Genomic DNA, 144179 nt, shown 5'->3' with positions numbered 1-144179 from the left:
AGTATTGGTAATGGAGGCAATCTGTCAGCCAACAAGAAGATCAGACAATTAGGGCAGCAAGTGTCTCAGGAAGGGGGGAGCGGAGGTGGGAAATGAGTCCATCTAAAGAGAAAAATGAAGATGCTTTTGCCATCTCTTTAAACGAGACTTCATCTTCCCAGTGGTTGCTAGCGAAACAGATGAAACGCATACTGGGCCAAATTCTGCCTGCAGATGAGCACAGGCAACTTCCACTGATTTCATCCCAGGGCAGCATTATGGATAGAGTCTCGGGACGGTGCATAAGCCACATTATCTGTTGATTCAAGGGCCAATCGTGCAAAGTGACAAGCACTCCAGTGAGGTGCTGAGTAGACCTGTTGTCAAGAATTTTTCAATGAAATGTATTTTCATCTGAAAATGCTGACATGTTGAAACTAAAACTTCCTACAGGAATGTATCAGTTTCTATGAATCTTTCATCAAGGAAGGTTTCTCAGGTCCAAGATGGAATATCAAGAGAGGGAGGAGGGAAAGAGAGCTCACCCCACCCACAATAGTCAATAGGTAGTGTAGGAAATCCAGGTTCAAGTCCTTGCTCTGCTTGATTCATACCAGGAACTTGAGCCTGAGTCTCCCACATCCCAGCTGAGTGCGTTGGCCACCAGGCTATTGGCTAAGCTGGGGCAGGGCTCTTTCAGTCTCTCTTGGCGGAGTAAAAAAATTTGCAGGACAGGAAAAATGTTTCCTGCCCAGTTCTAGTACTGAGTGTCCTCCGTTGTCACTAATTTTAATAAAAAAACAATGAGGAGTCTGGTGGCACCTTAAAGACTAACAGATTTATTTGGGCATAAGCTTTTGTGGGTAAAAAACCTCTTCAGATGCATGGAGTGAAAATTACAGATGCAGGCATAAATATACTGACACCTGAAGAGAAGGGAGTTACCTTACAAGTGGAGAACCAGTGTTGACAGGGCCAATTCAGTCAGGGTGGATGTGGTCCACTCCCAATAATTGATGAGGAGGTGTCAATACCAAGAGAGGGAAAATTGCTGTTGTAGTGAGCCAGCCACTCCCAGTCCCTATTCAAGCCCAAATTAATGGTGTTAAATTTGCAAATGCATTGTAGCTCTGCAGTTTCTCTTTGAAGTCTGTTTTTGAAATTTTTTTGTTGAAGTATGGCTACTTTAAAATCTGTTATAGAATATCCAGGGAGATTGAAGTGTTCTCCTACTGGCTTTTGTATGTTACCATTCCTGATGTCTGATTTGTGTCCATTTATTCTTTTACATAGAGACTGTCCAGTTTGGCCAATGTACATGACAGGGGGATTGCTGGCACATGATACCATATATCACATTAGTAGATGTGCAGGTGAATGAGCACCTGATGGTGTGGCGGATGTGGTTGGGTCCTATGATGGTGTCATTCGAGTAGATATAGGGACAGAGTAGGCATTGGGGTTTGTTACAGGGATTGGTTCCTGGGTTAGTGTTTCTGTGGTGTGGTGTGTAGTTGCTGGTTAGTATTTGCTTCAGGTTGGGAGGCTGTCTGTAAGTGAGGACTGGCCTGCCTCCCAAGGTCTGTGAGAGTGAGGAATTGTTTTCCAGGAGTGTGACTTATTTATTTATTTATTATAGAGCAGCAACAACAGTGTCCTAGGCAATATTGAGATAGGCAGGAAGAGAATGTCCCTGCCTTCAGGATCTGATTGTCCTCTCACACTGACTGCCGCAGAACTGGTATAACTCCAGTAGAGTACTCCTGAGGTACACCTGGTATCCTAGAAGACCTGGGATCCTGTTATGAATTTTTTGGTGAGACCATTAAAATGCAAATCATGACTACTCTACTTGGATAGTAAATATCCCATGGCATTTTTTTGAAACATGGGATTTGCCGGAGTTGTTCATGGCCAACATTTCTCTTGCCCCAATAGTATGCCCTCTGGCACCTGTCTGTTCATGAGTCCTTTGTATCATCTGCAAAGTGCTTTGGGATCCATTAGGATGAATGGCACCACAATAGGAATAGATATAAAGATTATATTTGCTGTTATCGCTGTTTTCATAGTACTGCTATCTTCCTGGAAATACCAGTAGCTTTTTGGCAGGTCTGTGCATGTACTCATGGACAGCTAACTGCTTCTTATAATTTAACATCCACAAATCTGTATAAAACAAATGACTTAAATAAACTGGAGACAACTAGTGTGAAATTCTGCTGTAAGGTATACAGTATAACTGTACTGATTTATGGAGTCTAATGGGATGCAAGTCAAGACACTTAGAATCTTTATGAATTTTAATTCCTACCCTCTGCAATCCAGCATTGAGTCAAAATATTCAAGCCTTATTTTGATCTTTCCTGATGTTTTCTGCTGCAGTCGTTGACTTGTCAAATGTCATTACACCACTTTTCCTAATGACAGTAAAATATCTACTAGAGATGGGCCTAATGACCTGGAAGTAATTGGAAGAGTCTGCAAACAAAGATAGCTGCCAAATCACAAACAGACCTGATATTTTATTCACACAAGCTTAGAGCTACTGCAATAAATCTGGATCAGCTACTGTACTCATTAAGTGAACAGATAATTAAAGCTTGAGAGAGCATGGATATTCCACCTGGGAAGATGGTACTCTTTATAAAGAGAGACAGAGAACAAGATTGTGAGCCTGCAGAGAGCTTAATTAAAATAACTCACTGTTACTTTAAAAAAAACACCCATCCAGCAAACCACTGCTCTCTTTACCTGAGTGCAGCGCAGTTCACAGATTTAGGGATGGAGTAGAACTTAGGCTGGGTCTACACTACCCGCCTGAATTGGCTGGTAGAAAACGACCTCTCGGGGATCGATTTATCGCGTCCCGTTGGGACGCGACAATCGATCCCCGAATCGACGCTCTTACTCCACCAGCGGAGGTGGGAGTAAGCGCCGTCGACGGGAAGCCGCAGAGGTCGATTTTGCCGCCGTCCCTACAGCGGGGTAAGTCGGCTGCGATACGTCGAATTCAGCTACGCTATTCGCGTAGCTGAATTTGCGTATCTTAAATCGACCCCCCCCTGTAGTGAAGATGTAGCCTTAGAGTTAACCGGATGCTACAGAGAGGATCTGAGTCTTTGGTTTCATCCTGTGTGTTTATTCATTTTAGCACCTTGAGGTTAATTTGACCTGTCACTCTAAATATTGTCCATGCATGCTTTGTCATGGATTTAAGAAGTTTTTGTGTTGATATCTGGTTGAAGCAAGATCTGGAAAATTTTTACATGACACTATGAAAGTCTCTCTATATAATTGTTTGGAGGATTAGGAGGATTGTTTGGAGGATTAGGCCCACTAGTATCCCAAGATAGTCTCTTTACTCTTTCCTTTCTTACTGAAGGCACTCAGTGACCCAACCCTTCTCTTAGGAGAAGCAGGACACTCCTAAAGTAGCAAGGTAGAAGAAAATGGAGGTGGGTGTAAACCATTATTTTTCATGCAAGCCTACTAGATAATGTTCAAGGAGTTGATCTGGGCCTAGAAGCAGATATAAAGCCACTGCAAGTTATAGAATGCAAGTATCAAGTAGTCATGCTGAGCCACAACCTCCCCCACTAGATAGGAGAGCTGCCTTATTTCACATTAGATGAAATTTTTGAATACTCCAGGATAATCCCTTGTAGGTCACATACTTGAAGGATGAGGGATTCTGCCCTGGGAATTAATGACTCTGAAAAAGACTTCAGGGTTGTGGTGAACAATCAGCTGAATATGAGCTTTCAGTGTGATGCTGTGGCAAAAAAGAGCTAATGTTAGGGTTACCATATTTAAAAAATAAAAAAAGAGGACACTCCAGGGGGCCCTGGCCCCGCCCCTTTCCCACCCCCGGCCCCACCCCAACTCCGCCCCTTCCCTGCCCCAATTCTGCCCTTTCCCCAAAGTCCCCACCCTAACTCCCCCTCCTCCCTCCCAGCCACACGAAAAGGGCTGCCCCAGTGCTACTGGCTTCACGGTTTGCAGGACAGCCTCCAGTCCCTGCGCCCCCGGCCAGCACTTCCCCAGTGCAGCTGAAGCCCGGGAGGCAAAGTGCCCAGCCGGTGCCGCAGGGTCTGGAGGCTGCCCGGCAAACCGTGAAGCCAGTAGCGCTCGGGCTTCAGGCAGCCCCCATGCCTCCAGATTCTGCGCCCCCGGCCGGGCACTTCCCTTCCCAGGCTCCGGCGGCTGTGCTCCTCCCCTGACTCTTCGGCTCTGTTTAAGAGCTAAGCTGCCCGAGCGCTACCGGCTTCGAGCAGCCCCCATGCCTCTAGACCCTGCGCCCCCAGAGCCCGGGAGGGGAAGTGCCCGGCCGGTGGCTCAGGGTCCGGAGGCATGGGGGCTGCCCGAAGCCGGTAGCGCTCGGGCAGCTCAGCTCTTAAACAGAGCCGAAGAGTCAGGGGAGGAGCACAGCAGCCGCAGGAGGGGAAGTGCCTGGCCGGAGGTATTTTTCCCGGACAAGTTCGGCTTTTTGGCAATTCCCCCCGGACGGGGGTTTGATTACCAAAAAGCCGGACATGTCCGGGAAAAACCGGACGTATGGTAACCCTAGCTAATGTGATCCTGTGATACATAAAGAGCAGAATCTGGAGTGGTAGTAGAGAGGTTATTTTATCTCTGTATTTGTCACTAGTAGATCACTGCTGGAATACTGTGTCCAGTTCTGGTGCCTACAATTAAAAAGGGATATTGATAAATTGGAGAGAGTTGAGAGAAGAGCCATGAGAATGATTAAGAGATTTGAAAGCCTGCCTCATAGTGATAGATTCAAAAGAGCTCAATCTACTTAGCTTAACAAAGAGAAGGTTAAGGGGTGACTTGATTACAGTCTATAAGTATCTATATGGGGAACAAATATTTAATAATGGACCCTTCAGTCTGGCAGAGAGGTATAACACAATCCAATGTCTGGAAGTTGAAGCTAGAAAAAGTCAGACTGGAAATAAGCAGTAAGTTTTTAACAGTGAGAGTAATTAACCATTGGGAAAATTTATCAAGGATTGTGGTAGATTCTCCATTTTAAAATCAAGATGGGATGTTTTTCTAAAAGTTATGTTTTAGGAAATGTTTTTGGGGAAGTTCTATGGCCTGTGTCACATAGGAAGTCACACTAGTTGGTCAAAGTGGTTCCTTCTGACCTCAGAATCCATGAATCATGTTATATTTTTGATAGGAAGAATAGTGTATACTTATAGGTGGCTTCAAAGTTATCTCATGAACCTTAGGTACTGTAACAGGGTACATCACACTACATCGAAAACATGATCAGGAATTACCGGATGACATGGTTACAGATAGTTTTACAAATTCTGTTTAGCTGATTCTATACACAGTAGATCTTGTAAAAAAAAATAGGAGGATTGGGGGGGAATATGAGATTTTTTTTTTCTTGTCAACTATTCTCTTTTTTATCAAAAAATATCAACAATCTGTATAGCTGGTTGAAAAAAGGAGTCTGGGGGTTGGGTGAGAGGGTGGAAAATTTAAAAAAATGTTGATTTCCTCCCTCCCTTGTTTTTATTGAAATTCTAATTACTTTGTTAAAAATTCTAAAGTATAATTTGTATTTACCTACTCTAATAGGCAGTTAAGTCTTTGATAAAAGCTTAATGTTAGTTGTGGTCCAAATCTTTTTAGAAACTGTCCATGTCACCAGTGAAGTCTGTTCTCCCTATCTTTATTGTCTCTGACTGAACAGTTTCTTAGATGCAGAGCTGCTACTTAAAAGTTATACCCAAGCCTATGAGGTATAAGTATTACAGTGTCAAAAGATTACAGGAACTGAACTTTACTTAATCATTACAATGTGGTTTGCCGCAATATCTTGCAAAATATTCCAACCCAGCAAAGACTTATTAGCTGCAGAGAAAATTTAAGAAGGAAAAGATCAAGGGTCCATGGCCCATGCCTTGCAGTTTAGATAGGAGTTCCTACTGTCTTAGTAAATTTATTAAGCTTGCATCTGATGTGTCACCTATCAGGTGTATTCCTCCTACCTGTCTAATAGGTTATAATCTGAATTTAGCCCTGAATATTCTAATTGCTGACAATCTCAATGATAGGTACAGATTCTCATGTATTAAAGTACCACACAAAGGGAGCCATTCTCTGGAGCTTATTCTGTTTAAGGGCAAAGGCATAAAGAAGTAGGAAATCAATCATGCCATTCACTGGAACAATAGGTAGTATAATGTGGCTTAGTTAATAAAAAAAAAAAAAAGTAGCAAACGCAAACAGTGTCAGCTTCCAGTATGTCATTGTGGCATTCAGCACAGATGTAAAGATGCTGATTTAAGTTCTATTTCGGCAGATAACTAATGCCAGAAATTATTGAAAGGGATTTCATTCTTGTAAAACATTTAGATGCATGATTTATCAGTAGTTTTCTATCTGTAATATTATTTTAAAATAGGAGATATAAATCTTTAAAAAAAAAATTAAAAGTCCACCTGAACAGCCTGCCTGAAAGTTTGAGAAACAGAAAAAACATTTTCAATTTACTTTTCAGTTTGTTTTGTCCAGGTGAATTTTGCATGAGCTGAAAGAGGCTGTATTGGACTGTGAAATTAAGTCCTCTGTTTATCCAAAAAACAGATACAGTGCAAATCTTTCCCATACGACCATACTAACGTGTTTCACTGCTTCTGTCAGGGATTCCCCTTATGCCTCAAAAGCAAGTCTATGCCTCATATTCCTCAATAGCAAGTCTGTTCAGCGTTTGTCTGGACCACACAGCCTAAGCCTGTAAGTGATACCTATCACTGTCTTGGTATGAGAGGAGTTTAATTCTCAGTTGCCTGCTCAATTAATGAGATCAGAACAGCTTCATCTACACTGGAGTATTCTTGTTAAAGTGCCTCAATGATTGATATGCTCTGAGGAAGGATGCACATCTCAATGTGATGTAAACAAAGAGAATTAGTTTCTAAGGCTAATTCTCAAGTCTGATGTGGCCCTCTGTGTTCGGCTGGTGACATAAAGGGGCTGTAAAGCTGGCACAATCCATTTGAAAAGTCCCTCTGATATGGGGATATCTCCAGGTGTCAAATTCTATACCACTCTCCACCCCTCCCTCACTGTAGGGCTTATTGGGGTGCGGCTGGGACAGAGGAGTGTGGCTGAAGCACTGCTGCACTTTGTTAGTGGTCATTTGTTGTAATTGTACTTTAGGAGCCATTGCAGTTGAATGTAACTTAGAGCAGCCCTAGGTTAGCTCTTAGTTGCCCTGATGACTGTACAGGCTGTTCACTAAGCCCTGAATTGGATAGGTCATAAAAACTGCATACAGCCAATTTTCTCCAGCCCCTCCAGCCACAATTGGTTCTTACCACAATCATCACTTGAATTGACCCAAGTATTGGGCCTATAGAATCTGTTAACATGGATTCCAAGTGGTTTTGTAGCCTCCTGTACAGTGCATTACAATAATCTTGTCCCCCAGTGTAAAAGGCATAGAGGATATTAACAAGCTCTCTATCTGAAAGAAATAGTCCATCTCATGTTCCAGACTCTAATGGTTAATAAAAGTGCTCCTGACCAAGGATGCTACCTGAAAATCCAGTAACACCCTTGCTTCTAATAAGACCCCAACATTTTTAACTTGGGTCACATATGGGGGCTTCACAGCTTCAATCTGGCATCATTCTTGAAAAGCCTCCCTTTGCTTCTACCCGAATTAGTACCATTACTTCAGTCTTCTCTGTATTGAACCTCAGCCAAGCCCCCCGTGTCATCCAGTACAGAACAGATTTTTTATGAGACTATGGAATTGATGAAGGGGAACTGATCTGAGGCCATACTACAGGCACATAACAGAAAGTGCTGTTTCCTTACTGTTACCTTGCTTAACTATCCTTTCATTATGAAGCTGCACTAACAGCAGCTGTTATCGTACACTTTATTATGTCAATCTAATCAAAGAACAATAGAAAGCGATGCGGAACAGACCTATTGGATCCTGTGCAACTTCTTGTCATTGGAGTATTGTTCCCCATGGTATATTTCCTAGTACTTTGGTCTAGTTTCAAAAACAGCTGAGCACACAGAATTTCTACACACCATGCTAGAATGGGAAAGAAATTATCATATTTATGTGCAGTTCTGAATGTCTGTTTTAAAGAGCAATCACTTAATGTTATATGTATAACTTCTTTTTTTTTTTAAAGTCAAAGGAAAATAACGTTCCTAGAAGTTATCTTTGGATTATCACAGTAATTACCTTCCTTATAGTTTGCCTGAAGTAAAGGGCAACAAAGGGCTTACAAGCTTAACTGCAGACCACAGAATGATACTTGAGAATCTTTAGCCTTAGCAAGCCCACTGTCCTGCATTTTAATGTAGGCCTATTTTATAATGATAATATGGTCTATTGAGCCATTTGAGTGTCCTTTCCCTGGCCACGTATTGTGAAATCTGAGCTAACTCCCTTGAAAAAAAACAACCCAACAATTTGAAGTGTTCAGCATTGTCTTCCACAGTTTCATGGCAATACACTGAGTCTAATGCTATAAAGAAATGCTTATCTAAAATTCAAGAGAAACTGTCTCCTTAGGCAGGATTACCTTTTTACCTCAGGATTACCTTTTACCTCCCTTGGATTTGACAATACAGCATGACTAGTCAAAGGCTACATCTACCCTACATATCACTTTGGTGGCATGCAGGGTACTAGTAGCTACACACTACAGTGTATAGCGATACTTGTCAGTGAAAGGCTCTGGTAAGGGGGAGGCAGACTCAGAATGCTTTCCCCACTGCCTCCTCTAGCTCCCTCAGCTTTTCTCCACTGCCTTCCTCCTACCAGAGCTTTTGCCCACTACTGGAGTCTTTTCCTGTGGTGGGGAAGGGCTCCAGCAGCTGGACACTACATGGCTAAAAATGGTAGTATAGACAGGAATGCAATGCTTGGGCAAGTAGTGAGCCATGTAGGGTAAGTACCTGGGTACATACCCATGCCTTTCAGGCATGTCGCCAAGCTGTGCCACACTGCCACTTAAACCCAAGCTGGGGGGCTACTTGAGTACATACTCTATATGCCGCTGAAAGAAGCATGTAGTTTAGACATAGCCAAATAATGTGAAAATGTGATGAATCAGAGAAGCAAGAGAAGAGAATTTTGTGTAAATGTAACTGTCTCAGCAGAGATCTCAGAAAATATACAATGTAGAATCAAAATTGTTGGAGTTAGAAAAGACCTAATTCCATGATCACCCAGTTAGACAGGATATAGCTCCATGACGGAGATTGTATCAGGTGTAAAAGTAAACACTCAATCTTACCCTAAAGGCCTAGCTTTTGGCCGTATGCCATCTTTACACAAAGAACTGAATTGCAGTTTCACAGTTACTGCATGAATTATCATTTTGTACCTCGTGTGAAAGATTTGGCAATTTCCCACAATATCCTGGACAACCCTTACTAAATTCAGTTTAAGTATTTTATGAGTTCACTGTATTAAGAATGCAATGTTTATGTATGGTGTGGTTTATAACGTCTTTAAGGAGGAGACATGGCTAATATAAATTCTGGGAAATGTGAACTTCAAAGAACTCTTTGAAACAATGTGCTAGACAAATAAAGTTAAGTGGGATTTCTAGGGAATGTGAATGACCAACCTCTGGATCTGTCCTTTTGAAGTTGCTCCTTATCAGGAAACCCATTGTCTGTCTGATTATCTGTTGTAGTCTGATTCTGGAGTGTTTTGTTCTGACCCAAAGTTGTGAACTTGGTAATGCTTTTACCATAAGAATAAATGGGGTTGCTTTGGGAGAGCTGTGTGATAACTTAACTGGGCCAATTACACTGTTCAGTGTCTCTGAGTAGAAATCTAAAGCAGACCCGCTGAGGCAGTCTGACTTTGCTGGGGAATTCACAGTGTAGGCAGGGAGCTGAGCTGTCTGGAAATACTCCAGTCTGAAGGTGGAGTCTATGCTCAAGAGAGGGGATGGCTGGGGAGCTAGAAGTCTAGTGGATGCTCTTGCTGGACCATAGAGGGGGACTACAGGTGCAGTTGCCCTGATTTGTGACACCTCAAAAATCAGCGGCTGCTGCTCTGATTGTGCAAGTAGAGGTTTCTCAATGTGTGCTGCATTATGCACAGTGGGACAGGTACTCCTTGCACTTACACAGGGATACATTGAATTTGGTAGAGATACTCCTGATTTACATCAGGGGGAGCAGAGAATCAGTTCTCTTATACTTTCAAGAAGCATAGATTTGGTTAAATCTCATTAATTTCAGCCTGCCATTTCTGTCCCTGTCTCCCGTTCATTCCATCACATGTGAGGCATTTAAAACCATCTTCCAGTCTCATCACTGTGACCATGTTACAGTCTGCTCACTTCTCTCCACAGCTCACTCCTTCTCTACCTCTACCCTGACATACTCCTTAGCCGTGGATGCAGGGCAGAAGATGATGTAGGGTCACCTGTGCTGCCCCTGCACCATTTGTGTCACTGGCAGGGCATCTTTCTCAGTTCTGGCCCCTTTCAATTACCTGAGTGGCAGAATGGGCTTGACTTTGGCCCAGAATTGGGGCCAACAGAATTACAACTTCTGTAAACCCGGTGTAGAGTGGATGCAGTTGTAAGGTGTCTTTGAAAGGCATTGGCTCCAAAGGTTTTGTCCATTTTTAAGACACACAATATGTCTCAAACTGATAGAATCTTTCCTTTTGAAAGATTCTAAATTTTTTAAATGTCACCACTATAAGGGAGATGAGGAATAGTCTCTCTCTCTCTCTCTCTCTCTCTTTCTGTCTGAAGCTCTGTTTGAACCCTGGATTGCAGGTCAGAGAGTGCTGGGACCAATCTGCTGCTAATGCTTTGGAGTGTGAAACTGGCTTTGATTCCTCACTAATCAGTACTAACAGGCAGGATTTCCCCTGTTCCTCTTGGGAAAGCAGACTGCTTACAAAGCTCTTCTTTTGGAGTAAACCAAAGCCTACAGGTAAACCTTAACTCCATAACAACCAAACCAAAAATTATGGATTTTTCATTATGAAAACATTGACATGGTTTATTGTTCTGGGCACTTGTTTCTTTAGAGGGTTTTACTGTTAGAAAGGGATTCCTAAAAAGAAGAGAGAATGAATTTGAGATCTTGAATGTAAAACAGATTTCTGTTTTTAATAGATGTTTCTATGGCACCCATCATTGTGCTACCTAGCTGTATTTTTTTACGCTTTCAGTTTCAGTGAATATTTATGTAGAGCTTCCAATTTTGCTACCACTAATGGCAACTGACTTCAGTCAGAGCAGGAATGGTTACAGAGTAAAAAGTTGTTTGAAGGTAATCTGTGATTTTAGAAGCATACCCTTTTGCAGATGTCCTGGACTGTTCTGCTGCAGTGCCTGTGAATGGAGAATCTTAAAGTGTTTAACAAAAACACAGGGCTAGAATATTTCCCAAAAATTCATGGGAGAGGGCCAGGAAAATACCTCATGAAGTCTCCAATGAATCATGCTTTCAAATGGAAAGGGCTTTGGGCATTGTAGGATGCTGCTGTCTAACCCCACAGATCCTGGAGATCTATCTTAGATGGCTCTCTTCACCATAGTATTTGAGCACCTTGTTACCTTTCATGTATTTATCCATATAGCACTCCTATTGTTATCCTCAGTTTACAGATGGGGAACGGAGACACAGGTTCAAGAGCTTGTCTACACATTGCACCAGAGGGGGGTAAATTCTAGTGCACACTGGCATATTGTGCACTAATTGTCCCATGTGGACTAAAAGTTTTCCTACTCCATGTTAATGTGGTATTCTTGGAAACATGACTGCATTAATGTGCACTAGAGAACTTTTAATGTGTCCCAGTAGGGTTCACATGGCTCAGTTAGTGTGTGGCACCCTCAGTGCACTAGAATTAGTCCCCTTGAACTAAACCACCATGTAGACAAGCCTTAAATGACTTGGAGGGCACACAGGAAGTCTGTGGTGGAGCAGGAAATTGAACCCCGGTCTTCTAAGGGTACGTCTACACTACCCGCCAGATCGCTCTGCCGTCGACTCCTGTACTCCACAGGGGTGAGAGGCAGCAGCAGAGTTGATAGGGGAGCAGCGGCAGTCGACCCCGCGCCGTGAGGACATAAGCTAAGTTGACCTAAGATACATGGACTTCAGCTAGGCTATTCTTGTAGCTGAAGTTGCGTATCTTAGGTTGATCCCCCACCCCCAGTGTAGACCAGGTCTAAGTTAGCACCTAACCACTGGAGCAGGGCTGGGCACCTCTAGATAACCAGAGGTAGCTATATGGAAGCCTGCCTGCTCTGTGCTGGCCATTTGCCCCTTCTGCTTGCCCTTGTAGAGCCATGGTGCCAAAATCTGTACTGGTCAGCAGTAGCAGCTGAAAATGAAACAACACAGGAGCTAAAGTTTCTTGGAGCAGTATTACTCCTGATGGGAAATTCCCTCAGTGGGGAGTGGGTCACTCCCTCAGTCTAATACCCAGTAGACAATAATTCCTGCAGTGCACCTGCAGAGGAGCTTTGGAGAGAGAGAAAGTGTGAAGCTTTGGAGAGAGAGAAACTGTCTTTATGTTAAATTAATAGCACAGGAGAAGGCTGACAGACATATCTACCACTTTTTAAATACCTCCACTTTTATATACAATGCCATCTGTTGAGCCTTTCTGAAAATTGAATTCTATTCTCTATCCACAAAACCTAACTGAAAATGTGGGGAATGCAGAGGTTACCTGTTAAATCTGTTGAAAGTGCAGCCAATGTTTCTGGAAAAAAGTACATCTGCAGTTCTTGTTTGCAAGAATTATTTAATAGATGGCAAAAATGCATTTCATCCATGCTATTTTCCAACTGTGGAGATGTGCATTGCTAACATAGGGCCAGATTTTTCCAGCCTTGCTCACAACATGTCCTACTCAGCATGAATAAAGATGGCAGAATTTGACGCTAAGTGTTTTCTGTAAAGTACTCACTTGGGGTTACCTGTGCTAAGCCAGTTTGATCATAATAGGGGACATTCTGCATTTCACCCTGTTTTATAAGCAACTAGGAGTCTTTTCAAGTTAATTTATGGACTTGACATTCCCTGGGTCGCTACATTCTAGGAGCTGTACCATAACAGATCCTTTCTTGTCTTCTGACCCTCCTCTATGTTGTAACCTGCACTCCGTAGCTCAGCTAGACTTTCGAGGACACTTTAGACTTTTAAAATAAGGTATAAAATTGTCAAGTCCCATCTTTAAGAATCTGTCCCTAAGTCACTATTAAAGATATTTAGGCACCTAACTCCCATTAATATCCGTAAGAATTAAAACAACGAGGAGTCCTTGTGGCACCTTAGAGACTAACACATTTATTTGGGCATAAGCTTTCATGGGCTAAAACCCGCTTCATCAGATGCATGGCGTGGAAAATACAGTAGAAAATACAGTAGGCAGGTAAGAGTTAGGTGCCTAATATCTTGAGAAATCTGGCCCTTAGGCACTTAGGATCCTAGGACTCACTGACAAAGGGCTTGACTACACACAAAAGTTGTACCACTTTAACTATACTGGTATAGTTAGAGAGTTACAGCCCCCTTAGGGTACGTCTTCACTACCCCCCAGATTGGCGGGTAGTAATCGATCTATCAGGGATCGATTTAACGCATCTTGTATAGACGCGATAAATCGATCCCCAAACTCGCTCCCCGTCGACTCTGGAACACCACCAGAGTGAGCGGCAGTAGCGGAGTCGACGGGGGAGCCGCAGCCATCGATCCTGCGCTGTGAGGACCTGAGGTAAATCGATCTAAGATACTTCGACTTCAGCTATGCTATTCACGTAGTTGAAGTGGCATATCTTAGATCGATACCCCCCCAGTGTAGACCAGCCCTTAGTGTGGACAGACACATACTATCATATGAATATTTTATACCCATGTAGTAATTCCTATGCAGGGAAGAGAATAAGATGTGCTGATATAAGTATTTTATACGGTATTACTGTATCCACACTAGAGGTTGTACTGTTATAACTATGCAGGTAAAAAAATCACCCCCTTAATTGAACTAGTTATACTGGTAAAATGTCTGTGTGCAGACAGACCTCAAGGCTCCTAAGTTACTTTTGAAAACGAGACTTTTTCTGCAAAGTCGCTTGAGTGCTTTTAATCCTAGGTCTTTAAGATTAAACTTTAACAGTACCCCTTACAAACATTTTCTCATAATATTGTAGTTTGAACCTGTTTGGGCAAATGGCCATATTACTTGTTTATTGGGTCTCCCAGCTTCTCAACTCTGTCCATGTTAGGTGTGAAGGGTTAATCTCGTGTGAGATCAAGAGCCAATAAAGTAAACTGTTTCCCTCATCCTATTTTACTTAAAATACTTTTCACAACCACTAAACATCTCATGTTTATCTCAGTAACTTGCATCAAAGGCTATGCTGCATCCCCATGTTTCTCAGTTACAACAAATGTTATATATACTAGCTCCATTAGGCCTGAGAGGTGGTCGCAATGCTTATGTGACAAGAGAAACTTTTTAATGAGTTCTATGAAGACAGTGTAGGCTGACCAGCTTCTCCAAAGAAATCACAAGGTTTTTAGCATGACTAGAAGAACTAAATGCCAAAAGTCACCCTTAAAAATTACCTTGCTGACTCTGAGAAATTTTATCTTTGCAGAATGAGTTTGAGTAAAGTTGCTGTCAGCTGAAGTGCCCAGATTTTGAAGGGTTACTGAAGCATCTTAATTTTTATTGCCACTATACTTCCTCCTCTCCCAGATCTAATCACTATTGTTTAAGCTCTAACCCAGCTATTATATGTCTGGAGTTGACATGAGAGCTGAGGAGAGAAGAGCAGACTGTCAAAACTAACTGTCAGTGTAGAGAGGGGGTGTGTGAAATTGAAGTAATAACTGGAATATCCACAGCATCTGCTCAAAGATTTTGGAGAATTTGGCTAGTCGGCAACCTCCCAGCCCCAGCTGAGTGGCAATATATAATATCAGTCAGCTCCCTTTGTCTTTCATCTGTACACATGATGTAGTGTCAGGTGCCGGTACATTGGAGAAAAAAGCTTTAAAATTATGGGGGAAGATTTAAAGCTGACAGATCAGCCAAAGAATGATTGGTAATGACGATAGTTATTGTATACAGAGGGCAGGCATGGTTGAGAGAATACTTAACTGAGGCCCTTGTAGACACAGAATTCTATGAAGAGAAAATTGACCCTGGAGGGTGATATGTTTGCATGTAAAGAAGTAAATGAGATGGATAGATAAGGTGCATATTAATAGGAATAGTCATATGTCATTGTTAATTAACCACTGCTTACAATTTGAGGTGACAGGACAAACACAATATATGGCCTTTACAACAGAGATCCAGAAACATCTAGAATATTTAGAATGGAGCAGCGTGGTGGATAACGAATGCCAAACCCACCAACTTTATAGGCCAAACTCACCCTCTGGTTCATGTTTATGTAAATCATATCTCTGTGCCCAAGGCTTAGCCACTACAGGGCCTCCTGCCTTCCCCGGGTTCCCATCAGTCAGAGACATTTAAGGAAGGAACAATAGCTTAGAGGAACCTTCACCCTCACCTGACATCATTTGCTCACCTCTGAACCTTGGATTTAGGAGATTATGTTTATAGCTGTTCATCTGCTGTATTGCCAATTATTTGTCTGTCCCCTTTGTCTCCTACCCATTACCCCAAGCTGCTTAACCTCACTCTCCTGATCATTGTGCTTTTGCCTTTGTTCTCTTTCTCTTCTCTCCCATTCTTCCTATCTCCTGTTCCATTTCCTTCTCTCTTTATCAACCCCCCCTTTCTTACTCTAATAAATCCTTTCCTTTCCACCACTTCAGCAACAGTGAATAACACCCCACCTCTAACCCACTGAAACTGGGTATATATAATATATATCTATCACTGATATATATAATTGATATAAAAATAAAAAATGCCTAACTTTTTCCTCCACTGCCCCCAAAAGAACTAACAAGTGTTGCACTTATCATCAGTCTGATCTCATTGCTTGGATGTTAGAGACTTTCCCCTGGCCTTTTGTCTTTGTGCTTTTGAACTATAAAGTCTTTGTAACTAATCATCCTGTAATGACTTAGTCAGATCCTTGATATTACCCCTTATATCTTATTTTCGCTAAATTGTTCTTTTTTTTTCTGGAATGTCCCATCCAGTTTAGTTCCCCTAGTGGTGACAGCAATAGTGGAACCTTAGTGTAGACAAAGTGCAGGTGTTTTTAACAACTGTGCCATCCAGACCTGTTGTGAGCAGTGTTTAGAAGACATGATGGTGAAAATACTGAGAGCCACCAGGCACACTATCTGTGCTAATGACCCAACCGCTGTTTCCACTGGGTAGCAAAATCAGTGGTTGGTATGGTGGGAAATATTAGGAGATAAAGGTCAGTGGTAGACAAAGCCAGAGAATGTCAGCTACTGAATCTCCAACACTGCTTCCCATAGCACCTGGAGTTTTGTTTTAGAAGACTCCCATCTTAGCATCAACTGGGCCCATGTCCTATGAGATCATACTCCAAATTTGTGGCATATAACCTGCTGTACTTCACTCTTCATTTCTGGTATCATAATACAGGGATTGGCAATAAAATATAAAATGTTCTTGTATTTTTAATCTCCTTTTAAAGATTCATAACAGTGGTCAGATTTTCCTTTGAAACCAGTGTATGTTGGGCCTCCAGGGAAATGAAACAACACATTGTTTTTACTGTGTATGTGTGTGCGTGCGTGTGCGCATGTGCACACACACATTCTCTGTTTCACATAATTTGTCAAGTTTTTTTTGGAAAACAAACTTTCTGCTTGTCGAAATGACTGCTTCATGCCTCACAGCTATTTTTGGTTATCAGGAAAGAATCTAGCTGGAATTAATCTGACTCCACTGACATCTTGCTGACAGACATATCAAAAGGGCTGGAAAGGATGTCATAATCTTTGGTTATGTAAATCTCTGAATCAAGATTGCTCTGAGGCAAACTGCAGAGCAGATGATAATGCAGCCCTCCTCTAGTACATCAACAATCATTCTGACAGATGAATCTGAATGCTAATATTTCAAGTATAACATTTTGGGGGAGAAGGAGGCATTGTTTGCTGTATGGAAACTTATCAGCAAAATACATCTTAATATCAGTAAAACACAGTTATTTTTTTCAACTCACTTTAGCAATTTGTTAAAGGAAAGGAAATTTCTCCTGCTATGCTCCCTCTTCTGCCTACCCTTTCCCCAGAAAGCAAATAGCACATGAAATGCAAAGATTAAACTGACTCCGATGTTGAGGCTTACCTAGTGGCCTCATGGTGGTGCTGAGCATGGTTTGTGCCAGACTCAGGTTGGATTCTCGTGCATGTTTGAGGCTTTCCCTGGTTCATGAGGATCGAGATTGCTGCCAGGGCAGTGCATTCATGCCACTGAAAGACGTCTTACATCATTCAGTAGCAAGACTCTGGCTGACGATGGAGGAAAATAACAGTCATCTGCCCCCAACTTTGGCCTGAAGGGTGACACCCATGATATGGGACCATCAGAGTTAAAGGCTATAAAGTGGAGGGATCTCCTGCAATTCATCAGGAATGCTGAGGGCATGCGTGGAAGAATACTGCTGGAGCCTAATGCAATAAACAGTGACCTCCAGTTGGGGAAGTTGTGGATGGTGACTAACTGTTTAGGGAACTCGTGGAAAGAAGTGTCATAGCAGAGCCCGCCTACATGGAGCCTGGGTGTGGCTTTCACCCACTGTTCCATATTTGGATGGTGCTCCCTAATGGACAGGGAGACCTTACCTACTGCTGTATGATTTAATCCGTGCAGTGTGACCTTCCCTGTGCACCTGGCCAGTTTGACTGTCTCGTGTAAAAGGGAAAGGACGGCCATGGTTGTTTCTATCCTTGAGCTCTTTCACTTCGCTGGCACTCACTAAGATGCAAACGTGGCATTCCCTGAGGTCAGAGGAAAGAACTGTGATTGTGCCCCACTGGGGAAATCCTCAAATGAGAAAAATAATCAAATCTACATGGTTTCTTACACCTTCGAGCTGTGCACATCAGTGCAAAGTCTGGGCACAAATGGCCGACAAATGGCCATCCTTTAAATACATCACGATGATTAACTGTGTCATTTCAGTGCATCAAATAAAAGAAAAACATGGTCAGAAATATAGAAGTGGGGAAAAGAAGTGAAAGGTAAATGAATTTACATGCAAGGCTTAAAACCTGCCATGTGAAAGATTTTCCCAGAACAAAAGTCCCACATCAAAGATACCACAGGAGTCATCATTCACCCTTGTTGTGCTTCATGCTTACATCAAAGAGATGAAAAAACTTTCCTGTAATGCACATTTTGATTTAAACTGGGTTCAGTGTAGGAATACAGGTATAATTTACAAATTCTCTGATCTTGCTTGTTTTTCACAATCAAAATCAGCCAAGTTCATTATTTATCATTTATTTTAGTGAATAATAAAACTCCAGTGGTTCAGATTTTTGGATCAGAAAAGTATCCAAAATCTAGAGATTTTAAATCCATTGTAATTTGAGACATTTTGAACCTCTTTGGTCTTCAAAACTGAAGAACTTATAAAAGCAGACTTTCTCAAGCAATTTCTGTTACTTCTGTATCTGGGCTGCAAAAGTAGACCTCTTCTCTTGGGACTTCAGCTCTTATCAATCTGTATTGGCATGAACCAAGAATCAAGGTGGGCGGCAAAAATTAAAACAGAGTGAATAGTACTGAGCTCTTTTGAATCTACTAAGGCCTTGTCTACACTACGAGAGTAGTTCGATTTTACTTGCATCGAATTTTTGTAATCGATATTGCAAAGTCGAACGTGTGTGTCCACACTAAGGACAGTAATTCGACTTTGTGCGTCCACACTAACGGAGAAAGCGTCGACATTCGAAGCGGTGCACTGTGGTCAGCTATCCCACAGTTCCCGCAGTCCCCTCTGCCCATTGGAATTCTGGGTGTAGCCGGCAATGCCTTCTGGGTAACAAAATGAGTCGAGGGTGCTTTTGGGAAACTGTCGTCATCCGTCCATCACTCCCGCCCTCCCTCCCTGAAAGCGCCGGCGGGAAAACAGTTCGCGCGCTTTTCCAGTCATTGACAGCGCGAACGCCACTGTACTCCGAGCATGGAGCCCGCTGCGACCATCGCTGCAGTTGTGGCCGCTCTCAACGTCTCGCAGCTTATCATAAAGGTTTCCCTGAGGCAGATGCAGAAAAGTCAGGCGAGGAGGCTACGGCACCGCGGTGATGTCCTGAAGTCTGAGAGTAGCACAGACCTGTCAGAAAGCAGGCGACCCAGCGCCGAGGACATCACAGTGGCAATGGGTCATGTTGATGCCGTGGAACGGCGATTCTGGGCACGGGAAACAAGCACTGAGTGGTGGGACCGCATAGTGCTGCAGGTCTGGGATGAATCCCAGTGGCTGCGAAACTTTCGCATGCGGAAGGGAACTTTCCTGGAACTTTGTGAGTTGCTGTCCCCTGCCCTGAAGCGCAGTGACACCCGGTTGCGAGCTGCACTGAGTGTACAGAAGCGAGTGGCCATAGCCCTCTGGAAGCTTGCAACGCCAGACAGCTACCGGTCAGTCGCGAACCAGTTTGGGGTGGGCAAATCTACCGTGGGGGTTGTTGTGATGCAAGTAGCGAAGGCAATCGTTGATGTACTGCTGCCAAAGGTAGTGACCCTGGGAAACGTGGAGGCGATCATAGATGGTTTCGCAGCGATGGGATTCCCAAACTGCGGTGGGGCCATAGATGGAACTCACATCCCTATCCTGGCACCGGACCACCAGGCCACCCAGTACATTAACCGAAAGGGCTACTTTTCCATGGTGCTGCAAGCACTGGTGGACCACAGGGGACGTTTTACCAACATCTACGTGGGATGGCCGGGCAAGGTTCATGACGCTCGTGTTTTCAGGAACTCTGGTCTGTTTAGACGGCTGCAACAAGGTATTTACTTCCCGGACCACAAAATAACTGTTGGGGATGTGGAGATGCCTATAGTCATCCTCGGGGACCCAGCCTACCCGCTAATGCCCTGGCTCATGAAGCCCTATACTGGCGCCCTGGACACTGAAAAAGAACTCTTCAACTACCGGCTGAGCAAGTGCAGAATGGTGGTGGAGTGTGCTTTTGGCCGTCTCAAGGGGAGATGGAGAAGCTTACTGACTCGCTGTGATCTCAGCGAAACCAATATCCCCATTGTTATAGCAGCTTGCTGTGTGCTCCACAATCTCTGTGAGAGCAAGGGGGAGACCTTTATGGCGGGGTGGGAGGTTGAGGAAAATAGCCTGGCTGGTGATTACTCACAGCCAGACAGCCGGGCGATTAGAAGAGACCAGCGGGAAGCGCTGTGCATCCGGGAGGCTTTGAAAGCAAAGTTCCTGAGTGAGCAGGGTAACCTGTGACTTTATAGTTTGTGTACTGAGAAGCTAAACCTGCCCCCGTTTCTTTACCCAGGTAATGTTGACTATCCTATCCAGTTACATACCCCCTTCACCCCCCCTCCAACACACGTGTCGAAATAAAAATAGTTCTACTTTGTTAAAGCACACCGTTTTCTTTAATACTGTTTTCGCGGGAATTTTTTAAAACTGGGACGCAGACTGTGGTGCGGAGCGGGTGTAGTGTTGTGACGCGAATGCAGCTTCTAAACTCAAGGATTGACAGGCTCCGCTGCGGTGGGATGCTTGTTTCAACGGAGCCTGTCAACCCTCCTGATCGGGACTGTGTGTATGGGGGGTCTATTTGACTTTGTGGCAGGGGGAGGACGGTTACAGATCCCCTGCTGTGTGGCTCTGTGATCCTGCCTAAGGACCGGCGCTTAAGATCTGTAACTGCCCTCCCCCGCCACAAAGTCACAGAGCAACCCACCCCCCCCCCAACATTACATCAAAACAACCTCCCAGACTAACCGGGGTAACTAGTCACTGCATCACTGCACTGTGTATGTGCCCTGCTGCTGTGCCTGCCCCCGACTATGTACCCTGCCAAAGGAGACTGTCCTGTCCAATTACCAACCCCCTTTCCCCTCCTCCTCCAAAAGAACATGATTGAAACAGTAGTTAACAGAAACGAATTTTTTATTATCAACTACACATGGCATTGGGAGGTGAAACTTGGACGTGGGCTTGTGTCAGGCGGGAAGGAAAGAACTTTTCAAATTTTGGGAAATGAGAGCCTTCTGCTACTAGAGCTCTCTGCAGGGGTGGAGTGAGACTTAGCAGGGACTCTGCCGCCTCTCCTTCTTTGCACTTTGGGTGAGGTGGGTATGGGACTTGGTGGCGGGGGAGGGCGGTTAGAGATGGACTGCAGCGGGGCTCTGTCCTCCTGCCTCCGTTCCTGCAGAACATCCACAAGGCGCCGGAGCGTGTCCGTTTGCTCCCTCAGTAGTCCAAGCAGCGTTTGAGTCGCCTGCTGGTCTTCCTGCCGCCACCTCTCCTCCCGATCCATGTTGGCTTGGTGCATTCGGGTCAAGTTCTCCCGCCACTGGGTCTGCTGTGCTGCCTGGGCTTGGGAAGAGGCCATAAGCTCAGAGAACATGTCCTCCCGTGTCCTCTTCTTCCTACGCCTAATCCGCGCTAGCCTCTGGGAGTGTGATTCCAGGCTAGGTTGTGAGACAGTCGCAGACGGGGCTGTGGAAATGGGAAAAAGGGAGTGAATTCCTAAGAAAGATAAATGTAGTTGTGAACAAAGAACATAGTCTTTCTCTGTGAACAAGACCATGCACAGCACCTTTCACATGCGCACTCAGCACAAGGTCGAATTCTCGGCCTTCGCATTCAGTGCCTGGGGTCTTGAACAGCACATTTGAGAAGCGAGGCAGCACAACGGAATTTCTGTTGCAGGCAGACATGGTAAGCCGTACACTTGTGGCAGTTTAAAACTTTTATATTACCACTGGCCTCATTTCACATTTAAATCAATGTCAGTCCCTGCTGCCAGCAATCCGGCAAGCGGGAACTCTGCCCCTGTCCCACCCCCTCGCGGCTGTCCCCGGGAACGATCCCTTTCGGCTGCCCCTCTCCCGCCTCCACCGCGTGGCTGCAAACCAGCGGTTACAGTTCTGTAAAGGAACGGGAAAGGAGTCCCAACACTAACATTCCCCTACCTAATTAAAAGCAGGTCACCATGGCCGACATCACCCTGATGAGGATCTCCGAGAGCGACAAAGAGAGAATGCTCCGGGAAAGCCTCCAAAGACCAGGGCCGTATGCCGCCCTGCTGTGCAGAGCAATGATCCCGGAGTACTTGATAATCTCGTGGCGCGGCAACGTGTCGTACTTCGGAGGACCCAATAAGGCCGCTCTCCCCAAGAACCTCATGCAACGGCTTTCAAGTTACCTCCAGGAGAGCTTCATCGAGATGTCCCAGGAGGATTACTGCTCTATCCCCGGACACATAGACCGCATTTTACTGTAGCTGCAGTAGCAGGGAATAAACAGTAGAGCGGCTTGTGCAGGACAATCACTGAAAACCGGACATTGCTAGATTTCTTTTCAAAACTTGCACTGCCCCTTACTAAACCGTTAAGCGCCTAGGGCACACTAATCATGAACAACCCATTCTTTTAATTGTTAATATTCCTGTTTTGTTAAAAATAAATGTTTAGATGTTTACAACACTTACTGGCTGATCCTTCACCAGATTCTGTGTCCGGGGTAACGGCTGGGGACGCTTCGTAGGGGATCTCTGTAAGGGTGATGAAGAGATCCTGGCTGTCGGGGAAATCAGCGTTGTGAGAGCTGCCGACTGCCTCGCCCTCCTCATCTCCTTCCTCATCTTCCCCATCCCCTAACATGTCCGAGGAACCGGCCGTGGACAGTATCCCATCCTCAGAGTCCACGGTCACTGGTGGGGTAGTGGTGGCGGCCGCACCGAGGATGGAATGCAGTGCCTCGTAGAAACGGGATGTCTGGGGATGGGATCCGGAGCGTCCGTTTGCCTCTTTGGTCTTCTGGTAGCCTTGTCTCAGCTCCTTGATTTTCACGCGGCACTGCGTTGCATCCCGGCTGTATCCTCTCTCTGCCATGTCTTTAGAGATCTTCTCGTAGATCTTTGCATTCCTTCTTTTGGATCGCAGCTCGGAAAGCACGGACTCATCGCCCCACACAGCGATCAGATCCAAGACTTCCCGATCAGTCCATGCTGGGGCCCTCTTTCTATTCTGAGATTGCACGGCCATCTCTGCTGGAGAGCTCTGCATCGTTGCCAGTGCTGCTGAGCTCGTCACGATGTCCAAACAGGAAATGAGATTCAAACTGCCCAGACAGGAAAAGGAATTCAAATTTTCCCGGGGCTTTTCCTGTGTGGCTGGTCAGAGCATCCGAGCTCGCACTGCTGTCCAGAGCGTCAACAGAGTGGTGCACTGTGGGATAGCTCCCGGAGCTATTAGCGTCGATTTCCATCCACACCTAGCCTAATTCGACATGGCCATGTCGAATTTAGCGCTACTCCCCTCGTCGGGGAGGAGTACAGAAGTCGAATTAAAGAGACCTCTATGTCGAACTAAATAGCATCGCAGTGTGGACGGGTGCAGGGTTAATTCGATGTAACGGCGCTAACTTCGACATAAACGCCTAGTGTAGACCAGGCCTAAGAGATTTAGGCCCAATCTAGCTAGCAAATTGTTGATCACTACTGTTAACTAGTGTTAACTTCAAGACAATTTTTTCTAAGCAGTGAGTGCAAGATCTGTTTCAGGTGCACAATAACTGGTCACTAGTCAATTCCCTGGGTACTCAAGGAGAGTACTGTGCACTGATGTACAGTAGTGCCTTAATCCAAGGGTATCAGAGTGATTTATCAGAATTAATACTCATTGCCTCCTGCCAGATAAGGTTATATGTGCTTTACAAATGGGAAAGTTGAGGTACAGAGAGGTTGAGGGCCAAACCCTATAGGGCAGCACCTAGTATTAGTAATTTGGCTGGACCTGGCACTGAGTAGATGCTCAGGAGGAGTTAGGGGAAGGAATACTTCTCCAGTAGGCATAGCACAAAGGCTACTGCAGCTTATTACACTTTTTGGGGCACCCAGCGCCGTAAATCATCTTATTTTTACCTGTCTCCAGTATAAGGGAGTCTTGCCTGTACTAGCTGGGTCTTAGCTCCCTAACACAACCAGCCTGTCAGCTACTCATGCACTCTGCTCTGGGCTACACCAGCCCCGTCTTTGTCCTGCAGGTTGAACAACAGATGTACCCAGGTGAACCCCAGCTCCCAAGTCCCTTCAAAGTGTCCCCATGTGGTAAATAGCCCCTGATCACTGGATACCCACAGAAATGTCAGATCCTCTGCTCCCAAAGGAACAGTGTACCCCAGTTTAACATTAGACCACCTGTCCTGTATCACACACAGCACTGGAGCTCAATATAAAACAAAAGGAAATGTATTTAAGGAAGAATGGTGATTCAAATAAAAACCATTGTAAGAGATTGGAACAAATTGTTACATATAAAACAACATCATGACATGCTTTCTAAAGACTAAACTTAACTAACATGGCATGCCCTATCGCCTACAAGACAGCTTACCCCAAGTTCTTTCTCCAGCTTTCTCAACCAGTTTGATTGAAATACTTTCTCAGGCCCACTACCAGCTTGTCCTCACAGACTGAAAGAATGCTTTGTCTTTTTGCACCCTCAAATATACCCAAACAGGCTGTTGATGTTCACCTCAAAATACGGACCGCCTGACACTGTTTACTTCTTCCTGGTAATTTTTTTCTGAAGTCTCCACCAGCTCTTCATTACAATGACTTAGAATGCAAGTAGACTCCTACTGAATAACATACAATATACAATCGTCCACCCTAGGGATCAGTGCCTCCCAGCCCCAGTCTTGGAGGAGTGTGTCCAAGACATGCTTCCTTTGAGTGGCCTACTTTTAACTACAGATGTAGAGGACAGAATTTTCAGCATATATCCATAATTCCTCACATATTTTCCATACGTATATCTCTCTCAATGGTTATGATATCCAGTGTGACACAGGCTTTCATTGTGACTAGCTTTTGGTGAACCCAGGGGATCCCTGTATTCTGTGTACCCTTTTCTGTATCGCATAGTTCTTGGGTCACATAGTTCAATGGTTCAAGTAGCCTCCACAGCTCATTACTCAGCCCAGTGTGTGAGCAGAATCCTTTGGTCCTGCCCCATAGTTCTCCCTTGTTGTGCAGAAAGTCTGTGTGTAGCAAGGCTCTATACTACCCATGTGGTTAGATGTTAATAGATATTTGGCTGTGTGTGTGTTCCCTTTGTGTGCTGCCCTAGTCCTGCACAGACAGCTGGCATGGCAGACCTCAAGCAAACCACCCAATGACCACAAGACCCATTAAGGGACGAAGGCACCCAGCCAGGTTTATTGTTGACAAAGCGTGGTACACCTCTACCCCGATATAATGCGACCCGATATAACATGAATTTGGATATAATGTGGTAAAGCGGTGCTCGGGGGGGAGAGAGGGGGCTGCACACTCCAGCAGATCAAAGCAAGTTCGATATAACGTGGTTTCACCTATAATGCAGTAAGATTTTTTGGCTCCCGAGGACAGCGTTATATCGGGGTAGAGGTGTACTAGTATCCCACAGACTCTACCAGACCACTCTACTAGTGAATGGCAGGACTTTCAATTCCTCCCTAAGGCCAGACAAAGATACTTCTTCTCAGATACATCTTTATACCCCGATACAAACAAATTAGTACTGCCCTTTTGACATAGTTAGTTACTGCCCCCTGATGTCACTAGTTATCACCCATCTTGTACATGTTGGTTCAATTAAAACATCTCTATTACATACTGTCATCCTGACCTTATCTTTTAGGAAGGGTCACTATGTTCTCATTATCCTTGGAGAATGTTTTTGTACCGTCCTTGATATCCGGATGTTCTGGTACCACCTGATATCGGGATGTGTTTGCTTGAGCACTCTGTGACTAGCACTTCTTAGGAATGTGTATTTCTGCAATATCAGCCATGTTCTTGCCAGATTCTGTGAGCAGGTCCTGCCTCATCCCAGTCCTCTGATACAAGGGCTTATGTCTCAGGCTCTCTTCTTACTACAACCCATAGGGAGTGCAAGCTCTGTGCACGCACCCCCTTATTTCTAACCACTCCCCTATATCAGTGGAAACCCTTCAGTTCCACTGCTGGGAGATCCTCTGTTATTGAGGTGGCAGGGGCAGGATTTGCCTTTGATTGAATGCCCAGAGTCATTTGCAGTGTCCAGAATAGACCCCAGGAGCTCTGTCTCCCAGTCCCGCAATCAGCATAAGCCCACAGTGAGTTACAAAGCATTGTAACAAGCCATTTGCAGTGGCACTTCTCTTTATGTGTCACTAATGCCCATTTTTAACATCCTTGCTGGTTACACAACTTATTTTTACCCAGATGGTGCAGTGAAGTAAGTTTGTTTTACACTGCAATCTCAGAGTGGGGGAGGGGGGAAAGAGGAGGGTGGCAAAGGCATTACTGTTCCCTTATCTTGAATCTAGGAATCCACTGAAATGCATAGTTTTTATCAAGAGTGCTGTTACTTTTTATTTTCACAGGGTTTTTTGCATCCCTTAAGGATTCAGATTTGCTGATGGGCAAAAGAAGTTTAACTTGCAGTTTTACATTTTATTTTTGCCATCAATTCTTTTTTTATTCATTGATGGAGGCAACGTCATTAAGGACCTGCTGAACAAACCTGGATAAATGATGGCTATTTTCAAACAAGTGAAAACAAGTACATACCTGTTTGGGAGACAAGTCACCTTGGATGCCATCTGTTGTTCTCAAAGGGATGCTTGTTTTTTATTCCTTACAGCAACTGTATTCTGAGCCTCAGAAAATTCTTTAAAATCATGTCAATAATGATGCTTTGTTGTGAATCTATAAAGCAACACAGAGGTCACTGCCTTGTTATTACCTTCTGCCTTCCTAGACCTCTTCCAGTCATCCTTAGGAACAACAAGTGAACTCAGTCACTTTGTAAAGAAACAAAGGGGATGTTTTAGTGGAGACGGTTGGTTTCTTTTCTAATTTTTAAATGCAATTTTCTTTGGAAATGGGTAGTGGGGTAGTTGGCAAAAGACAAACTCTTTCTCCTCTAATTATACCTTTCATTAACATCTTTCTCTATTTGTTTTTTGCTTTCAGGCTTAATGTTGATACCCTCTAACCGCAGGAGGGTTCACAGAGGGTGCCTGATGACTGATGAGGGAGATTTCTCTTTAGCTCAATAGGTAGGACTCTGAGGATCTGAGGTTTCTCAGTTCAAGCCCTACCAGGGGGGAGATTTCCCACAGAGGGGGCTGGATCTTACAAGGATCTGGCGTTATTTTCAAATGTCAGTGTACCTCTCACCTCTGTGATGTTGACTCGAGAAGCTAGAGCACATGGCACCACAATGACACTGGAACAAATTCACTGGTAAATTTTCATTGGACTGAAAAAAACAGCCACCCAACCATACTCCCTGGCAGCAACAATGGTGAGTGTCAGGACACTTGTGTTGTAATTGTGTTGTGAAGGAATTTTGTAACATTATGCCTGTCAGTAAAGGTGGGCATTACTCACTAGATTAACTGTATGATCAGATTTTCCCCATTGTCAGCTGTACGGAAATGTTCAAGCAGTGTTTTTTTCCTGTTTGCTTAGCTGAAGCAGTGCACAGAGGTGGTGACACAGCATTCTTGATTTGCTGGGAGCTGGATTGCAAAAAGATGAGAGTAGACTGGGCCCTTAAACCTCTCGGATCAAATCCTGCTCCCGTCTCATGGGCAAACAGACCTTTTTTAAATCAGTTGTACTACTTGCTTAGTAAGAAGATCAAGATTTGTCCCTCTATTTGGGCAATGTATTGGCCTGATTTAGGATTTAACCCAGTCTTTTTGCAGCCATATGTCCATTATTAATTGTTCCTCTGCATGGCCGTCCATTGTATCTGGCCGTGATGTGCTGGCATTTTATGTGTTCTCTTGTGTTTGTGCCTATATTGTGCATGCAGCTAACTGTGATCATAAATCTTTCAATTTAACCTTACGTACCTGATGGCCTCTACAAATCAAGCCTCTGATTCTGCAGTTGATAGCATGCAGGTAGATTGTAGTGGGTATGTAAATGTCTAAGTAAAAGGATTTGTGTGGAGAGATCATTAGTAGTAGGCACAGAAATGAGACTGCAACACTGCACCCATATTAAAAAGGGAAAGCAGTTCTGAAATTCTGGACCTAGCTGCATAACCAACAGCACATGCTGATACAAATTAGCCACAGAATTAAAAACATTGCCCTCCCCATTACAAACATATTGGGAAGGATGCTCTGGGGACACGGGCTGCATAAGTGTAATAAGGGGCACATGCTGCTGAACAGAGAATGAGCAGGATCTGGATCATAGTCCCACCCTGGAACGCAGCTCTGCGGGCGCTCTCCGTACCTTGCCACACAAAGCTTTGAGAGAGACGAGCAGACATAGATCTGGCGATTTGGTGCCTGTGGATTTGCCAGCCGTTCTCCCCTGTGAAATGAGAAGTTGTCCCTGTGCAGAGCTGCTCCAGGGCTGAGGTGACAACAGTGGCTGAAGAGTGGTTCTACTGCCATTCAGGGTATGTCTACACAGCCCATGGCAGCGAGCCTTCCAGCATGGATTGACAGACTTGGGCTAGTGGGGCTGGCACTAGCGTTCTAAAAATAGCTGTGTAGACAGCGCTTTGAAGTTGCAGCTTGGGCTAGGGGAGAAGAAACTCATTAGCATTGTAACTGAGTAGGTGAAACTGACCAAAGACAAGCTTCCTGCAGGAAAGCAGAGAGAAAGCAGACTTCAAACCCACAGTCAAAGGCATTTTTTCACATTAATCTTCAGTCAGTGTTGACGTAAATAAAGTTGTACATAACGAGATCTTATCCTCATTAACTGTAAGAAAGGTCATTTTAGGTAGCATGTTGCAGCATATGTCAGATAAGTGAACAAAGTGGCCCATCAGAGGTAAAAAGGATTTCATATCTTTGGGATATGTCTCATTAAATTATTTTGTTTCAAATCCAGATTGTAATCAGAAATTGACCTTTAAAATAAGAGAAATAGCCTTGCTGACATTCTCATGATAGGGATAAAAAGAAATCCAGTCTCAGACCGCAGCATTGTACAGTTTATCTGTGTAATTGCTATTATACAAGTCAATAAATCAATCAGTCCTCTTATAAAAAACAAAACAAAAAACAAAACACAACAGCAAGAGACTTTATCAGATGAAACTCTGGGTCCTGATAGATGTTAACAATGTTTAATAATTAACAATAAATGTTTCATTTCTATAGCCCCCTTTAAGCAGAAAAATCCCAGAATGATTTATGCCTAGATTCTGTTCCCATAGATCAGTGGGAATTTTGCCTGCATCCAAAACTGTGGGCCAGATAAGAATCTGTGAATTGTGCACCAGTGAAAAGAGGCTGGATTCTAGATGTAAATGGCCTGAGTTCTCCTGGATGAGGGAAACTCCTCACTGGTATAAAATTTGCAGAGGTAGATCCAACACCAGACACCTCACGCTCACTTGATGTAAGGGATGTATTGGGATATTGAGGGGATGAGGAGGAACCCTATGCCAGCATAGTAAATTAGAGGAGCTCCTAAGCTGCTGTAACTAATACCAGGACTGAGCCACCACTGGATCGGGGAGATATGACCATTCCCTGGATAGCCCCCATTTCTCCTCTGCCGAGTGGAAGAGGGGAGAATTGAACCTGATTGCAGGGACTACTCACTAAAGTGCAGACTTTCTTTTCAGAGATGTTGTATACGTGAAGTGCACAGTGATGCCTATAGCTAAGGATGGCCAAGCATTTCCATTCTGTTTCTTAGAACTTTTTTAGTGTTACACCTTCCTGGCTGACATTTCTCAGTCAGGGAATACCTTTATTATTATTTGGGGGGGGGGGGGGGAGTTTCAATCTAAATTGTCTTCATCTATTTTTCATTAAAGCGAAAGAATTACTGGTTTTCCAGTATAACTAAATAAAAATGTTTGTAATGTTGTTGAAGAGATCCAGCAGGAAAGTTGTAGATGGTAGAAATTTCAAATTGGACAGGTAGGTAGTTCCTAGTTTGCAGATGTGCCTTTTGTTGGGTTGATTAAAAACTGATGGTGATTTGTCAAAGTTATACGGAATTTCAAAAATATTCTTTGTGCTTATGTATTGGATTTTGTGACACAGTCTCCAATGGTCTGCCAGCCTTCTATTTGTTCTGGGCATATGTGCATAGTTTAGGAAAGTTTGTAGGTGGTGCTGTGTCTCTCTTTATGCTCAGTGGAGTTGGGCAAAGTAGGAGACAGGCTTCAAAACAGGTCTGCCTTCTTTTCTGTTATATGGAAATAGAGATAGTTAAAAACGAGGGGGGGGGGGGTAATGAAAATTTACTTGAAAACTGTATCCTTTTCTTCTTAAACTGTTTCAAAAATTTAAATGTTTTGACCAGCTCTGAAGTTTGTCAAAAAACAAACAAAAACAAACAAACAAACAAAAAAAACAAAACAAAACAAAAAAAAACAGAATGCATTTTTGGCTAAAATGTGCACCAAAAATGGGTCAATTTTTCATCCAAAAATTCAAAATTGGAAAGTGTTTTGACCGGCTGTATATAGATGAGCTTGCATGGTTCCTGACTGATCAATTGCACATTCCAGGCAGTATGGGGCATTCTGCTGCTGGCTAGCAAACATGGTGAAATTTCTTTCCTTCTTCATGTTTCTTTTTTAAAGATGTAGGAAACTCCATTAAAAATATCTATAGGTTACAAAGTGAAGCACTCAAAAAATAAAGTTTTTTATTCCATGATGCCATGCTGCTTTTCCTTGGAAGGACCTTTGGCTCATCCAGTTTGCATGATGGAAAGGGAATTAGGCATGGCAGTGTAGTGAATGGTTTAGGGTCCAGAGCACCCTGGAACTTCATGTATTGTATGGTATTTTGTGAATGCAATGGTGTCCATTGCAACCTTTTGTCATTCAGAGCCTGATCACAGAATCATAGAACTGGAAGGGAACTTGAGTGGTCATCTAGTCCAGTCTCCTGCACTCAAGGCAGGACTAAGTATTATCTAGACCAGAGATCGGCAACCTTTGGCACGCGACTCGCCAAGGTAAGCACCCTGGCGAGCCGGGCTGGTTTGTTTACCTGCTGCGTCCACAGGTTCGGCAGATCGCAGCTCCCTCTGGCTGTGGTTCGCTGCTCCAGGCCAATGGGGGCTGTGGGAAGCGGTATGGGCCAAGGGACGTGCTGGCCGCCGCTTCCGGCAGCCCCCATTGGCCTGGAGCAGCGAACCGCAGCTAGTGGGAGCCGCGATCAGCCGAACCTGTGGACGCGGCAGGTAAACAAAACGGCCTGGCCCGCCAGGGAGCTTACCCTGGCGAGCCGCGTGCCAAAGGTTGCCGATCCCTGGTCTAGACCATTTCTGACAAGTGTTTGTCTACCCTGCTCTTAAAAAATCCCCATTGATGGAGATTCCACAACCTTCCGAGGCAATTTATTCCAGTGCTTAACCACTCTGAAAGTTAGGAAGTTTTTCCTAATGTCCAACCTAAACTGCCCTTGCTGCAATTTAAGCCCATCGCTTCTTGTCCTATCCTCAGACGTTAAGAAGAACAATTTTTTTCTCCCTCCTCCTTATAACAACCTTTTATGTACTTGAAAACAGTTATCATGTCCCCTCTCAGTCTTCTCTTTTCCAGACTAAACAAACCCAATTTTTCCATAACCTATTAAAGTCAATGGGACTTTTCCCACTGACTTCAACGGCCTTTGGATCAGGCGCTCACTGCAGAACTTGTATGGTGTGTAGTGAATGGGACAGGAATACACTGGAAGAATTCACATGCCACTAAGGCACTGCACTGAGTGTCTTTATTTTCCTGGTTCTGCCACAGACTTGCTGTGTGACTGTGGGCAAACCACTTCATCTCTCGGTGCCTCATTTGTCCATCAGTAAAACAGGGAAAACTGCATCCTGACTTCCCTGGGGAGCTGGTCAGAACTCAGAATTTAAATAGAACCATACATTGAGTAATAAATGGAATGAAAATTAGAAAATTCAAAATTTCCCACAGAGCAGTAACTCTGAAGAAAGATCTAAATGTTTCCTTTCAGTGTGTCTGGAACAAAACAGAGCAGCCACTGCCCTGACTCCTGGGGACTCTTCACACTGTCCCCCATGGTCAGGCCAGGGAGCCTTAGGGAGTCGGGGGCAGGCTGGAGGTGTCACAGCTCTATAAAGAAAGAAAAACCCTTCTATATGCTGAGCAGGATTTGGCTGGTGTGCAGTAATGAGATATGGTGCCACTCACTGGACATTGAGGATAAAATGAAATATTTCACAGTTGCCTCCTTTGGTGAGCACAGTCCATCCTGCACCCTGCATGAGGCAGGGTTCTAGAAGATCTGAGTATGCACAAGCAGCATTATCTTTGTCATGGTTTCCTGACTTCTGAGCTTTCCATTGTGCAACCTGAATGTTCTTTTAATGCAGTTAATTTTTGTAAGTAATGTATAGAATATCCAGAATATCTACACAGCCTTTTGGATGAAAAAATGGTGGCCAAAGTGGCTTAAGAGAACTCTGAGTAGGGTCTGTGACCTTTCCTGCTTGTCACTGGTTTGAATTTGGCCCAGGAGAGAAGTAACTGGAAGTTGTCATCTCTCAGTTTTTTGGTAGCTTATTTGAAAATGATTTATTATTTGTATTTCTTTTTATTTATACAATGCACACCAGGCTGTGTGGGCTTATAATAAATACATACATACATCAGTAATATATTTTAAATATTGGTAGTTTAGTCCAGAGTTCATAGTGGTATTATGTGCATATCATACTTTCCCAGGTCTATCAGTCTGCACTGATTGACAGACCCAGCCAAGTTGCCTGGAGACTTAACTATCCTCTGATTCTCAAAATGATTTATCTGGAGCAGAACTGACAGCATGTGGCAAGTTTGCCCTATGCACTGTCTAAATGGGGTACCTGTTTTGTGGAAAAATGGAGGATTTTAGTCTCTAGAGCTGTTTATTACACAACATTGGAAAGTAATTTAATGCTTATGAAAGGTAACAGAGCATGATCCATTGAAAGATTATAGCAAATATATACTCTCTTATACAGTGTGTGTATGTGTGTATATATATAGTATGTGTGTGTGTATGTGTGTGTATATATATATATATATATACAGAGAGAGAGAGAGAGAGAGAGGTTGATGGATGGATAGATAGATGTGCACTATTCTATGCTATGCTCCTTCCATGGATCATTTTGATAGTGTGACAAAAACAACGAGGAGTCTGGTGGCACCTTAAAGACTAACAGACTAACTATCTGTTAGTCTTTAAGGTGCCACCAGACTCCTTGTTGTTTTTGATAGTGTGGCTATCTTTGGAAGTGTTTTAGGATGGTAAAGCAAGATGCTATTTTCTAGGTTTTAAGCCTATGGAGATATATATTCTCCTTCCTATATGTGCAAGTCCACAGACCCAAATTACAAAGCAATGTTTCTGGAAAGAGACTGTCTCTGGCTATTTCTCACACAACCACCCACAGACTAAACTCTCTAGGATCCCTGTCATATTGGAAAACCAGAAAGTAGGTTTAATGTACATCTGCGTTTAGTTTCTCTAGTTGACAAACTGAGCACATGCTCTCTAATGGTTTAATTAACTAGGATTTCATGCCCTTGAGTGCTGCCTCTGAGCTGCTCTGCTTAGGATGGAGATTCTCCACTGAGGATCAGGTGCAGAGCACCACAGCGCTCTCTCTCTCTCTCTCTCTCTCTCTCTCTCTCTCTCTCTCAAAAACAAACAAACAAACAAAAATAGACACCTGTTACACAAAAGGAGTTTTTGCCCTGTTCACTCCAAGAAAAGGGAAAATATCAAATTGTATCTTAGATGTTTAAATAATTTATTCCTAAATTTTTGCTGGCATTGTGAGTGTAGGTTATAACTAAGATGTTCAAATCTTTTAAAATTGTTGAATTAAACTGTTATTTTATGGTTCACAATAGCATTTCAATCTTTTAACTTTATATATACATTATCAGCTTAACATTTATTTGTTAAAATCCCCAACTATTTTCTTTCCTCCGATACTTTTAATACTTGAGCTCTTTAAAATAGATCGTTAAAAATCTAATTTACTTTCCAGGGCTCGTGCTGTTTGTTTGGTTTTGGACCATGAAAATAAAGTAGTCAGTTTCAATTTTGCTTCTAGTCAGTTTCTGATTAGATGCACTGCATTGTTGCTGCAATGTTTGAGTTGTTAATGCTGCAGAAAAATGTGTAAGTGGTAAAAATTCCATTGTATTTTTAAAATTAATTTCGTGGAAACGTATCTATTGGATTTAGCTTTATAAGGGTTTATTCTTCCAGTACCTACATATTAGGCCACATTTAACCTGAGTGTGTCCATTTAGTGTCAGCTGTTCAAAAATATGTGCACGCATTTGTGTGCATACAGTTGTGCATGCCCATTTTGTGGGCAAATACCATGACTGTGTGTGCAAACTGGATATTTGAAAGCACACTTGGCCATGATTATGTGCGAGTAATACCATATTTGTAAACACAATCTCAATATTTATGCACACAAATCAAAATGTATCAAAGTATGGATGCATATTATTGAAAACGTGGTCACTAGCACTTGAATATTAAGCCAACTTTAGGCTTGATTCTACAAATGCACAATCACACATGAAGTTCCTGATTCTCATTTACAATACGACCCCTTGACTCAGTTCTGACAATGTAAGGTGGTATTAAACTGGGTGTAAATAGAATTGTAAGTTTTAACAAAAAAATACTTCAGACGGCCAAGTGATGTAAAAGGGCCTTAATGTAAATGAAACTCAGACCCTGCAACAGTGATACTACTTTTCCTGGATTTATACCTGCAAGTAGCATCATTGCTGATGGTAGATGGATGATAATGCTCATAAATAGTCCTTACCAACACAGGTGCTGGTTTTGAACTCCCTATTCAACCAATTCAGAATCTAAGGTAGGTTTCTGGGAAATGCATGTGTCAGCTGTTGAACAGTGTTTTCCAAGCAATATCATTGTATAACTAGACTCGCTCTATAATTTTGTTCATAGTCACATAAGATAATTTATGTTAATTTAGTGGTATACACTAATATCGATGGGGTGGGGGTATACCAACACTTTTCTGTTCTTTTTAAAGCAAAAATATTTGGAGTCAGGATTATAAACAGCCCATCAGAAAAGCTGTCCTCTATGTCAGCCAGTGAATTATATCACAGCAGGAATGTATTTCAGAGTGACACGATCAGGAGAGAGGAGAACTGCCAACACAGTTTATTTCAAAAATAAGGAACAGATGTCAGATGTCCCCAGTCTTGACTTGAGCCTCTGGGGGCAAATCCCTTCTCCTCAGCCTAGGAGTTCTCCAGCTCTGGGTGCTGCATGCCAGGTTGAGGGGTGGGCCAGGCCAAATTTGAATGGTGCTGCAATCCCATGCACCCAGATCAAGTTGGCAAACAGCAGCAATTTGCAAAGTGAAGTGTTGGAGCACAGTTCCTTCCTGCATTTCAGGTGCCGGAGTGGTACTCTGGACCTCTTCGGGCCTGGCAACTCTGAAATAGTGGATAAAAGGTGTCTTGTACCGATCTAGTATTGGACAGGAATTTTTTTATTTGAATAAGAGACAGGCTTTATTATATGGAACCGTTGGCAACACTAGCCTGAGAGAGGGACTGTCAGATGGTTTTGCTCTGAAATGTTACAGTCCAATGACTGATTCTCACAGAAACTTTCCCCCCTTTTAAAGTTAGCTTATATTGACTTTTAAAAGTTCCTGAGAGCAGCCTTTCTGACTATCTAAAGAAAAAAGAATAATCTGTATCCTTATAACTTCCCATTCTGTCCTCTGAAGCCAGTAAAAGGATTTTTTTTCAGAGCCCCCACATCTTGCTATCACTTATCCTCTGCTTTCATTGTTGCTGCTTTGTTTTTCTCTGAGCTATCTGATTTGATCTAATCTGTTCTGTCTTCTTATATTGAAATTAACAAGCCATATACCCTGAGGCATAGGCCATATCTACAATAGTGAAGCACAAATGAACTTGAACATGAGGTCAATCAACTGCACAAAATACATCACACAGTTATTCCAAGCCTCATGCTGGGTCTATAATTGCCCCTTGTTCTGTCATTAGAGCTCCCCTACAAGTCATTATTTTGAGTCAGCAGAGCTCCAGGGAGCATTCAGCCTGATGGTTAGTATAGAGCAGAATAGATAATATAAATATCTCCCAGCACAGAAAGACAAGGAGCAGGTATTTAGATTAGATCTCATAAAGTTTGCAGCTGTTCAGTCCCTTTATGAATCTAAAGTAAAACAATCATCACAAAACTTTCAATATGGATTCTTCTTCAAGTATTCCCATGAAGAAGTGACTCCAAAGTAAATGAGCAGAAACTGGACAACTATACGCTCGATTAGAGTTTGAAAACCTGCTTTCAAGATACATTTTAGCCTGAGAAACACAAAAGACATTTAGGCAGCTTAAAAGTTGCTTTATAATATTGTTGCACAGAACTTTTATTTTTAAGCAAGCTGAGCATTCATGAAAGGTGCATGTTAACATCAAAGCCATCTTTTTATTCACAGAAAAAGTGTAGCATGAGTAGCAGCGGTTCAAGCTTCCCTATTCTGCCAAGGTGCCAACAGATTGTAAAGGGGGACTATCCCTGCAAATGAGAGGAGAGTTCCGCCTCGGTGTCCATTTAATCCTTGGTCTCTCTGAAGCAAATGTTAGTAAGGCTGCCAGTTTTGATGTTGGTTTTAAACACAGATATGCAAGACAGCTATGCACTGGGTGAAAGAGATAATTTCACAGGGGCTACCAAATAGGACAGTATTAGATTTAGACCAAAAAAAAAGTGTTTAAGTCCCACTTTCAAAAGCAACACAGACACCATAGGAGTCTGTCACAGGGAAAATCAATGAGATTTAGGCTTCTAAACACCTAAATTACATGAAACTGGGATGTAGTCTTCTAAGTCATTATGGCCCTTTTGAAAATTTTACTCTAAGCCTACAAAGTCCCCAGGTTGTGCACATTTTGTCTTTGTGAGAAATGCCACAGATTCATTAATTTTAACTGGTGCAATGATTTGAAAACATTCAAAGTGGCCCATGAGATTTCAGTCTAAAAATAATAGCACAAATTTGCTGGTGAGATGGAGCTTCATAGTCATGGTATAATCATACTCATAACAAATGGGTCAATAACCGTGACAAAGCAAATCTTATAAATGAATTATGAAAGTATTTTATGTGACCTGTGAGCTTATTCCTCCACATAATAAGTACCATTTTTCACATTTCAAAAACAAGCTAACTAAATCCCAATAGGAAAACCCCCCAAAACCAAACACAAGATGCTACTTGAACTGTTCCTCTTTCAGTGAATTCTCTAAAGGTACGTTTCAGATTATGGGGTGGAAGAAAAGGATTGTCCTTGTGAAGCCTAAAGGTTCTGTGTTGTCAAAGAAACTGAGACATGTCCATTTCAGAGTTAGAACTGGAATGTGTTTACTGAGGTATAACACATGGAGAGGAGGAACCTGTCTAGTTCATGATTGCCCGGGAGGGACTTCCTGTACTCATTGAGCTAGCTGGAGTTATCCAGAAAAGTCAACAAGATGATCTTTAAAAGAGACAGAGACCCAAGCATGATACACAAAGACGGGTGAGAACTCAAGATCACTGTTCAAATTCAGCCTGCCCCTTTAAATCTCAGTTTGCTCAGGTAATTATTGTCAATGTGCTGTAAAATCATATACAAAATGCAGCATGTTGAGGAACACTTACAATTTGTTCCCTCAGGGGTCATCATTTAAAACTCAGTATTTATCAACTGTTATTGTACCATCCTCAATATTGCCAACACCAAATGTTCAGGGGTCATGACTCAGGCCCCCAAAATACAATAAAATTGGCTTAAAATCCTGAGATTTTAGATAATACATTTTTGTTTCTCTTCATTTGCTTTCTAGTTTTTGAACATTTAATGTTCACACTTTCCAGCTGTTGTCTACAACTAAAGCTGAGATTCTGACATAATTTCTTGAACCATGGAATTGAGGTTGCAAGAAAAATGCCAGATATCATGAGTGTTGGCTACACAGCACAGCAGTACTGAAGCTACCATATTTCTCTTCGAGAATAACTGTGAGTTTTCAGATACCCTGGTGTGGTAACTGTGGCTAAGTATTGCCTTTTAATATCATCCACTTCTACAAATGTTAATCTATTTTTAAAAAGTTCTTTCCAGCCCCAGTGTGAGCGTAATCATAACTACTGTTGCTAATATAAGTAAATCTTTCACGACTCCTTCTTCAGGTATGTCAAACATACCAACAACAGAACCATCTTTACTAGAAATGTGAGAAATACCACAAAATTTTCCAGTCCTGCATGCGTGGAAATTTAGTGGAAGATCTACATATGAAAGGCCTTCAAATTGGGTCTAAACTTATACCTTATTTCATAGTTCCAGTCCTACCCCAATTCATGTTTTTCTTTAAATTTTTAATAATGCAATTTGTTGCAAATGCCTCATAATTATTGCAAAACCAAAATCAAAACAATAATTCTTTGCATTTTTTGAGCCTTTCATCTAAAGATCTCAAACTACTTTGCTGACTAACACCAGTAAAGTAAGTATGATTTCATACGGGTAACTGGAAAAACAGATACATTACTCTAAGGATATGTCTATACTGCATTGTTTGGACGCCTTGTTTCTAAGACCATTCTTGAACATCCATACTGCATTGTAAACCTGGGTTTACAGTTGTTGGATATGGGTGTCTCAATCATGCTAATGCCATATTGCACTACGCAGGTCTTCTGACTCGCATCTGTGGCTTGAACTGCATCCACACTACAAAATGACAGGGCTTGGACCCGAGACTCAACAGGACTCAGGCTCTGGCCCACTCCCCTAGCAGGGCTCTAGGACTTGGATCCTGAGTGCTTGCTGACCCAAGGCAGACTGATTTATGTGTGAATGGAAGGGGAGCTTGGGCCCAAACCTGAGTGAGAGCGTGGATTTAGAGTGCAAACCGCCCCCCTGTCCCAGTGAGTCTGAGACCCAGATCTACTGACTTGGGCTTGCACTACAGCGCTAAAAATAGCTGAGTAGACATTCAGGCTTGGGCTCTGAGGCTGGAGGAAGGGGATGGGTTTCAGAGCCTGAGCTCTGGCCTGAACCTGAACGTCTAAACAGCTGTTTTTAGCACTGTCATACGAGCCCAAATTTGTAGACCTGAGCTCTGAGACTCGCTGCCACAGGGTTTTTTTGCTGTGTAGACATACCCTTAGTTTCTTGGCCAAAGTCAAGTCAAAGTCAAATTAAAAATTGTGTTGAAATTTTTCATTGAAATTTTGAATTTAGATGAAAAAAAAACAATTAAAATTTAACAAATGTTTATGAAAATTTGGACCCATTGTTTGACCAGCTCTGTCCTTAATGTCTTGATGTCTATATTGCTTCATCTGGTACATCACTTTATCCATCTGTGTTTATCTGTAATCTGTGAATCTTCCAAACAACTACCAGGAAACAGATGAGTCATTTTCTCTTTGCATATTAATACATATTCAGAAATCAGACCTCATTAACATAACATAAAATGCAATGAACAGCCTCTTAAATATTTACTTTCCTGTTGTTTCTGAGCTTTAATCATGTATGTTGCCCTATATAAAGGTGCATGGGGGACTCATCTAATACTTGGTTCGTTAGCGGACATTGATATTTTTAAATTTATGGTGTGATATCTTAGACAGAATGCAGAGCTTATGACCTATATCCAGTTGTGTTAGGGACAGAATTAAGTTTCCCTCTTCTTTATTTCCTATAATATTCTTTTATTTTTAGCCAGAACTATAAATGTTTCAATCTATACACGTTGTAATATTTGAAATGAATCACCATTTTGCACTATTTTAACTTTCTAGATATTCTGTGTTTTGACTAGCCAGAAATTGCACTCCATTTCATAGCATTGTATAGAGAATAATCAGGGCTGATGTGGAATAGCTAGCCAATCAACATGCAGTGTATTGAAAAGGTCAGTATAATACAGCACACCATTATAATTCATAGTTCAAATGCACAGAAGATGGTACCAAGACAGAAAGGACTCTGCATTTGTCTAGTCTTGTTTCAGAGATTGCTAGGCGAATGGAAAGTTAGTATTAACATAACCTTCAGACTTGATTTTTATGGATGTCTGACTATCAGAGACGTAGTGACAGTGTAGAGTAAAGAAGAGCTCAAGCTGTTAAATTTGGACCTGGATCTGCTTTCAAATATTCTAGAATTTGAGGGTCTTCAGATGCAGCAATTTGGTTCAACCAACAATAGAGATTTGCAAAATTTAACTCCCTGCCTTTGTGACCTCCAAGCTGGACTATTGCAGCTCACTACTCCTTTGAACAGTGACGTTAAGAAAGCTTGTGTTAGTGCAAAATGCAGCTGATGGACTTCTCAGCAACATCAGCTGCTGAATGCTCATCAACCTGGTATCCACTTGCAACACTCGCTCACTCTGACTCTCAGAATACTGGGTCAGATTAAAGGTTTCAGTCTTAAACTTCATGAACCTCTCTAGAATAGACCAGCATATCTCATAGAAGACATATAGCTTCCCTGACCCCCACCTTCTCAGCAATTACAAAGCTGTCACCCACAATGGTAAAGCTTATAACAGCAAGCGGCAGGACTTTCTTGGCAACAAGGTTACAGTTTTGGGACTTCTTCCTGGAGGGGGAAAGAATGACCACAAACCTCACTGAATTCACGATGTAGTGCAAATCTCAGTTCTCTCATGTGGCTTTCCCACAGGTGCAAGTAAAAGCAGCAAGGAAGAGGAGGAGGAGGAAAAAGAGGGGAAGTCAAGAGGGTAGAGAAAGAAAGAAGAGAAGGCATAGTAGTAGAGGAGGAGAGAGAAGATGGAAATAAATGTAAAGCAAAACACAGAGCAGAGGAAAATTAGAGCATTGACCTATTGTAACTTTGGTTATAGCATCTTGAGAAGTGATGGGCACTCACTAGATAATTGGCACTGTTCTAAGTAGATAGAAATGGTGATTCTTTTAGACCTGGGGTTACCATAATCACAATTAAAATAAATTGGGTGTCTAGGAAGACAATGTAAGTCATTTCTATCAGACCATCTTGGATCTTTGCTCTATCTGGCTTGCTCTGCAGACAAAGCTGCATATTTCTCTATGTAAGTGAATCTTCTCTAGGTCAAGTTATTCAGAAAAAGGAGAGAGACTGAATAGTGCACATGTCAAGAACTGAGAATCCCCTGCATTTTCTTTGAGGCTTTTGTGTACATGATGAGCTAGAATAACCTCCCTGAACTGAATTATCCTTCCATATTATGGTTCAGTGAATATCATTATATTTCAGCACAGCTTGAGTGATTTTTAATGCCAAAAACATCAGCAAGAAATACAAATGTTACAAAAAATATTGAAACAATACCATAAAAAAGCCCAGAATCATAAATACTTTACTTTGCAAGGTCTCAAAGGTCAACATAGCTATAGTGTGGAAAATTAAAATGCTCTCCGTGTGAATACCTTTGGAAAAAAATGCAGTGGTTTACTCTAAAAATGCAAAATTCCATTCCCCGAATCTATTTGAGGCCGATTAACAAGAAAAACTATTTTCCTGGCAGTTGGAACTGATGAAGTTATTCACCTGTGATTGTTCTGAATGTTCTTTTGTATAGTATTAAATACAATTTAATTAAAGTTGAATTACGGTGTGTGGAAAAACAGCGACAGCTGTCTTGTGAGTGATGTACTTGCCCATACAAAGGAACGTGGAGACACCCAAAAGTCAGAGGTTTTTATCAGAATAAAATCAACCATGTTCAGAAGTGAGAAGAGAGATTTGTGACAAGCTTTGATGCTGGGCATCTCTCTGCAACCGTGTGTTTTATCCACATGCAGCCCTTGTGAGTAGAACAAGAACATGCGTAAACTGGATTAAGGGGGAAGGATAGGGAAGAAGCTCTGATATCCATCATACAATCCCAAGGTGGATTTCAGTAACTACCCTCTACCCTCAGCCTTTGCCCTGTACTTTTGAACAGCCTTGCCACTAATGGTGCAAGGGCCTTCTCCTTTGCAGCTCCTGCTGTCTTGGCCACCTTTCTCTATTCCTTTGCACGATTGCTGTTTCAAATGATATCTCATCTGAAAACATCTCTCCCTTACCTATAATTCTAATATTTCTCTCTTTGTATTGTTATTTATCAGTAGCTGATAGTGATCCTCTCTTGAGGTGGATAAAGCTGTCAGTGTGGGTGCCTGAGTCATCCTCTCTGAGCTCTGACTTCTAAATATTGCAATGTTATTTAGCTTTCTTATATTAATCAAAGAGAGCCACCTGTGATAAATACAAGGAGGCTCTTTTCTTAATTATTGCTCCCTTATTCATATCTACGTAGCTTTTCAGCCTCCTGGCAGTGCTCCCAGGGCCGGCTCCAGGCACCAGCCGACCAAACATGTGCTTGGGGCGGCACCTTGGAAGGGGCGGCCAATCTGGAGGGTGGCGGGGGGGCACTTGGGGTTTTTTGTTTTTTTGGTTCGGTGGGGCGGCGCTCGAGGTTTTTTGTTTGTTTGTTTGTTTTTGTTTCAGCGGCGCAGCACTGGGGAGGCGGGAGCTTCGGCGGCATGGCGCTGGGGGGGGCAGGGGTTGGCGCGGCACTTGGGGTTTGGGCGGCTCGGCGGGGGTTTGGGCGGCCCGGCCCGGCGCTGGGGGTGGGGGGCGGGGGTTTGGGCAGCCTGGCGTGGCGCTCGGGGTTTGGGGGGTGCGGTGCTCGGGGGTGGGGGGGGGGTTATGGCGGGGCGGCACTCTTTTGGTGACCTTTGGTGGAATGGTTGAATATTACATTTGGATTCCTTCCCTCCCCCCTCCCCCCCCTCCCCCCGGACCTCCCCAATAACAGCCAATAATGTGCAACTGTGCCAAATGACAAGATTCTTCTTAGAGTGCTGGTCCCTATGAATATTCCACACCTGAGTGCTCAGGTGTGCCATGTGCCCAAGACCAGAAATTCTAACCAAAGCATCTGTTGGCTCGCACATGCTCAGTAGCTCACTATGTGCTCCAGACCAAGGGCATAAGAGGCAATGAAGGTCAATGCCTCTCCAGTTTCTTCTTACCACCGCATGGCCTGAGTTGGAATCCCTGTGTCCACAGATTTCTCCAGCTTTTACTATTATTACTCTGTAAATAAATTTGTAAGTAGATTGTAGTTCATATTAGCACAGTTAAAGTTTTTAGCATAGGTAGTTTTCCCCCTCCCTTACTGGAGATTCCCTCCTGGCAGCTTGGGACTATGCTCAGGGTCCTGGTGTTCAAGAACTGTGCCTCCTGTCCTCGCTTCTTCTCAGTGAGTGACAAACACCAACCCTGTCTCTACTGTCTAGGAGAGATGCATATTCCTGCAAAGTGCAGTATCTGCTGCTCTTTTCCACCACAAACTCATGGAGCTCATGAGCTTAAATTATGAAAATGCCTTATGGAGAAGGCTATGAGACCTCACTCTGCTCTGGGCCAGGGAGATTCCCCTGTACATCAGTCCCATCAGGTGAGCAGTACCCCTCTGAGCATGAGTTTAGGAGCAGAATCTACAGCTGCTAAGCCCAATGACTCTTCTTTCTGGATTTCCCATGAGAATAAGGGGCACTCTCATGCTCGCAAAGACAGATCCCCATCCAGATCTGCCCATAAAAGAAAAAAAAAGCCCTCCATGAGCCTCTCCAAGCTGGGTGAGCCTTTGGATGTGGATCCGATGGATCTAGAACTGCAAAAGATCCCCGACTTGGAGGGTAAAGCATGCAAAAAGAGGAATCTGTTGGTACCATTGGTGGCTCCAGCTCCAAAACACAAAGACTGACACTCACCAGCCCCATCTAGGAGTTCTGGACATGCGTTTTCTTCAATACCATCCCGTCCTCCTAAGAACTGCCTGGCTACAACTACCCAGGTCATGTCAGAACTGTCAGCCCTGTCTGTCAGAATGCCTCGAATGCTGGGTAATATGGACTCTTACACTACACCAGAGGATGTTTTCCTCCCTTACCTTCAGTCTCCTCTACTTTCTGGCCCAGTCCTTCTGAGAGACATTGCTTCACTGGAGGATGAAACTGCATTGGTGTCACTGGAGACCACTGGTAACTGATGCTGTGGGGTTCCTCATATCCAGTTGATCCCTCCGTTTGGCCTTACTGAGACCCTGGGAACCCCTCTGAACTAGCCCCCCGATCAGTTCACAAGACATACCACACTTCTCCTACTCGGCACCCACCAGATCCAATGAAGTATGAGGAGGAGGACATAGTCCCGGATCCGCAGATACTGATGGCAGTACCTTCATCTCCAGATTCCATCCTCACCATCTCTACCAGATGACTATATGCAATACAGAGGATAGCCAATGACCTCCAGGTAATATTGAAGGAGGTCCAGGACTCCCAACATTGGCTCCTGGATATTCTGTAGCCTACAGGTCCAAGCAAAGTGGAGTTCCCAGTTTACAAGGCAATCATGGAGCTAACAAGAGAGGTCTGGCACACCTCAGACTCATGTGTCCTCACACCTAAAAGGGCAAAGAGATGCTGTTTTGTCCATGCCAAAGAGGTTGACTTTTTCTTCTCCCACTGAATGCCCCACTCCATGGTGGTACATGTGGCAATGGAGAGAGCAAGGTCTCAGTACTCCAAGACCATCCTGGCTGACAAGGGCTCAAAAAGGTTGGGCCTTTTAGGGAGAAAAGTCTTTTCTTCTGCAAGCCTACAATTCCATATCAGGCCTTGTTAGCAAAATGACTTTAACAGTTATTCCAGGCTGGCTGATTCCCCCTGACAGGGCCCAGTTTCAGTCTCACTTAGAGGAGGGCAAATTAGTAAGTAAGAATTCCCTGCAAGCTGTGGTAGACGCAGCTGACACTACATCCAGAGGCACAGTCGTGAGGCTGGAATCTTGGCTTCATTCCTTGGGGCTCTCCAGGGAGGTCCAGAACACACCATGCATTTGTTCAGTGAGAAAATGGATGAGTCCCTTCACGTGTTGAAAGACTTGAAGTTGACTCTGTGCTCCCTGTGGATTTACACCCCACCCTTGAGGAGGAAGCAGCTGAGAGAGGTTTAGACCAAGGCTGCCCCCTCCATAGGCTTTCCACCATCAACCCCCAGCCAACCCCCATGTAAACAACAGAGGATTCAGAGACCTCAATTTTCAGCCATCTCAACTGCTACAACCTCTGGTTATTCCCAGCCACCTGCTAAGGGCTACTTTTGATGTCATGGTCAAGATCTGCCCACCCACCTCTACCTCCATTATTTTTGGAGGACACCTTGCACTTTTCACTGAGAATTGGGATTCCATCACAACAGACAGTTGGGTCTTATAAATTATGCATCAAGAGTTCTCCATAGAGTAGACTGGAGTAGATTCCATCTCTCTCCCTTCCCACATATCCCTTTCCCAGTCTCCTTCAGGGACCACTCTCTCAAAGTGATTCTTCTCCAGGAGGCAGGCACCCTCCTCCTGTGAGGGGCAATAGAGCAAGTGCCATCTCAGTTTCAAGGAAGTCGGTTCTATACTATGGTCTCCATGTCAGCAAATATAAGAGTGTCAATGGGGTCCGGCGCAAGGAGGGCCTATAGGAACTGTCTAAACATATTCACTGGTCCCGGTACATTGCAGAAGTAGCCTGGAGGTATTAGTGCTATTCCAGACCATGGGCTGCAGTAGCAGCCTCAGGGTAGCTGCACTGCTGCCTAGTGCATTAATCTCATTTTGGACTTGCAGATTACACTTCCCCAGCCCATCTGCACTTCACCTTCCTCTAGCCCAATTTCTGATGCTTTATGCGGATAAAGTTAATGTCACCTGAGCTGTTCACTTCTTAAGTATTTCTGGCCACTCCCCCAAAATCCAGCAGGTTGGGGAGCATTATGAAAATGAGGAGCAACCAGAATAGCTCTAGTATTGTCACTTGTGAAAATTGCCACAATCCTTATTTATCTGCATTTGGCTCAATCATGAATCATCTCTGAAGGCACAGGGTCATCACACTTTCCTATTAGGTTTAAAAATAGAGTGGTAGGATAGAACAATTTTCAGAAAAGAAGTTTTATTTCCCTTTTTATTGTCTGCAAAATGTAAGGTAAGTTCAAAATGAATAGTAACTAATATAAAAGGGAATAGGAAATGAGAGAAACTTTTATTGCTTGAGAAATCTCCAGTTTGCCTTTGCTTTTTACAGTAGTACATTTTGCAAACATTAAAAGGACAGGGAAGGCTCCTAAACTCAGTTCTGTAGACACACAGCCTATATTGCAAAATGAAATGGAGTTCAACTTTTTAAACAATCCCTACTCTTTGGCGTAATTCTGCTGTCAGCAGGAATAACATTTACTACCAAGGGAAAGTATAAAAAAGTCAGTTGCTATTCCAGAGTATGCCATCTACTGTATATACCGAGACCACTCTTTGCCAAGGCCTGTCGTACTCCATGTGGGAATGAAACACAAGTACTTTAGTCCAAAGCACATTGCTCAAAAGCTATTGAATGTTATGAACCAGAATCCAAGGCAGCTAAAGTACCATTTTGTCTCCCTTTACTCAGAGAAAAATTGCTTCTCTGATCTGGAAAATAGAGCCCTTGGTCACTTTTCAAAATGCCAAGACCAATGTTCAGGTTGTAATAACTACCTCTTAAGTGAGCTAACTTTCATTTCTCATGGGCTCATTGTATATAAAAAGGTTTGTTGCCCACTGGCTGTATGGTGAAATTAGAACACTGGCTTCCACATGTTTCCTTTGTACTGTATGAAATTCATTATCATCCTTTCAGATCATGGAGGGATACAAGCAGCTGCTTTGCACTTTAATCTCCTTAACCATGGTAAGTGAACCACTAGGGAAATATTAAATGATTGGAAAATACCATTGGAAATGATATGTACAATTACTTTATAGCGTCATGGTGTTTGGGAAAATAAAAGCACTAAGTAGACAATGCTAACTTTATTTTTGATCAGTGGCTCAGAACACAATGTATGCTCAAAGGGGTTGACAATCATTGACTGATGGTCATTACTAATTTAATAAGCAGCCCTCAAAGCTCTTGCAGATACAAAGGGATCTGGCTTTACATGTGTAATAGGCAGCGTGCATGAAATACTTAGTACTGTTCTCTTTGAAACCTAGAGGACAGTTATTAAAATTTTATGGTGCAAATTAAAATTTAAGATTAAAATACAAGATCAAAAGAATCAATTTTTTTTCTCAATGCTATTAGGAATAAGCCTTTTGGAATACAGCAGCTCAATGTCTTAATGTCATGTCCTTCTCCTCTGGAGAGCTAGATTAGAACTAATCATAGCTGACTAGAGAAACATATCTTTCTGTATTTTTTGTATAGAAAAGAACAAGCTTCTTTTACTTTTTAATAGATTATGCCATTGTAGAATCATACAGTAGTGAATGAAACTCTGCAATCTGTGTGACATCTTTTGAAGAAGCACAGTTTGATTTGGGAGCAGAAGAGAAATGCAAGGTGGTGGTACTATTAAAATCATGGAGGATGCTAAAATATGAAGAATGCTAGAAGATTTGCCTTATGTCTAAAATAAAGAAGGGTGGGTCTACTACAGTAGCTCAGACTGTTTAATACCTTGTTGCAATGCTCATCTCTGTAAGGCTGTAGGCCATTAATATGTCTTCCAGTGTCAAGTTAAGTTGTTTTGCTACCTAGAAGAATTGATGGTTCACAAGAGTAGCCTTACAAGAAAAGGCCCTGCTATATCTTAACTCCAAATATAAAACAATTCCTACTTCTGATTTATGATTTTCATTGATATGCTACATTTTCTCTATCTTTCACTTGTAAGGCCCCATTAATATTGTATCTAATTGTCACTAAGAACAGCAGCAGGTATGTTCTAAAGCCAATATGTTTTTTTTGTTGTTTTTTTCTCAGCTTGTAGCTGTAATGAGGCTGAGCATACCTGAAGTGAGCAAATTGTACCCAGAGCTAGGTTTAGGTCACAGTTTTTCCCATCATTGTCAAAAATACTGCCAAATAGGTTGCAGTGCAAAATTTCACTCATTTTGCGCATTTTGTAGTTATATGTCCCCAAATTCACAAACATTAGCAAAGCAAAACTTCAGCAAGCTGCAACATCCAGAGGATATTTGTTCATCCATTTGGGTAAATGTTAAAAAGCCAATACTTGTTAGTTTCATTTTTTAATGCAAAACATTTGAACACCTCCGGTTTACATCTGTTCCTCTAAGGCTGGGACATAACCCGTTCAATTCTATTACGATGATTTTAAAGGATAGGGAAATTGCTGGATTAGCATCAAGTAAATGAAAACAATATGCACAAAGACTGATCAAACAGAATTAAGCCTTTCAAACTTTCTATATAAATCATCAAATTATAAAGCAGGAGAAAATGATTTAAGCTCTTGCTATTTCAGTGAAGAGCTTATCAAGAACTGGCTGACCAGCATGAGTTGCAGTATAGCATTAATTGAGCAGATTTGGTATAATCCAGTTCTGCATTTGTTGAGAATTTCGGAATAAAGAACATTATCAGGGTTTCATTGGCAAATTCTGACAAGCATTTGTTAAAACAGTAAAAGAAACAAACTGCATGAAACCACAGGCTGCAAAATTCATTAAGATCCTTAAAAAATGAGACCTATAGACTTCTCTTATCATAGAAGCCAAAGCCTGACCATCTGCGGTTATTAGTTTTTCAGACATGTGCATCATTGAAGCTAGATTGATGAAGAGGCAGACCAGACTGAAGAGAGAAAATTTCTGTTTTATAATAGAAAGGGGGTGGGAGAGGGAGTGAGATCGAGTGAGAGAAAGGGAGCTAGGAGAACAAATAGGAAAGAAAAAAGTGTTGTTACTTTATCTCTAAAGAGTGAGAATATAGAGGAAAGCTAGTATTGACAACAGGATTAAGATGGTTTCCAGGATAAACAGCCAAGATTCAGCACCTAAAATAGATCATAGGGGTTCAATTTTGCTCTCAGATATAAGGATGCAACTCTCATTAAAATTAGTGAGAGCTATAGATGTCTACAGGAGGACAGAATTGGATTCTATGAATGAAATTCACTCCAAAGAGGAGGGCCCACAGAAAGCCTTCTACAGTATTTAGGAACTGTGTTAGCTATGTACTAGGGTGACCAGATAGCAAGTGTGAAAAATTGGGACGAGGGTGGGGGGTAATTGGTGACTATATAAGAAAAAGCTCCAAATATCAGGACTGTCCCTATAAAATTGGGACATCTGGACACCCTATTCTGTACAGGGTAGAGGAAAGATTGATGGAGCTACCAACTGGGCCCACTCTACCTGGTATTGGCCATATAAGGGGGTGCAGCACTGTTTAGAACAAGATTGGGTGGGATCATGGAATGGAACCATTGGATCTTCACTTAGATCCCTCTGGGATCCCTCTGTAGGGAGTGCCTGGGGGGAAGTGGATGTTATTCTTCCATAGGCTAAATAATGACCACAGAAGGGCTGCATTACAGATCTGAAGCCTGCCTGTGGGTTGTGAAGAAAATTCCATCCCACCCAATCATGACTTAGTTCCTGATAGTAGAGCCTAATTACTCAGGCTTTATGCAGGAATCAGTGAATTTCATCTTGTAGGTTTATATTTCATCTTCCTTTATAATTGTGCAATTCCATTGCCTTCAGCAGGGTGGCATAGGTGAAACTGAAGGCAACATTTCCCCATTTATATTTGAATAGATCATGATGCTACCATGCTGGGGGCTAGTCATGTAAGCCAGCACAGTTGTTACTTAATGGAACCTTTTGGTTTGTTTATTAACGTTGTTAACTTTGCTTGTTTGGATAAATCTGAAGAGCTGGAGTTACTAGATACAGTGAAGTGTCTAATGTTTCTTTTCTGCTCTTTGTAGTTTCTTTATACAGTAAAATTATACTAACTCCTAGCGGAAAAATGTACAATTAGGTCAGCTTCTTTCTGCAGCATCATTTTTTCTATGCTCCCCATGGATTTGTTACACGGTGTAGCAAAAAGAAGACTGGATTTTGAAAAAGCTTGAGGAGCCACCTGTATCTTCTGAGAGTGTCTTGAGTTGCTGGAGAATCCTGGTGTCCTGGTTATCAGTTATAGGAAAAGGAGCATTTCCTCCTCTCTGCAGTATAACTAGGTTGGCTGGCCTTGTCCACTATCTGCCTGATGGTTCCCCTCATAACCCAGACCTCCCCAAAGGTGTCGTCCCAGTGCCAAGATGGGCTTACAGACCCAGTGCAGGACCACCCTTTTGAACTGTTGTATGGAGTCTAGGCCAGCATTTTTCAAAGTTCGGGTCGTGACCCAGTACTGGGTCGCAGCGTGTAAGGCACTGGGTCGCTCTGGTCAGCACCGTCGACCGGGACGTTATAAGTCCCATTGACCATGCTGCCCAGCTAAGGCAGGCTAGTGCCTACCTGTTCCGACACCGCACTGTGCCCCAGAAGCGGCCAGCAGTGGGTCTGGCTTCTAGGCAGGGGGGCCACGGGGCTTCGCGTGCCCCTGCCCCAAGCACTGGCTCTGCACTCCTGGCCAATGGGAGCTGGTGGGGGGGCAGTGCCTGCAGGCGAGAGCAGCGCGGAGCTGCTTGCTCACCTCTGCCTAGGAGCCGGACCTCCTGCTGGCCACTTCAGGCACAGCGTGGTCTGCAGTGCTAGGACAGGCGGGAAGCCTGCCTCTGCAACCCGGCTGCACCGCTGATTGGGAGCTGCCAGAGGTAAGTCTGCACCCCAACCCCGTGCCCCAATCCCCTGAGCCCCCTCTCAAACCCAGAGTGCTTCCTGCACCCCAAACACCTCATCCCCGGCCCTACTCCAGAGCCTGCACCCCCAGCCCAGAGCCCTGACCCTCTCCTGCACCAAAACCCCCTGACCCAGCCGAGAGCCCCATCCCACATTCTGAACCCCTCATTCCCTGCTCCACCCTGCAGCCCTCATCCCCGCACACCAACCCTCTGACCCAGCCCTGCGCCCCTCCCACATCCCAAACCCTTCATCTCCAGCTTTGTTGGGTCACGGGCATCAACAATTTTCTTCAGCTGGGTTCCCAGAAAAAGTATGAAAACCACTGGTCTAGGCACTACAATTCCTATCTTCCCACACATGCTAGTAATATTTAGGTTTATTACTAAAACCTCAGAAAACATGCACAGGGCATGCAACAATTACAAGGGAAAACTGGGACCCAGCACAGACCCAAGCTGCCCCCATATTAATCTTATTGTATGAAGTTCTGGACTTTTAAAATCCTCCTCTCCTGCAGGAAGAGTTTGTGTCTGTTACAGGCTCAGGGCTGTTCATTGGAAGACATCGTGCATGACAGGAAATCGGGTGCACCAGGACAAAAATTTGAGAGGGAAAATTAGGAGGTCTGTAGAGGATAGGGGATCTTTGAAAGAGGTAGAAAATATAGAAGTCTGGAAGCTGGTTAAGAGAGAATGAAGAGAACCTTTATCTACATAGGAAACGGGGGTAGAGGGAGGAAACGAAGTGTTCCCATTTTATTCAGCTTAGTTGTTGATGAAGTATAGAGAACTGTACTTTGGTGAAGACACAATATATATGGATACATAGATTGATTAAACAGTTGCTGTCCAATTAATTCACCTGCATGATAATTGAATTTTTGCTAGCATATTAAAACCTCCTTAAATGCTCAAGAAACCATTAACTATATCTCAGTTGAAAAATTAACTTGTTTGAGAAGACACACAGTAGTTAACTGCTTTGATTTCAACTCAGTTAATACTAAAACAACTCATTTATTATTAATCAGCATTTTATAAATTGCGGAGAGATTTTCAGGCCAAACAAATATATTAAAATAAATCATATAGTAATATATCTGTTCACCTTTCACCAGTTCTTCAGAATTTTCCATCTCACTGTTGCTAGTTCTTAAAAACACATATATTTAATTAAATTTTCTGACCATAACAATCCATCTTCCCTTACATAATCTTTCCAGGAACACAGAAATCCAAATTGCTGTCATCCAAACAATTTCTATTCCAACTGGTATTTTTGAACTTAGGTCATTTTTGGTATAAGCTACTTTTTTTAAAAAAAGGATTTTTTTTGCCAGAAATGTTTTTTTGGAAGATGTTTTATTTTTACACATATTTTTCCCTAACTTTTTTTTGTTGAAACTTGTTACCATAATAATTATCAAAATATTTTATTTATGAAAACCAAAGTTTGGGGAAATTTTGGTAACCATTTTGATAAAAAAATAGAAATTCCGATTAAAATTTTGATTAAAATTTCTCTAACCGTTTTGGGAAAAAATGAAAAATAGGTGAATTCTAACCTTGCAAAATGGAAACAACTTTTCAATTTCAAATTTTTTCTTTAAATAAAATTTAAAAAAATCTATAATTGTAAGATACATACTTAATAAACTCTGGGGGAGGAATTTGTAGGCAGATTATTTAGTAGAAGACCCTGGGCCAGAGTGTCTAGATCTGAAGAAGGGAAAGGCTGATGGAAGGAAAATGGTTGGTGATGGAGAAATACATTTATAAACCATCACTAAAGAGATTATATTTGAATCAGTGTAGCTAGATAAAATCTGTCAGAGACAAGGGGTAAAAGCAGAAAGTGCAAAGAACTATGCTCGGATCCCTGATCTAAGTTGGCAATTAAAATGTCAGAATCAAGTTAGAGGTAGAGAATGAGAATTTTAAAGATACAGTGTACAATGGGAGCGACTCCCATATATATTACTGAGAGAAGAAATGAGCTGGCCTTACAGCCTATTGTCTGAATTATGTCCAAACGACATACAAAATGTTTACATGCTTATGTAGTTGTCTTAAAAAGAGCATTTCAGTAAGGTCAGTATTGACAGTGGACAGCAAAAGTTAACTGGTAGGATGAATTAAATTCTAAATAATGTTCTATTAATCCTTTCACAGTGTGTGCATATTCCATCTTTAAAAATACAATTTGTATTGGGTAACTGAGATCTATGAATCAGTTCTAATAGATTTGAAATATTCTACTTTGTGTTGGCATAGTTTTAAATTATATTAGAAAACCTTGAATTTTGAAAGAAGACTTTAGGCTGGATCCTAAGCCCATTAAAGAAAATGTGAATCTTTCCACTGAGTTCAGTGGTTTTTTGAGGTTTAATCTTACTTGCCTTTTTGGAGATACAGGGCTGATTCAAAGTCAGTTGAAGTCAGTAGGAGTCTTTCCATTGTCTTCACTGGGCTCTGGATAAATTCCATAGCAGGGATAATATTTAAATAAATTTGATTCAGAAGCTCAGCTTGCTGAAACAGCACATGGTGCCAAGTGGACATTACAATATGTTAAAAATGAATTTTCCATGGATAACTGACAAAATAAGAAGGAAACCTAATAAAAGACTATAAAGAAAAGCAGGTTTATCACCCTAAAAAGAAAATGATTTTGAATTAATTTGATTAAACAGAATATTTCATTTGACTGTTTTAATTTATTTATAAATCATACACACTGAGTAAATGTAATATTTGTAATACCATTAAAGTATTAAAATGTAATTTCTTTTCTACCGTGAGTAAATTATGTGATAGGTACAGAATACTTTTACTTTTTTTTTCTTATTAGAGTTTTAGACTTTAATTATTTTCCAATTATTTGTTAATCTCTTGGGGTAAAATTTCTAAAAGCATTTAAGTGACCTAGAAGCCAAAGTCCCATTTTCAAAAGTGACTTAGGAACTTAGGGTGTGATTGACAAAGATATTTAGGCACCCAATTCTCATTGATTTCAATGGCAGTAGGCACCTAAATAGTACGTTTTTTGAATCCCACCCTATGTCTCATTGGCTTTCAGTTAAACTTAGGGCCCTAAGTGCCAAGTCACTTTTGAAAATGAGACTTAACAGTCTATTTCACATAGCAATGCAGCCTTGCAACACTGAGAGGAGCAACATCAAAATACCTATAAAAATTTCATAAAGGAGTTGTAATAACTTCTTTGAATTCTTCAACTACCACAGGAATTTACTTGTAACATTTCAGAAAGTTAAAGTTCTATCGCCTCAGTTGGTGTAAATCATTGTAGTTCCATTGAGGTTAATGCAATACAGCCCCATTCCTTGGTCTCAATGCCGCTGCACCAATTTACACCAGCTGAGGATATGACAGTGGGGGTACGTGTACAGAACTCCACAGTTTGGACTAAGGGGGTGAGAATAGCAATGTGCACCAAAGTGCTTTGCTGTAACTCGCCTATGGCACAAACTAAAAGGTCCTGAGTTGGCATTAATGTAGTCTTCTTCAATCTGGGAATTTTGTTTGCACCCGCATCCACACAGGGGAATAACAGCATAGCACTTTGGTGCGCACTGCTATTCACACCCCATCATCCAAACTGCGGGGCAATGTAGACATGCCCAAAGTCTTCTCCTTTGGAGTAAGTGTTGTAATTTTGGTAATGGCTGGTAAATGCTATGCCTCCCACAGAAATTTAAGCCTCATTTCAATTGGGAAACTGAATGCAAGGGTTAGTGTGGAGCTGCTAGTGATGCTGTCACAATGACTGAATGTTCTGTACTTTTTAAAGAGCAACTGAAAAATGGCCAATATATATTGAAACATAGAAGAACATTCTAAGTCATCTATTGACTTCAATGGAGTTATAACAGGGAAGCTGATGAGTTTACAGTCTAAATAGACAGGACAGACAAAGATTTTTGAAGCATCAGCTCTGTTTAATTAACGAATAAATAAATCGAAATAGATTGAGCTGTAGTGCTTCACTGCACGGTGCAACATGTGACAGTATAAATCCATAAATAGATCAATTCATAACCTGCTCAGGTAGCCACAGTATCCACCATCCAGCTGATAGGGCAGGATGCCAACAACACAAACAGATTGAATCAGTATGGGAACATCTCTGAATATGACCAGTATAATCACAGATTCCAGCCCTGCAAACACTGTTCCCTAGTATCCATTAATGAGGGTAGGACCGTTTGGCGGTAGAGTCTCTTTACAACTCACATGGACCTTTTGCTGCTGCTTGTGTGATTTGAAATTTTCTATACTTACTAATGACTTTAACATCTGATTATACTTTTAACATCTGCTTTATTGATACCTGATCTTTGCACACTACAACTCTCATTGTAGTGTGCAATGGTATTGTAGTTTTGGGTGCACAAGATGGGTAACATGCACACTGATGAAGACGGTGCAATACAGGGTTAGGCCAAGATTTTCAAACTGACTAGTGATTTTGGGTACCCAACTTGAGCAACTGGAAAGGTGCCTGATTTTCAGAGGGTGGGTGCTTAGCACTCTCTGAAAATCAGGCCCCATTAAGGTCTCTCTTATTTAGCACCCCAAAAATTGAGGTGTAAGTCATGTGTTTGCACTGGAGCATTTAGTGATTTAAATAAGAGAAGAAACAGTGAGGAGGAGATAGTCTTTGTTTTAGTTTTAGGGGAATCTGTGTGCATTCAAACTTGCCAGACCGAGGGTGTGTGTGTGTGTGCGTGTGTGTGTGTGTGACGGGCCAGAATCATCCAGCAATTGGGTGTGGTGGGCACTAGCGGTGCTCCTTAGTTGTTTGAAGCTACTTGGGTGATTTCCATTGTGGGCAAACAGCCTGGAAAGACAGACCCACAATCACTTTCTGAGAATGTAATGAATGGATTTGGGGAGGAGGAGAAGTTTATAAATAAGAGGAGTGGCAGCCAGAGTGGAAAACTCACTGATGGAGCAGTGCAGGGATGAGATGTTTCAAGGATTTTGCCAGTTTGTTGGATTAGACTGCGGGAGAAAAGGAGGAGGATGACTAGAATTTGCTGCAAGCTGTGGAAATTGCAGAGACTCAAAGGGAGTTTGAAGGAGACAGTGGGACTGTCATTTTTCCCCAGACTTATGGAGCTGGCATGTCCTACAGAGAGTTTGGACACCATTCCACAAAGACTGGGAAGGATAAATCCTGCCAGAGAAGAGTTCTAGAGGATTGCATGTATGTGCATGTACATGATCGTATTTTGCATTTGAACTTGTGATAGTAACAAGTTTGAAAAGTTTTGTGCTTTGAAGTTGCATGTTGAGCTAGAGGTCAGGCTCTGAAGCCCAAACATAAACCTATTAAATAACTTATTAAATAAACCTCTCTCTTTTTAATTAAACAAACTTGTTTTACTTTTTATCCGAACTAACCCAGTACTTTGATTCAATTGAAGTGATTGTTAACAGCAGTCAAGATAACAAGCTCTTGTTTCTGTTTCTTTAAAGGAACAGCAAACTTAATCTTCTGAGCATGTACAGTGATGGGGCTGTGCATTGCAGAGACACATCTCTGCGGGGCTGGAGTTCTCTGATTTGGGCTGGGAGAACCCTGAGGAGTTTACTGGCAAAGCAGACATGCTGGTGTGTCCTGCATTGAGTCGGAGAGGGTTAGTACAGTGTCTCTCAGTCCTGGGTATCCCCAGCAGCTTGTCACAGAGCATACACACAGTAGATATCATCAACTTTAATGCTACAACAATTCATCTAATAAGTGAATCACTTGCCAGCTACTTGGAATCCTTTACTTAATTTTCTATTTCAATTTAATAACAAATCTTTGACTTGAAAAACATATTCCTTCCCTCTTATATTTCTGGTGTGTATGCATGTTTTAGAAGATAATTAGATATTGCAGTAAATGTTGCCTGTGTTCTACATTAGGATTATTACATGTGGCCATGAAAAAAGCTGATTTCATTGTTTTATCAGAGTAGAACTGGTCCTTATAGAATCTTAACTATGTATAAGTGAAACAGAACTCTGCCGGGCACTCATTTGGTAGGTCGTTTAAATGATATATTAATAAAATGAGTCAGATGTATTCACAATAAAGTATAAGTCCTTAAATTACAGAGCAAGGACAATTTTGGACAAAAAGAAATATAGTGAAATATTAATTATATTCATAAAGGTGTCTAAGTAACTTCGAAAAGAAATATATTCTTCTCATTTGGATTTGGGGCTGACTGTGATCAACTTTAAAGTACAACTGGTGAGTGATTTTTCAACTTTTTCAGCTTTTCTTCCTTTATATCTATAATTGTAAAATCTCTATTTCTGTAATACTGTCGTAATAATTTATGTTCTTATTTTAATAAAATCAAAGTGGTCTGTCTAGCAAAGAAGCCATTTTTTTTGTGATTAGATTTTGAAAAGCAGAAAAGATATCTTACTTTATAAAGCACTCTGCGGGTTCTAATGTTTGACTGTTAACAAGAAAATAAAATGAAAAATATTCAAAAATAAAAACTAATATTGATTTTAAAGTATCTGAGAAAACAAATTTCTCTAATATTTAAGGACAATTTTTTTCTAGTAAAACTATAATACGTTAAGATTATTTTACCTTTTGATAAAAAATAGAAACATTCATGTGGACATTAATGTCATTATCACTGTATCTTTTAAAAAACAAAACAAAAAAACTTACTTATGCAACTGTGGGATTATTGACTTGGAGGCTGTGTCATGGTATCAGAGTAATGTCATGTACAGTTTATCTTATGAACAAGTAGCTCTTTAAATCTAATTTAAATTTAATTTTAAAATTCTCTCATGATTTTGAGATGTCAGATTCTGATCTTAGTTACACAGGTGTAAATCATTGTTTTCTCCTGATTTACACCCGTGTAACTGAGATCAGTGATTATTTTACCATGTTACTGTCTGTGCCATTAAAAATACTGCTAATAATCCTTTGCGCTCTTAAAGTATCTTCCACCTGAGGATCTCAAAGCACTATACAAATATAAATAAATGGCGCTTCATCACAACCTTGACAGCTGTTAAGCAGTAGTGTCCCCATTTTATAGATGAGGATGTTAAGTGCAAAAACCTTTCTAAGCCCAGCCATCCCAGTGGAGTGGACCATGGCAGAGTGGCTGGCCCAGAGTGCCTTACAAAACAGTGAAGACTGCTGAGGGAAGGTCTCTGTGAAGCCTCCAGGTAGGGCTTAGAATGGTGCTTGCACTTAACATCCTCATCTATAAAATGGAGATAGTGCTGCTTAACAGCTGTCAAGGTTGCGATGATGATGTATGGTTTCCATCCAGCACGTTGCACAAGTAGCTCAGTGAGGCTGCAACTCAGTCCCATGTCCTAGGCCAGTGTTTCCCAAACTTGGGATGCCACTTGTGTAGGGAAAGTCCCATGCGGGCCAGGCCGGTTTGTTTACCTGCCGCGTCTGCAGGTCTGGCCGATCACGGCTCCCACTGGCCGCGATTTGCTGCTCCAGGCCAATGGGAGCTGCTTGAAGCGGCTCGGGCCAAGGGATGTACTGGCCGCCGCTTCCAGCAGCTCCCATTGGTCTGGAGCAGTGAACTGCGGCCAGTGGGAGCCGTGATCGGCCGGACCTGCGGACGCGGCAGGTAAACAAACTGGCCCGGCCCGCCAGGGGCTTTCCCTAAACAAGCGGCGTCCTAAGTTTGGGAAACACTGGCCTAGGCCAATGTCAGGGAATTGGATTTCTGCACCTCAGGGCCCCTTATCATACTTCTTCCATGTGAAGCCTGATTATTTAGGGACATAGTCACACCTCACTATTTTGTGAGTGTGGCTAAGGATATAATTCCCTTCTCTCTTATAAGATCCAGCCATCATCCTTCTGTTGACCTAGCCATCGCCACTCAAGGAGATGGATTACCTACCTTGATGGGGAAAAAACCTCTTCCATTGATATAGGAAGCATCTACACATTGGGCTCTACAGCAGAATAGCTTGTGTCCTGGAGAGCAGTGCCTCTGTAGCACCCAGCGTGTAGACAAGCCCTTATTTTCTAGAAATAAAAATCATTTAAGGGCCCAGATACCTGAAGCTCTCTGCTTGAGAACATATTACTGAGGTTAAAAATACTTGCAAAACAGGGTAACAGATAACGCTAATGAACCAAATTTTATTCAACAGTCTTGAGATTTTTTTCAATGACTGCACAAAAGCGTTAAATGGGAATGGCCGAGGGACAGGCATTGAATCAATATGCACCAGTAAGTTTGTGAAATCAATTTTTTGCTCTTCACATACACAAAAATTGATGCAGCCAATGCTGTGTAACTCCTATTAATTGCCCAGAGTGACACAAAATTTATCAATTACTTATTGACTTCTTTGAAGCCATAGGGGAAAAAATGGCAATGGCTGCAAGGTTAACTGTGTAGCACAGAAGCATCCTGACTGACTGAATGTGTAAATATAAGCACAGCGGACTGTTGAGAGCTGCAGAATTTGTATCTGTCCTGTCACACACACATTCACTGTTAAAATTTTTACAGCTTTGCCTTTGCAAGAAAATAGGGTAATCGTATTATTATTCTCTGAGCTTAGCGTGAGGGAAATTCCTAGGGAAAACTATGAACACTGCATGATGTTAATCACTCACAAAAGCATTTGTAAAGAATTTAATGGTGATTCTATGTACAGACCTGACATTTTGGCCCCTTTAATAAGAGAAATATGCCTAGAAATTAAAATCAAATGTGCCTGGTGATTTTGGGGGCTCAGTTTCTAGGTGCCCACCTTTGGAACACTACACTTAAAGGGCCTTGTTTTTCAGAAAGAGCTGAACAGCTGCCTTCTGGAATTCCATCCCTATAAAGTATTACAAGTTGGGCACCTAAAATCACTAGTTCTTTTTGAAAATCTCAGCCTTGGCCTCTTTCTGTCTCTCCTTATGCTCCCATTCCAGTCAATGGTAAAACTCCATTTAACTTCAGTGACAGTTGGATTAATCCCTTGCCTTACCCCTCTTTTATCCTATATTTACTTTCCTCTTATGTTTTCTGTGTTTCACAGATTCACTTGGCCTAAGACCAGGGCCGGCTCCAGGCACCCGCTTAGCAAGCGGGTGCTTGGGACGGCGAATTCAAAAGGGCGACACTCCGTCCGGTATTGGGGCGGCATGTCCGCGTCTTCAGCGGAAATTTGGCGGCGGGTCCCTCATTCCCTCTCTTCCTCTTTGAGCTGCCGCTGAATTGCTGCCGAAGAGGAAGAGAGGGAGGACCCGCCGCCAAACTGCCACAGAAGAAGCAGCGCGGTTGAGCTGCCGCCAAAGTGCCGCCACTGGTTTTGGGGTTTTTTTTTGCCACTTGGGGCGGCAGAAAAGCTGGAGCTGGCCCTGCCTAAGACTATCTCCCTCTTATCTGTAGTAAGAGTTAGGATAAGAAGGGAAAATACCAAATTACCAGTAGCTATAGTTTAGTCCTAATACAGTACTTCAGCTCCCTTCAGATGTGTACATGTATAGATGAGTATAGAGAGGCTGTTTTCACTTAGATTGCCTGACCTCCAAACTTAAAAAAAAAAATACAATACAATATGATCCCTTTTCAAAGAAGCATGGTCTTGTGATGAAGGCACTGGATCATGACTCAGGAAACATAGGTTCAGTTCCCAGCTCTGCCACAGCTTTTTTGAGAGACCTTGTTTAAAACACGAATGCCCTGATTCATCTTCACATTTAATTTCAACTTCAGTATCTCTTAAGCATATGTTTAAAGTTATTCATGTGCTTATGTGTTTTGTTAATAGTGATTTAAGAAAGTTTTTAAAACTAAACAAATATTTATGTGCTTTGCTGAATCAAGGCCCCAGAGACTCTGCCTCAGTTTCCCCTCTGTAAAATGGGAGTAATGATATTTTCTTTTTTCCACTCTTGTCCATTACCAGATTATGATTCCCTTACTCACACCGAGTAGTTCCTTACTCCACAAGTACTCAGTGGGACTACTTAGGGCATAAGAGACTATTCTTCAAGAATAAGGGCATCCCAATCTGTCTCTTAGCATTCTTGGTAAGGGTCATTACTAGCATGTTAGAAGCATAATGCTTCAGATCTAATGGTTTTGAATGTTGGTAGAGGTGAAACTACTCATTAAACTACTAAGAAAAGAAAAAAGTTAAATAACTATATATATATATCTTCCAAGGCATAAAGAAGATGCTGTGGAATATTAGCTAAACATAAATGTGACACAAGATAAAAAGAAAGGTTGCAAAAAGCAAAGGGAGAAAAAGGCTGGTTTAGGGCTAATAAACTTTCCACTGAAAGATATACCTGACATTTCAAAGCGAAAGCACAGACTTACTTTTTGCATCTATAACAAATCACAAATTAACAGAGCTTATTTTGCAATAATAAATTATTTGAATTTCTAATGTATTATTCTACAGCATTTTTGTCATAAGAGACATTTCTGTTTTCTTTTGCTGAATATAGTTAAAAATGATCATTCACAGCCCCTCTGAGTCTATCTAATCTTCTTCCTTTTATCTCTAACTCACTTCTAACACCTCTTTGAGGTAGTAAATCTATCCAATACCCTTGGTATAAATGCAGACAAGCACCTTGCAGTAAGTTCATCAGACCCTCACATTTTCCCTGCTTTCTAGCATAAAGGCTACATTTCAAAAACTGGTTGAAAATAATCCTCTGTAATAAGATTTTAATGGTAACAAATTATGGCTAGCCCTTCTGTGTAACAGTTAAACCATCAACACACAATCAAAGGAGATAATATATTCAAGGGGAAATTAAACAGATATTTGTAGGTAATGTTCACCTATGATGAATGAAATATATAATGTATGTGGAAGCCATTGATTAAATTAGGGCTCACAGCAGAGATGAAGACAGAGATAAATTTAAGTCACTTGAGACAAGCCTTTTTTAAAAAGGCTTGAATATATAAAATATATAGCATAATCAATAATTTAAAGCAACATCAATAACAGATATATAGGCAAAACATAGCAGCTCCACCTCCAGCTGTTCAGAGCACTGTACAATAAAAAGAAAATCCGAGTTTGGTGGGAAAAGGACTTAACATATTGATTGCGGGGGAGAAAGGAAAGAGCTAGAACCAAGAAGTGTCATGATGAGCTATTAGTCTTAAGGGTTGAATAGACAAGAGAGAGTTGAAGCTGAAAGCTCCTTCAACCTGCTGAATGGTTTTTCTCTTCAAAAGAAGCAGATTTTTTTAAAGGAATACATAGGCATCTATGGGGATCCACACTTGTGTAAACTGCCTTCTATCTTCTGGAAAAACACTTTCTAGCATAGGATATTTTGGAGTAAATCTCATCCCACGTTACATGCTAGCCAATGGGTAATCAGAAGGTAGGTAATGGAATGGGTGGTTTGTCAACATGTTGCTCCAGGGCGCACAGTGTGCTAAATATTGGGGTTGCTTCAAATAGCCAAGCAAGGGGGCAGCAAGTTATGCTGTGGGGTGTGTACACAGCAGCTGGAAGGTGTAATTTTCAGCTTGGGTAGACGACATACATGCATTAGCTCTGCTCAAGCTAGCGTGCTAATAATATCAGTGTGACTGGGGCAGCATGGGCAGCAATTGGGCTGGATACCCAAATATGTACCAAGGGGTTATGTGGGATTGTACCCAGGTGGCTAGCTTGAGCCATCACCCATGCCACTGTAGACACGGCTATTTTAACACTTTGCTCGAATGAGCATGTGTGTCTCTACCAGGGCTGGGAATTACACCTCCCAGCTGCAGTGTAGGCACATTCAGCGTGTCCCCTTCCCAATGTGTCTGCCTCCATATGCTGTCCCATATCTTATACTTAGATTGTAAGCTCTTTGAATCAGGGACCATCTTTTTGTTCTGTATTTGCACAGTGCCTAGCACAATGGGGCCCTGATCCATGACATAATGTACAGAGTAAATAATAATGTGCTTTCTCAGCAGTAGCCACGGAAGCAGATTGTGAATCCCTTACTTCCACTGGTAAGCAGTTACTCATATGGGTTGACCTATTTGAGTCAATGGGACTACTTATATTAGTAAGTGCTCACCAGTGGCACTAAGGTGTTCACAATCTGGCCTTCACTTGGATACATAAACGTGAAGTTGCCTAGACAAATTGTCGCAAAACTGCTGGAGCAAATTTAGCAGCCATTGAAAAATGTGCCAGTTGAAATCTTACTAGAACCAAGGCACACATTTTTAATCAGAGTAATTAATGGTTGGAACAATTGACATAGGGATGTGGTGACTTCTCCATCACTTGAAGTCTTGAAATCAAGATAGGATGTATTTCTAACACACATATTCTAGCTGAAATTACTATTGTGGACTTGATGCAGAATCCCTGGGTGGGATTCCGTGGTCTGTGTCATTCAGAAGGTCAGACGACATTATTATAATGGTCCCTATTGGCCTTAAAATTTATGACTCTATTAATCTTACTAGAAATGCTGCTCTGATTCTCATTTACACTATGACCTGTATGTACTATGTTGGCAGTGTAAAATAGATGTAAAGTGAGAGCAAATGTAATATATGGCCACTTTAAGACTCCTATGCACAGATAGAATAGTGTACAGGGGATTTAATGTAAATAAGAATCAGGCCCACAGTTCTAGTCTATTTTCATGCTTGTCTTCAAATTATTTGAAAAATGGATTCCCTTTCAAATCTATTTCTTTTTTTTAGCAGATTCTGGTTTCTTAAAATCCCAAACTGAAAATCATTCTTTCTATTCTAAAGGTAAGGGAAAAGCCACTGATGCATTTTTGTCCTTGTTTTTATTCAGGGCCAATATTTTGAACCTAAAGATGAATCACATTTTAATCTTTTGTGCTCCTATTTTACTTTGAATCTTTCCCCAACTTTAAAAAAGTATTCATACTTGCATTGTGGAGTCAAATTTTTCAGTGTGATTCTAGGTGAATAGGATTAAACAGCTGAGGTCAAACTACTTACTTAATCACTGTACATTCTTGATGCAAGTCTATTTCATACAGCATTCTTTCCAGTCTGAAGATTTAATATTCTAAGAGAAGAAAAATGAAAGGCAAATATCATGACCTTTTGTATCTCAATGACCTGCAACTAGAGATGGGTTGCAGTTTAAATACTAAATTAATTCCTACCTTTATAGTATCTGTAGGCACTTGCAATATGCACCTGGGACATTCAGGACAGGAGGTTTATACTGTAATATCCTCCCAGGGAGCAGAGTTATGAAAATTGTCAGATTTTCGTTCATAAGTTAAGGTACTTCCTGATGAAAATTCATGAATTTGATCAAGAAGGAAAAGTACCATGTCTGCTGTAAGCAAAGTTGTTCTTTTTTGTTCTTTCTGCATGTGCAATTCCCCCTCTTTCCAGTGGTAAATGGATGGTTGATGGTACAATTTCATTATGGAAAAAAAATCAGAGTTTTCCACACCTTTGCCTCAAACAAAATGTTGTCATTTAACCCAAAGATGAAAGTGTCCATGTCAATTTCCTCACAACACTCTTCAGCAGGATGAATGAGCAGAAAAATAGCTGCTTCACTTGTGAATCCACACCAACCCAGTATGCAGATATAGAGAGGGGTGAAGCCACACCACTGTGATGTCATCCTCTCTGATCTCACAAGCTAAGTAGGATGAAGCAACAACAGTATTTAGATGCTGCAGGAAGGGGTGGTGATCATTCAACAAATGATGGTCTGCTGTCTGAGGCGCTGATTCAGGAAAGCAACTCTAGTCAGGTAAGCACTTTGGCACGTTCTCAAGTGCATCCTTATTCAGATAACACGTAAGGATGTGTTTCACTTAGGGTACTAAATTCTCATTGGCTCCAGTGGGATTTTAGCAGATGCTGAAGTGCTTTCCTGAATGAAATCCCATTGAAGTCAGTGGGACTGGAGCACCTGCTTTAAATTAAGCACACCCATAAGTGTGTGAATGGGAATGGACTTAAGCACATACTGAATAGGGGACTCAGTAAAGCATTTAATCATATCTCATTGACTTAGGTCCAATTGACTTCCAGAAAAAAGAATTCCATCGACATAGTGTAAAATAAACATCAGGAACAGATAAACTTTCAAGAAAGGGCCTTTTTCTGAAAACATGTTTTACTAATGAAGGATGCTTTCTATATTTAGTGCCTGGATCTAATACTGAGTGCAGTTGCATGCGCTCCACACCCTTTAAACCTTTCGTGTCTGCTTTACCCTGCAGAATTTTATTGATGACTTGGGGATGCCCCTCTGGATGCAAAATGCAACTTTCTTCTTCAAGTGCTTGCTCATGTTGATTCCATTCTAGGTTTGTGCAAGCCCACATGCAGAGCTGTCCAACATTTTTGCCTTAGCGGTATCCATAGGGTCAGCTGTGGTGCCCCCTTGAGTACTGCGCCCATGCACTGATATATAGATGCCATCATCCCTATGCCCTCTCAGTTCCTTCTTCCAGCTGTGACGGTTGGTCGGACTGCCTTGTCTTGCAAGAGCATTAGCGGTTCTTCAATAGCCCATTGTCTGTTTTCTTTGTGTGTAGTTTAGGTTCTTAGTTAGCCTTTAAGTTAAGTGTTAGGTAGTTTGGTCATTAGAGTCCTGGCTAGGACTTCGCCTCGGAGTGAGGCATGTCCCGCTCTCCTGGTTTCAAACCATGCTCGTCATGCAACAGGCTGATGCCTATTAGTGACCCCTATGACAGTTGTCTGAAGTGGTTGTGGGGAGTCCCAAAGGAAGGACAAGTGCAGAATCTGTAAGAACTTTCTCCCTACAACCCAAAAGAAGCGGGATATCCACTTGAGGGCCCTCCTCATGGAAGCTGCGCTTCATCCTGTGTCAGAGCCTCCCTGCTCGGATCCCATGCCAAGCACATCGGCATTGGAGTGGAGCGCACAGCCAGCGCCGGGCTCTGCCCGGCACTGTTCCACCTCGCTGGTGCCGAAGACGCAACAAAAGAAGATGAGCCCCCCCAGCACTGGAAGGGAAAGGGGCTTCAGGAGAAGAACCTATGTCAAACTATGTGACCGCTCCAGGGCTTCATGGGGTACCACTGAGGTTGGATCCCCCAGCCAGCCAGGGATCCTCTTCTGATTCCCGGGAGTGGCAGGGGACCCCGGCATCTCCTAGGGCCTCATTGCCCGAAGTGGCCCCAGTGGCTAAAGAACAACAGATACAAAAGGCAGGTAACCACTTTATCTTCAAGGGATGCCATTACAGGGAGTGAAGCATCTCCAATAGCAGATTGTGGTGATCCCTCAGCAGACTAATGCTAGACATGAAAGCCAAGATTTAAAAATGTGACTATTTGGGTGCTTCAAATTTTTGGGTGGCCAACTTGAGACCCCTCAATTTCCAGGAATTCCTGAGCACCCTCTCTCTGAAAATCAGACTTCTATAAAATGTCTCAAATTGAGCACCCAAAATCATTAGTCACATTTTGAAAATCTTCAGTGAGGTTCATCTTGTATCTTTCTCTTTCTTCTCACAGTTCTCAATTGATTCCTTCTAGCCAGTTTTGTAAATATCCCATTATTTACAGAGTTGGGAACAGGGCCGGCTCCAGGCATCAGCTGAGCAAGCAGGTGCTTGGGGCGGCCAAGGGGAAGGGGCGGCACGTCGGGCTCTTTGGCGGCAATTTGGGGGAGGGTCCCTGTCCCTCTCGGAGGGAAGGACCTGCTTCCGAATTACCTCAGAAGAAGAAAGCGGCGCAGTGGAGCTGCCGCCGATCGTGATCGCGGCTTTTTTTTTTCTTTTTATTTCCGCCGCTTGGGGGGGCAAAAACCCTGGAGCCAGCCCTGATTGGGAAGCAGATGTATTTCTCCTTGAAGCCAACTTGAACAATGGACCATTTCGTGGCTTAGTCATAAGAGTCTTCCAAGCAAATCAGTCTTAGTTCTTAGCAGACCTTCATCTTGAAAATGTCCATCTTTATGAACCTGAAGGCTCATAAAGGCAGTTGAACAAGGTGAGACTTCAATTTTATTTAAAATTACCTGGGTGTACCATTCATAGTTGTTATATTTTGAGATATCATACCCCTCTTTTCCTGTTTCAGTTTCTAATAATTTATGATCTGTAGTTAGGTGCAATTGAATTTTTTTGTCTTAAGGAATTTGATTGAAATCCATGTGAGAGACGTATGATTGTGCAACAGTGTTCTGTACAATTCTCCTCCAAAATTCCAGTTCTTCTGACTGTTCTGCTATGTAACAATAATTTGCCCACTCAGTGAGATCCCAGAATCTATACATGTTAAATCCCAAATGTTCTGTATTGACAAGAGGAATACTTGCTGTATTCAGAGTATTAGATTACACAGAACTATGTACAGTAATTTATATTCTCTGTACTGTTTTTTATATACCCAGCATCCCTTATCTCCTGCATGGGCACACTCCTGCATCTGGCCCATAGTTATCAGTTATGTATCCTGACCTTAAAAAAAAATAATTAGGAGCAATTTATATTGTGTTTCTGGGCAAAGAGCTGGAGGAAAAAGGTAACTGGCCACCAGTTGTCACATTCGTCTATGGTGAGACAGGGCAGCATTAGATGATCTCAACTGGTGCAGATGACTCAAACAGAGAGAGAGAGAAAGAGAGAGTTTAACATTCAGAAGATCTTTTTAGGTCCTCACCTGGAAGGTCTAACATAGCCAGTGTTGCAGTTATGTGCTTTCTTTCCACTTGGTTCCAGGTAGAGTCCTAGCAAGGGAGCTATGCTCTCCTAATTTTGTGTGTAGGGAGACCAGAAAAACTGGTTATATGATATTCTAATTGACGCTGCTGCAATCGATGCAGCAGGGATCCATTTCGCAGGTCTAGTGAAGACCCGGTAAACTGATGGCAGAGTGCTCTCCGATCGACTCTGGTACTCCAGCTCTCGGAAAAGAGTAAGGGAACTCAACCAGAGAGAGCCTCCTGTCAACTCGGTGCTGTGAAGACACCAGGGTAAGTTGACCTAAGCTACATTGACTCCAGCTACATTATTAATGTAGCTAGAGTAGTGTAACTTAGGTTGACTTACCTCCATAGTGAAGACAAGCCCTGAGCAAGGAGGAGGTAGATTTTACTACAGCAAACATGTGCCATTCAAATGTAAAAGCAGAATCTAACTGTACTTTGGTGTCTGGATCCAGGAGTGACAGCTATAAATATGAACCACTGACAGACAGATGTTGATATACAAGAAATCATTTTATTTTGGTTGAATTGTATTTTTAGAAGTTCCTAGACATCCATTCCACTATACATGCAAAAGAAAAAAATAGGGATTATATTTTTGTATATCATATTTTAATGTTCCCTCTTTACTTATATCTATATAACAGTGCAGCTAAACATACCCTTCAAATAATATACATAGTGCTGCAGCTAGAAGTCCTTTAAACATGTTAACACATGAGACTTGAAAGCTTTTCTTAAAATTTGCTCAGTTGGTCAGGTTTTCAAACTCTTTTATTGGAGACAGCTTGTGTCTGTACATCTGTTTTATGTGACATAAAACACATCTCTCAGGCATTGTGTGTGAAGGCAATCCGTACATAACCCCCTTAAAGGAAGTAATTTCAGCTGAATCCTGAGATCCCTTTAGTCTGAAGTCTGAATTTTGCTTGTAAGGCTTGATAGAAACCCAGATGTAGCTTATGAAATTCTTTTTGTCTAACTTATCTATTTATTATTATATATTTGTATTACTGTAGGCCCTAGGAGTTCTAGTCTTACTATGTCCATTACTGTAGTATCCAGGAGCAATATCTTGTGATATGAATTCCAGCTTATATTAGAATAAACTTACAGTTGCCACCATCGTGTTGGGATCAAACACTGAGTATCATTATAATAATCTGCAATTTTGATTACAAATATACTATGTTGGTAACAACAGTGTTTCTCACTTCAGATTACAAGTATTCCCACCTCAGCCACTTCCTCACAACTAAATACAACAATCCACAAGTTAAAGAGGAATGGACAGGTGGAGAATATCAGAAATGGATTCTGATGGGGTCCTGTGATACTCTTACATGACTTTCCAGTCTGCTTATTGATGGATTAGCACAAACAGGCAAAATCCCTGGAATAATGATGCAGGCACGAGTTCAGTAAACAACAGAACCACATTTATTTATTAGTGGAAAAAGATACCAAGTCAACTCCCCTCTTGCTGCTGATGTTGCTGTAACAAAGCAATTTCCCTCACTCCAAGAGGCAGGAAATAGACCTACCCTTGAATGTCCTCTCGGAATTTCTTCCTGAGTCCAATATTAGTTGCAATATTTGTTATTTTTCTTAAAGCCCCAATTCCTGGGGTCATGTAGTTACATGAGAATTTTTGTTTTGAAAACATGAACCCTAAAGGCTCAAAAACCAGAAGGCAAATGAAAAGGGCCCCAAATAATTCCCTACTGAATTATTTTAAAACTCAAATTATTTTTAAGATATGATTTTGGGGACCTGATTCATGACTTTTGAATGCTTGGGGTTGGTGGTACAGTGAGCCAGGAGTTCCTTCTTCTATGGGAGGATCTACACCCTACAGGAGCTGAGAACCATTCAGTCAGCCAGCACCATAATCCCATTACAGTACTTCATACGAAGGAGACTATAGAACCATAAATGATATCATGAGCCGGATTCTCTTCTCCTTTGGTGTTATACCAGTGTAACTCCACAGACCTCAATGGAGTTTGTCTGGATTTACACTGATGTAAGTGAAAGCAGAATTGGGTCGTCTTTGTGTACCAATAAATAAACCGTGAACTTAGCTTAGTTTGTTAAGAAAACAAACATAGAATGAGAAATAAATGGTTATTATTGAAGCAAGGATCAGGCTCTGTGTCTCAGTTTACCCATCAATAACAAGGGTATATTAATACTTCACTTAAGGAAAAGTTCTGTTGAATTTAACAGAAAATGGTAACTGTACTTTTTTGAGTTTTGTAGACCTGTCTACAGAATTCAATAGAAAAAATATGTCCATGCTGTAAACTATAGGGAAAAATTATTCACCATTGAATACTATAGGGGATTTTCAGTAGAACTCTGTTCAGTTTGTATAGAACTCTGTGGGGTTATTCTTAGTAAATTCTATAGGATTTTTCCATCCAACTCATTTTAGAAGATGAGACTGAGTTAATTAATGTTCATAAAATGCTTTGAGATCCTGGTGTGGGTATCTGTGGGCCTTCCACACCGCTGTACGACAGCTCTGGTGAAGCAGGGAACAGAAGCCTATAAGCCCTACGGGTTCAAAAACCATTGAGTGTCCTGCCTACAGTGGTCCTGACTTGTGGAGCCTACTGCATTCCCTGATTGGCCCACACTCACTATTTAAGTCCCAGAGAAAATACCTGGAGGCTGTCTGTGCAACTAGGTGTATCCCTGTCTTGCTGCTGCAAACAGACCTTGCGGTGTAGTCCTGATACCTTTCCTTACTCCTGGTTTCTGACCCCAGTGACAGTTCTTGATCCCCTTCTCTGCTCCTGACTTCTTGCCCGGTCTCTGTTTCACTAACCCTAATTCAACTGACTCATTTGGCTCCCACCCAGTGCAGCTCTTTGACCTCAACTCCAACCTGATTCTATGAGATGACATTGGTACAGACTGCTGTTTCTGGCCTTGATGCTTTTGACTGAACTTGGACCACATTTTCAAGTCCCTTCCAACCCAGGCTCCGGCCTCACCAGCATGCTTGTAGCCAGCTCCTGACACCTGGAAGTAAAGGAACTTATATAAATATAAAATATTAATTCCTTAAAGAAAAGGAAAGTTACTTTTTCTGAAAACAACTGTGAGAAGAGACTCCAGTATAAATAGGGCATAGTGAAAAGGAATGATTGAATCAATTGTTCCTACTCTTCCTTCTTTTAAAATTGAATTATTCATTATTTCCTAATAAAAAACAAAGACTAAACCATTCTTCTTTTTCTTAAGACCTCATTGAAATTGCATATGAAAAAAAAATCTATACATAGGAAGCATCCACAGATTCTCTGACTGATTAGCATACTTTTAGACTCTTGTGTTTTGTGTCTTCTGTGGGTTTCCATTTGAAAGCAAAATCAGATGCAGTTTCTCAATTGAAGTTTAAACCTTATCGCTGTATTTCTTTAGATGTTTTCAAATGATGGCTTCCTGCCATTTTCCTTTTAGAGTTGTGATATTATAATTTTGTTCTATTTCAGATTCGGTCTTGTTCTCATCAACTTGCATTAACCTAGATTGATAGAGTAGAAAAAAATACAGTGCGTGAATATAAAATATTTTAGTCTCTCCAAAGCCTAAATGTGTTACTTGGAATGCTATAAAAAGGAGTAACATTACTATAGAATAATGTATTTCTCAGTGGGTGGTTAGCATCCCTTCCATGTGTGAATGTAACCCCTAGTGCTAGTAACTGAGAATAGTGGGCGTTATGCATGTGTATTGGGGCATATCCCAGTAAACTCTAATTATGTTTCATTACAGAATATTTTCAGGTAAAAAAATTGGTAACTTCTGCATCAGAGTGGGTTACAGGAATGAATGCTTGCATCCAATTGGAACTGACTAGATAACAACTATAGGGACATCCAAAAATATTTAAGATGATGTGGGTCACATTTCTCACCTAGAAATAATCTCCCTGAAACTCTTCAGCTATTCATTGTTCCATACAGGAAGGAACATAGCTGGCATGGGACACTGTCATTGTAGAAGAAGAGGCAATCTCTCAGATAGCTAGGGCCAGTCCCATGGAGGGCTTTGAATTTCGGGACAGAGACCTTGAACTGCACTGTCCATTCAATGCACAGCCAGAGCAAACAACAGAACACTGAGGTAATGTGTGATTTGTGTGGCTAAACAAACAGGCTGCTGCATTTTGTACCTTTTCATTTTCAGATTGTCTGGATTAATTCTTACAAAAGATTTGAAATAAGGAAGCCTGGAAGGCATGGATTGATGGGTAGGTGTATCTGATAGAATGGCTTTCTATATATAAATCAACATGATTTAAACTTGGTAATTTTGGGTCTGTCAGGGCTATGAATGAGACCTGGATCCCCATTGAGAAGGGGGATCTCCTATCCCAAGGGCATGAAGTCAGTAGTTCTAGTTATTCTAGAAGTCCAAAGGATATTGGACTTTAAATCTTGCACTGGCTCAGTACTGAATCTTACCCAACTGGAGCCTCTGGAAGGGGTAAGAATGGTGAAATTCCACATTAGAGGGGAAAAGGAAGGAATATTTCTTCAAGATGTTGCTTTAGAATAAATGGTGGCTGTTTGAATCTGCTTAGTTGAGTGGAATGTTAGAATAAGACTCAGGGGAACATGGAATAAGTAGGCAGTAAGGCAGTGAAAGGTGCATGAAAAAAATTATCGCATGATTCTGCAACTTCTCTTGAGGATTTCACCTTCACACGAGGAGTGGGTTTGTGTATATGGAGAGAGTGAGTGTGTACATGTGATACAGTGTGTATCATTTATACACATGCGCACATACACATACTTTTGTAATTATGTTGTAAAAGTATATTTTAAAATATCATTTAAATAATAACAGAAGTGTTCCTTTGCCATTTCATAAGCTTTAGAACTTTTTTCTGTGTGAAAAGAATAAACTTCCTCTGGCTTGCAGTAGCCTGTGAGTGTTGTCTTCCCGTGTTAAGAAAAATTAAAATTCATACCAGCAATATCCAACCTTCACTGTGGTTAGTGAAAGAATATTCATTTGCATCTTTATATGATCATCCCTCTATTTTGCACCAAGGAAGCAGCTGTTGCCTTGTCCATTGTGTTGGGAAAACATTCTTCATCTCTATTTATGTTCAGAGAACATCTTGTACAATATTTTTCTGTCTTAATTTATGACCTATAGCAATAATCATCATCATTATAATGCACTAATAAGATTCATTATGGTTATTGCATGTTGTTGTTATTGCTGTCATAATCATTGTGAGGAAAAGTTTAAATATAAGAAATCAAGAATTCTAATATCACCATTCTAATTAATAATCTGCGAGTACTTCCACTGTAAACCCCATTTATGAAGTGTTAATAATGGGGGGAGGGATAGCTCAGTGGTTTGAGCATTGGCCTGCTAAACCCAGGGGTGTGAGTTCAATCCTTGAGGTGGGCCAGTTAGGGAACTGGGGTAAAAATCTGTCTGAAGATTGGCCCTGCTTTGAGCAGGGGGTTGGACTAGATGACCTACTGAGGTCCCTTCCAACCCTGAAATTCTATGAATGATTTCAATTCAAAATTCAGTTGACATTTCATACATAGATTTTCAATCTCCTATGTCCCCCCTCCATATTATTTTTTGAGGGCTGCAGCCATTTTTGAGCTAGAGGAAAACTGGTTGAATTTTGATAAACATGATTTTGTTAGTCCTTTCTGTAGCTAGTATTTTCCATTAGTGGTAAATTTGATTGAGATTTTCAAAGCCTCCTAGAGGATTTAGACACCATATTCCCATTGACTGAAATATTTGAAAGGCTGCCAAAGATCCTACAACTTTGTTGTGCACGGGCATACCACTGTATCTGGGGAAAGCTCTATTGGCTTCAGTTTATATATAACACGTGTGTGTGTGTGTGTGTGTGTGTGTGTGTGTGTGTGTGTGTGTGTGTGTGGTGTGTGTGTGTGTGTGTGTGTGTGCGCGCGTGCGCACGTATGAGAGATGGGGTGGACTCACCCTGCTAGACAGAGAAGGGTTAACTCCTCACTGTGGTCAGAGGAAGCCACGACCCCACGTCCCTACTGGGCATGCTCCAGATGTAGCACCAGTATAAGAGGGAGCAGCCCAGCTCTCTGGGCTGACCACTGGAGCCTTACTGCCTCCAGCCCAGGAACCCCAGAAGCCAGAGGTGCTGAGACACAAGCAGATGTCCAGCTACTTGCGGATGTCACAGGGAGGTCTGAACTACAGGGAGTTGCACTGGCCTAGTAACCCGGAGACCCCGAAAACACAAACACCGCCACCAAGAGAAGGAAGTAGCCCAGTGAAGAACTAGCCATTGTCCTGAGGAGGGTCAGTATGTGGTGGGCGGCTCCCCGCTGACCCACTGGTGGACACACTCGCCACTGACAGGGCTCTGGGCTGGGACCCAGTGGAAAAGGAAGGGCCCGGGTCCCCCTACCTGGCTGCCACACTCTCCCCCCAAGTGGTGGCCCCCAGAAATCTCAACTGGCTGCTAGGCCACACAGCCCTGCCTGGAGGGCAACTCTATTGACTCCAGCCGCTAGGCCATACAGCCCTGCTCAGAGGGCGACTCTGTAGACTTGGGCCACTAGGCCTCACTGCTCTGCAGAGAAGGGCTAACCCGCTTGATGTAGGTTATGGGACCCGACTGTCTTGTGTATCAGGGCGACTACATAGACTTCGGCCATTGGGCTGTAGAACCAGGGCAACTCTATGGACTTCAGCCCTTAAGTCTCATTGCCTAGAGACAGAGGGCAGTTTGAAGGATGGGGTGGACTCAACCCGCACAGGATGGGATCTCCCCCTCTCCCCGGCACAGTGTTTCTATGTCTCTCTCTATATACGAATTGAAGGGGAGGTGTGCATGATAGAAGGGCTTTCAGTAGGGCTTTACATGAGTGCAGGGGTCAACTCACACAGTCGTTCGTAGTATTAGGACCTATTTGTGTAACAAAAGTCAGCAACTAAAATGATCAGAGATGCAATGGTGTTATTGTAATATTTTTAACATCTATTAGCAATATTCTGATCCTGCAATCTCCTCTGCTCAGGGAACTCCCACTGATTTGATGAAAACTCTGCATGAAGTTCCTGATCCAAAGCCCACTGGGAATCTTTCCACTGACTTTGATGGGCTTTGGATCAGACTCTGGAAGGGGAGGTGGGGCTTGTGAGATTGTTCCTATAATGGATATTTCATTCTGTGTGGAGGGAGGGGGTTGGAAACAGTTAACTTACTCAGTGTTTGAGCTTGGGTTTGTTCAAGGTTTAGGACATTTCTTATTTTAACCCAAAACTTTTATCTTTGTCCTTATCTTTCTTTTTTGAGATGCAGTCAGGGCTAATATGAGTCAGCGCTTCCAGGATCACTCAAATGTACATTTTTCTAAAGGTTTTTTTATTTTCCCTATCTACTAGAAATATTAAGATAATCAATATTTATTAGTGTACCCCAGACACAACCACCCTCCTTGCACCTTCTTATTTGTCTTGTTACCCTATCCACTATTCGCTTTCAATGGATAAAAATTCTTCAGTCCTTGTTAGATCTCACTGAGTTTGAGGAACGTTTTGGGTGCTGTTCGTATGCCGGATTGGACCCTTCAGTTCTGAATCAGGCAAAATGCTTTGAAATCAATGAGCAACACCAGTAGGATTTGGCCCCAAATTTTTAGAGCTATACCATTATTTATAAATAAACAAAAACACAGTAATGTGTTACTAATGTTCTTACTTATTTCGTATTAACGTGCAAATATTTCCACAGTTATATTTACATACATATGTATATACACGCCCTTTACTCTTTACATACCTATACACTACAGTATGTCTGTTCCCAGAATCTGAAAACTATATTTAGTATTGAACTGTAAAAGAAGAGGTCTGCATTTTCTTTGATCTTGTACTTTGCTCACATAAAATAAAATAACATAAAAGCCAAAGACAGACAAACAGGAAAAAGGTAAGCCAATTAAACTTAAAAGAAAAGGATCAAAACTACTCAACACCGGAATTCAGAGAATGTTCAAAAAGTATAAAACAAAAATATAGGCAGAAATGGCCTGTGTGAATGAGAATATGATGCATAGGAGAAGAGTAATATTAAAACATAATTTTGGTGAAAACACCGAGAAATAAAATAGAATGGTTACTGCTGTTCCCTCTTTTGTGAATATACAAAGACGTCTGCATACAGACATAGTCACTGATTATAATTAGTTGAAGATTTTATTTCCATCTTTTAAATGCAAATTAATGGTTTCTATGACAAAAAGAGTCCTTGACACCTCTTGAAGAAGGATTCAAGTAAAATGAATAATCAGTTGAGATGAGCAGCCAAAAGTTATAATGAAAAGATAGAACCTTCTTTCCAATAAAGCAGACTAACAGTGTTGAAAGATAACACTAATTTCAAAAGACCCAATTCATTATGAATAGGTAAAAAAAAATCTAATCATTTTCTAGTGAAATGTAATGCTTGGGTGCACATGGTTGGAGTCTGGGTTTTCCAATGCTAGCTGCTCACTTCTCAATTATTACAGAGGACTTAATATTGATTAGTAAGTACTGTACAAAAATCTAAATTATTGTAACATTGGAACTAATTCTGTAATCATGTCTTTCAAATACTACCATGTGCTTAAAAATGGACAAAAGCCTTTGATTTAATTGCTTTTCTAGGAAGGTAATTATCTTCATGGACTAGTCTAACTCATGTCGGATGCTCATTTGAATGATGTATTTACAAAGCTTATTTTCTAACTTTGTTTTCTTTCTCTCGCTCTCTCTCTCGCTCTCTTTCTCTCTCATATATCTGAGGCAAATTAGTGGTGTGATTTATCTTTGTTTTTCTTTTCCCCATTTATCTGAATTTTTCCCCCTTTTTGTTTCACACATGTTGCAGGCATTGTTGGACAAACCTCAGGTTCCAAAATGCACTGACTTAACTTCTCGTGCAATTCTTGTTGGTTTCAATAGAGTATAAGTGAGTGCAGAAGTCTACCCTGTATGTTCTGAGGTTCAGGTTGAAATGCTTAACTCAGCTTATTTCAAGGGCTTGATCATGCAAAGTACTGGGCATCATTGACTTCCATGACAGGTGAGGGCACTTGTTTGAGGAGGTGTTCAACAATGTACAGGATTATTCTCCAAAACCTCATGAGCTTGTGCTTTCTTGAGAGTTTTTCAGTACTTCTGGGATCATGGATAGGCTGAAAATACCACAAGAACATCTTTCCTATTAGTATTTAGGTATTGCTGCTTCTAGTCATGGCGAAAACCAAGAAGCATGCAGCTAACATAAAAGAGAATCCAAAATGTTCAGGTTCATTCTTAATGTGTTTGATCTCTAGTTTCAGTCTTGGAAATAAAACAATGGCTCTACTTGGAAATGGTAATTATGTTGTTTCAAAAGGCTTTCCCTTTGCCAAGTCCTGTATTATTCGGTGGCTGCTCTGCATATTCACTGGCATAAGGTTTGTCAAAATACTTTGTCCCCTGGACTTTTTTGTCCCACAACAGAGGGCAATCAAGGAGACACTCTTAATCTGGGGAATCAAGACATATTGCTTTTGACAATGGTTTTGAATGTGACTATTCAGCTGGTAGTACTGAATGCTGAACTGCAATTCTCAAGAGCCATAAAACTCTGTGTGCTAATATCATAGTTCAGTGAACCATTGCAGCTGTTACATATTTATACTTTTTTAAAATACTACATTGTGTAACAGATCAGCCTTTCTTTCTGCTAGAACGTTTAGGGAAATAAGTATTGTTTCTCTTGAATGTATGTAATGATAAATTGTGTCACTGCCAAGGGATACTCCAGTGTTGAACATTGTGCCTTTTTATTGTCTACAAACATACGGTAGGCAACTAGTCAGTGCCTGGAAAATACAATGGTTTACATGCATTACTAGACTTAAACTAGTGCCCAAGAGAATGACGTACAATAGGCAGCAAACTGAATTCTACTGTGTTGCTGATGTCTGTGTATTCCACCTTTGAAGGTCTGTGACATTGGTGACTGAGGGAGTCATTGCTTGATCAATCCACTCTAAGTTATTTTTCAAGTCAGATTTTTGTGCCCTACAATAATTTCAGCACAGCACAAGCCAGTTCCATACTGTGAACACTCCAGTATACATATGTTGGGGTGAGACTCTGTGCTGCAGCTCTTACTGAACTCAAAGCCCAAGCTGCTGGTGGTGGTGGGTTCTGAAATACTCAGCTGATCTTGGGTTGCTCTGAGGATTAGAAAAGCCCCAGCAGGCCTGTAAGTTATGGCAGCCTCCGAGCTGCACTATGGCCCAGAAGCTCCACAGGGCTTTGCTCTGAAACCAACTATTCTCCTCCAGCTCTGAACCTGCTTCTGGCATGCCCCCTTGACTGGACTTGTGAGGGGGTCCTCAAAGCTAGTCTTTTGGCTGACTTCCACCATGCCTGGGCCAGACAAATCCTTCCCTTGCTGGATGGGTTGTTTAGGATGCAGCTCTTTTAGCTGGAATGGGAGTGAGATAGCCACCCTAGTTGCCTTCTCACCACAGGGCAATGGCGTGAGTTTGGGCTGGTCATACAAGTTGAGATACAATGTAGTTTGGTTTGGATTCTACCTAAATAACTGTTAGCATTTACATTTAATTTGTTTAATGGCACATGCATAATAGTCACCTCACTAGCAAATTTATAGTATGATGCAAACTGGGTTGGCCAAATTAACACACAGGTGTATTGAGTATCACTGTAAAGCAGTGCATTATATTATACAATACCTGATGCAGTGGGCTACCCACATGCTTAAAGGGTATGTCTACACTACGGGATTAATCCGAATTTATATAATTCGAATTTTGGAAACAGATTGTATAAAGTCGAATGTATGCGGCCACACTAAGCACATTAATTCGGCGGTGTGGGTCCATGTACCGGGGCTAGCATCGATTTCCGGAGCGTTGCATTGTGGGTAACTATCCCATAGTATCCCATAGTTCCCGCAGTCTCCCCTGCCCATTGGAATTCTGGGTTGAGATCCCAGTGCCTGATGGGGCAAAAAACATTGTCGCAGGTGGTTCTGGGTACAGCCTCACCCCTCCCTCCATGAAAGCATCGGCAGACAACCATTTCGCGCCTTTTTTCCTGGGTGAACACTGCAGACTCCATACTACGGCAAGCATAGAGCCCGCTCAGCTCAAGACAGCAGTCATAAACATTGTAAACACCTCGCGCATTCTCGTGCAGTTTATGCTGAGCCAGGACCAGAAAAAAGAGGCGAGGAGGTGGTGGCGACGGCAGTGCAGAGACAAGCATGATGAGGACATGGACATGGACACAGAATTCTCTCAAACCGCGGGCCCCAGTGCTTTGGAGATCATGTTGTTAATGGGGCAGGTTCTATCCGTGGAACGCTGATTCTGGGCCCGGGAAACAAGCACAGACTGGTGGGACCGCATAGTGTTGCAGGTATGGGACGATTCCCAGTGGCTGCAAAACTTTTGCATGCGTAAGGGCACTTTCATGGAACTTTGCGACTTGCTGTCCCCAGCCCTGAAACGCCAGAATACCAAGATGAGAGCAGCCCTCACAGTTGAGAAGCGAGTGGTGATAGCCCTGTGGAAGCTTGCAACGCCAGACAGCTACCAGTCAGTTGGGAATCAATTTGGAGTGAGCAAATCTACTGTGGGGGCTGCTGTGATGCAAGTAGCCAAAGCAATCACTGAGGTGCTGCTACGAAAGGTAGTGACTCTGGGAAATGTGCAGGTCATAGTGGATGGCTTTGCTGCAATGGGATTCCCTAACTGTGGTGGGGCGATAGATGGAACCCATATCCCTATCTTGGCACCGGAGCACCAGGGTACCCAGTACATAAACCCCAAGGGGTACTTTTCAATGGTGCTGTAAGCACTTGTGGATCACAAAGGACGTTTCACCAACATCAACGTGGGCTGGCCGGGAAGGGTTCATGACGCTCGTGTCTTCAGGAACACTAATCTGTTTAAATGGCTGCATCAAGGGACTTACTTCCCAGACCAGAAAATAACCGTTGGGGATGTTGAAATGCCAATAGTTATTCTTGAGGATCCAGCCAGCCCTTAATGCCATGGCTCATGAAGCCATACACAGGTAGCCTGGACAGGAGTCAGGAGCTGTTCAACTACAGGCTGAGTAAGTGCAGAATGGTGGTAGAATGTGCATTTGGCCATTTAAAAGGTCGCTGGCGATCGTTACTGACTCGCTCAGACCTCAGTCAAATCAATATCCGCATTGTTATTTCTGCCTGCTGTGTGCTCCACAATCTCTGTGAAAGTAAGGGGGAGACCTTTATGGCGGGGTGGGAGGCTGAGGCAAATCGCCTGGCTGCTGATTATGCGCAGCCAGACACCAGGGCAATTAGAAGAACACACCAGGAAGTGCTGTGCATCAGAGAAGCTTTGAAAACCAGTTTCATGACTGGCCAGGCTACAGTGTGAAATTTCTGTTTGTTTCTCCTTCATGAAAACCCGCTCCCTTTATTGACTCATTCTCTGTAAGGAACCCACCCTCCCCCTTCCCCCAGCTTGCTTTCAAAGGAAATAAAGTCACTATCATTTAAAAATCATTTATTCTTTATTAATTTATTATAAAAAGAGGGAGAGAACCTGGGTGAGGTTTGGGAGGAGGATCGGCAGGAAGGAAAAGGCCACAAAAAAGGTTTAAAAAATGACAGCCTTTTGCTTGGGGTGGAATGGGAGGGTGTACGGAGCCTCCCCCCCGCGTTCTTACATGTCTGGGTGAGGAGGCTATGGAACATGGTGGGGGGGGGGGTTATACAGGGGCTGTAGCGGCACTCCGTTATCCTGCTGCCATTCCTGAAGCTCCACCAGATGCTGGAGCATGTCTGTTTGCTCATGCAGCAGCCCCAGCGTTGCATCCTGCCTCCTCTGATCTTCCTGCCGCCACCTCTCATCTCGAGCGTCTTTCCTCTCCTCACATTGGTTCCTCCTGTCCTCACGTTCACTGGCTTCTTTCCTATACTTTGAAACTGTGTCCCTCCACTCATTCGGCTGAGCTCTTTCACTGCGGGTGGATTCCATGATTTCTGCGAACATCTCGTCTCGTGTCTTCTTTTTCCGACACCTTATCTGAGATAGCCTTCGGGACGGAGGAGGGAGGCTTGAAGAATTTGCAGCTGCCAGAGGGAGGGAAAAAAGGAGAGAATTTTTTAAAAAGATACATTTTGCAGAACAATGCTTATACTCTTTCACGGTGACCAACACTATTCACATTACATAGCACATGTGATTTCTGTGCAAGGTCGCATTTTGCCTCTTAATATTGAGTGCCTGTGGCTTTGCTGCTAGAGATCACAGACGCAGGTCCGGGCAACAGAATTCGGCTTGCATGCGGCCATGGTAAGCCATTGTCTTTCGGCTTCTGCACCCTCCTTTCCCACATACCAAGCAAACCCCGTTGAGTGCTGCGGTTTTCCTGTTAACCTTCAGCAGCAGAAAACAAACTAACCACCCCCCATCCAATTCTCTGGATGATCGCTTTATCCCTCCCCCCACCGCGCGGCTGGTATCAGGGAAGATCCCTGCAGGAACCAAACTATCACCCCCCCACCCCGCCATGAATTCTCTGGGATGATCGCTTTACCCCTCCCCCCACCGCGTGGCTGGTATCAGGGAAGATCCCTGCTAGCCAAACGCGAAAAGCTCTGGGCCAATTCCCCCCACACACACACACTGCGCTTGGCTAACTGAAGGGAAGGATTTCTTTCCAGCCACAGGCAAACAGCCTAGTAGGAACGGCCACCTCTGTCCCCTTAATTAAATTCCCGTATTTCAACTAGGTTACCATGAGCGATATCACTCTCCTGAGGATTACACAGCGAGATAAAGAACGGATGTTGCTTGAATGCCAGCAAATACCGGGACCATATGCTGCCAGGCTTTGTCATGCAATGATACCAGATTACTTGCTGCAAGCATGGCGCAGTCAAGTGTCCTACCATGGAGGACGGAATAAGGCTGCACTGCCCAGAAACCTTCATGGAGATGTCCGTGGAGGATTTCCGCTCTATCCCCAGACACGTTAACAGACTTTTCCAGTAGCTGTACTGGCCGCGAATGCATCCCAAGTCCTCAGGGCAAAGTAATCATTAAAAAATGCTTGCTTTTAAAACAAGTTTTATATTTTAAAAGGTAAACTCACCTGAGGTCCCTTCCATGGGGTCGTGGTCTTGGATACTGGGCTGGGAGGGTACTTCAGTCAGGCTGAGAAAAAGATCCTGGCTGTTGGGGAGAACGGAGTGCTGGGTGCTCTCCGCAAGCTCGTCCTCCTCCTCCTTCTCTTCCCTGTCCGCAGAATCCTCAGGTGTAGCTGATGAGATTATCCCCGCCTCGGAATCCACGGTCAGAGGTGGGGTAGTGGTGGCGGCCCCCCCTAGAACTGCATGCAGCTCGGTGTAGAAGCGGCATGTCCGTGGCTCTGACCCAGAGCGACCGTTTGCCTCCTTTGTTTTTTGATAGGCTTGTCTGAGCTCCTTGACTTTCACGCGGCACTGATCTGAGTCCCTGTTGTGGCCTCTCTCCATCATGCCTTTGGAGATTTTTTCAAAAGTTTGGGCATTTCGTCTTTTCGAACTAAGTTCTGCTAGCACTGAATCCTCTCCCCATATAGCGATCAGATCCAGTACCTCCCCTACGGTCCAGGCTGGTGCTCTTTTTCGATTATCGGCCTGCATGGTTACCTGAGCTGATGAGCTATCTGTGGTCACCTGTGTTCCCCACGCTGGGCAAACAGGAAATGAAATTCAAATGTTCGCGGGGCTTTTCCTGTCTACCTGGCCAGTGCATCCGAGTTCAGATTGCTGTCCAGGGCGGTCACAATGGTGTACTGTGGGATAGCTCCCAGAGGCCAATACCATTGAATTGTGGCCACACTAACCCTAATTCGAAATGACAATATCAATTTTGGCGCTACTCCACTCGTCGGGGTGGAGTACAGAAATCCATTTTAAGAGCCCTTTATTTCGAAATAAATGGCTTCGTTGTGTGGACGGGTGCAGGGCTAATTCGATTTAACGCTGCTAAATCCGAATTAAAGTCATAGTGTAGACCAGGCCAAAGTTAGGCACATACTTAAATACTTTGCTGAATTGCAGCCAAAGTCTCTTGATGGGACAGTGCCCCTAGATGGAGACAGCCCTTAGAACCAATTTGGGTATAGTTACTGGTTTTTGGGTACACCAAATCCTTCCATAATTTTTATAAATTGAAAAAGAAATGACTCTTGAGAGCAGCAATGGCAGCCGAAATAATTATACTGATGAACTAGGAAAGCGAAACAGTGTCATGCAGTGATTTATAGACTGCTGCTTTCCTGGGATATTACAAAATATGAGAAAAATCCCTTTATAACTATTAATCAGATTTTCTGTGGTAGCCATTTCTGGAGATGTATTGTGTGTATATGGCATCTGGGATGGCCCGATCTCTGCATGCCTGTCATGTTTGTTCATTTGACCTATTTGTTTCGGGAGTTGGGGTGAATATTGAATTTTGGTGCAGGTTTTTTTTTTTTTTCCTAACCTGCCTCTATTATCTTCTTACCTATACTCTTTTGTTATAAATCGGGCATTATATAATGATATGGTTGTTTTATTTATGTAATAGGCTCTCTCAGTACTCTATTTTCCACACTAGGAAAGCTACATTTGCATTTTCATGTTAAGAGAATTCAATGAAAGTAAAGTCAAAGAATGCAGATGTCTCTGTGGATGTGGCCCTTACTTTATTCATATCAGACTAAAAGTTGTAAAGAATTTACAGTCATGTTGAATCTTTTTATTCACCTGTTATCTCATGTCTTGAATAAATTGTGAGCTCTGAAACAGGGACTGTCTTGAGTAGACTTATGTGTGTCTAGCACAATGGGGCTCTGATCATTGTTAGAGTGTCCAGGAGTAGTCATGATCATCATCATCATAATAATTCATAATTAGACCATTTTCTTCACATGTTAGCATCTTTTTACAAGTCCCATTGAGAACTCCTGGCCAGATGTCACAGGCTGTGATAAGAGGCGTTGTGAGAATAATTTTCAGACTAACATCTGAAGAAACTGGGAACATTAGGGCAAGATGAGGAGGAGGAGGAGGAGAAACCCAGAACAAGGAGGAAGCAGTGAAAAGTATAGGTAAGTGTGGCTACGACAGAAAAAAATTATACACCTGGTTCCTGGAAAACCTATTCATATTACACAGGATGAACAAACATGATATGTCAGCAGTCACTCTCTGTCAGGACAAGCCCTTTGCAGAGGATACCATTGGTGGAATAGCATCAGTACAAATGAAACAAGGTGAAGGATTATAAAGCACAAGCTGTGCACTTGACCCAAGAAGTTGAGAAACAGCTAATGGTACAAAATTTTGTCTGATCCTTTCTTTAACATTTAGTGCTCTGTCATAAGGTGGGAAAGCAAAAAATGAGACTTAGTTTGTTACATTTCCCTAGAATCCTTACTTTGATCCCAGACCAGACAAAATTCCTAATGACTTCAAGGAAAGTTTTGCCTGGAAGACTGAATCCTTTTCTCTATGCTCTGATACTGTGTGTCTGTCACTGGGGTCTCCCCGAAAATAACTAATGAGTGTGTTGGGGTATGTTTGACAGGAGATGAGTTATTTGCTAGACAAGAGAGGGGATGGCAAAACTTGATGTTTCATTATGAACCAGGTCAGTTTCACTGGGTTTCCATTGAGATTAATTTGGAGTAATGGAGTTACCATGAAATTGCAATTCAAAGTGAGCTTCCCAGGTGGCTCTTTGAGAGATCCAAATCCAGCATGTTGCAAAGAGCAATGTATGAGTTTTGCACAGTTTTAGGTTTCTGAAGTTAAAGTGTAGTCCCTTAACCAGATTATAATGCTGCTCTTTGTTTGTGCATTTACTTTTCTAAATTTTGGATTAGAGGCTAGCTGGGCAGGCTAATTTATTTATTGGCATAAAGTTGTAAATATGAACCATATGATTTGTCATTCTTGTTCTATTATATTTTGGGGTTAAAAAAACAAACAGATCTGTTTTGTAAAGTCTTGCCTTGATTTTCCATTTCAGCCACACTGTGAATTCTAAAGACTTTAATCTTTTTATGTACAATTTAGGAAAAGGCAAATGCACTTGGAAAATGAGAGCACTTTGCCAGTATGTGTGAGATGAACATGAACAACAATAAGTTAGCTCATTTATATAATGACACACCAATTTGTGTTTAGATATGAAGACACTCTGCTGTTGGAAAGGTCTCAAATAGAATGGTAAACTGATGATGAATCCTGAAAATGTATGATCCAATATTTGCATTTCACCTCCACACCTAGCACAGAATGATTTCAGAATTCAATAAAATCCACAGCAAAGTTGTAGTACCTCAAACTTGACTATAAAGGAGGCTTTTTATGTGCAATTTCACAATCACTCAATAGGTAAATAGAACATATTTGATTTAGTTGTGCCATTTTTAAATTGTGTTACCTGACAAATTTAGTACAGAATACATAATTAGATCATGCTAGTGTATTTATGATAATGAATGTTGCATTTGCAATACTTGAAGTCTCATGTTAGACAGGTATTTAATTTTTTATGGCTATTTCTGACAGGTAACATTTTTTATCTTGCACATAAATCTGTCCAGGAATTCTATTTCTGCTCTCAGCTCATATATAGTATATTACAAGTTGACTTTTAACTTGAGGATTTGAGCAAGTATTTTATTTTACAAAAACGTGAGTTTAAAAAAATATTTGTCTAATTAGTTTTCTTATCATGCAACTTTATTTACAGTACAAGACAAGTCTATGGGCATAAAAAATTATGGGGTTTTCCCAAACATTATTTTGTTCAAGAAACAAAAGACTTTTGAAGTACAAAAAAAATTGTTTGTAATGTTTATTTAGGATTAATGGAGTAAAAATGAGTGAAATGGAAAAATCTGCCAGTTTGGATCGGATAAGTTTAACTTGGTTCTGTGTCTTTGAAATAGGCATATCGTTTTCCAGTTTAATTTCAGTAGGCAGTAGAGAAGCAAAGAGCATGTGAGGATGAATATAAAGAGAGAGACTATAAGGGTCTAAACCTGATATGTTCAGAACACCTTTCATTCTCAGGAGATGGTCTGCACCTCCCGGAGTTGGGCCCCTTGGTCATGATCAAGTAGTACTGAACATCTCCTACTGACTTCAACACGCTTGTGATTCACAGCTCCTGTTGATTTCTGTTGGTACTGTGGGTGCTCAACACACCCCTGGACCATGCCTTTCTAGACCAATTTTCAAAGTTGCTGAGCACCTGCAAACACAATTGAAGTTCACAAGAACCAGGACAGAAGATCACAAGCACATTGTTTATTACTAGATCTGCAGTGAAGGTGATGCCAAACAGTTGGATTCATGGAGCCAAATTCTGCTCCCAGCTATACTTGCATAACTCTTTTTGGATATTGGTCTCCACCTTCCAGTCACCAAAAGTGCATAAATGTAAGAAAATAATTCAGTCATTTTGCAGAAAGCCATTTTAAGATATCATGTAAAGCTTTGAGCCAATCTTCGAGATGGTTGCTGTAACTGGGAACAAAAATGAGAAAGGAGGTCACACGGAGAGAAGCTTATCATTACATGTCCCTCTAGCTAGGAATGGCTTGACTTGGTACCTTTGGATTTAACATAGCTCCTTATTCAGTCACAGATGGGCAATTCAGAACAGTGGAAGGTGATCCTTCCCTGCAACAGTTTAGTGTTCTGCCTCCATAGAGCTCCTGTCCTTTGTAGGTTCAGTAATCAAGGGCCTGATCCAATGTCCAGTACAGTCAATGGAAAGACTCCCATTGACCTAAGAATGGCTTGGGTCAGGCCTTAAGGGAGAAAGTAAAGAGCTGACCTAGTAGCTGAGAATTTTAATAAACTTCTCTTCCTTCAAAATGTTATAGAAGGCACACAAGTTTATCATTGGGAGCTCGAAGAGTGTGCATACAGGTACATGGAAGAGTAGGTTATCTAAAAATAAGTCTGAGAAGGGGAAGATTATATTTATTATAAAGCAATTGGGAAATGCTATGTGTCTGTGAATCAGATACTACATCTTTTTTCTTATGTGTGGAACAAATAGCTGGAGAAACACTGGGACTTCTTTCCCTGTGTGTTTTGCAGCCCAACCTGTAAATGAAAAAGTCTCACAAACCCATGAAACAGTGACACAAAAGTGATATTACCTTTAGAGACTAAAATATCTTCATTATATTTTATTTAATCAAATTAAAGCTTTTTTAACATCTTTAAAAAAAAAACCACCCAAACCAGAGGCAAAAAAACAATTAGCATAACTTCTCTGGGACCTTGAGCACAGATACTGTACTCTCCAAGATCACATGCTGTCAGAATTTACTGCCCTTATAGTCTGAAACATGAATATTTTATTCTAAATACTTTGGTTAAAATCTGTATCTCACGGTATGGTAGAATTTAATGAACGTGTTTTTCCCAATAATTTTATATCTTTTAGTGCTTTAGTGAAAAGGTGGTGGCACTTAATTCTCAGATGTGTCAAGTAAATGTATTGTGCTGATTATTTAAATTGTACTTTGAATCACTAGTGCCATATCTCTGCAGTTAATTAACAACTCCTGCATCTTGCTTTTTTCATAGAACAGTTCTCCTAGATTTTGTTTCTGAATTTTATAACTCTTCCACTCACCATTTCTTCTAAGTTTCTAAGAATTGCTAAAAAAATTCAAAGGCAAACAATAGTACAGAATGGTGACAGCAGACAGCAAATGGGTGGTGGAGGGGAGGTATAATGGGAACAGTTTCAAGGAAAACTCAGCCATTATCCGATGGAAAAATTGGCCTTCAAAAATATTTAGATGCTGAGATGGGGATTACCATTTCAGCCTAGTACATAAGAAATAAGAAGTCCGGGTTATTGCTGATAGGAATTATGGAGGACACCTTTGAGAATTCAAAGCTATAGCTGACAAAACCTCTCTGGGGAAGTAGTAGTTGCCCCTCACATTTCTTTTAAACTTATAAGGTGTCAGACCTGGTCCTGCAAAGACTTCAGAATGAGAGTAATTTTACTGAGATGAGTAGTGCTATTTAAATCACTGGGGCTACTCACATAAATAAAGATACTGTTGTGCTAGAATCTTTGCCAAATAGATCACCCAGTTTGTTAGTCTAAATCAGGGATGGTGAAACTGCTTTGATTAATTAACTTTTGCTGAATCCAAATGGAGCCTTCATTAATGGTATGTGTTGATCTCTCAGGAGAGAATAGGTGAAATCCTGACCAAATTGTAGTCAATGGCAAAATTCCCATTGACTTCAATGGGGCCAGGGTTTCATCCAGCATTTTTTGAGATGCATTGGGTTGGGAGGCAGAGTGTCATTTGTCAAAACTTAGGGTGAGTTCATAGCTTGTGCTGTATAGCTTGCCCACCTGAGGGTTACAGCATAGTGGGAAGAGCACCTTCCAATGCCCTCCTATGCAGGGTAGTGAAGTTGGCAGCAGGGATGGAATGTGGGTGCAACTTTGACATACCACTGAGCCTGCACAGAGGAGGAAATCTGGAGTAGCTCCTGCCTGGAGCCAGGTGGGAGCCAGCTCCCAGATGGGACATCACTAATCACAGTTCAGTCTCTGGGTAAGTGTAGCTCCTGATATTCTTCCTCAGGGGTCTTGGTAATGCCACTCCAGCTGAGAAAGAAGACCCGGGGGGGGGGTTATTTAGAAAGATAACAGTCAATGTAGTGGTCACAATATGTATATTGGAAATTGCTGAGAGGATAGGCAGGGACAGAATTGTTCTAACCCTCCCATGCTCATCTCTCCAACCAAGCCTCCCACTCTCCCTTGAGGCCTGATTCTGATCTCACACTTATTTTACACCAATGGAAGGACTCCATTAACTCTGAGTTACCTCTTACTCACATTGGTGTAACTGAGAGCAGAGTCAGGCATTGATTGCTTCTCCCTCATCTCGGAGAGGAAGGATTTACTAGGACTTAGGAGATCTGGGTTCAAGTCTCAACTCAGCCACAGACGTCTTGTGTGATTGTGATGTTGCACCCCATAATGCTTTATAGAAATATGCTTATGAGTGTAAATATGACATAACTGGAATATGTTTTGTGCTAGATATGCCATCCTATTTGTATGCATGTATCATTTTTATATCTGAAGTTATGAGCATTGGCTCTATGTTTGTATTTAAAGAGTTTGCTGTAGGAAGCGCATAAGACAGATTTGGTCAACACAGTGGGAAGGGGTTATTCAAGTAATTGGGAATACTTAACTAACAATGGACTTTGGAGATGCCAATCCTCATCTGAGCTTTCCTGGGAACATTCAACCTAACAAGTAAACAATGGCGTCACTAACAATCCAAACAAAAGCACATTCAAATAAATGGAAAAATGCCAATTGATTTCAGCAAGCTTTGGATCAGCACCTCAATTTATCTGGGCTTCAGTTCCCCTCTGCATAAAAAAGATGATTGATAATACACCCTTTCCTCCACCCTCTGTCCATCTTCTCAATTTAAATAATAAGCATGTGGGCCAGGGACTGTCTTTGTGTTTTTAAAGTGCCCCCTAGACCAGGGATCAGCAACCTTTGGCCCCTGGCCCACCAGGGTAGGCACCCTGGCGGGCTGGGCCGGTTTCTTTACCTTCCGCATCTGCAGGTTCGGTCGATTGCGGCTCCCAGTGGCCGCAGTTCGCAGGAGGTAAACAAACCGGCCCGGCCCACCAGAGGGCTTACCCTGGTGGGCCGTGTGCCAAAGGTTGTCGATCCCTGCCCTAGACCAATATAAACTCAGCGGGACTGGTGCAGAAGTCCACCACAGCAGGTTTGTCCCCCTAGCGGGGCAGAGAGAATAGCTGGAGCAGGAGCCAACTCTGCCAGCATTATGCCAGCAAAGAGTTATTCTTCACCAGCAGAATGCTCTGCTAACCCTGACTTTTTCTACGGGCCACTTACGGCCAGAATTAGGCCCCTTTCCATCATTTATGCAGTACATAGGAGCCTGAAGGAAAACAAGAATCTGGTATATTAATGCCATCACTTGGGACCACACATGTTGTTTGGATTGGCAAAACTTTTGTAAATTGGAGTACATTTTTTGCCAGTAGCATGTGGTGATACAGCCACACAGCCCTAAATATAATGGGCAAACTGTGGGCCATTGCTCAGAACAGTGAGAATTTGCTCATTTGAATGCTCAGCACATCTGAAAATCAAGAAAATTATTTTGGTGCCTAAATATGGACGTAGAGTCTAAATTCAGATATCTACTTTCGAAAGTTTTCATAGAATCATCAAAATGTAGGGCTGGAAGGTACCTCGAGAAGTAAACAACTTCAGCCCGCTGTGATGAGGCAGGACCACATAAACATAGACCATCTCTGCCAGCGTTTGTCCAATCTATTTAAAACGCTCCAGTGATGAGTTTTTCGCAGCCTCCCTTAGAAGCCTATTCCAGAGCTTCACTACCTTTGTAGTTAGAAAGATTTCCTAATTTCTGACCAAAATCTCTCTTGCTGCAGATTAAGCCCTTTATTTCTTGTCCTATATTCAGTGGACACAGAGAACAATTGATCACCATCCTCTTTATAGCAGCCATCAACATTTGTGAAGATTGTTATCTTCTCCTTCCTCAGTTTTCTTTTCTCAAGGTTAAATATAGCCAGGTTTTTTTAACCTTTTTCTCATAAATCAGGTGTCATGCTGACTTGTGTGGGACACAGCTAAGAGTACCTATCTCAGGTCAGACTGTGAAAATACAGGGCATGTACCCCAAACAGGTGGTATATTCTATCATAAGATTTCACCAAGCCAGTAACAAATGTGTGCTGCCAAAATACGATACTAATTAATATGAAGATAATCCCCTTCAGGCCCTCTAGTCCCTCATGCACCACCAAGACAAACCAGACTTCTGTGACAAATGATTATTAAAACCAGAAATCACATATATTAAGTTCTTCCAGTTCCAAGGAACCAGACACACACCCCAGGTTGAAAATATATTTTGAGATCCTACCCAAAAAGCACACTGGTAGCCAATTCTTTATTAACTAAAAACTAAAGATTTATTCATATATAAAAAAGGAAGAGAGTTATTAAGAGATTAAAATGAAATCATATATATATTACAGCTGATTTCAGAGTTGGTGGATCAGGATAATAGCAGTGATGTTAAATCTGCTAGTTTGCAATGAATCTCTCTGGATCATCCAAAAAGATTGGGGATCATCAGTCCTTTGTTTAAAGCTTCCCTTTGTTAGAAATCATAGTCTGGAGATGTGGAGCAGGAATGAGGACAAAGAATGATGTCATAGTCTGCGATTTATATCTCTTAGTCCAGGTGCATGGAAAGTTACTGGCACAAACATGGACTCCTGGGTCACATGTGCCTTGCTGAGTCATGAGGCATTCATTGCCTCCATGCTGCCTGAAGAGACCTTGGGAGGGGTCCCTGGAAGAGCTGATTGTCCTTAATGGGCCATCAAGCAGGCTGGCTAGCCTTGATGTAAATCTGTTTTGGGGGTGTTACCCAGAAATAATCAGGTTTGAGATGAAAACACATAGCAAAGTTTCATAACTTCATATACAATGATGATACAAGCATATAAACAGGATATCGATACCTTACACAACATACTTTGTACAAGATTTATCACAATTGTGCATCAGTGGTGATACGTGTAAACATGGTCAACTTTCTTTTATATAGCGTCACATCAGGTGTTCTAAATCTTTTATCATTTTTGTTGCTCTCTTCTGAGCTCTCCAATTTGTCCACATCTTTCCTAATTCTGCAACCCAGAATTGGACACACTACTATAGCTGAGGCCTCACCAACACTGAGTAGAGTGGGGTAATTATCTCCCGTGTCTTATATACAACACTACTGTTAATATACCCCAGAACAATATTAGCCGTTTTCATAGCTGCATCACATTATTGACTCTCATTCAATTTGTAATCCACTATAACCCCCAGATCCTTTTCAGCAGTACTACCACCTAGCCAGTTATTCCCCATTTGGTAGTTGTGCATTTGATTTTTCCTTCCTAAGTGAAATACTTTTCACTTGTCTTTACTGAATTTCATCCTGTTGTATTCAGACCAATTTTAAAATTTGTCAACATCATTTTGAATTCTAATCCTGTCCCCCAAAGTGCTTGTAAGCCTAATAGTTGTTATGCAACTCAGTCAGCCCTTGAAAACTCACATGGCACAAATGGACAAAAAAAATCAGTCATAATACCAAAAAGTAGGCCTGGCAACAACCAAAGAAAATCATAGAAGTATATGTGATGGACTTCCCCGGGGGTGCAGCCAGGAACTGGGGTACCCCTGGCATACCAATCTAGGTCCCTGCTCACACTGTGAGGTTGTGACAAGCTGCAGACCACTCCTGGTCCTGCACTCACACAAACCTTTACATACGTGGGGACACACCCAACTGCAGTTACATGAAGGCTTCACCTCAACCACTCATGAACTAACAATAGAGAGATTCCAGTGAGCTCAACCCTACAGCTCCACAACTTAGGACCCCAGAGCTGTACTGTCTTGCCCTGGTCAAAAGTCTGGCCAGTATAGGTTTTTACTCAGTCCGCCACTCCCTCAAAGTGGAGAGGACAATGCACCAGTTTTTGTCCCTGTGCAGATTCCTCAAGCACTTCTAGCAAAAGTTTTAGGTAAAAAATACAAAACAGATTTATTAACTACAGAAAGTTAGATTTTAAGTGATTATAAGTAGTGAGCATACAGATCAAAGCAGATGACCTAAGAAATAAAACAAAACACAATCTAAGCTTTATAAACTAGATAGGATTTGTATCAAGCTGTGTCTCACCCTGTTACCTAGTACAAGTAGGTTACTGCTTTTGCACACACGGTCAGGAATTCCTCTGTCTCGTCTGGAACCCCCTTCCCCAATTCAGTCTCAGGTGTTTACAGGTATTGTGTTATAGGGGGAGTGAGACCCAGTGATGATGTCACTTTGCCCTTTTACATCTTCTTCCAGCTTGCTGGAAAGATCTTTTGCTATGCCATTAGTCAAACAGTCTCCATTGCTGCTGTGCTATCTCTGAGAGGTTTCCTTTGTACACAGTTCCTGGGGTAATCCTTATGCTATTTCTGAGAGGTTTCCATTGTTCACAGTTCCTGGAATAATCCTTGTGAGTGTCTGTATTCTCCTCAATGGGCCATCAATGTTGTTTGGCCTTTTTATTGTTGTACCTGAAAGACTGCTTGTGGGTGTTCCCAACTTCATAACATGTTTCAGTGGCATGTACATAGCAAAACTTTGTAACTTCATATACAATGATAGCACATACAACTTAACAGGATATCAATGTTCAACCAATTAAAACTTTAAAAATGATACCTCACAATGCATATTTTGTACAAAACTTATCTTAATTATATCACCATGGTGAATATGGGGTGCAAAATGTCACTTTTTTTAAAAAATGGAGATATCCTATCTCCTAGAACTAGAAGGAACCTTGAAAGGTTGTTGAATCCAGCTCACTGCCTTCACTAGGAGGACCAAGTACTGATTTTGCCCCAGATCCCTAAGTAGCCCCCTCAAGGATTGAATTTACAACCCTGGGTTTAGCAGGCCAGTGCTCAAACCACTGAGCTATCCCTCCCTCCTTTGGGGCACAGAGTTTCTCAGAGGAAAATGTGAGCAAACACAAGAGGGGGCCATCACATACTCTGTTTTCATAGTTGAGTGGTGGCCCCATCTGCAGAATTGCAGATGAAATATGGATAATCTTAGGGCTATAAATGCATGTGAATGAATGAGAATCCAGTTCTGTTGACTATCGGATCTTCCTTGAAGAAGGAAGGAGGAGGTTTCCTAGCTATTTATTGTTATTGTCTGTTTATATGTAAGCCATCCACATGCTATTATGGGTCTGAACTTCAAAAGTGAGATCTGGATTTATACTTCCCAATTTTCTGGGATGTTCAGATCTGGGGTTCACACTTTCTACCTATCCCAGGTAGAGGGGCAAGCTGTGGCGTCTGGGTCAAGACCAAAACTTTTTAAAAGTTCATTGGGTTTGGAGCCACAGTTTTGGCTCTGGTCTGTCTCTGGTTCAGAAGTGGGTTAAGTACCCAGAAGTTCAAGTGCTTAGTTGAACTTATCTATACATCTTGAATCAGCAAATATAAGGTTGGAAATCTTGCAAGTGTGTGTTCGCTCATGAAATACCTGAGATTATCACTGCCTGTCCCAGCTGAAAAAGAAAAATACACAGGCATACAAGAGAGATTAAAATATAATATTCTCTTTCTTTCATCATTTTTTGTTTAAATCCAGGTTCATCCTGCCACAAAATAAATACAGAAACAAAAAGCTGCAGGTCCAGATTCTTTGTGCTGGAAAACCACCATCCATTGCCTTCAGTGGAGTTAAACCAAAGCTGAATTGAGGACCAAATTATTTGCTGGTGAAACTTTATTTGTTGACTTCCATGTGTGTCAACTAGCAAGGAATTTGGCCTTAAATGCAGATTCGGTTTATGAGGTAGGTAATATGTAGGGTCAGTTTTTATTTTATCTGATCTGGTTGGACCATCCTGTGATGGTTCACCCCATAAGGCTTTATGGAAAGGTGCTTATGAATGTATATATGACATAACTAAAATATTTTTTATGCTACATATGTCATATAACATATCTCTGTAAAGGTTATGATCTACTGAATCTATTAATCCTGTTTGTATGCATGTATAATTTTTGTATTTGAAGTTATTAATATTGGCTGTGTACTGGCTTGATTTTTAAGTAGCCTTTGTAAAGCATTTGGTCAGCTTCTTTGAGAAAGGAATGTGCAAATTAAGTGCCCAATCAAGAAGCACTTAAGGGACAATCTTGGAAGGCTCCAATCCACGTAAGAAGTCAACATGAGGACATTCAAGGTAGCAGGTAAGCAATGGCTGCTGCCTGTAAAAACTGGGTCATGCGTGGACATATGACTTGCCCCTGTGACTCCAAAACAATGTTGGAGCTGGACTTTGCATAGGAGAGAGGAGGGGGTCTCCACCCACAAGAGAAAGTCTACTTAAACCCCTCTATTTTGTCTTCAGCTGGCTAAAGAGAGAGCCTCTCCATCCCCAAGGATACCTGAAAGAACTTGGAACAAAGGACAATAATTACTGGGAGTGTGAGTGATTGCTGGGCCCAGACTAGAAGGAGACTAGTCTCTAAAAGGAAGCTTATTGGAATTCCTCTAAGGGTGAGGTTTTTATCTGTACTCGGTTTTCTTACTGTGTTAGACTCAGACTTGCGTATGTATTAATACCTGGGAGGGGCCAACAGCAGTGCATATCTCTCTATCAGTGTTATAGAGGGCGAACAATTTATGAGTTTACCCTATATAAGCTTTATACAGAGTAAAACAGATTTATTTGGGGTTTAGACCCCATTGGGAGTTAGGCATCTGAGTGTTAAAGACAGGAACACTTCTGTAAGCTGCTTTCAGTTAAGTCTGCAGCTTTGGGGAACGTGGTTCAGACCCCTGTGTCTACGTTGGAGCAGAATGGCATGTCTGGCTCAGCAAGACAGGGTGCTGAAGTCCCAAGCTGGCAGGGAAAGCAGGGGCAGAAGTAGTCTTGGCACATCAGTTGGCAGCCCCAGGGGGGTTTCTGTGATCCAACCTGGCACAGGTCCCCAATATTAATCTTATTCATAGAATCATAGAATATCAGGGTTGGAAAGGACTTCAGGAGGTCATCTAGTCCAACCCCCTGCTCAAAGCAGAACTAATCCCCAACTAAATCATCCCAGCCAGGGCTTTGTCAAGCCTGACCTTAAAAACCTCTTTATTAAAGTATACAACCACAACTACAAATATTGTTTTCTGCTCAATCATTTACGTTACTTCCATGCTTATAATCTTACTTTTATGATTGTATGGCGTTTTGTTTTTTAACTTTATGCATATGTTTAGCCAAGAAAACAGGAATAGTCATATTCGTTTTTTCTCCTCAACTTCTTGTATAGTTCAATTACAAATGTAGAAATTTAACACTGAGTTAAAAAATAGTATTAGCCAATGTCTGCTTTAATGCCTTTTATTATTATTTTTCTCTTTTAATTTTAAACCATTCCTTTGAACAGCTGGAGGCTAATAGGAGCACAACTGACAAGAATTCAATTATCTCATTTAACTAGAGACCAGCGGTTGAATTGCTTGAAGCATTATTTAGTAGCATTACAGTCCCTAAGCCTTAAACACTTCAAGATGAAATATGAGTAATCCTGTGCTATTTCCACTCTGTCTTAGATCTCTAGCTACAGTATTCTTCTTACAGCTTTCCTACTTATACCCACACTATTGAGGGAGGAAGAAGGAAAGAAAGATACAAATAAAGTAAAATAAGAACATCTATCCCAAGTGAACTCTCCTCTACCAAGGAAAATCAAAGAGCAAAACATTTACATGCCTTAATCCTTGTGTATGTCTTGGTGTGCGCACAGGATTCAACCTGAGTTTGGGGCAAAGGTGGCTGTCTGACACCTTTGCCATATTTGGGACTGCCAGAAGCCACTTTGGCTGCCAAGTGTAAATTAAAGCAGCTTCAGATTGCTTTGACTTACATTGTCAGGTAAAAAGAATGAGGAGTACTTGTGGCACCTTAGAGACTAACACATTTATTTGGGCATAAGCTTTCATGGGCTAAAACCCACTTCATTACATGCATGCAGTGGAAAATACAGTAGGAAGTATATATATATACAGAGAACATGAAAAAATGGGTGTTGCCATACCAACTCTAACGAGACTAATCAATTAAGGTGGGCTATTATCAGTAGGAGAAAAAAAACTTTTGTAGTGATAATCAAGATGGCCCATTTCAAACAGTTGACAAGAAGGTGTGAGTAACAGTAGGGGAAAAATTAGCATGGGGAAATAGTTTTTCCTTTATGTAATAACCCATCCACTCCCAGTTTTTATCCAAGCCTAATTTAATGGTGTCCAGTTTGCAAATTAATTCCAGTTCTTCAGTTTCTCATTGGAGTCTGTTTTTGAAGATTTTTTGTTGGAGAATTGCAACTTTTAGGTCTGTAATTGAGTGACCAGGGAGGTCGAAGTGTTTTTGAACGTTATAATTCTTGACGTCTGATTTGTGTCCATTTATTCTTTTGTTTAGATACTGTCTGGTTTGGCCAATGTATGTGGCAGAGGGGCATTGCTGGCACATGATGGCATATATCACATTGGTAGATGTGCAGGTGAACGAGCCACTGATGGTGTGGCTGATGTGATTAGGTCCTATGATGGTGTTCCTTGAATAGATCCGTGGACAGAGTTGGCAACGGGCTTTGTTGCAAGGATAGGTCCTGGGTTAGTGTTTTTGTTGTGTGGTGTATGGTTACTGGTGAGTATTTGCTTCAGATTGGGGGGCTGCCTGTAAGCAAGGACTGGCCTGTCTCCCAAGATATGTGAGAGTGACGGATCATCCTTCAGGATAGGTTGTAGATCCTTGATGATGGAGAGGTTTTAGTTGGGGGCTGAAGGTGATGACTAGTGGCGTTCTGTTACTTTCTTTGTTGGGCCTGTCCTGGAGTAGGTGATTTCTGGGTATTCTTCTGGCTCTGTCAATCTGTTTCTTCACTTCAGCAGGTGGGTATTGTAGTTTTAAGAATGCTTGATAGAGCTCTTGTAGGTGTTTGTCTGTGTCTGAGGTATTGGAGCAAATGCGGTTGTATCTTATGCCCAAATAAATTTGTTAGTCTCTAAGGTGCCACAAGTTCTTTTTGCTGATACAGACTAACATGGCTACCACTCTGAAAATTGTCAGGTAGTTAACAATGGTTCAGTATCAAACTGGGAGGACATATCTAGTGGGGTCCTGCAGGGGCCAATCCTTGGTCTGAGTACTATTCAATATTTTCATTAATGACTTGGATAACCAAGTGGAGAGGGTACTTATAAAATTAGCAGATGACACCAAGATGGGGAGGGGTGGGTTGCAAGCACTTTGGAGGACAGGATTAGAATAAAAAACGGCCTTGACAAATTCCAGAATTGCTCTGAATTTAATAAAGATGATATTCAATAAAGATAAGTGCAAAGTACTTCACTTAGGAAGGAAAAATCAAATGCACAACTACCAATAGGAAATAACTGGCTAGGTGGTAGTACTGCTGAAAAGATCTGGGGGCTATAGGGGATTACAAATTGAATAAGAATCAAAAATATGATGCAGTTGCAAAAACGGCAAATATAATTCTGGGGTCTGTTAACATGACTGTTGTATGTAAGACATGGGGGGGGGTAATTTTCCCGCTCTACTTGGCACTGGTGAGGCCTCAGCTAGAATACTGGGTCCCATTCGGGGACCACACTTTAGGAAAGATGTGGACAAATTGGAGAGAGTCTAGAGGAGAGCAAAAGAAGTGATAAAAGGTTGTGGTGTCCCTAGCCTCTGTTTGTCAGAGGGTGGAGATGGATGGCAGGAGAGAGATCACTTGATCATTACCTGTTAGGGTCACTCCCTCTGGGGCACCTGGCATTGGCCACTGTCGGCAGACAGGATACTGGGCTGGATGGACCTTTGGTCTGACCCAGTACGGCCATTCTTATGTTCTTATGTAAGGTTTAGAAAACCTCACCTACAAGAAAGGTTAAAAAAACTGGCTATGTTTAGAGAAAAGAAGACTGAGGGTGGACCTGATAACAGTCTTCAAATATGTTAAGGGCTGTTATAAAGAGGACTGTGATCAATTATTCTCCATGTATAGTGAATGTAGAACAAGAAGTAATGGGCTGAATCTGCAGCAAGAGAGATTTAGGTTAGATATTAGGAAAAACTCTAACTATAAGGGTAGTTGAGTGCTAATTATGCTCAGTCACCAGTCAAAATTCTTGACCTCGTGTTGCAGAACTAATCGATCCAAATGAATGAATAGAGTATATTTACTACAGCTGATTGGAAACTGGAAAAAAAATTGGATGCATTTTTCTTTTGAGATTTTGTATTCTTTGAAAAGATACTTTAAATTTCAATACCCAAATTCAGGGGAAGGGAGTCAAGAGTGGAGCTAAAGCTCTGAGATTCTATCAGACTAGCTCCCACTGTCTAATCAAGGAATTACTCTATCGAAGTAATACTCCACTGCTAAATATAAATTTTCATCCAGGTCCCATTGGGCCAGTCTAGAACCTGAGTTCAACATTTTAAAATAACATGTAATGCTTGGCCTTTATTTGAACATTCCTCTAGTAAAAAATAAAAAGTCAATTCCAGATAACACAAAGCATACTGTACCCTATCACATTCCAGTGAGATAGTCTAGGAAGCCGGCAGTGCTGATAAAAAGTTAAGCCTTCTCCTTACTTAAAAGAGATGAATTGCCTGTATAAATCTTCAGATGTGAAGGGACACAAGGAGATGAGTTCTCCAGTGTCTCCGATTAAATACAATAAATTAGTGGAACTACACTACTGAGCTTTAATCTTGCCATCTAAGAAAAGTTTAGGACTTGTATGAGACTATGAAATGTAAATGAATTGCAGCTCTGGCAACCTTGAATCTTAGTTTAAAAAAAATATGGTAGAGGAAAGCTTCAGATAAAGCTTCAAGAAGGAACAGGTGGAGTTATGTGATTCACATTCATATTAGAGGCGAGGTAATCTGCAGGAATTTCCTGGTATTGATAAACAAGAATAAAGATCCCAGTCACAGCAGGTTGGTATATCAAAGGTATGCATGTGACTAGTTAATGACTGAAGTGCCTATATGTATGGAGACCCCCATACTTTCATACTGTGAAAGAGAGACCTTTACCACCACCTGAAGTTCTGACTAATCAGGATGAGGGAAGAGAAGTGAGCAGCCCCTGTGCCCCCAGAACTCTGGCTGGAAGGAGGCCTATGGCAGGACAAGTGGCATATGTTGTTGATGCTGCAAAGAACAGGCCCAAACATAGATTGGAACCAGAGCTTAGAGGTTGGCTGAGGGAGCAGTCCAAGTGCACAACCAGGCTGGCAGAGAGATCCAGATTCAATGGCAAGTACAGATGCCTGGTGAGGCAGTGGAGACTGGCACTCACCACTCCAAATTCACACCACACCCAAGCATCAGTGACCCTGGCAACAGGAAAGAGGTACCCTATTTTGGACCTAAGGGCTTGAGTCTGGAGTGCATTTTGGACTCTCTCTGTCTCTCTCTCTCTCTCTCTCTCTCTCTCTATATATATATATATATATAAAACCTTCTTATTGTGACTCGTGTGTTTCTTTGATTGCAAATGTTCCTGCCAGCACTACTCCTGAACTGGTGCATCTTATACACCATCCCTTACTCTAGTCTTATACAGAGAGTTGAAAATTCAGTGTGTTCTGATTCCAAGATAATACTAATCCCACTTCAAATTTAAATGTTTCAGGTATAATTGAAACATCAAATTATTGTGTTTTATTTGTGATAGGCTAATGATTATATACACACACACACACACACACACATTTGTTAATTAATTTCTATGTAAATTCCTGTCTTCCCAAAAGTAGTGGATGGAGAGAGAGAGAGATTTGGGTCTAATAGAGATTTTTTTTCCACCCCGAGAAGCATGCATTGGAAACAGTTTAGCACACCAGGGTGGCTGCCCTACATGTGTATATAGGCACAATCTCACTATACACCTCATTACTGGACTGATGCTCAAGCATGCCTTGACTTAGGAGGATGGGAGATGTAATGTGTTTGCTAGAGATCATAGAATATGAGGGTTGGAGGGGACCTTAGGAGATCATCTATTCTAACCCTCTGCTCAAAGTAGGCCTAATCCCCAGATAGATTTTTGCCCCAGATCCCTAAATGGCCCCCTCAAGGATTGAACTCACAACCCTGAATTTAGCAGGCCAATGCTCAAACCACTGAGCTATCCCTGCCCCCATACCCCTGTTCTCCACTGGAAGGAATCCAACCTAATCTAATATTTGTGACTGTCTTGCCTTCTAATGGTTGAGTGTCTGGAGAGAGAATACAGGCTTGTGTTTAGTACCACCTGCCCTGTTTCTACCACCATCAATTAATGGACATTCTCCTTCAGCTCGTATCACAAAGACCTGTGTTGTTAGCCTGGGGATCTGTACATATGGCTACACATGTGTAGCGTGCACTCACAGGCTGAGAGAAGGGTATTGAAAGTTTAGCCAATAGAAATCAATTAATAAGGACATGAATGAACACTCTCTTTTTAATATAAGAGTGCAATATTTAGAGAAATCTGAAGAAACATTCTGGTGCAATCTCCCCAAATACCAATATATCCTTAATAACAACATCCTCAGTCCCCACTACAGCAGTACTATGCCCTTGTATATTTTCAACAAAGAAGACTTCTGATCTTTAACATTGGTCTATTGGTTAATTTCATTTTTATTTCATTTGGTTTTTAATTGCAGCATGTCCATCTCAGCTTTATGTGGCATACAGACTGGGAATGCTATGAATGAGCAGAAGAGCAGACAGGAATGTCCCCAAGCTGAGAACCCCTCCCAGGGAGGTTAAGTTTTCTTTGGAATCACTGTAGGCACCCAACAAGACAATTCAAATACATACCTGCCAAAATACCCTTTAGCAGAGCACTGAAGACTAGCTAATTAGAGGTACTTGTACAGCCCACGAAGATAATGTGGCTCCGCCTCTACTAGGGTTGCCAACTTTCTAGTCACACACAACCGAACACCCTAGCCCTGCCCCTTCCCTGAGGCCCCGCCCCCGCTCACTACATTCCTCCTCCCTTGGTGGCTTGCTCTCCCCCCCACACACTCACTTTCACTGGGCTGGGGCAGGGGGTTAGGGTGTTGGAGGGGGTGAGGCCTCTAACTGGGGGTGTGGGCCAGGGTCCCTTTTCGACTGGGTGTTCCGGTCGAAAACCAGACACCTGGTTACTCTAGCCTCTCCGTCCATAGATGGGACAAGCAGTGGAGCAGAAAGGACCTTACTGCTTAAGGAGGCATAAAACCTGTCAGAGGACTTATTTTCTTTTGAGATTCACTCCTCTACGTACTGGTTCTTTTAGTGTAGGTGGTTCTTCTAATTGTCATGCCTGTACTGCTTCCTTTCTCATAGTCCATGCCATCTTCTGACAGGATTGCATTCCCATTAAAAGTTGATCTTAAAGAGGAAGGCAAAGCTGCTCACTCTACCTACCAGTGCAATTCTGTAAGGTTTTCCATATGTGCTGCAGGATTTTTCTATTTTATTCCTAGCAACCTCCTCCGAACAGGTGCTAAGTGGGCTCAAAAACTTGTTGTCCTGCCCCACTGTTGATTTATAGCATGTTCATCTTGGATTTCACATGGCTCCCTAATGAATATACATGCTGTGAATGAAAAGAGAACCAACTTTTCATTGCCAGTGATAAACATCTAGGCCAAAGCATTGAAATATAGGTGCCCAAAGTTAGCTCCAAAATTCATAATTAGTCCTCTAAGTGAAAGGTGATTTTCAGAGGTGCTAAGATGTCACAAACCCCACTGACACCAGTGGGAGCTGGAGATGCTCAATGCATTTGAAATCAGGCAACATTACTTACATTGTGAGCTCTTGGTGACAGGTACTATTTTTGTGTTCTGTGTCTGTTCAGTGCCTAACACAATGGGGCCCTGGTATACGACTGGGACTTGTAGGTGCAACAATAATAATAATTAATAACAACAATGATAATATTGTAGGTGCCTAAATACAGACTCAGGAGCCTAACTTTGAGCACCCAGAATTGAAAAGGCTGGCCCTAGGTCCTAATTCTACAGCACCATTGAAATGAATACGGTTCAAAGTGAGTAGCAGCTACAGAATTCTGCCCCCCAAAAGTAAAAGTTAGATGATCTTACTAACAAGAGAGAGCAGGAGTAGAAGTGTGTTTAGTTGATATTTCTCACCAATCTATACCAGCCAGCACGACATTCCTATCAGGATATACATTGCAAAGACAGTGCCAATAAATCTAGATTGGCTTTCAGCCAAAAAAAGTTATCACTGCGCTCAAAGATCTTGGCTTCTCCTCAGGAAATAAAAAAGCCTCATTCTCATACATTTCTAGCTGCACAGTTTACATTAAATTAAAATATATGTTTCATCCATTTAGTAGACTGAATCATAAAAGCTGTATACTGCTGCACTAGCTCTTTGCTATGCATTTCAATGACAGGTTTGTGACTAGACCAGAATTTTAACTGCACTTCAAATATTTTTTTTAATTCATTACAGATATTTTATTATTTTTTTTTAAATTGAGGTAAATAGAGTATACGCTTTTAATAATTTCTATGAAAGAGGGTTAAAGCGAGAGAAATAGTGAAATTGTATGTTTTCAGATTGGGAAGCATAATTATTTTGCCAAAACATGATTCAAATAACTGTCTAAATATTTGGAACATCTTCAAATAAAAATCTATCCAACCTGCTTTTGACATTTAAATTAATTTGAGCAGAAAATGTGACACACAGTTCAAAAGAAGGTGTTAGTTAAACCATAGAGTACTATGTTGTTCTCTACCCAGAATTATGATTTAGCATTCAGACAGACTTTTGAATGTTGGTGCATTTTTACCAGCTGCTTAGCTAGTCAGTCTAAGCCATTGAAACAAAGTGACAGTAAGAACTGTGCAAGGCTGTTTTCACTGATGGTGAAATCAGCAAAACAAAATAGATACAAGAACAAAATATGCAAATTGCAAACTTTTTTCACATCAATGTCTTTCCCAATAGAAAATGCAGTGTCTAGAGCAGGAAATCTATCATTTGTTCATGGAAAGACTCAAAGATTAAAAGTTGTTAAACTCATACAGTTTGCACTCGTGTAAAGTGGGATGTCGTCCCTTTAAGAATCTTAAGTATAAAGGATCATCCTTTCTGGTGACATCATTTCCCTGCACGTGTGGAACAGACATACATTCTAAAGATTCCATGGCCAGACACCAGTCCTTACAGTTAGCATAAGGGAGAGATTTTCTGCTTTAAAACTTGAGCTACCTACCATATGAGTCAAAGACAAATCTGTCAACCACATAGTTTACGTAGGACCTGAGATGGATGAAGCAGAAGAGAAATGACTAGAGCAGACGTGATAGAGCTTTCATGGCAATTCAGACCAATTATGACACACAGAATATTTTTAATCCTGTGTTGTGGCTATGAAGAAGGCAAAGAAATGTTCTTTTGTCTTCACTATTGCATCTGTGCCACCTTGCACTGTGGAACTGTTCCAGGTGGTAGGTAGCCTGGTTAATCTGGGCTGTTTGCATTTAATTATGGTGTCAAGGTAATCTTGCTGGTAGGAACTTACATATCACTTTGATGGTAAACTCACTCACTTACTACTAGAATGACTTATCTGCATCTGTAGAGACAGAGTAATGACACAAGGGAACAAATGCTGTATCTTTCCTGCTTCGGTCACAACTGGTGTTAGCATATATTGGGGGTTGATCATTCAACAGAGGATGCGACAAGGGGGATGCAAAAGTAATTTTAACCACCTTTACACTTCTCTGGTCCTGGAGTCCACCCCAGCCCTTAGTATAACCTAGAGCAGACTCCAGAGATTCTTACAGCCAAGATTTCCTTGGCCATGCTCCTTAGGAATGGGAGGTAGCACAAGAACTGCTGCATCACCCAGGGATTCCCTAAGAGAGAGACCCTCCATCAGCTAGCTAAGTTGCCTTTATAGCCAGTGTGAGGGCCAGGATCTGTTCATAAACCTCCAACTGTTTTGAAGACTCTGGTTTCATGGATAGAATCATAGAATCATAGAATATCAGGGTTGGAAGGGACCTCAGGAGGTCATCTAGTCCAACCCCCTGCTCAAAGCAGGACTAATTCCCAACTAAATCATCCCACCCAGGGCTTTGTCAAGCCTGGCCTTAAAAACCTCTACGGAAGGAGATTCCACCACCTCCCTAGGTAACCCATTCCACTGCTTCACCATCCTCCTAGTGAAAAAGTTTTTCCTAATAGCCAACCAAAACTCCTTGTTCTGTCATCTGGTACCACTGAGAACAGTCTAGATCCATCCTCTTTGGAACCCCCTTTCAGGTAGTTGAAAGCAGCTATCAAATCCGCACTTCATTCTTCTCTTCTGCAGACTAAACAATCCCAGTTCCCTCAGCCTCTCCTCAGCCTCCCTCAGTCATGTGTTCCAGCCCCCTAATCATTTTTGTTGCCCTCTACTGGACTCTTTCCAATTTTTCCACATCCTTCTTGTAGTGTGGGGCCCAAAACTGGACACAGTACTCCAGATGAGGCATCACCAATATTGAATAGAGGGGAATGATCACGTCCCTCGATCTGCTGGCAGTGCCCCTACTTATACAGCCCAAAATGCCGTTAGCCTTCTTGGCAACAAGAGCACGCTGTTGACTCATATCCAGCTTCTCATCCACCGTAACCCCTAGGTCCTTTTCTGCAGAACTGCTGCCTAGCCATTCGGTCCCTGGACTGTAGCAGTGCATGGGATTCTTCCAGCCTAAGTGCAGGACACACCTGGTCAGAAACAGAAAAAATATTTTCAGCAAAAAAATTCAAAAGAAACAACAAATTTGCAGTTCTTGAAAACTCATTCCCCACCCTCATGCCCCGAAAACGGACACATTTGTGTTGTCAGTTTCTCCAAAAACTGGAAAAATTAGAAAGAAATGAACATTTTCTATGAAACTTTTCATTCCTCCCCTCTCCCCCAGTAAAAAAGGCCATTTTTAATGGAAAATAATTCTTTACTGAAAACTTTTGACCAGCTCTATTTTGCTATTTCCCTTTTGATGTTTTCTGCCATTGTTTAGCTTTGCTTATACTTGTACATCCCTCCTACTCCAGCTCCTTTTTTGTACATACCAGAGGAGTGTGCAGAGTTCTAGCACAAATCTACCTGTGATAAATCTGACTAGGCAAAAATTGCAGAGGATTTTTTTCCCCATTATATTTCTGGTTAGCAAATGCAGGAATTCTGTGTTACGGGGGACTCACATTTCAGAACAGGATAGTCTAATGGGAAAGAAATTCTGCTCTAACATCAGTAACTCCTATCCACCCCATCCTGAAGAAGTGAGATGAAGCTAAGTATATATTAAAGATTACATAATAAAACCTGCTGCCATCAAACCCCAGAAGCCTATTACTCACCTCCACTATTAGTAGGCATTTAGAGTTTAGACTTCACGCCATAAAAAGCTCAGATTTATTTAGCTTACTTGAGCCTTGAAGCTTGAGTGGGCTCCAATTTGGGGCATGTAAATTTTGTTTCCTTTTAAACTTAAATAATGATTCAATTTTTAACACTTGTCATAACCTTTCCACTCCTTTTGCATACAAAGTGCTGAAGTACACATACTCGGTAATGTTTCTAGTAGGATGTAGTTACCGCACAGCAACCTCAGGAGAGCTGTGCCCGTGACGGCAAATGCTTCACTTGCACATTCTGTCCATTTATAAATGAGATGTGAAAACAATTCCTGCTCATCTCCACATTCCCAAAGAGACTCACGTGTTAGTAAGCAATAGAATGAATGTATGCTTAAGCCTGTGTTTCAAGGCAGTTTCCAATACATTGGAAACGTGTTTCTAGGGGTGGATGCTACTATTTAGAGAGTTTTAATGTAGAGATGCAAAAAATAAGCTATGTAGAGAGCAGCTAATGTTCAATTCACATCACCCTTCTTAAACAAGGCAAGGGAACCCCCTCCAACATAGGTAATGCTTGCTGGGAGACTCACATTGCCGGCCATTGGATGTCACTGTTGCTCTGCTCAACTCCTGCTTCTTAGTGTATGCACAACGTGTCTCAAGTGGCACGTGACCAGGATTCATCACTGAATTTGGTCCACTGGTTGGATCATTGGCTTCCCCAGCCTGAGCTGGGAAATGATGGGGACTGTGACATAAACACCGATTCATGCCCCCAACTCCTGCTGAAAGAACATGTTTCTAGTGAAAATAGTGTTTATTAAAGAAGGCAAAAGATTGAGAAATTGGCAGTTGTAATTTTTGCTTGAGTTGATCAAGGAAGAATGGGTCAGGTTCATCCCTTATGTACCTTGAAGCCAATGGTTTAAAGTAGCTTGAAACAGGTCAGGGAACTCTCAGTGTACCAGCCCTGGAGAGGGGAGCTGTCCCCCATGCCATGGAGAAAAGGGGGAGCCCTCCATGTTCTTTCAGCAGAGGAGCGGGGGGGGAGGGGGGGGGAGCTGTGCTTCTTCTCCATTCCCCGTTACTTTAATCCCTCCCTGTAGGATCCTGACCTGACAGTTTGTTAAATATATATATGACAGGATCCTTGTACAGGTGAGATGGCTACAGATGGGGGTTGAAGTAAGCAGGAATGAAGATTGGAGGAAGCAGAGGGAGAGCTCCACCTCCTCCAGGACTGGTACAGGGAGAGTTCCCCTTCCTGTTTCAATCTACTTTACGCTATTGGGAATTGATCCCTTCTGCCTGTTGCTGGCATCCCAGATGGCTATTGGGTTTTTCCCAAAGATGTTTGATGTTTGTGCATCTGGGCTCATTGGCTTTTCTTTCAGACTGATTAAATATTGTGCTATATGATTTTTGTATGGCACTCTGATGCCTTCTATAGGTGCCTTGCAATCTGATCAAAGCATATAAAACAACAATAAGAGCCACGGGCATGTTAAGAACAAAGCATGCCAGCAAAGAGTGTCTCCTTTTTTTAGGCATGTGTGTGTGGATTTACACCCCAAAAATTAGAGCTATAAGAAAATGCAATAGGTGTAGATAAATCTGGGCTCTTATTACAGTTGGCTACATTTTCCTTACACATTACACTGGTGGCACTTCATTGAAATCAGCTTAGTTTCCCAGTATATCTGAAAGGAGAACGTAGCCTATTATCCCACTACATCTTATTTGAAAAATGAATTCAAATTAGTTTGGAGCATTGTGTCTCTCAGGTAAGTTGGTAAATGAATGTGTATGGGAAGTTGTCTAGTAGATCATTGTTAGGCCTGGTTTTATTTAACACCTTAATAATCTGGAAGAGAAGGTAAACAGCATACTAAATAAATTCATAGATGATATTAAATGTTGGAAGAGCTGTGAATACGTGTGAGGTCAGATAATAACACAAAGAAAAGTAGAGAGGTTAGAAATTTGACAGGAAATAAAAAAAGAGTCAGCCTGAAAGCATGCAGGCAAATATACATGAGAAGCAGATATTTAATGGGAAGGAAGACAGCAATACTTTAAGGGAACTGGGAGGAGAGTAGATAGCATATTAAGTATGAATTTAAAATGCAGAATGGAGGAAAAAACTAATGGGCTTTTGGGAATTATACACAGAGTCATCAGATCATAAATCAGGAAAATAATAGTCTTTTCTATAGCAATGAAGAGACCACCCCTACAATGCTTCCTTAGCATTGCTAGCTCTTGCAATTTTTATTGCAAGTCTCACAATATTCGGGGTTATTCCCTTAAAGACACAGCTCTTAGAGTCAAATGATCACGTAAGAATCTCAGTTTTCATTAAAAATTAAGATTCTAGCTCCCATAATTGTAGATAAAAACTTGAAAATATGAATCCTAAAGGCTCAAAATCTAGAGGCTAATAAAAAGAACCCAAGCTTCATATGTTTTAAGCTAGTCTCATGATTTTTTGGATCCTGATGTGTGAATTTTGAACATGTGGAATTGGCAGTACTGCTTCCTTCAGTTCTGGTCATCTCAACAATTGAAAGCTGTCAACAAATTGGAGGCAGGTTAGAAAAGATCAACAAAAATAATTAGGGAACTAGAAAGGTGAATTTAAGAAGAAAGCATTCAATAAGAGTAGTTAGCCCAAATGATGACTGTGGGAGTAAAATAACTATTTACAAGTATTTGAAAGGAATACGCTTCAGAAAGAATGATGAAATGTCTAAGATGTCCAAGGTGGTAACTCAGAGTAATGGGATGACATTAAGCAATAGTTAATTTAGAGGTAATAACAAGAAAACTTTGTTATCAAGAAGGAATGGTGAGTGGAGTAGGTTCCCCAGGGATGCAGTGAAATGACTGGCACTTAAAACTCAACACTGAAGAACATACTACAGGAAATAATCTGGAATGGACATGGAGATAGATGAGATGATGTCCTTTCCATTCCTAATTCTTGACTAGGATGCTCTGAAGCTTTTGAGGTTCACACATTACAAGTTATCTTTCCTTTTTATTGTCTGGTGTTTTTTCTAAAAAGAAAGAACAAACCTTAAAATGAATATTATTGCTGAGGAATATAATGATACATCAGAGGCCAGTAATCCATTGCCAACAGGAGGTTATATATTAGAGCCATTCTTGGAAATATGTATTAAGAAATAGCATTTAAAAACAGATGGATCAAGAAGTTAGAAAAGAGAGAGCTCTCATAGTAAACTTACAAATTTAACTAGGCTTTGCAAAACTCTTTAGAAATTTCATGATTGGGAGAAAAGTGGCAATTCAAAAAGAGTCTGGTAGAGAGCCCTGATAATTGAAAACTGGCATCTTGAGTCAACGGTGCCACCCTATTGAGTGTTACTATCTGTATGTAGTCTCAAAAAAAGAAGGAAATAGAACTCCTGCTTTCTTTTATAATAAGAGTAGGTGGAGCTGAGGAGGGAGATGAAGGCTTATCCTTTTTTTTTTTTTTTTTGTAGAATTGTGGCCTTCACTGGCCTTGGTGTTTGGCATTTTGTGTGTATGTGTGTGTTCAGAAGAATGTAGGACAATGTCTAACAGCTGGAGACTTAAAGTAAAAATATGAAGGCACCTGCTGTAATGGGGCTAATTTTGCTACCAGGAAAGTGGTACTGACTGTTGCATAAGAGACAGACAAAATAGAAGATTGGAAAAAGAATGGTACTCCAGATTCTGCAAGTTGAAGAAGAAGAAGTCTTCTGAAACATCAAAGCAGCACAAAGTATTGTGTCTGTAGGTAGGTGAGTAGGGAAGATGTGGGTTTACCTTAGGGTATATAAACTAGGAGCAGGACCAGAAAGCTTATATATTCAGTTTCCACATAGATTTAGAGTTATGATCTCTGAATATATATAATACAAATATTAGCTCCCAACAGAAATTAGATTATCATCGAGTCTATGGGCCACAAGTATCTGTAAAAAAGACACCCTTTGGTATATTTTTTATTAATGTGTTTTTGTGTTTATAACTTTTCTGTCTGACCAAGTTCGGACAAGCAGTTACCTATATGCGTGATCATATTTGAAAAGCCCAATTTCTAACTGAGATTGATGGTGTCTTTATCTGCTTTAATCTGGAGCATCTTTGCTTTTGACCATGTATAAATTGCATTACTTTCCAATTAATTTCCGAAGACTCATTTGTAGCACTCTACCACATGTGTTCTTCTCTTCCATTATTTTCTCAGTTATGTATATTCACTCAGCATATATTTTATATATGGTTTGTCATGCTTCATGAAGGGGTTTTGTCTCTCTCATGGCAAACATAATTGCAATTAATATGTCAAGTAACCTGTTGCAATGGTGTATGCATGCGTAAACAACAAGGATCCCACAGGTAAAGGAATGCATGCTGGATGTGGAATGGTTGAAAGAAAGGACCCTTTGGTTGCACCAATGAGGATTGCACTCAGAGTTTAGGCACATTTAACTTTATGCACATTAGTAGTTCTGTTGAAGTCAGTGGGCTTATGCTTAAAGTTAAGCACATGCTTAAGTGCTTTATTGGACTGAAGACAGGAATATTAATGAGTTGGAGCCATTTTATTGATGATTTATGGTTGTGTCAGATTCAGAAATTAAGGTGGCAAGACAGTGTCTAAAGGAATGACTAGAAGGGTTTATTCTTCTCAGAAAGGTTACAGAAGAGGAGAGAAAGGTTAAAAAAATAAAACACCCGAGTAACTCTACAAAGAAAGATTCAAATTAATGACTGGTGCAAGCCCCCAAATTGAGATCTGATCCATATGCCAAACATCTAAAAAATTAGAGGGTTTCAGCCTGGAGTTTGGTGCAGCCAAATGGGAGTCATTTGCAACATTCAGATTTTGCAATTGTCTTGAGCCTCTCTGTAATGAGTATATGGAGGGAGAGGAAATACAATGCAAAAATATTACCTACAGAAGTCAATGGGAGGCTCTTGGTGCCAGTTGGATTGGGCTCATAAAGGTTTTAAGTGAGGGTGATCCAGTTAAATTAAATACCTGGGGGAGTTGAATAGTTGAAGGGAGTGCATTAAAAAAAAGTGTTATACCTGCAAATCAGTTTAAGATTGGCCTGTATTATTAACGCATCATGTCAGTGCACAGTATCAGTGAGGGAGTAGGAAATGCTATTAAACTACAAGGACCTTTCTGCTGCTTTTACTGCTTTGCCAATCATAGGATTCACATAGGTATTCAGTCTAGGCTGAAGGATAGATGTTATTTAACAAACATGGGGACAATAATGTTTCATGGTCACATATAGACACATGCCAGCCTTCAGCTAACCACACATTTGTGGCTTGGATGTAAAACTCTTAAGGGACAAAATCTGATCTTATTTATTGCTAAGATTGTGTCCCATTGTTTTTACCTTCAGATGAAGAGACCACTACTTGGTTAGTGAAAGGATAGCATCATCTGGCTCAGCCAATAAAGAGCATGTCTAACATTACATTCTTCAGAAGGTAATGAGTTACATACACCCAAGCCAATATATTAAAATCTACTGACCTGTTTTGGCCAGGACTGGATATTCTGTACCGATTCCTCTCAGTGCTCAGCACAGACCTCTCTGGCTGTGTGGCATTCAAAGAAGATGTTGCTGATGCATGAAACAAACAAATTGCTGGCTGTTGTGTCAGAAATTGCAACAACTCCTGACGAAAAATTGCTAGGTCTATTTTATTTCAAAGCAACCCACAATACAGAGAATCTCTACTCGGGAACTTTAACATGAATAACCCATTCCTATTGATAATAAAATGATTTTTCTCCCCCTACATCCTTTAAAATCCAAATAACAGCATGCAAATTGAAATATGCACCTGGATCAGAATGCTGTCAGATATCAACTCTCACTCTTGAGGACTATTTGTAAGCATAGAGAAACATCCAGAAAGTCGTAATAAATTGCTGTGGTACGCTGTTCTGGCAGCCGTTAATAAATCAATATGAAGGGGAGTTCTGAAGGGCAAAATGTTGCTGTCAGTGGGTGTCCGATTTAATTTTGCTCAAAATTAATATTTGGGATATGATAAGTGAGCTGGCAGGAACAGATTTCATGATTAATTCTGTAGAGTCAAAAATGCTTTGATGGCACTTTAATAGCAGCTTCACTGATCTAAAAGTCTCTGAAACTAGCTCATATACTTGAGTTCCCAAATCATATTATAAAACCTTTTTTGTTTGTTTATAAATAATAAATGAAATGTTAAAATAAATGTTAAAAAATGTAGGTTCAAATACTGCTCTCAGTTACACCCGTGGAAATATGCTGTTGACTTTAATGGAGTTAATCTAGATTTACATGGGTGTAACTGAGAGCAGAATTTGGATCCTGGTTTATGAACACTGCACTCCTATGGAGAACAACTAAGTCCAGATCTGCAATGGAAATTAGGAGCCTAAGTACCTTTGTGGATCTGGACCCTAGTGACTTAGTGACTTGGATGCCTAATTCTTTCTGCACTCATCCCAGTGTAAATCAGGAGTCTATGGAGTTATGTTGGGGAAAGTGAGAGGGGAATCAGGCCCTATATTTTGTCATCAAATAATATTTGAAGATGTATTTGTGCAAGATGTCTAGCTAAAGTAGAATTTGGAATGTATAGGATCCCTGTTGTTTTTAAATCAACCTTGATATTAATAAAAATAATACTTAGCGGTTGTACTTAGTCGGGGAGACATTTCATCCATGGATCTTGGAAGACTTTGCAAACATAGTTAATGGACGACACCACCATCCTGTCTGTCACTCAGGCCCATAAACTGCATGTCATCTTGGAATTGAACCTCTCTATAGGACCCAACATCCAGCTATGTTTAAATCTTGCTGATTCTTTCTGCACAACATCTGTAAGATAGAGCCTTTCTCATCAATTCACACGGCTAAAACTCTCATCCAGGTTCTAATCATCTTGCATCTTATTTACTGCAACATCCTTTTCTCTGGTCTTGACAAATGCAAACTAGCCCCACTCATATCCATTCAGAATACTCCTTCAAAGAACATTTTCCTAGCTCATCATGCTGACCATGTCTTGTTCTTTGTATCCTTCCACTGCCTCCCCCTTCTCTGTCACATCAAACATGAACTGCTTGTTTTCACTTTCAAGTCCTGTCATCATAGTCAATCCCCACGCTACCTACTCTCACTTGCTATTGATGCTTGCCTTCGATCATGATGCCCACCTCCACTTCCCGCTTGTTAAATTTTCAAACAAGCACCTTTGTGTTTTCACCCATGCTGTCCCACACGCTTGGGAGGAGATTTCTGTCAACATCCAAAAAGCCATCTCATTATCCATCTTCAATCCCGCCTCAAAATCTTTTCTTTGCCATGATGCCTACAAAACAAACTTGACAACAGTTAGGCAGCTGGTGTGCTGAGACCACTGCCTGTCATGCTGACCAACACTCTATCATTGTTTGCTTGTATTCCCCTGTCAGTTTGTGTGTTTCTATCTGCTGTCTCTAGTCTTATACTTAGATTGTAAGCTCCTTGGGGTAGGGACCATCTCTGTGTTCTTTGTGCAGCACCTAACACAATGGGGTTCTGCTCCGTGATTAGAGCTCCAAGATGCTAGGGTAATACAAATAATAAAGAATAGTAAGAACTTACAACACCCTTGTTAAATTCATGCATCAGCACTCAGTCACACTTCTTTGACATAACTGAGTGTTTTGAACACAGATATGGGTGATTATTGTCATCAGTGGCACCTGATACCAAATGGAAGTCAGACTGTGTCAAGTCAGACCACTCACATCATGCACAAGTGGGCAGAGAGCTGAACATATTTCTCAATGGTCAGCAAAAAAGCATGATTCACACCCGGTCTATTTAGGCATGATGTTGGATAGAACTCTCACATATCAAGACCATCTTACAAAAACAGTGACTAAGGTCAAAATGCACAACAGCCTGCTCAGAAAACTGGCCAGAATGACATTCAGCAGTTGAGTATTGCGCTCCAGTTTGGGCTTGCTCATCTCACCCAAAGATGATCGACATACAACTTAATTCCACCTTGCGTATTATTTCAGGCACACTTAAATCTACTCCTCTTCCATTTCATCCAGTTCTCTGCAATATTGCTCTGGCCAGTTTTCACAGAGAGGAAAGCGTAGCAAAGCTCCTGACAAAATTGCGTGATATGCCACATCCACTGTTAAAGACTTGTTTAATCCACCACATGGTCATCTGCCTTCATGTTGCCCATTGTGGGGTGAGGAATTTATGGTAGAGGACATGTGGTGAGCTTCATGGTCCGCAGAGAAAGTGACAAATAATTATCTTGTCTCGGACATCACTCATTGTCAACCTGGGTTTGATTTACCGCAAAGGCAATGGAGCCTTCTGAACTGGCTTTGTAGCGGACATGGAATTTGTGCTGCACTGGAGTTTCAGTGGTGTTTTAGAGATAATCCATTATGTCAGTGCGGGCAGCCACAAAGCACAACACATATTGTTGAGGATTGCAAAATGACTGAACATCCTGGAGGTCCTAATGCCTTGAACATCAAGAGGAGCAGAGCAAGCTGAGTCCAATCTCCCTTTCCCAACACCTCTGTGTTCCTCTCTCCCTGTACTTCCTTCCGCTCCCTCTTTATCCTTCTGGACTGATCGGCTGTCTCTTTTTCTGACCCAGCCTGAGGATCTAAGTAGCTCAGTCAGCTTTCTCCGGGGGAACTAATTTGTGTCCTAGAGATCAGAGTGCAGGTTCACCTGTTTGGTGCCTGCACTCTGTCCCAAGCAGTGGTGTAAATGATGGCATAAGCTGGTCAGACTATGGGAGTAAAGCAGTCAAATTTATTTGGCACACCTATAGAATTCTGAGCTCTTGAGATAGACAACAGTAAAGAAATTTGGAAAAATAAAAATGAATCAATGGATTGTGTGTGTGTGATGTATGTACACATGAATATTGCAAACAGGGAAAGACAACACATTTATATACACACATTTATGCAATCCATATGAAAATGCATGCAGATGCGTAAAACATAAAAAAAGATTAACTTCAGCAATGAAAATTACCCTCTTTATGTTTATGCATTTTTAAAATTTAGACTATTTCTAAGAAGTCCTGGAAACTAGCCATCTTGGTAGCTGTATTGCCAAGAGGTTAGGCTCCTTCTGAATAATGACCTAGGAGTGTTCGATGCATAGATTGCACTCCGTGTACTTGATCTGTGTCCTGAAAGTTTGAGGTATATGGTGGATGAGCAAAATGATTTTGAAAACACTTTGCTATTAAAACATTATGTTAATTTTATCATGAAATGAACCAGTTTGATGGATTTGATATAATTTCACTCCCCTGGCTCATATCTATTAAAATTAATATTATGGACCCAATTGTGCCTGACACAGCATGGATTGGGGAGATGACATCTGCAGAAGCAATCTCTTGAAAGGAGGAGCGGGGTGAAGGCAGTGTCCTGCCTCTGCCATCCCCATTCACCAGCAGAGCTAGCCTCTTGCAGAGGGGAATACATACTGCAGGTTTTCAAAGGGTGTGGCTATGATTCCACTTCCTTTATGTTCCCAGAGTCTTGGGCCAGAGTCTCTGTTGGTGTAAATTAACAAAACTCCATTGGCTTAAATGGAAACTAAGCTGACTTATACTAGTTAAGCATCTGGCCATTTTTCTCTGTCGCAGACCAGTGTTTCCATGAGCTCCCTCTAGGGTGGTCAATTTCAGTTCCATTCCTAACATAGCCAGTTGCCAAAGATTCACAATCTGGCCCTGTAACCACAAAGACATCAGCAGTTTAGATCCTTCTGAATCACAGCGCAACAGAAGACTTCCACTATTCATCTTGCTTCATAAAGCCATTAAGTGAGAACAATATAAAACAAGCAGCTGTATTGTCGAGTACCCAATCTCCAGCTGTCAGTCATGGAAAATGCATCATTAATTTCTGAGAGGTTTCTTTCTTGTATCTTTCAGTGAGTGAAAAGGTGAAAATGAAAAATACATTCTCTTACATAACTGGACCATTTTGATTATAAAACTAACCATAATTTTCTCATGTTGCCACAGAAACGGGCTGTAGTTCTCTGACTCATTCCATGAAATTAATGCAATCTTTTAATTTGAGACTGTTTGTTCGATGCAGGAACTTCAGAAGCAGCACTTTGATGTCTTTCTGTTGCCAAGGAAAAGCCTTTAATTAGGTCACCTAAACTTCATTTTCTTTCAGACTTTTCACTTTTACAATTCCCTTTTTCTTCTGCTTCCTTTGATGTTTCAAAATATATGCCAGTGATATTTAAGTTTATTTATTATGCATTGGCATTAAACTTTTGCTATTAACATTTATTCATACCCTTGAAAATTGATTAGTTAATTAAGTGCAGGAGGCCTCTTATGGAAAGCTATTCATTCATGTTTCATTTAGTATTCTACATGCACACTGTACAATACATACATATTTTTCAGCAATAACAGCTGTTACTTATATGGAATGGATTTTACAACCTCCAATGTAGTGGCATTTAAAATTAAACTTTTCTTTTGTACTATTAAGCCCATCTGTAAATTAAAATAAACTTTGACTAATTCAGTAAAAGGGACCAGCTTCCTAGAACCAAAGCTGCAAATTGCAATGTAGAAGCTTCAGACTAAATCTGGGTGAATGTTGTAATGATCATTAGTGTCAATAAACGGAGAGAATACAATTGCACTGCCTTTGCAACCCATTTTTATTCACTGTTTGGGAGCATTCCGAGAGGCAGGGTTTTGTTGACATGCATGTTTGAGGGAAGCTAGTATTCACCTGAGTACATTTGTTCACATGTAGATACACATATTTGAGCTGGAAATGATAGAAGTTACTGTCATCCATAAAGGGAGCAGAAATAATACCAAGTGACCAGTCACATAGTTCTAATGATGAAATGCAGCCTGTACAGAAGGACACCCAAGGTTTACGCACAAACCAAGTCTCATTTAAATGCTCAAAGTAGGACTTAAGTGCACAGGCTTTGTGCAGGTGCCTTGCACTGGGTTCAAATTCACCCACAGTGAATATGGGATGAATACTTTCAATTAGCAGATTGTGAGCCACCCAGTGGCTGAAATTTATTTGCCTGAAGTATTAGCCAAAGAGTTGCATTTTGTACCTGCTGCAAAGCATGCTGAGGTCAGTGGGAGTATATCCATTGACTGCTGTGGGATTTGGATCAGACCCTTCATGGGCAAATTTATAAAAAAAAACACTGTCTGTTCATGGACAATCCATAAACAAAAGAAAGAACTAAATTCATCAGATACATTGCTCATGGTGAATACTGTGAGCACATAGGTGTTGGAACTAGGGGTGTGGGACATACTGCTGCACCCCCTGGCTTGAAATGGTGTCCATCATATACAGGATTTACAGTTTGGCTCTCAGCACCTCCACTATAACAATTGTCACAGCACCCCTGTGTGAGCCCTTCCACTATGGGCCAAAACTTTCAGTTTTCCAGCTGTTTGTCCAGTGAACCAACCTCTCATTCTAGACCTAGATGTGTGTCTCTGTGTCTGAATGCACAATGTTTTGATGTGACTTTGCTGTGAATTGCCACCCATACCAACATTTTCAGGCCTGTCTTTTTTGTGTTTGTCCTAGTTACTAAAAGGAAATTTGCCTCATTAATTAATCAAATACATAAATATATAATTTTGTCTAAGATCAGAACCACAAAATGAACTATTTCCTTTTCTTTTATGATCAGGGATGCTTGTTTTGTCACTCCAATTTTATATTGCATGATTTTTTTTTTTTGCATTGTGATACCATGATTGGAATGTGGTGGAGGTTTGTCCTGCATTTTGATTTGTCAATGACCATCTTAAGAAAGAGACCTGTTTTTTTTTTTTTTTTTTTTTTTTTTTTAAAGATGCTCAATTTGCACCATGGAGTCATACAGAAAAGATCTTTTCATATTCCCATTCCTTCTCTCCCTCTTCCAGAGTGTGAATGTTCCCTGCAGAATATTCCTCAGTGCTTCATAGATTTGAAAGCCCAGACAGATGGAAAGCCAGTGGCACTTACCATGAAATAAAAATGGAACAAAGAATAAGATCACAGCATCATGTACTCTTGTGGAATAAGAGTTTTAGTTAGTGTGTGTGGCAAGCAAAAGGGATTGAAGTGTTGTGTGTCTGTGGGAGTTACAGAGGCAGCAAGAGGGGCAAAGGCAGAAAGTGATCATCAACAAAGCACTGAGGACGGTACTTCTATAGGAAGTGTTTTTTAGTTTCTGAAAGCTACAGAGCTACAAAGGAGGGGGAAGGAGAATACAGTTAAAGACAAAAAAAAAGACATATTTTTTTTATCCCAATAGGGTTCATGAGCCACCCTTGGGGAACTTTTGTTGACTGTACCTGATGCTTGTTGCATAATTTGGTGCATTCTAAAAAATGTGCACTCCTCTGTCATTTCTATAGGATTCTTAGGGATCTGTGGCAGGAATGACAGTGGTACCCAGTTTAAAAGGGGAACTTGGACAGAAGCAAGGAAATAAATATGAATTTGGTATCCTATGTTAACAGTTCTGTCCAATACATCATTGGTGGAGATTGAAAAAGCTTGAGATGAGTTGTTCTTGCTTTTCTTCTCTAACGTGCTTTGGTGATACTGCACAAATGCAGTCCAGCCTTAGAAATATGGTGTTCTAAGTCTTAGAGTAAATTTTTGAAAAACATTCAATCTTGATTTAAAAATTGCCAATGATGGAGCATCCACTATGACCTTTGCTAAAAGAGCCAATGGTTAATTACCCTCACTGATAAAAAATGTACATCTTGTGTCCAGTCTGAGTTTGTCTAGCTTCTACTTCTAGCCACTGGATCGTGTTTCCTTGTACCTAGCTTACCAAGAGATCCAGATCGCTCTGTATCAGTGACCTTTCTTCATTATTTACCACTCCCTCAATTTTTGTATCGTCTGCAAACTTTATCAGTGATGATTTTGTTTTTTTTCCAGGTCACGGATAAAATAATAATAATAGCATAGCGCCAAGAACTGATCTCTGCGAGATCCCCCTAGAAACACACCTGCTCAATGATGAGTCCTCATTTACAACCACATTGTGAGACCTATCAGGTAGCCAGCTTTTAATTCATGTAATGGGGGCAATGTTAATTTTATATCATTCTAGGGTTTTTTTAATCAAAATATCATGTGTTACCAAGTCAAGACTACTTTACAGAAGTCTATTATAGAAACATATTACTTTTATCAACCAAAGTTGTAATCTCATCAAAAAAAGATACAGTTAGTTTGACAGATTCTGTTTTTCATAAACTGATAATTGGCATAAATGTATTATCTTTGTTTAATTCTTTATTATCTGAGATTGGTATCAGACACTCCATTATCTTGCCCAGGAGTGATGTCAGACTGACAGGCCTATAATTAACTGGGTCATCCTGTTTAACCTTTTACCCACAACCTTAGCTTTCTTCCAGTCTTCTGGAACATCCCTTGTGTTCCAAGACTTATTGAATATCAACATTAACAGCCCAGCCAGATCCTTGGCCACTCTTTAAAAAGTCTTGAATGAACGTTTTCTGGACCCACTGAGTTAAAAATGTCTAATCTTAGTAGCTGCTGTTTAACATCCTTCTAAGATATTAGTGGAATGGAAAGAGTATTAGCACGAGCCACATGGTATTGATTCTGGTTTTTGGATTGGCACATGGTTAGGCGAGTTAGTAAAAACCATTCTGGTTTATTTGCTTAGAGGATGTGGCTGCAGCAGGGAGAGGCTCTGTTCGTTGCTCTCTGCTGCAGTGAGGGGTTAGGAGCCACTTACTAAGTTGTTTCCATCATGAAAGAACAGCTAGGATATTAGGAAATCTACCAAGAGCCCCTCCCTCCCATATACCTCACTAACAAACACCGAATGGGAGAGTGATTCACCCAACATAGACACAAGAGAGGGACACCAGAGAGGACCAATAGTCCTTCATTGTAAGAATGGAGTTTGTGGAAGCAAGAGAGCCTGTAGTTGGTCAGATGTTTGGATACTCTTCCCAACTGTGAGTCTTTTAAGATTCCTGCATTGCTAGGTTTGTAGAGAGTCTGGTTTTATGTGCAGGTTAGCTACACACAGACTGGATGACTAATAGAGCTGGATTGTCCACTGCCATGCACTTTGTGCAGTCATTTACGTGTTTGCAAGGTGGGTGTAAATTGCTACCATTCAGATTTGTGTAGCATCTTGTACCCACTTTATAGTTACTTGTCACAGGTGTGAATAACTGCACCAGTGTGCAAGACAGTGGAGAATCTGGTCCATCTTTTTGCTATGGCAAAGCTGGCTTGCTGGGTGCTGTTACCTATGGTATGGTTAAGGTAAGACTGGGTTCATCATGCTTACTCTTGCAGTTTGGCTATCTTAATGCTGGAATTTGCACTTTAAATGTTATTCCCATTGTAGTCATAATGTAAGTTCAGAAGAATCCAAAACACATGGGATGTACCGATGGGGTCATGGTGGGGGACAAGGCTACACGCTAAAAAACCAACAGCAATAACTGTTAGTTCATACTTGCTTCTCTTGCTACTGATAAGCTTAAGCCCTTGGTATCTCATCACTAATAAATCACTGACAGCAAAGCATCCGCACAACATAATAATTCTTTCATCTTTCATGGAGCGTCTGTCGTCTAATTGACACCTTTAGTCTGCAGTTTTTAGAAAACATGTTGCTCTTAATAAATGTTAACTAAGCATTAACCTGTCATTGATCTACAAGTGTGAATCAAGAGCGAAGCTGGCATGCTCTGTGGCATTTTAGACCTACATTTTGTGGCAAGGCCCTCTGATTTTTGCAGCTGTACTTTGCAGCAAATTGGGGAATATAGGAGCAATGTTAACTGATTACAAAATAGTTTGATAACTTACACAGCTTATAAGTAGGAGATACAGTGCATGGCAATTGGAGAGGCTTTCAGGAGGAGGTAGCTATGGGTTTGGCCCTGAGTTTTAGTTTACACTGTGAAAGCTTTGCTGGTATAGCTACACAAGCAAACCCTCCTAGTGCAAACATAGCCTCTACTGGCGAAAATGTCCTTTTGCCATTAGAGCATATACTGGCTCCCCAAACAAAATAAATAAGTTATATGAGTACTGCAGAAGAGCATCTGTGGCTTATAGTGGATCACAAACTAAATATGAGTCAACAATGTAATTCTGTTGCAACAAAAAAAGCAAATATCTTTTTGGATGTATTAGCGGGAGTGTTGTGAACAAGACACAAGAAATAATTCTTCCACTCTACTCAGCACTGATAAGGCCTCAGCTGGAGTATCGTGTCCAATTCTGAGCACCGCTCTTCTGGAAAGATGTGGACAAATTGGAGAAAGTCCAGAGGAGGCCTTCAAAAATCATTAAAGGACTAGGAAACATGACCTATGAGGAAAGATTGAAAATATTGGGTTTGTTTAGTCTGGAGAAGAGAAGACTAAGGGTGGACATAAGAGTCATCAAGTACATAAAAGGTTGTTATAAAGAGAAGTGTGATAAATTGTTCTCCTTAACCACTGAGGATAGGACAAGAAGAAATGGGCTTAGATTGCAGCAAGGGATAATCAGGTTAAACATTAAGAAAAACTTCCTAACCATAAGGTTAGTTAAGCACTAGAACAAATTACAGAGGAAGGCTGTGGAATCTCCTTCATTGTAGGTTTTTAAAAACAAACACCTGTCAGGAATGGTCTAGATAATACTTAGTCCTGCCTCAGTGCAGGGAACTGGACTAGATGACCTATCAAGGTCCCTTCCAGTCCTACATTTCTGTGATACTAGCTAAAGCATTTTTTTTTTTACATAACTGCATCTTCACTACAAAAATGTCATAAAAACTAAATCACACCCTTAAAGGACATTATGTTACTGACAAAAACTTGTAGGGTATACCAGGCCTTCTTCCCAGTGGCTCCATTCCTGTCACCAGTGTAGGAATTGGCCAAGGGGGAGAGGAAAGAAGGAATAGTGTTTTAAACCACACTTATATTGCTCCTTTGCTGGGGCAGCCAGCAAGCTTACTCTCCATGGTGTAAATTAGAGCAGCCTTCTGGGCTGATCCACCTCAGTGGCCCATACCTTTCTTATCCTTATTTGGTCAGTTACATTGCAGAGAATGGGACTGTCGGTGAACTGTAATATATAAGGAAATAAGCTGTCTGCAGCTATTAAAAATGTCCTGTTTTTCGCAAAGATTCATTCCACTTAAGCACAAAAGAAAGGCTTTTAATTAGACTTTTGAATCCCATTAGGAAAAACAAATACCAATATTTAACTGCTCATATATGACATGATGGAAAATTGCTAACATAATTAGATTTTTAATAGTGTTAATGACTCTTGTATCTTATTAATAAGAATTAAAGCTAATGTAATGCTATATGATGAAAAATTGTTACTGCCTGGTCTCCTATGGTTAAATCTAATACCAATCATGCCTATTTCTACAGTAAAAGATTTCAGTGGTAATTATGTCAGTTCATGAAGTCACATAGCACTATAGTATTTTATATCATCTCACCTTAATGGACATTAGACGTGAACATTTCCAGCTGATTCCAGTTAGCAGGCAGACTTTGGAGCACAGCAACTAGTTTGGTTCCTAGAAGTATAAATTCTCCCTCAGAAATTAAGGTACCAGTAAAAACAGAAGCCATATTATAAAATTCTAATGGAGTCTACTGGAATTTCCGCAAGGTGAGTCCGGGTGATGTAACAAGCAGACAAGAGACACATCTGCATTTAAGAGAGTCCACTAGTTAGGATAAGCTTTGGATAAGCAGCCAACATTTTTGGAGCATATCAAAATCAAACTGGAACTCTGAACGTTTTGAGATTTGCCCATCACTAATTTTGAATATTCTTGAGAAAATGTGCATGGAAATCACCTTGATCATATGCTTCTAAATAAGTAGTAAGCTGTATCTCAAATTCCTTCACTCAAGGGCCTGAGAGGTACATAAGAATGATGAGCAAAATAACTTTGCCATTGATTTTAGTGGATTTCTGGATCAGGCCCTGTGTGCTTTATCAATCATGAATATCATACCACACTGATTAAACTCCCGAAGTCCTGTCCTGGCATGTACCGTGCTCTATACAAAACCTGGGAAGGATTTTCTAAGCAACACATCTCCTTTGGTTGTAACAGGGTCCTAGTCAATAACCTGGAAGGGATATGAATATGTCCATAACATTCTGTAACACATTTGTTTCCTCTGAAAGAAGATAGAGGACACATGAAGTAGTCCAACGGTTATTACACACAGGGTCCACAGTCAGTCTTTACATGCCATCAACCAAGCAGAGATGTCCTGGAGGCCAAATTTAGGCTGCTAGGGAAGAGACTGAAATCCAGGACCTCAATGGTGGCATTCTCAGAAATGCTCCCAGTTCCACGCGCAGGGCCAGGTAGACAGGCAGAGCTTCAGAGTCTCAATGCGTGGATGAGACGATGGTGTAGAGAGGAGGGGTTTACATTCATTAGGAACTGGGGAAACTTTTGGGATGGAGGGAGCCTATACAGGAGAGATGGGTTCCACCTAAAACAAAGTGGAACCAGACTGCTGGCACTAAACATTAAAAAGGTTGTAGAGCAGTTTTTAAACTAGGAGATGGGGGAAAGCCGACTGCTGCAGAGGAGCATGTGGCTCGGACAGAGACTTCTCTTAGGGGAGAGTCTAATGATAGAGAATCTCCAGGTTATAGTCAGGAGCAGAGGATGGAAGAGGATAATATAAGGGCCAGATCAGATGATAAACATTCACATAAAAAAGAATCTGACACATCAGAAAAGGGCAGACAAATAAACAGTGACAAGTTTTTAAAGTGCTTGTACACAAATGCTAGAAGTCTAAATAATAAGATGGGTGAACTAGAGTGCCTTGTGATAAAGGAGGATATTGATGTAATAGGCATCACAGAAACCTGGTGGACTGAGAGCAATCAATGGGACACAATCATTCCGGGGTACAAAATATATCAGAAGGACAGAACAGGTCATGCGGGGGGCGGAGGGAGAAGGAGTGGCACTATATGTGAAAGAAAATGTAGAATCAAATGAAGTAAAAATCTTAAGTGAATTCACATGTTCCATAGCATCTCTATGGATAGAAATTTCATGTTCTAATAAGAATATAACATTAGGGATCTATTATAGACCACCTGACCAGGACAGTGATAGTGATGATGAAATGCTAAGGGAAATTAGAGAGGCTATCAAAATTAAGAACTCAATAATAGTGGGGGATTTCAATTATCCCCATATTTACTGGGAACATTTCACTTCAGGACGAAATGCAGAGATAAAATTTCTCAATACTTTAATGACCTCTTCATGGAGCACCTGGTACAGGAACCCACAAGCGGAGAGGCAACTCTAGATTTAGTCCTGAGTGGAGCGCAGTAGCTGGTCCAAGAGGTAACTATAACAGGACCGCTTGGAAATAGCGACCATAATACAATAGCATTCAACATCCCTGTGGTGTGAAGAACATCTCAACAGCCCAACACTGTGGCAATTAATTTCAAAAGGGGGAACTATGCAAAAATGAGGGGGTTAGTTAAACAGAAGTTAAAAAGTACAGTGACTAAAGTGAAATCCCTGCAAGCTGCATGGGCGCTTTTTAAAGACACCATAATAGAGGCCCAACTTCAATGTATACCCCAAATTAAGAAACACAGTAAAAGAACTAAAAAAGAGCCACCGTGGCTTAACAACCATATAAAAGAAGCAGTGAGTGATAAAAAGACTTACTTTAAAAAGTGGAAGTCAAATCCTAGTGAGGCAAATAGAAAGGAGCATAAACACTGCCAAATTAAGTGCAAGAATGTAATAAGAAAAGCCAAAGAGGAGTTTGAAGAACGGCTAGCCAAAAACTCCAAAGGTAATAACAAAATGATTTTTAAGTACATCAGAAGCAGGAAGCCTGCTAAACAACCAGTGGGGCCCCTTGATGATCGAGATACAAAAGGAGCCCTTAAAGACGATAAAGTCATTGCGGAGAAATTAAATAGATTCTTTGCTTCAGTCTTCATGGCTGAGGATGTTAGGGAGATTCCCAAACCTGAGCCGGCTTTTGGAGGTGACAAATCTGAGAAACTATCACAGATTGAAGTGTCACTAGAGGGGGGTTTGGAATTAATTGATAAACTTAACATTAACAAGTCACTGGGACCAGATGGCATTCATCCAAGAGTTCTGAAAGAACTCAAATGTGAAGTTGCGGAACTATTAACTAAGGTTTGTAACCTGTCCTTTAAATCGGCTTCTGTACCCGATGACTGGAAGTTAGCTAATGTAATGCCAATATTTAAAAAGGGATCTGGCAGTGATCCCAGCAATTACAGACCGGTAAGTCTAACGTCGGTACCGGGCAAATTAGTCGAAACAATAGTTACGAATAAAATTGTCAGACACATAGAAAAGCAATAGTCAACATGGTTTCTGTAAAGGGAAATCGTGTCTTACTAATCTATTAGAGTTCTTTGAAGGGGTCAACAAACATGTGGACAAGGGGGATCCAGTGGACATAGTGTACTTCGATTTCCAGAAAGCCTTTGACAAGATCCCTCATCAAAGGCTCTTACGTAAATTAAGCTGTCATGGGATAAAAGGGAAGGTCCTTTCATGGATTGAGAACTGGTTAAAAGACAGGGAACAAAGGGTAGGAATTAATGGTAAATTCTCAGAATGGAGAGGGGTAACTAGTGGTGTTCCCCAAGGGTCAGTCCTCGGACCAATCCTCTTCAACTTATTCATAAATGATCTGGAGAAAGGGGTAAACAGTGAGGTGGCAAAGTTTGCAGATGATACGAAACTGCTCAAGATAGTTAAGACCAAAGCAGACTGTGATGAACTTCAAAAAGATCTCACAAAACTAAGTGATTGGGCAACAAAATGGCAAATGAAATTTAATGTGGATAAATGTAAAGTAATGCACATTGGAAAAAATAACCCCAACTATACATACAATATGATGGGGGCTAATTTAGCTACAACAAGTCAGGAAAAAGATCTTGGAGTCATCGTGGATAGTTCTCTGAAGATGTCCATGCAGTGTGCAGAGGCGGTCAAAAAAGCAAACAGGATGTTAGGAATCATTAAAAAGGGGATAGAGAATAAGACTGAGAATATATTATTGCCCTTATATAAATCGATGGTACGCCCACATCTCGAATACTGCGTACAGATGTCGTCTCCTCATCTCAAAAAAGATATACTGGCACTAGAAAAGGTTCAGAAAAAGGCAACTAAAATGATTAGGGGTTTGGAACGGGTCCCATATGAGGAGAGATTAAAAAGGCTAGGACTCTTCTGCTTGGAAAAGAGGCGACTAAGGGGGGGGGATATGATTGAGGTATATAAAATCATGAGTGATGTGGAGAAGTAGATGATCTCCTGAGGTCCCTTCCAACCCTGATATTCTATGAGTCTGGACAAGTGGATAAGGAAAAGTTATTTACTTATTCCCATAATACAAGAACTAGGGGTCACCAAATGAAATTAATAGGCAGCAGGTTTAAAACAAATACAAGGAAGTTCTTCTTCATGCAGCGCACAGTCAACATGTGGAACTCCTTACCTGAGGAGGTTGTGAAGGCTAGGACTATGACAGCGTTTAAAAGAGAACTGGATAAATTCATGGTGGTTAAATCCATTAATAGCTATTAGCCAGGATGGGTAAGGAATGGTGCCCCTAGCCTCTGTTTGTCAAAGGATGGAGATGGATGGCAGGAGAGAGATCACTTGATCATTGCCTGTTAGGTCCACTCCCTCTGAGGCACTGGCATTGGCCACTGTCAGTAGACAGGATACTGGGCTAGATGGACCTTTGGCCTGACCCGGTACGGCCGTTCTTATGTTCTAGTACATGCATTAGTTTGTTTTGTAAAGTGTCAGTCCAATGCAGCTACAGAGATAGTCAGGAACTATATTTTGGTTTGTGTGTGGGGTTTTTGTTTGTTTGTTTGTTTGTTTGTTTGTTTGGGTTTTGTTACTCAGGTTTCTTTCCAATCTAGCATCTCTCTTGTTCTAGCCCCTGTCGTCACTTCTACTGTATTTCTTTGTGAAGAAAATTGCATACTGGCCCTTAGGCTGCATTTCGTTCTGGCATTCAATAATAATGAACAGTGTGTAAAGATCTGTAATCAAAAGGTAAACATTCCAGCATTGTGTACAAATAACTCCTCAGATATTTATCCTGAGAGACAGCAAGGTTAACATTACATCAGGGAATGCTAGAGAAAACCTACCTGGTGGTAAGCAGATTACTTTCTTTTGTTTTGTTTTTAACTGTTTCCTGAACATATTCAGTTTATTAATCTTTCAGCATAAAGTTGAAGCAGAAGTGAGGCTGTTTTAACATGACAGTTCTCTAAAATATATTCACCTATTCTCCCACTTCTCATCCTGATTCCCAATTAAACAGTGGACATCTGAGTATTCTAAGGCTTTGTCTAAACATAGAAGTCATACTACTTTAATTATATTGGTGCAGTTAAAGTGGTATGATGATGCCCCTAGATTTGATGCAGTTGTAATAAATCTCTCTCCCAGGTTTGTTGACTTTATCAGAAGTTTTTGAACTTTTTCTATAGATCTGCATGAACTTAAGCCATGATTTCTTCCCTCCTCCTGCTCAATTCTAGTCAGGATTGGCATGCGACATCGTGCTGTCCACACCAGCGCTTTTGTCAGTGAAACTTATATTGGTCGGGGTGTGAAAAAAACACACAAAAGTGCTAATTTAGACAAAGCCTTGGTCGCCCAACCTGTGGAGTAAGTGGGCAGGGAGTGGGATAGTGTGGGGAGTGAGTTGAGCTTTGACTCTACCCTCCTCCACAATGTGCCAGTCATCACATCTGAGCCTGTGTGGGGATGCTATAAATTGCTGAAGGTATAGGCCTAGAGCAAGTGGGGAAAGGGTGAGATTTGTGCATGGTGCTTCCCAAGACTACTCCTGGGATGGGGCAGTTTACACATCACCCCTTGCTCAGACTGGTGCCTAAAGGCACAGTCTTGCCCATAAAATCTTATTCTAACGTGTTATCAGTGGCTTTTCTTTAATGACCTTCTTTCAACAATGTTTCCTTGGCTTCATGAACTACCTGTTTTATTTTCTGGTAAAGCACTGAGGTACCATGGGAGACAAGCACCTAGTACACATCAGACGGGCAGGCAGATCAGTCTATGGTAAATTCTTTTACACAGGGCCGGATCCAGGCACCAGCTGAGCAACCTGGTGCTTGGGGCGGCAGATTGTTGGAGGCGGCATTCCGCCCAATCCTAGGGCAGCACGGACACTTTTTTTTTTTGTTCTTGTTCCGCTCCGGCCGCCCTGTAGGGGGTGGCAGCGCGGAGAACCAGAGTGCCCTGCAGGGCAGTCCTCTTCCTTCCCTCCGTGCCGACCGGAGCGGAGCCCTCACGGCAGGCAGCAGGAGGCGGCGCAGCGGGAGGGGCCACGTGGCAGCGCCCCTGCTGTAGCCTTGGCCGCCCCCTTCTCTCTCTCTCCCACCCGCTCTCTCCCCCTCACCCTCCCCCAGCCGGTCCCCCTGCACCCGCGCTCCGGCTGCGCCACACGTTTTTTTTTTTTTTTTGCTTTGCCGTTCTGGCCGCCCCCCCCCCCTTTTTTTTTTGCTTGAGCCGGCCCTGCTTTTACATAACACATCCAGCAGAAGCAAAGCAAAAGCTGTCAAAATAGCCAGTTAATTGAGGCCAATCAATTGTCTGAGGCCGTGGATATGGATGATTCTGTTATAAGAACAGAGGGATAAACTGGGAGTCTCTGAGAAATCAGAAATGACACGCTACCTGATGTATTTCCATGTGCCCTTTTGAAAATCGGAGACATTGCTTTCCAAGATTTACTATTTGGTTGTTTAATTATTTTCCATTTCTTTAGCATGAGATGTTCTGAAAAATATTAGGTTTATCTGCTTCCTCTGGGTCAGATTTTACCCCATTACTCACCATGAATAGCATCTCTGCAATGAAGAAAATGGGACTTTTGGGCATAAGTAAGTCTGGCAGAATCAGGCCCTTTATTTTTAGCTTGTCTTATACAGTGAAAAACCACTGAGATGAAAACATTTAATTCACGTGAAAACCTGTTGGTGACAGCAAAGTTACATTTAAGCAGCATGCACTCACACACACAGGCAGCAACATGCTGATTTCAGCCTTGAACATTCACATGGAAGGATGGACACAGTTTAACAGATTTTCATTAAATTGCTTAATTACACTGATACCAAAAAGCACCTGGTTTCTTCTATTTGTAAAGTAATAGTCTGACCCAATATCGCCTCAGAAGTAAAACAATGGCTGAGAAGAAATTGCAGGTGCCTGGAGAAAACAAACTGTATTTCTTTCAAATAGGGGCAAAAATTCCTATGGATTAAAGAAGTAGGTAAAACCCTATATTTCATACTAACTAACTATGAACTCCCTTGCGAAATGCACCAATTTGTAAATAAAAGGCCATATCAATACATGAGAGGAGTCAGGGCAGGTGTGGGCATAGAATATCATCCAATGCTTCCAGCTAGAACAAACTAATTCGTTCCTTGAAGTTCATCTCAGTAGATGGATGGTTCTGGTTTCCCTTTGCTCCCTGTCTTACCCCAACTTTGACATAGCCCTAAAAGTTCTGAGATGGCATCATCTAGAATGGAAGGATTCAGATCAGTTTGATTCCATCTAGGCAGGATCTGGTAGAAAGGGTGTGACTGCAAGCTGTTTTTGACCATTTTATGAAAACCGAACAGTCAGTCTTATTCCTGGTCTCTGCCCCATGCCCTCTTGTGCTAGATATTAGTGTACTAGGACCTTATGTATATCAGTAGGAGCCATTTTGGGGAAGATACAGGCTAATGAGAGATTATGTGGAGGATTAGAAGTGGGACATAGCTGTATTGGAATGAGAAAATGGGTCATCACTACAGCAGTGCACTCTTTCCACATTAACCACAACCCAAAACTTGAGTCATATTCCAGGGTAAAATCCTGGCCCCTCACTGAAGTCGATGGGAATTTTGCCACTGATTTAAGTGGCATCAGGATTTAACACAAGAATAGACCTGATCGGGATTTTTTTGGTGCAGTGTTTTTTCATTGGAAAAATGCTCATTCAGTGAAACTGAAACTTTTTTGGCGGGAAGGGTCTGTTCTGATACACTCTTTGACTCAATGTTTTTGATTAAAAATGCTTAGAAATTGTTTCAAATTTTTCAAAATTATTCTTGTTTTCTGGTTCAAATCAACTTTTCATTTAGAAATGTAAGCTAATTATAGTGAAAAACAAAAGTTCAAAATTAAAACAGAATGTTTCAAAATTGTCAAAACAAAACATTTCAATTGATCGGAGCCAACTGTTTTTTTTTCTTCAAATATGTTGATTTTGACTTTGGTCCTGGTGTAGGATGGGAATGTTTTTCAAAACCGCGAAAATTTTCATAGATGGAAAAACTGTTTCCAGCCTCCCTCTGTTGCAGATCCTTTTGGAGAAGCTGAATCACATTATAGGCAAAGTTTTGAACAAACCTGCAGGCTATTTTGAGTGAACCTGGGATGACTTTCAAGAGAATGTAGGAAAGTTTATGGTATTGTTTGGAAAGTACATTAGCCGGTGGCAGCTGGCAGTTTTGCTCAAACCCAAAGAATCAAAGCAAAACCAGGAAAAAAAGATTAATACCACACCCCTGAATGGAGACAGCTGAGTTTGATGCAACATTAGCTGTGGAAAATGTTAGGGATTTTGGCATTATTCTTATGAAATATGGGATTCACTTTCCTTATTTAATCTTGTTCTGCTTGTTACCTCAAAGAGTAAACTTTTTCCCAAGACACTTGCTGGTAGTGGGGAATGCTTAGACTAGTGTGTGTTCTGTAGCCATGACTGAGTTGCATGAGTGGACTACTAAGACTCATTAACATTTGAATAGATCTCCTTGGGCAATTCAATGGATGAGCTAAGCAATGGATTACCTGGTGGGGAACTTTGATCACCTGATGAGGCTGACAAAGGAATCCAAAAGTTATTTAAAACAACAACAACAAGATCTCTTACCAGCCATTTTAGAGAGAGATGAAGGAAGTTGGCTCCAGGACAAAAAAGACATTGCATGGTTGAGTGAAGCCATGAGCTGATGGAGAGTGGGGGCTGGGCACTGTAGAAGACCCTGACCAGAGACTACTTAAGGATAGTGAGGAAACTGAGGTAGGGAAAGGCATGTAGGTGTTATTGTATATATCCTGTTCTCTCTAAAGAGTAATTGTGTTACAAACCTTTCCAAAGCCTGTGTCTGTGTGCTTCAATTAGTACATGTCTATGAAGAGATAAATGCTGAGTATCCATCGGGGGAGCTTGACCAGGGCTGTCATATTAAGCAAACTAGAATTAAATCATGGCCAACCTGTCCATCCTCCCCTTACGTCCTAGGGGAGGAAACTAGTGATGTTTTGAATTCAGTGGTGTATGATAAATGTGCTAAGCTGGCAAGGAAAATATGCAACTTTACAAAGACTGTCTTCTCTCTGTCTGTGTGATAAAACTACAATAAAAATCTAACTGGCAATATCCAGGGATCGTCTCATTTTACCCTTATCTGATAAGATATAACTCTAGATTATCATATGCATTCCCTGGAGATGAGCCATTCAGTTTGCTAGTAATCAGGCTACTTATTTTTGTAGCCTTTTTTCATTTTGTGGACAACTGCCCAGATTTCTGCCAAATTATTTCACTGGGGGAAGTTTGCTGTCTATACTGAATGTGCTTTTCCAAACAGAAAATTAATATAAGTAATTTAAGATTTTTTTGTTTTAACAAAAAGCTATTTTACTGTCAACTGAGGCTTTTTATTTCAAGTTGTACAAAAATCTGGATCCCACATCATGAAACTTTTGCAGCCAGGTTGAGGAATTTCAGGGAATTTAATGACCACTTTTTTTTCTATTGTAAAATTTTGCCCAATTTTTGTCAGACTGAAAATCAAGTATTGTTTGGCCAATTTAAGTAGAAGTGATGGTTCTTTTGCATAAAGGAAATTTAAAAAGTATTTTCTCACTACAGCAGGGGTTCTCAAACTGGGGGTTGGGACCTCTCAGGTGGTCGCGAGGTTATTACATGCGAGGTCGCAAGCTGTCAATCTCCACCCCAAAGCCCGCTTTGCCTTCAGCATTTATAATGGTATTAAATATATTAAAAAGTGTTTTAATTTATAAGGGGGGGTCACACTCAGAGACTTGCTATGTGAAAGGGGTCACCAGTAAAAAAGTTTGAGAGCCACTGCACTACAGGCAGTCCTTGGACTTGCGACACAATTGGTTCCTGAGAATCGTGTCATAAGTTGAAAATGTCGTAACTCGAATTTCCCATAGGAACAATATCAGATTCAGCGTTGTAAAGTCGAAACTGATGTCATAAAGTCGAAACAAGATGACAATTTATAAACTTTGTAAGTGCCATTCGTGGTAACTCGGATGTCGTAAAGTCGAGGACTGTCTGTATTTCGTAAACCAGGGCACTGCGCTGGTGTGAGGATGAACTAGATCGATATACCGGGTCTTTACATATTCTGATTTCTATGAGCTACCCTTTGCCACAATGACTCAGTGCCTAGTAATAGTGTTGTCGTGGTTGTTATCTCAGAAAGGAAATGTGGAACAAAAATAACCAATTTACTGCTCCTTTGCTGCAGGGGTTAGAAATTTTGAATTTTGGAAACCTTTGACTGACATGTCTTATTCTTCCTTTGTTTGTCTGATTTTGTTTAGACTGTAAACTGTTGAGGGAAGCGACCTATCTTACAAGACTGTAAACTCCATTCCTGCCTAATGGGCTAGAAAGTAGAGCTGATCAGAAAATGGTAAATATTAAAAAAAACATTTTTAAAATTGTTATTGCAGAAATGTTTTGGTTTTTTGGTAATGAAAAGCCAAAATTCTGGGTGTTTTCAAGATTAATTTTTTTCTGAAAATTCAGATAAATCAAACTTTTTTTCAATAAAAGGCCATTTCTTGTTGCCTAAATTTTCAAAGGATTAATTTTGACTGGCTCTGTTAGATCATTCAAGTCAAATGATAATAATATAAATAATTATTATAGCAGATTCAATGAATAGTTGACTTGATGTTTTCTGTTATCTCAGTTTTGTGTTCTTGCAGAATGGAATTACATGTCTTAGTTGCTCTTCTTTTTTGCAAGGGCACTGTCTGAACAGTTACAATTCTGAGACTCTGCTGCCTGTGTTAGGTATTTTAGCCCTTTTTAAAGCACCCTGTGGGAAAGGTTCGTTACCAGATTTGTCAAGCACTTTCTATCTAACAAGCTTTTCTTTTTACTGGATTTCTGGAGAGTGCTGAGGGTGACTTTTTTCTGTGATTGATTAAGGATCTTTTAAAAAAGCACAAAGTCTCTTTCTGTCTCATTATTTACACTTGAGACGTGGTTACTGTTCCCCCCCCCTCCCCCACACACACACAGTTTGAGGTGGATGAACTGCTATTTTTCTATCAGTGCAGCTTTTGTAATTACAATGGGATTTAGGTAGTCATGGTGAGGTGAGGCTCAGGACAGTGAGACTAAGGGCATGTCTATATGTACAGTTCATACATAAGTACATAAGGTACAGCTACGCTTCTGCAATGCGTCTGGTAAAGATGCTCTATGCCAATGGGAGAGAGCTTTCCCATTAGCATAATAAAACCACCTCTGCGAGTGGCAGTGACACCGCTTATGTCGGTGTAGCTTATATCACTCAGGGGGTGACTTATTCATACCCCTAAGTGAAATAAGTTCTGCCAACATAACCTTTAGTATGTACATAGTCTTATAGCAGGAGAAGGGAAGTAAACAGATCTGTTAGATGAAAGTTTGGCTTAGGTGCTCAAAAGTAAAACTTTTACCAGTACTTACCGCTGTTAGCTCATATAGATGAGGCAGCTTTCTCAAAATGAGGCTGACTGATGGAAGGAGCTGTAGACATTAAACAGAGGTGAACATAGATGGTTGACTGGAATTTGTATGACTAGCAAATCCAGCTGCCCATCTCTAAAGCCATGATGCTACACCTCCTCACGTCCTCTTGTGATGTGACACTAGACTACACAACAGAATGCGACATAATCTAGCCCAGTGGTCCCCAACGCAGTGCCTGTGGGTGTCATGGCACCCGCCAGGGCATTTATGTGCACCCGCCTAGTGCTCAGCAGGGGAGAGAAGCTACGGCCCCGCGCCTGACAGGGACAGAGAACTCAGGCTGTGGGCACGGTGTTCTCTGTTCCCAGCAGGTGCAGGGCCCACCTAGTGCCCAGCAGGGGAGAGAAGCTGCGGCCCCGCGCCTGCCGGGAACAGAGAACTCCGGGGCTGCGGGCGCCAGTGTTCTTGGTCCCTGGCAGGCGCGGGGCCACAGCTTAAGCCGGAGAGAAGCCGTGGCCCTGCACCTGCTGGGGACAGAGCACTCCGGGGCTGCAGGCTGCAGGCGCCGGTGTTCTCTGTCCCTGGCAGGCGCGGGGTCCGCCTAGTGCCCAGCAGGGGAGAGAAGCCGGGGCCCCGCGCCTGCTGGGGACAGAGTACTCCGGGGCTGCGGGTGCCCATGTTCTCTGTCCTCACGGCTTCTCTCTGGCTTCTCTCTTCTCTCTGGATTCATATATTATGTAATATTAAATATGATGTTTTTCGTATTATTTAATGTACAAATACAAAATAAGCCTTGAAAAATCATTGGCGCCCACCACACTCTTCTGAAAACATGAATGTGCTACTGGCCACAAAAAGGTTGGAGACCACTGATCTAGCCAATTGCATCAGGAATAGGAAAAATCAACATTTGCTGTCTATCAGTTTGGATAGTGAGACCCTTATCAGCTCTTATAGTGTTTGTAAGCAGGTTAGAAGGATAAGTGTCCATAGTTTGCCAGTTCAACAGGTCTCTGCTGATAACACCAACTAGCATATGGTTAACTCTGTGTAAGAGAAATAACTTATTAGCAGCTTTCCCTCTGCATTAGAGCACTATATCTTAAGCTTCAGGTAGAAATGCAAACAAAACACGGATTGGTTAAAGGTACATAAGGAAGGTTTATGAAATGGTTTAACTCCCTGGGACTAGTTTTGGCCTCCGCTATGATCCCTTTATAAAGACCCCTCAGGGAATTCCCCCCAGGTCAGGGGGAACATAGGGGAGGGAATGCCACCGATCAGAGTTCTATCTGTTTATCCAATAAGGGAACAGGAAACATGCCATGTGACTTAGGTGACTGTGACAGATAGGTATTCATCTGTCAGTCTGTCATATGTGATAGGAAGCAAAATAAAGTTATGAGGGAACTATAAGAAAATGCAGACCCCAAAAGACAGACAACAAACTGGAGTTAGGTTGACACCTCTAGTCAGGACAGTTAGCATGAAAAGCATGCCTTAGTTATGAATCAAGTTGAGACAGCCTTGGAGGGGGGATGTCCATTTGGAAATAAGATGCAAGCGAGAACTATTGTGTGTTCCCAACTTCAAAAGAACTCTTTAAATTGTGGAAGTGTCCCAGGAAAAATAGGAATGACAACAGTTTATCCAAAGCAGCAAGTACAATCCTGAATGGATAGGGAAATGTGCAATAGACATGACTTTGGAGGTGGTCATATTTGTTCTAAGGGTGCATATGAGGGAGGCAATAGCTTGTGAGTGAGTTGAAAGTGGCATATTGTTGTAGGAGCAGCAGTGATCTGTATGCTCTGTATAACCTGTAGGTTCAAAAGGTCTGCTACACCATCCCCCACACACCTTTTTGTCTCCTCTCCCTCTTTGAATACCTCTGAAGTGGCTTTCCCCCTCCCACTCCCTCCTGGAATGCTTGTGGGATGAATGGGCTGCTTGAACAGCTGGAAGATCAGAATTGCTCCAAGGTAGACAAGGTGTTTGGAACTCTAATTAGGCAGCAATCACACGCCCAATGCATGGACACTGCATGGACACTGCCCAAGGTGGAGTGGGACCAAATAGATGCTACCAAGTCATCTCTATTTGCAGGCCATGAGGAGCAGGTCCTTAAAAGGGGAAGGGGCCATGTGCTCGGCAGTGCACTCACAAGATTGTACCTCCCGGAAGGCCCTCCACCCAGACTGCCTGGCCAGTGGTTCACCGCATTGCATTTCATTGTGCCTCTGGAAAACTTACCTTCATCGCACCATCCATCGCTGCACTGTGGGACACTTGCCTTGAAGGATCCTGACATCTCCAGTGCCGTGCCTGTCCTGGGACCATGAGTATGCGAGTGTGAGTGTGACCCCCCTCCTTCTTTTAAGCTTAGCTATCAGTATAATAAATGTGCTGCTTTCTGCCAAACTCTGGTGGGTCATTAGTCCTCCCTAAGCTTACTAGCTGGCCCAATTTTGGGTAACATATATTAAAGAACATGAGAGTATAACTGAGGAACCCCAGAGAGCAAGAGATGAGATATCAACCAAAAGCAGTATGACCCAGTGAATATGGCATTAGCCTTGGGGGTCAAGAGACTTGGCTCCTGTTCCTGTCTCTGCTGCTGACCTGCTGTGCAATCTTAGCAAGTGTCTCAGTTTCCTCAGACATAAACTGAACCCCCATCAGTTACACGGCATAAAAGAAATAAAGTAGTTGCATTAAAATGTTGTCACAGGAAAATGAATGTCTTTGCATCTCAAAAGCATGAATGTAGTACTTGGAAATTGTCCTGTAAACATTCTGTTTCTTCAGCATTATCACTTAAACACAAATTATGCAGTGTGCTTATTAAAGCTTTATTACAGGCATTTTAAAGCATTAGTACATTTTCTTAAGTCAAACTTGGCATGTTATTTGTATGGGGCATTTTGGATATGTACAGCTTTCTCTCCCATTCCCCTCGCCCTCCTTTATCAAAGGTTTTTAAACGAATAGAGCATTTAGTGGGATTTGTAGTCCTCATTAAATGAATGTGATCCTGGATTTATCTTGCCCTACGGGTAAAAGCTTCTTATTCTTTTCATTCCTCTGCAGAGTTGTTCAGATGGAACACATGACAGAAGAAACTGCCACATTGGCAGAATCTGATTCCAAAGGGAGTGAGTGTTTCTAATGGCTAGACCAGGGGCTGGGAGTTAGAACTAGTTTTCTGCTTGGCACAGCTAGGCAGCTGAAGAGCGAGGGGGGCAAAAGTGGCTCTTAGTCACTTCCTGTGTCCTGATCAAGGGCCTTGCCAGGGGCCAGACTGATTCCCTGTGCAATTTAGAGCAGCTTAAAGGCTGCTCTAACAAGTTCTGGCTTACCAATGAATTTCATCAGAGTGAAGTGTGCTCCAGTGCTACTTTCTCCAGTATCTGGGATGCCTGCTTCCACCCCCTATGCTCAGGGGCCATCTGCAACAGCTTTACACCAGCTAAGAACTCCCCTCTTCCCCCCGCTGGAGGAATCTCCAGTTGCCCATTTAGATGTTTAAGATCTCTTTGCATCACTTTGAGTTGGCCCATGGATTCTAAACCTGATTCTGCCACTGACTGACTGTGTGACCTTCAGGAAATCACTTAATCTCTCTGTAGCTCAGTTCACCCATCAGTAAAATGCATTCAGTCGTGTATTTAGCTGTAAGACTGTTCTGACTTTCTGTGCACTGCACCTTAAATCCCAATGCACTCTGCTGTCTACAGAGACAGGCAGCCATTTCATGTTCTGTTCAATGCAGACTAGTACAGAAAGAAAAATCACACGCTTTGCTTTCTCATGAAGAATAAATATGATCTTTTTGGTTGGTTTATTTTCTTCATCTAAAATGAAAGCTCTTCCTGTCTGAAAGTATATGCTTAGTTAATGTTTATGGAGAAACAAAAGTGATATTAAAATAATGAACTAGGCACATTTTATCAATTAAAAAATACCACACAGGGCTAGTGAAAGCTTTTTTTTAAAGCTATCTACTATCCTCAGATGAACGTTGCCATATACTAGTAAATGCACTGTGTTATTGTTGGAGAATGTGTATTGAGGAAGGATTCTTTTCTTTTAGTACAGTTTTCACACCATGTCACTCATAATGGCCTTACTGATGAAGAACATAAGAGCCAGTTCTGATGGTGGAAACAATTACTATTTAACTCAGCATTCCATGACTAAACTTTGAGCTGGGAGTTCTAAGTGATATATGAGGCCATCTTTGATAAAAAGCCCATCGAATATTTATCTCCTCAGCAATATCAACTAGCAATTGTTCTGAGAAAAAATGCTGGAAATATGCAAGAAAGTGTGAGTTTTTCTTTGTAAGGTCTCTGACGCTCGCATGATGGACAGTAAACTCAGCTATATTATTTCTCCTTTGTCTGAACCAGCATGTACCTCAGCCCACACAGAATCTGTTCATGCTTATAATGGTTTTATTTTTCAAAATTAAATTTAACCTCCTCCCTACTGTCCTCCACTTTCTGCTTATTTTCATCTAGTGTTTCAAAATTACTCCCATTGTTTGCATCAGTGTATTCTGCCATTTCTTGATCCCTTGACTCCACTTTTATTTGTTCCTTCAAAAATTCTCATAATTAGCAATGTCATATTTTAATCTTTATTTAAACTTGTGACATTTTCCCCATCCCTTTTGCCTTGAAACACTTAAAAAAAACCCCACTGAGACAGAGGAAATAAGCAAGCTTCTCATTGTGTTTTTTATCTATTGTGTAAATTAATCTTTCTTTCTCACTTTGGCTAAGCTTACTTTAGTTTTTCTCCATTTTCATATTTTGGAATGGTAATTGGGAAAACTCTCAAAGGTTTTCATTCTCCCCTGCTTGTTATTGGTTTTTATCTTTCATCTTCTCATTTTTCTCTCCCCTTCCTTATTTTCCCCTTTGTGTACATCTCTCTCTCTCCACGTTGTTTATCTCTATTTCACTCTCTTCTTGCTCTCACTTTGCGTCTCTGCTTCCTCCATCTTTGTTTCCCTCTCTCTATTTTCAGGCTTTTTCTCTTCCCTTCCAGACCTTCTCTCTTTCTCTCTCTCCTACCCACCACCATACTGATTGCGTGATTCTCCCTCCCTGCTCCTTTTTTTGTTGTTGTCAGCTCCCTGCCAAATATTCTCTTGCAGTCCTCAGCCAGTCTGGCTTTTTTTCTCCCCTCCTGTCTGACTGATACTGAAGCAGCTGTGCATGAGACAGTGCCTTCCATAGGGGAGGAGGAAGCATTGTATCTGGAACAAAGCATTCTGTGGTCAGGCAAAATGTTCAGAGATCATGGCCGCAGGAAAAGGGGGCTGAGTATTTGAAAATCCCTACATGCTATGACTCTCCCCTAACTTAGGATTACCATACGTCCTCTTTTTCCCGGACATGTCCGGCTTTTCGGCACTCAAACCCCCGTACGGGGGGAATTGCCAAAAAGCCGAACATGTCCGGGAAAATGGCGGCTCTGCTCCTCCCCTGACTCTTCGGCTCTGTTTAAGAGCTGAGCTGCCCGAGCGCTACCGGCTTCGGGCAGCCCCCGTGCCTCCGGACCCTGCGCCGCCGGAGCCCGGGTGGGGAAGTACCCAGCTGGGGGTGCAGGGTCCAGAGGCAAGGGGGCTGCCCGAAGCCCAAGCGCTACCGGCTTCACGGTTTGCCGGGCAGCCTCCAGACCCTGCGCCCCCGGCTGGGCGCTTCCCCTCCTGGGCTCCAGATGCGCTGGGCAAGCACCAGCCGGGGGCGCAGGGTCTGGGGGCTGCCCAGCAAACCGTGAAGCCAGTAGCGCTCGGGCAGCCCTTTCCCCGTGGCTGGGAGTGGGAGGGAGGAGGGGGCGGAGTTAGGGTGGGGAAGGGGCGGGGTTGGGGCGGGGCTGGGGATGGGGAAATGGGCGGGGCCAGGGCCCATGGAGGGACCTCTTTTTTTATTTAATAGATATGGTAACCCTACCCTAACTACATATGGCTGGAACAGGCTCAATCAGTGCACAAGGCAAAATAGCTCATGGCTTCTTAGCATTAATGTGCACATGGAGCAGCATGTATGAATAGTACCAAAGGTTTGCAGCTGAAGAAAGGCCAGAAAAATGAGGTCTGAAAAATGTAAGTATCAGGCCGGCAGTGACACAGTAAGCAGGAAGAAGAGAAAGCAAGAACACTGAGTGATTCACATACAGAAGGTTGTGGTGTGGGGAAACCTACAGACCAGTATTGAAGGTGGAAAGGCAGACTGAAACCAGCTGACCCAGGCACTTCCCAACAGGAGGTCACACACATAGCAATTTGATGCCATGGGATATGTGCCTCTGAACTTGTGTGCAGTTAGTAAACACTTCACCATTACCATGTGGCCGGGATTGTTCATGGCAGACACACTGTGCTGTTCCCACACATTTGCCTCCCTATACCTCTAAGGCAGTTATTGTCTAGCCTATGGATTTCAATCTGTGTTCTACTATTGTGGCATGCCATTTACATTGCAAGGCAGATATTAGCAGTCTTGCTTCCTCTTTCCAGCCAGACACATGCCATCTGCTGTGTGTGACTGCTCAATAACCATAGCAATCTGTGTCCAGTCACACTGTGCTTTGTGCAGGAGAGTGCCTTCTATTTTGTAGTCTTGCCTATAGTTGGACGAATGTAAAATATCAAGTCTAGGAACTATGTATATCTTCATAGGACATTCCTGGTCACTTCTCCCTTGGCTTGGTTTGCATTTGTTTTGCATTACTTTGTTGAAGAGATACATGACTGCATGTGGCATCCCCTTTGAAGGGGAGTCTTGGGTACAAATTGCACTCCATTGTTCCTGCTCAATGTTAGTGCATTTCTTCACTTTGTGACTGTTTTTTTTATCAATATCTGGGAGGACTGGGATCTAATGTTTCCTGCACAGTAAAACTTATGGATCCAGATCCTAAACCATGGCCAATTGTGCTCAGCGCAGCTCAGGAGGAGAGTGTACAAAGATGTTCTTTTAGCCACATTCCATTTATCCTGAGTCCCTCTGCCTACAGGGGTATAAACTAGTGTAAGGGGACTGTTGCCCCCTTACTAACATTCAGTGGGGGTGTTTTGGTTGGCTAGCTCCCAGCACTAAAAGGGGAAGGGTCGATGGCAAATCAGGAGCCTGAGACTGACAGTCCCCAGGAACAATGGGGAGAGGCCAATGCTCCAGATGAGCCTGATTGACAGGGCGGGCAGGCTAATCAGGGAGTCAGGAGGCCAGAGGGGTTCCCGTCCTCCGTGTGAACTGGAATGGCCTGAGTCAGACAGAGTGGGGCCGAGCTAAGGAGAGAGCAGGGGCCCGAGCTGAGCTGCTGGGAGCAGAGCTGCAGCCCCAAAGCCAGAGCACAGCCCAGAGAGAGCAGACCTGCCCTGGGAGCAGAGCTGTAGCAACCAGAGCCAGAGGGGCCAGACAAGCAGCCAGGAAGCAGGTCAGAGCTGGGAGCAGAGTCACAGAAGCAGCCTGCAGAGCAGACCTGTCCTGGGGGCAGAGCTGCAGCAACCAGAGCCAGAGAGGCCAGAGAAGCAGCCCAGGGAGCTGAAGGCAGAGCAGCAGCAGCAGCAGCCGTGCTGAGGCAGTGTGGAGCTGGAGCCGGGGCTGGAGCAGTCCGGAGCTGGGGCTGGGGCAGTCCGGAGCCGTGTGCAGTCCGAGTGCGGTGAGCAGTTGGGCAGAGTGAGGGGGACCCTGGGCAGTGGGCCCAGCACAGGGAGACGCCTCAGCCAAGAGGCCTTGCAGGCCAGACTTGCAGGGGGATCATAACCCCGACTGGGCGGGGGCGACGCTGGGAAAAAGGGTCCTGCCACCTAGAGCCTGAGAGCGTGTGGCCACCACCGGAGCAAGTGTCCAACCCATAGCGTCTCTGCAGCACAGCCGGGGCCTGAGAAGGAGCCTGGGACCTACAAGGAACAGACTGTGAACTGTCCTGACGTTCCAGAGACACTGTTTGTAATGTTCCCTGCCACAGAGCGGGGTGATGTGTTTTCCTTTAACCTTTCCCATTTTTCCTTATTCTTTTTTAAAATTAATTGTTAATTAAACAACTTGTATTTGCTTTAAATTGTATGAAATGATCAGTGGGTCAGGGAGGTGCCCAGTGCAGAGAGAGTACCCCGGAGTGGGAACACCCTAGCCCCTGTCCTGGGTGACCACAGCAGGGTTGGGGGTCGAGACCCCCAGGAATCCTGGGCCCAGCCTTGTCGGGGTTACGAGGACTCTGCCAGACAGGAGAGTGGAAGGGGAGTCCTCAAGGGCAGGGAGGCCTCTGGGTAAAGGAAGTGGGAGCGAGGACTCGGATCCTTTTGCTAGCCCACTTCACCGGGGTAGTGCAGAAGCCAGGAAAGTTCCCCACAATAGCAGGACCATTCCCCCGCTTACACTAGGACTGTTTTCCTCTACCCCAAGTGACCATTCCAATAGCTAGGAAATGCCAAGGTTTCCATACCCTCTGTGTTCCCATAGGCAGGGAGGAGGGTATGGTGAGAGTGGCTACAGCAGTTCTAAACCACTCGAGGATTCCTCTTGCAGAAGAAATCCTCAGATGGCCAAATAAGCCAGCTCTAGGGCTCAGGAAGAGGGGAGAGGAAGTGAGTTGGCCCTGGGGCAGAGTATTGGATGACTAAGACACTGCTAACTTCAGTAGAAGTTGCAGCTGTCTAAGAACCATATCACCACAGTTTCTAAGCACTAAAGGCAGATGTTGGCCCTGTAAGCCTAGGGTCATTGATTTCTTTTCTCCTGTAACTGTCTCCTCTGATTCAAGGAAAAAAGAGAAATATGTCATTCTAACTAGTGCAGCACATATCCCAGCTCGATACAATATCAATGGGCCAGATAGACCTACATCAAATACTGCCTTTTAATACCCTTATCAGTGCTTTTAATACTATTTTTGTTCTACCAACTCAATACATGGGGGTGTACAGAATATTTGGGTTGTTTTAAAAAAAAGATATTCAACGGCATTTAATGTTGATTCACAGCACCACAATTGGTATCTGATATTAATAACAGTGTCCTGGAGGCACGCATTAAAGCTGCATTAAGTAAATCATTTCTTTAGATGGCATTACACTCAGATTTCCAATGTGGAGGCAAGATATTAATTAAGATAAGTTCTTGAGAATCGTATGCAAGCCTTGGTTCCCATTAACAGAAATGCAGGCAGTGCTGGTGCTGAGCTGAGCTTGGCGGTCTTTGCTCTGCTGGTGCCTGTGCTTTGCTGTGTGCCCAGATGGAGAACAGCAGAGCTTTGTTTCACTCTGGGTGCCGGAGGAAAGAAGCTGAGTGTTATGCTGCGATTTGTAATGGCTGGAATATTTTTAAAAGTATTAATCAACTTTCCCAAATGTGGCCCTTAAGCTCATCACCGTGGAATTGACAAATGATTGTAAAGATGTCAAAGAGATACCCAGAACACCCACTGATTGAACGCTCCCCATCCTCATTAAAATAAGCTCTTACAGCCCAACTACTGTAATCATGTGATAAAATGCTCAAATTAGGGGCATTTAATAAAAAAAATCACATTGTGAGGAACTTTGTTAAAGACCTTTTTAGCATGTTTTCACATCCACACTAAGGGCGTTGGAAATAATTCAATCATTGCCTGATTATAAGAATGTTAGAAATAATGGGATCATTGCCTTATCACATGTGGGCTAATTTGGAGGCTCATTATTTATTTGGCAAGCATTAAGCATCAAATCAATTTAGTCTTGATACTTGAGAACAGGAAATTCAAGATGAAAGTTGAAATGAAGATTAAGAAGTAAGATTAAACCTATTTATTTCTAAGAAGAGCAGAGCAATTTTGCTTGCAAGAGTCTCTACTCCCATGGTTATTAAGTGCAAAAGGGCAGGCATATATGCAAACAGAAGAAAAGGAAATACACAGAATTACACAGCAAAAAGCCACTGCATAATTGAGGGATTATATGTTTTTGGAGAAAAGATAACTATGAATTGTGATTGTGGACTGAGTGCTGTTCTGTTTTAAGTTGCTAGTTATTATTATAACTTTTGCTTGTGGTAAAGACTCTTCCTACAGTTACAATATGGTTCAGATTTCCATATAAATGCCAGTTTTCACATGCCTATGCTTTAGTGAAAATGCCTCCTCTTTGGTTGGGTTGCAAGTTAAATTATTGTAATTTTTACTTTTGTGTAGAAACAGTTTGAGGATAGTCCATTCTTTCTTTCTGGAGTTATGGGAAAATAAGCTTACCCACTGTAAAACAATTAAGGCTGGGGTTTTCAAAGCAGTCAGTGGGAGCTGGCCATCCAACTCTCCTTTAATTTCAAATGTATTTGAGTCCTTAACTCCTATCAGCTCCT

General features: G+C 41.9%; 1 long non-coding RNA gene across 3 annotated transcripts; it reads left to right on the top strand.

The window, feature by feature from the left end:
• The first annotated feature begins 71769 nt into the window (after positions 1-71769).
• LOC135973160 (uncharacterized) lies at positions 71770-138267 on the top strand. Of its 3 annotated transcripts, XR_010589863.1 has the most exons (6): positions 71770-71889; positions 94020-94627; positions 94789-94937; positions 118859-118978; positions 132684-132775; positions 135934-138267. It is a non-coding gene; the product is annotated as an uncharacterized LOC135973160 (long non-coding RNA). The 3 variants fall into 3 exon arrangements; XR_010589862.1 differs by having other exon boundaries at positions 94020-94937; XR_010589864.1 differs by lacking the exon at positions 118859-118978 and having other exon boundaries at positions 94020-94937.
• The last annotated feature ends 5912 nt before the right edge of the window (positions 138268-144179 follow it).

This window comes from Chrysemys picta, chromosome 8 (assembly GCF_011386835.1).
Source record: "Chrysemys picta bellii isolate R12L10 chromosome 8, ASM1138683v2, whole genome shotgun sequence".
In the NCBI taxonomy this organism is placed as follows: Eukaryota; Metazoa; Chordata; order Testudines; family Emydidae; genus Chrysemys; species Chrysemys picta.
The sequence above is the reverse complement of the archived record's forward strand: the minus strand, read 5'-3'. Positions and strand labels throughout refer to the sequence as shown.